At 31.6% G+C, this 121,896-nt stretch overlaps 5 protein-coding genes across 18 annotated transcripts; 4 read left to right on the top strand and 1 right to left on the bottom strand.

Annotated features, from left to right (window-relative positions):
• Positions 1 to 16,355: 16,355 nt before the first annotated feature.
• Positions 16,356 to 57,454, top strand: ovo (transcriptional regulator ovo). 13 transcript variants are annotated; one of them, XM_076396283.1, is made up of 14 exons: positions 16,356 to 16,904; positions 37,192 to 37,394; positions 41,333 to 41,459; positions 41,522 to 41,743; positions 41,805 to 42,002; positions 42,064 to 42,191; positions 42,245 to 42,448; positions 42,506 to 42,697; positions 46,658 to 46,868; positions 46,938 to 47,137; positions 47,431 to 47,607; positions 47,716 to 47,860; positions 49,471 to 49,595; positions 54,146 to 57,454. In XM_076396283.1, the coding sequence occupies exons 1-14, from the start codon at positions 16,736 to 16,738 to the stop codon at positions 54,314 to 54,316; spliced, it is 2,472 nt and encodes an 823-aa protein (XP_076252398.1). In that variant the 5' UTR covers positions 16,356 to 16,735; the 3' UTR covers positions 54,317 to 57,454. The 13 variants fall into 13 exon arrangements, with proteins under 13 accessions (XP_076252398.1, XP_076252399.1, XP_076252400.1 ...); XM_076396284.1 differs by having other exon boundaries at positions 47,443 to 47,607; XM_076396285.1 differs by having other exon boundaries at positions 46,938 to 47,116.
• Positions 57,455 to 66,362: 8,908 nt separating this feature from the next.
• LOC143191346 (cystathionine beta-synthase) lies at positions 66,363 to 87,036 on the top strand. 2 transcript variants are annotated; one of them, XM_076396294.1, is made up of 12 exons: positions 66,363 to 66,599; positions 73,482 to 73,630; positions 79,951 to 80,063; positions 83,106 to 83,273; positions 83,428 to 83,609; positions 85,517 to 85,603; positions 85,847 to 86,006; positions 86,065 to 86,190; positions 86,249 to 86,426; positions 86,482 to 86,616; positions 86,679 to 86,866; positions 86,919 to 87,036. In XM_076396294.1, the coding sequence occupies exons 1-12, from the start codon at positions 66,378 to 66,380 to the stop codon at positions 86,996 to 86,998; spliced, it is 1,788 nt and encodes a 595-aa protein (XP_076252409.1). In that variant the 5' UTR covers positions 66,363 to 66,377; the 3' UTR covers positions 86,999 to 87,036. The 2 variants fall into 2 exon arrangements, with proteins under 2 accessions (XP_076252409.1, XP_076252410.1); XM_076396295.1 differs by lacking the exon at positions 66,363 to 66,599 and adding an exon at positions 67,026 to 67,237.
• A 79-nt stretch (positions 87,037 to 87,115) lies between these two features.
• Positions 87,116 to 89,495, top strand: Rrp45 (exosome complex component Rrp45). The gene is made up of 8 exons (XM_076396296.1): positions 87,116 to 87,243; positions 87,294 to 87,388; positions 87,446 to 87,668; positions 87,726 to 87,946; positions 88,001 to 88,222; positions 88,287 to 88,438; positions 88,491 to 88,649; positions 89,301 to 89,495. Exons 1-8 carry the CDS (start codon positions 87,169 to 87,171, stop codon positions 89,408 to 89,410), a joined length of 1,257 nt encoding a protein of 418 aa, XP_076252411.1. The 5' UTR covers positions 87,116 to 87,168; the 3' UTR covers positions 89,411 to 89,495.
• Sap30 (SIN3-associated polypeptide 30) lies at positions 89,406 to 91,818 on the bottom strand. Its single transcript, XM_076396297.1, has 3 exons — positions 91,496 to 91,818; positions 90,480 to 90,695; positions 89,406 to 89,798 (listed from the first exon to the last, which is right to left on the bottom strand). The coding sequence occupies exons 1-3, from the start codon at positions 91,664 to 91,666 to the stop codon at positions 89,667 to 89,669; spliced, it is 519 nt and encodes a 172-aa protein (XP_076252412.1). The 5' UTR covers positions 91,667 to 91,818; the 3' UTR covers positions 89,406 to 89,666.
• Positions 91,819 to 92,243: 425 nt separating this feature from the next.
• Positions 92,244 to 104,010, top strand: eIF5B (eukaryotic translation initiation factor 5B). Its single transcript, XM_076396293.1, has 22 exons — positions 92,244 to 92,435; positions 92,521 to 92,592; positions 92,720 to 92,879; positions 93,043 to 93,217; positions 93,272 to 93,540; positions 93,596 to 93,794; positions 93,847 to 93,985; positions 94,038 to 94,176; positions 94,231 to 94,399; positions 94,458 to 94,588; positions 94,646 to 94,789; positions 94,849 to 95,067; positions 95,914 to 96,131; positions 96,186 to 96,310; positions 96,436 to 96,617; positions 96,677 to 96,838; positions 96,969 to 97,091; positions 97,146 to 97,286; positions 97,346 to 97,422; positions 98,327 to 98,630; positions 98,697 to 98,858; positions 103,619 to 104,010. The coding sequence occupies exons 1-22, from the start codon at positions 92,389 to 92,391 to the stop codon at positions 103,724 to 103,726; spliced, it is 3,465 nt and encodes a 1,154-aa protein (XP_076252408.1). The 5' UTR covers positions 92,244 to 92,388; the 3' UTR covers positions 103,727 to 104,010.
• Positions 104,011 to 121,896: the final 17,886 nt, after the last annotated feature.

Here is a 121,896-nt window from a genome sequence, read left to right on the forward strand (position 1 = left end):
AACAAATTTAATTCATTTATCAATACATAAACAGTTCAATAGAAAATTAAAGTGATAGTTCCATAAGAAAAGGCGATAAACTCACTCATAACTGAATAGAATATATATAATACTTTAATAGTACAACATATATTCTCGAATTCAGAAATTAACCTAAAATTCTCTTTCAAAGTCCGAATCAAACTTAAACACACTTCTTGGTACAAGATGAATATCTTCTATAGTGTAATAAATATAATATGAAGAATATCTTATAAATATAAGGAAGGAAGAAAATAAAACGATATATAAGATAACAAATATAATTAATTTATCAATGCATAAACAGTTCAACAGAAAATTAAAGTGATACTTCCATAAGAAAAGGCGATAAACTCACTCATAACTGAATAGAGTATATATAATACTTTAATAGTACAACATATATTCTCGAATTCAGAAATTAACCTAAAATTCTCTTTCAAAGTCCGAATCAAACTTAAACACACTTCTTGGTACAAGATGAATATCTTCTATAGTGTAATAAATATAATATGAAGAATATCTTATAAATATAAGAAAGGAAGAAAATAAAACGATATATAAGATAACAAATTTAATTCATTTATCAATGCATAAACAGTTCAATAGAAAATTAAAGTGATACTTCCATAAAAAAAGGCGATATACTCACTCATAACTTAATAGAATATATATTATACTTTAATAGTATAACATATATTCTCGAATTCAGAAATTAACCTAAAATTCTCTTTCAAAGTCCGAATCAAACTTAAACACATTTCTTGGTACAAGATGAATATCTTCAATAATGTAATAAATATAATATGAAGAATATTTTATAAATATAAGGAAGGAAGAAAATAAAACGATATATAAGATAACAAATTTAATTCATTTATCAATGCATAAATAATATATATATATATATATATATATATATATATATATATATATATATATATATATATATATATATATATATATATACTATCGACAATGCAAGTAGGTTCTGGCCAAATAAGCCGTAATTGTAATTAAAAATAACGTAAATAAACTTTAAAATAACACTGAAATATTTGGGAACATATAGAATATAAAAAAGTAAACATTCGGGTACTCATTTACAACGTATAACATCTATTATGACCAACAAATAATATATAACTTGCGGATGAAAAATTCCGCAAAAATTAATCCAATATTTTTTTATTTCCGACATTCCTTAAATACCTAAATAAACTAATAGAGGTCGCTGATGGTAAAGCGTTAAAATGAAGTAAACAGTTGTAAACCCAATTTTTCAGAAATTGGGAGGGTATAATAGGGTATAATAAATAAAATTTGCGATCATATTAGTTATATTGACTAGTAATGTAATATTTTAAAAAATAAAAGTAAAGTAAGCAAATATATTATACTTTAATAGTATAACATATATTCTCGAATTCAGAAATTAACCTAAAATTCTCTTTCAAAGTCCGAATCAAACTTAAACACATTTCTTGGTACAAGATGAATATCTTCTATAATGTAATAAATATAATATGAAGAATATCTTATAAATATAAGGAAGGAAGAAAATAAAACGATATATAAGATAACAAATTTAATTCATTTATCAATGCATAAACAGTTCAACAGAAAATTAAAGTGATACTTCCATAAGAAAAGGCGATAAACTCACTCATAACTGAATAGAGTATATATAATACTTTAATAGTACAACATATATTCTCGAATTCAGAAATTAACCTAAAATTCTCTTTCAAAGTCCGAATCAAACTTAAACACATTTCTTGGTACAAGATGAATATCTTCTATAGTGTAATAAATATAATATGAAGAATATCTTATAAATATAAGGAAGGAAGAAAATAAAACGATATATAAGATAACAAATATAATTCATTTATCAATGCATAAACAGTTCAATAGAAAATTAAAGTGATACTTCCATAAAAAATAGCGATAAACTCACTCATAACTGAATATAATATATATTATACTTTAATAGTATAACATATATTCTCGAATTCAGAAATTAACCTAAAATTCTCTTTCAAAGTCCGAATCAAACTTAAACACATTTCTTGGTACAAGATGAATATCTTCAATAATGTAATAAATATAATATGAAGAATATCTTATAAATATAAGAAAGGAAGAAAATAAAACGATATATAATATAACAAATTTAATTCATTTATCAATGCATAAATAATATATATATATATATATATATATATATATATATATATATATATATATATATATATATACTATCGACAATGCAAGTAGGTTCTGGCCAAATAAGCCGTAATTGTAATTAAAAATAACGTAAATAAACTTTAAAATAACACTGAAATATTTGGGAACATATAGAATATAAAAAAGTAAACATTCGGGTACTCATTTACAACGTATAACATCTATTATGACCAACAAATAATATATAACTTGCGGATGAAAAATTCCACAAAAATTAATCCAATATTTTTTTATTTCCGACATTCCTTAAATACCTAAATAAACTAATAGAGGTCGCTGATGGTAAAGCGTTAAAATGAAGTAAACAGTTGTAAACCCAATTTTTCAGAAATTGGGAGGGTATAATAGGGTATAATAAATAAAATTTGCGATCATATTAGTTATATTGACTAGTAATGTAATATTTTAAAAAATAAAAGTAAAGTAAGCAAATATATTATACTTTAATAGTACAACATATATTCTCCAATTCAGAAATTAACCTAAAATTCTCTTTCAAAGTCCGAATCAAACTTAAACACATTTCTTGGTACAAGATGAATATCTTCTATAATGTAATAAATATAATATGAAGAATATCTTATAAATATAAGGAAGGAAGAAAATAAAACGATATATAAGATAACAAATTTAATTCATTTATCAATGCATAAACAGTTCAACAGAAAATTAAAGTGATACTTCCATAAGAAAAGGCGATAAACTCACTCATAACTGAATAGAGTATATATAATACTTTAATAGTACAACATATATTCTCCAATTCAGAAATTAACCTAAAATTCTCTTTCAAAGTCCGAATCAAACATAAACACATTTCTTGGTACAAGATGAATATCTTCTATAATGTAATAAATATAATATGAAGAATATCTTATAAATATAAGGAAGGAAGAAAATAAAACGATATATAAGATAACAAATTTAATTCATTTATCAATGCATAAACAGTTCAACAGAAAATTAAAGTGATACTTCCATAAGAAAAGGCGATAAACTCACTCATAACTGAATAGAGTATATATAATACTTTAATAGTACAACATATATTCTCCAATTCAGAAATTAACCAAAAATTCTCTTTCAAAGTCCGAATCAAACTTAAACACATTTCTTGGTACAAGATGAATATCTTCTATAATGTAATAAATATAATATGAAGAATATCTTATAAATATAAGGAAGGAAGAAAATAAAACGACATATAAGATAACAAATTTAATTCATTTATCAATGCATAAACAGTTCAACAGAAAATTAAAGTGATACTTCCCTAAGAAAAGGCGATAAACTCACTCATAACTGAATAGAGTATATATAATACTTTAATAGTACAACATATATTCTCCAATTCAGAAATTAACCTAAAATTCTCTTTCAAAGTCCGAATCAAACATAAACACATTTCTTGGTACAAGATGAATATCTTCTATAATGTAATAAATATAATATGAAGAATATCTTATAAATATAAGGAAGGAAGAAAATAAAACGATATATAAGATAACAAATTTAATTCATTTATCAATGCATAAACAGTTCAACAGAAAATTAAAGTGATACTTCCATAAGAAAAGGCGATAAACTCACTCATAACTGAATAGAGTATATATAATACTTTAATAGTACAACATATATTCTCCAATTCAGAAATTAACCTAAAATTCTCTTTCAAAGTCCGAATCAAACTTAAACACATTTCTTGGTACAAGATGAATATCTTCTATAATGTAATAAATATAATATGAAGAATATCTTATAAATATAAGGAAGGAAGAAAATAAAACGATATATAAGATAACAAATTTAATTCATTTATCAATGCATAAACAGTTCAACAGAAAATTAAAATGATACTTCCATAAGAAAAGGCGATAAACTCACTCATAACTGAATAGAGTATATATAATACTTTAATAGTACAACATATATTCTCCAATTCAGAAATTAAGCTAAAATTCTCTTTCAAAGTCCGAATCAAACTTAAACACATTTCTTGGTACAAGATGAATATCTTCTATAATGTAATAAATATAATATGAAGAATATCTTATAAATATAAGGAAGGAAGAAAATAAAACGATATATAAGATAACAAATTTAATTCATTTATCAATGCATAAACAGTTCAACAGAAAATTAAAGTGATACTTCCATAAGAAAAGGCGATAAACTCACTCATAACTGAATAGAATATATATAATACTTTAATAGTACAACATATATTCTCCAATTCAGAAATTAACCTAAAATTCTCTTTCAAAGTCCGAATCAAACTTAAACACATTTCTTGGTACAAGATGAATATCTTCTATAATATAATAAATATAATATGAAGAATATCTTATAAATATGAGAAATGAAGAAAATAAAACGATATATAAGATAACAAATTTAATTCAATTATCAATGCATAAACAGTTCAACAGAAAATTAAAGTGGTACTTCCATAAAAAAAGGCGATATACTCACTCATAACTGAATAGAATATATATTATACTTTAATAGTATAACATATATTCTCGAATTCAGAAACTAACCTAAAATTCTCTTTCAAAGTCCGAATCAAACTTAAACACATTTCTTGGTACAAGATGAATATCTTCTATAATGTAATAAATATAATATGAAGAATATCTTATAAATATAAGGAAGGAAGAAAATAAAACGATATATAAGATAACAAATTTAATTCATTTATCAATGCATAAACAGTTCAACAGAAAATTAAAGTGATACTTCCATAAGAAAAGGCGATAAACTCACTCATAACTGAATAGAATATATATAATACTTTAATAGTACAACATATATTCTCCAATTCAGAAATTAACCTAAAATTCTCTTTCAAAGTCCGAATCAAACTTAAACACATTTCTTGGTACAAGATGAATATCTTCTATAATATAATAAATATAATATGAAGAATATCTTATAAATATGAGAAATGAAGAAAATAAAACGATATATAAGATAACAAATTTAATTCAATTATCAATGCATAAACAGTTCAACAGAAAATTAAAGTGGTACTTCCATAAAAAAAGGCGATATACTCACTCATAACTGAATAGAATATATATTATTCTTTAATAGTATAACATATATTCTCGAATTCAGAAACTAACCTAAAAGTCCGAATCAAACTTAAACACATTTCTTGGTACAAGATGAATATCTTCTATAATGTAATAAATATAATATGAAGAATATCTTATAAATATAAGGAAGGAAGAAAATAAAACGATATATAAGATAACAAATTTAATTCATTTATCAATGCATAAACAGTTCAACAGAAAATTAAAGTGATACTTCCATAAGAAAAGGCGATAAACTCACTCATAACTGAATAGAGTATATATAATACTTTAATAGTACAACATATATTCTCGAATTCAGAAATTAACCCAAAATTCTCTTTCAGAGTCCGAATCAAACTTAAACACATTTCTTGGTACAAGATGAATATGTTCTATAATGTAATAAATATAATATGAAGAATATCTTATAAATATAAGGAAGGAAGAAAATAAAACGATATATAAGATAACAAATTTAATTCATTTATCAATGCATAAACAGTTCAACAGAAAATTAAAGTGATACTTCCATAAGAAAAGGCGATAAACTCACTCATAACTGAATAGAGTATATATAATACTTTAATAGTACAACATATATTCTCGAATTCAGAAATTAACCTAAAATTCTCTTTCAAAGTCCGAATCAAACTTAAACACACTTCTTGGTACAAGATGAATATCTTCTATAGTGTAATAAATATAATATGAAGAATATCTTATAAATATAAGAAAGGAAGAAAATAAAACGATATATAAGATAACAAATTTAATTCATTTATCAATGCATAAACAGTTCAATAGAAAATTAAAGTGATACTTCCATAAAAAAAGGCGATATACTCACTCATAACTTAATAGAATATATATTATACTTTAATAGTATAACATATATTCTCGAATTCAGAAATTAACCTAAAATTCTCTTTCAAAGTCCGAATCAAACTTAAACACATTTCTTGGTACAAGATGAATATCTTCAATAATGTAATAAATATAATATGAAGAATATTTTATAAATATAAGGAAGGAAGAAAATAAAACGATATATAAGATAACAAATTTAATTCATTTATCAATGCATAAATAATATATATATATATATATATATATATATATATATATATATATATATATATATATATATATACTATCGACAATGCAAGTAGGTTCTGGCCAAATAAGCCGTAATTGTAATTAAAAATAACGTAAATAAACTTTAAAATAACACTGAAATATATGGGAACATATAGAATATAAAAAAGTAAACATTCGGGTACTCATTTACAACGTATAACATCTATTATGACCAACAAATAATATATAACTTGCGGATGAAAAATTCCGCAAAAATTAATCCAATATTTTTTTATTTCCGACATTCCTTAAATACCTAAATAAACTAATAGAGGTCGCTGATGGTAAAGCGTTAAAATGAAGTAAACAGTTGTAAACCCAATTTTTCAGAAATTGGGAGGGTATAATAGGGTATAATAAATAAAATTTGCGATCATATTAGTTATATTGACTAGTAATGTAATATTTTAAAAAATAAAAGTAAAGTAAGCAAATATATTATACTTTAATAGTATAACATATATTCTCGAATTCAGAAATTAACCTAAAATTCTCTTTCAAAGTCCGAATCAAACTTAAACACATTTCTTGGTACAAGATGAATATGTTCTATAATGTAATAAATATAATATGAAGAATATCTTATAAATATAAGGAAGGAAGAAAATAAAACGATATATAAGATAACAAATTTAATTCATTTATCAATGCATAAACAGTTCAACAGAAAATTAAAGTGATACTTCCATAAGAAAAGGCGATAAACTCACTCATAACTGAATAGAGTATATATAATACTTTAATAGTACAACATATATTCTCGAATTCAGAAATTAACCTAAAATTCTCTTTCAAAGTCCGAATCAAACTTAAACACACTTCTTGGTACAAGATGAATATGTTCTATAATGTAATAAATATAATATGAAGAATATCTTATAAATATAAGGAAGGAAGAAAATAAAACGATATATAAGATAACAAATTTAATTCATTTATCAATGCATAAACAGTTCAATAGAAAATTAAAGTGATACTACCATAAGAAAAGGCGATAAACTCACTCATAACTGAATAGAGTATATATAATACTTTAATAGTACAACATATATTCTCGAATTCAGAAATTAACCTAAAATTCTCTTTCAAAGTCCGAATCAAACTTAAACACACTTCTTGGTACAAGATGAATATGTTCTATAATGTAATAAATATAATATGAAGAATATCTTATAAATATAAGGAAGGAAGAAAATAAAACGATATATAAGATAACAAATTTAATTCATTTATCAATGCATAAACAGTTCAACAGAAAATTAAAGTGATACTTCCATAAGAAAAGGCGATAAACTCACTCATAACTGAATAGAGTATATATAATACTTTAATAGTATAACATATATTCTCGAATTCAGAAATTAACCTAAAATTCTCTTTCAAAGTCCGAATCAAACTTAAACACACTTCTTGGTACAAGATGAATATCTTCTATAGTGTAATAAATATAATATGAAGAATATCTTATAAATATAAGAAAGGAAGAAAATAAAACGATATATAAGATAACAAATTTAATTCATTTATCAATGCATAAACAGTTCAATAGAAAATTAAAGTGATACTTCCATAAAAAAAGGCGATATACTCACTCATAACTTAATAGAATATATATTATACTTTAATAGTATAACATATATTCTCGAATTCAGAAATTAACCTAAAATTCTCTTTCAAAGTCCGAATCAAACTTAAACACATTTCTTGGTACAAGATGAATATCTTCAATAATGTAATAAATATAATATGAAGAATATTTTATAAATATAAGGAAGGAAGAAAATAAAACGATATATAAGATAACAAATTTAATTCATTTATCAATGCATAAATAATATATATATATATATATATATATATATATATATATATATATATATATACTATCGACAATGCAAGTAGGTTCTGGCCAAATAAGCCGTAATTGTAATTAAAAATAACGTAAATAAACTTTAAAATAACACTGAAATATTTGGGAACATATAGAATATAAAAAAGTAAACATTCGGGTACTCATTTACAACGTATAACATCTATTATGACCAACAAATAATATATAACTTGCGGATGAAAAATTCCACAAAAATTAATCCAATATTTTTTTATTTCCGACATTCCTTAAATACCTAAATAAACTAATAGAGGTCGCTGATGGTAAAGCGTTAAAATGAAATAAACAGTTGTAAACCCAATTTTTCAGAAATTGGGAGGGTATAATAGGGTATAATAAATAAAATTTGCGATCATATTAGTTATATTGACTAGTAATGTAATATTTTAAAAAATAAAAGTAAAGTAAGCAAATATATTATACTTTAATAGTACAACATATATTCTCCAATTCAGAAATTAACCTAAAATTCTCTTTCAAAGTCCGAATCAAACTTAAACACATTTCTTGGTACAAGATGAATATCTTCTATAATGTAATAAATATAATATGAAGAATATCTTATAAATATAAGGAAGGAAGAAAATAAAACGATATATAAGATAACAAATTTAATTCATTTATCAATGCATAAACAGTTCAACAGAAAATTAAAGTGATACTTCCATAAGAAAAGGCGATAAACTCACTCATAACTGAATAGAGTATATATAATACTTTAATAGTACAACATATATTCTCCAATTCAGAAATTAACCTAAAATTCTCTTTCAAAGTCCGAATCAAACATAAACACATTTCTTGGTACAAGATGAATATCTTCTATAATGTAATAAATATAATATGAAGAATATCTTATAAATATAAGGAAGGAAGAAAATAAAACGATATATAAGATAACAAATTTAATTCATTTATCAATGCATAAACAGTTCAACAGAAAATTAAAGTGATACTTCCATAAGAAAAGGCGATAAACTCACTCATAACTGAATAGAGTATATATAATACTTTAATAGTACAACATATATTCTCCAATCCAGAAATTAACCAAAAATTCTCTTTCAAAGTCCGAATCAAACTTAAACACATTTCTTGGTACAAGATGAATATCTTCTATAATGTAATAAATATAATATGAAGAATATCTTATAAATATAAGGAAGGAAGAAAATAAAACGATATATACGATAACAAATTTAATTCATTTATCAATGCATAAACAGTTCAACAGAAAATTAAAGTGATACTTCCATAAGAAAAGGCGATAAACTCACTCATAACTGAATAGAGTATATATAATACTTTAATAGTACAACATATATTCTCCAATTCAGAAATTAACCAAAAATTCTCTTTCAAAGTCCGAATCAAACTTAAACACATTTCTTGGTACAAGATGAATATCTTCTATAATGTAATAAATATAATATGAAGAATATCTTATAAATATAAGGAAGGAAGAAAATAAAACGATATATAAGATAACAAATTTAATTCATTTATCAATGCATAAACAGTTCAACAAAAATTAAAGTGATACTTCCATAAAAAAAAGGCGATATACTCACTCATAACTGAATAGAATATATATTATACTTTAATAGTACAACATATATTCTCCAATTCAGAAATTAACCTAAAATTCTCTTTCAAAGTCCGAATCAAACTTAAACATATTTCTTGGTACAAGATGAATATCTTCTATAATGTAATAAATATAATATGAAGAATATCTTATAAATATAAGGAAGGAAGAAAATAAAACGATATATAAGATAACAAATTTAATTCATTTATCAATGCATAAACAGTTCAACAGAAAATTAAAGTGATACTTCCATAAAAAAAAGGCGATATACTCACTCATAACTGAATAGAATATATATTATACTTTAATAGTACAACATATATTCTCCAATTCAGAAATTAACCTAAAATTCTCTTTCAAAGTCCGAATCAAACTTAAACACATTTCTTGGTACAAGATGAATATCTTCTATAATGTAATAAATATAATATGAAGAATATCTTATAAATATAAGGAAGGAAGAAAATAAAACGATATATAAGATAACAAATTTAATTCATTTATCAATGCATAAACAGTTCAACAGAAAATTAAAGTGATACTTCCATAAGAAAAGGCGATAAACTCACTCATAACTGAATAGAGTATATATAATACTTTAATAGTACAACATATATTCTCCAATTCAGAAATTAACCAAAAATTCTCTTTCAAAGTCCGAATCAAACTTAAACACATTTCTTGGTACAAGATGAATATCTTCTATAATGTAATAAATATAATATGAAGAATATCTTATAAATATAAGGAAGGAAGAAAATAAAACGATATATAAGATAACAAATTTAATTCATTTATCAATGCATAAACAGTTCAACAAAAATTAAAGTGATACTTCCATAAAAAAAAGGCGATATACTCACTCATAACTGAATAGAATATATATTATACTTTAATAGTACAACATATATTCTCCAATTCAGAAATTAACCTAAAATTCTCTTTCAAAGTCCGAATCAAACTTAAACATATTTCTTGGTACAAGATGAATATCTTCTATAATGTAATAAATATAATATGAAGAATATCTTATAAATATAAGGAAGGAAGAAAATAAAACGATATATAAGATAACAAATTTAATTCATTTATCAATGCATAAACAGTTCAACCGAAAATTAAAGTGATACTTCCATAAAAAAAGGCGATATACTCACTCATAACTGAATAGAATATATATTATACTTTAATAGTACAACATATATTCTCCAATTCAGAAATTAACCTAAAATTCTCTTTCAAAGTCCGAATCAAACTTAAACACATTTCTTGGTACAAGATGAATATCTTCTATAATGTAATAAATATAATATGAAGAATATCTTATAAATATAAGGAAGGAAGAAAATAAAACGATATATAAGATAACAAATTTAATTCATTTATCAATGCATAAACAGTTCAACAGAAAATTAAAGTGATACTTCCATAAGAAAAGGCGATAAACTCACTCATAACTGAATAGATTATATATAATACTTTAATAGTACAACATATATTCTCCAATTCAGAAATTAACCTAAAATTCTCTTTCAAAGTCCGAATCAAACTTAAACACATTTCTTGGTACAAGATGAATATCTTCTATAATGTAATAAATATAATATGAAGAATATCTTATAAATATAAGGAAGGAAGAAAATAAAACGATATATAAGATAACAAATTTAATTCATTTATCAATGCATAAACAGTTCAACAGAAAATTAAAGTGATACTTCCATAAGAAAAGGCGATAAACTCACTCATAACTGAATAGAGTATATATAATACTTTAATAGTACAACATATATTCTCCAATTCAGAAATTAACCTAAAATTCTCTTTCAAAGTCCGAATCAAACTTAAACACATTTCTTGGTACAAGATGAATAGCTTCTATAATGTAATAAATATAATATGAAGAATATCTTATAAATATAAGGAAGGAAGAAAATAAAACGATATATAAGATAACAAATTTAATTCATTTATCAATGCATAAACAGTTCAACAGAAAATTAAAGTGATACTTCCATAAGAAAAGGCGATAAACTCACTCATAACTGAATAGAGTATATATAATACTTTAATAGTATAACATATATTCTCCAATTCAGAAATTAACCTAAAATTCTCTTTCAAAGTCCGAATCAAACTTAAACACATTTTTTGGTACAAGATGAATATCTTCTATAATGTAATAAATATAATATGAAGAATATCTTATAAATATAAGGAAGGAATAAAATAAAACGATATATAAGATAACAAATTTAATTCATTTATCAATGCATAAACAGTTCAACAGAAAATTAAAGTGATACTTCCATAAGAAAAGGCGATAAATTCACTCATAACTGAATAGAATATATATTATACTTTAACAGTATAACATATATTCTCCAATTCAGAAATTAACCTAAAATTCTCTTTCAAAGTCCGAATCAAACTTAAACACATTTCTTGGTACAAGATGAATATCTTCTATAATGTAATAAATATAATATGAAGAATATCTTATAAATATAAGGAAGGAAGAAAATAAAACGATATATAAGATAACAAATTTAATTCATTTATCAATGCATAAACAGTTCAACAGAAAATTAAAGTGATACTTCCATAAGAAAAGGCGATAAACTCACTCATAACTGAATAGAGTATATATTATACTTTAACAGTATAACATATATTCTCCAATTCAGAAATTAACCTAAAATTCTCTTTCAAAGTCCGAATCAAACTTAAACACATTTCTTGGTACAAGATGAATATCTTCTATAATGTAATAAATATAATATGAAGAATATCTTATAAATATAATTAAGGAAGAAAATAAAACGATATATAAGATAACAAATTTAATTCATTTATTAATGCATAAACAGTTCAACAGAAAATTAAAGTGATACTTCCATAAGAAAAGGCGATAAACTAACTCATAACTGAATAGAGTATATATAATACTTTAATAGTACAACATATATTCTCGAATTCAGAAATTAACCTAAAATTCTATTTCAAAGTCCGAATCAAACTTAAACACATTTCTTGGTACAAGATGAATATCTTCTATAGTGTAATAAATATAATATGAAGAATACCTTATAAATATAAGGAAGGAAGAAAATAAAAAGATATATAAGATAACAAATTTAATTCATTTATCAATGCATAAACTGTTCAATAGAAAATTAAAGTGATACTTCCATAAAAAAAGGCGATAAACTCACCCATTACTGAATAGAATATATATTTCACTTTAATAGTATAACATATATTCTCGAATTCAGAAATTAACCTAAAATTCTCTTTCAAAGTCCGAATCAAACTTAAACACATTTCTTGGTACAAGATGAATATCTTCTATAGTGTAATAAATATAATATGAAGAATATCTTATAAATATAAGGAAGGAAGAAAATAAAACGATATATAATATAACAAATTTAATTCATTTATCAATGCATAAACAGTTCAATAGAAAATTAAAGTGATACTTCCATAAAAAAACGCGATAAACTCACTCATTACTGAATATAATATATATTATACTTTAATAGTATAACATATATTCTCGAATTCAGAAATCTGAATCAAACTTAAACACATTTCTTGGTACAAGATGAATATCTTCTATAATGTAATAAATATAATATGAAGAATATCTTATAAATATAAGAAAGGAAGAAAATAAAACTACATATAAATTAACACATTTAATTCATTTATCAATGCATAAACAGTTCAATAGAAAATTAAAGTGATACTTCCATAAAAAAAAAGGCGATAAACTCACTCATAACTGAATAGAAAATATATTATACTTTAATAGTATAACATATATTCTCGAATTCAGAAATTAACCTAAAATTCTCTTTCAAAGTCCGAATCAAACTTAAACACATTTCTTGGTACAAGATGAATATCTTCAATAATGTAATAAATATAATATGAAGAATATTTTATAAATATAAGAAAGGAAGATAATAAAACGATATATAAGATAACAAATTTAATTAATTTATCAATATATAAACAGTTCAATGGAAAATTAAAGTGATACCTCCATTAAAAAAAGGCGATAAACTCACTCATAAGATAGATACATCACTCATAAAGTAGACGTAGTCGCACTTTTTTCATCTTAAGTCTACTCCAAAAACATCCAATTGCCTAACACCTGTAGCGTTGCTTTTGTGCAATGTACCTATGGAATTCAAATAATTTGTTTGCTGACTATCACTATGAATTAATAAATCCAATATATCCAAATCGCCAGGATTACATATCTATTTATCTATGATAATATGAGATAAGTGCAATTGGCCTTAGGTTTTTGGCACGCGCACTGGCAATTTTTGTCAACGATCTCTGATTTTATACTGCGCTGTATAATAATCAGTTATTAATAGAATAAAATAAAATATTATAATTTTTATTTTAAACTCATTACTGCCAGGATATTATTATCGTTGTATTTACTAGACCTACTGAATTTCGGGCTGCTATCATCTCATTGGATTATTAATATTACCAGTTCGTAATAGTGAATCGTAAGTAAGTTCGTATGTGTGTGAATCTTATGGCAACCATGCTCCAGTGATTTCAAAGTTTCAGGTGATTTTGACACCGAAGACAAAGAGCGATCTGTATCAGCACCGCAAAAACTGGTGGGATTAGGTTGGTATGGTATATTAAAATCCAATGAAACCATCGATGAGAATTGTTATCGACTACAATTGATTCGTTTGAGTCGATTACTGTGCGAAAACATACGTGCAAAAGTTAAAAAGGGAACTACTGGCCCAGCCGTCGTATTCTCCAGACCTTGATCTATTTAATTACTACTTGTCTCGACATGTGTCATGAAAGATTCGTAGATAACCTCAAATTTATATCGTTCTTTCTAGTTGGCATACACAAATTGACTGAAAGATAAAAAAGTAGCGGTTTTGTATATATTGTATAAAATACAATATCCTTTAAAACTAGTTTATAGCTTCCACTTACCCATTACTATGTACTTTAAACTCGTATACTATCTATTATTACTGAAAAATGTTTTTAAAACACTACCAGAAAAATTTCATAATTCTATGCCTCAATTTTATAAATTCTTCTAAACTAATTATAAATTGATTTACTAAATCTAAAGTTTTATCATTATATTCCCAATTATTCTTAAACTATGATTTATAAAAATTTGACAAAGTCATACAAGTATGTAAATTGAATCAAACAATACAAATAAATAAAAATATAAAAGTAAGTCAATTTTACAAAGAATCTACACATTTTTTAACGTTAAATTATTACTAGAAAGTGTTTCCTTCGATACCATATATGTACTAATCCAATTATTTATTTTATTAAGTTTCTAACTATTTTATTAATATATAATATTTCTAAGTTACCAGCAATAAGAATCTTGTTCTTTTTTAATTAATAAAATGTATTAAAACAATATCGATTTACTAACTATATGTACTGAAAAATATTTTATAACACTCACAGTATAATGAATATTATAAATTCTTCTAAATTAATTATAAATTAATTTATTAAATCAGTCAAACAATACCAATAAATAACAATATACTAGTAAGTCAAGTAAACATGAAATAAATAGCAGCAAACATACAAAAAATTTAAGTAAATCTAAACGTTTATCATTTAATAGTCTCAAATTCTCCTAAATTAATTAAAACTTAATATACTAAATCCATATGCAATCATTTATTAAAATTTGACAAAGTTATATGAAAAAATCAATACAAATAATTATGAATATAGAAGTAAACCAATTTTATATATAATGTAAATAAATATATACATTTTTAAGGTTAAATTTATTTAATAATATAATTAATTAATATTACTATAATATATTTGCAGTTTCTAACTATTTCATTAATATATAGTATTTCTAAATTGCCAGCAATAACGGTATGGTTGTTTTTTAATTATTAAAATGTATTATCATTAGCCGATATCATTATCGAATGTAAACATCGGACTTCACAGTTAGAATAAGCGAAAACTTCGGTACAAAGAATTATATTGGTCGTGGGTCTGACCTAAAGAACTGAACCGTATTCGAACTCATCGTCGAACGCCAGCAAACCTATAAAATGCCCACATAACTCAGACACCCATCCCAACAAAAATAACGCAACAGGTACATAATACTCACACACACACACACATACACAAGCACACGACCGCGGAGAATTATGAAACGACAGGTAGCGTACTGTCCTTCCCCTTCCCCCTCCCGTCTTCACCGACCAACGGAGGATAGCCAGTTGCAATACAGACAAGGGTACTATATAGCGGGGCGTGGAGACGCGAGGGGAACACACACAACGGTTCCATCCAAGTACCCGGTCATCAACTCAGTTAACGCAAGGTCTCGACAGCGATAGGACGTACGACGCAGAATACGCGGCCAGCTCTACCTCCTGCTTATACCAATTATCCCAACACCGACCAGAACCAGTTGGTAGTTCTTTGTCAAGGACTTGTGAACGGTACCATAAAACGCGGTTATTCTACTCGACTTTTGCCGGTAAAAACGAACAGTTCTGTGCGTGTACTTTACCTGTTTGTGTATACGTCCGTTGATTTTTCTTTTTTTTGACTTTTTATCGTATTCGTCAGGCTCGGACCGTGTTTCGTGCATAGACTGGTGACTTTAGTGAGGTTCCTTGGATCGTGATGTGTATCTTAATAGGATTTGGACGGTTTTAAATTGGACGCAGTGGATTTCTGAGAAAAATGCCGAAAATATTCCTAATCAAGAACCGACTGCACCAGCAGCAGTTGCGACTGTTGGAGAACCAGAACGCCCAGGGGAAGAACGACCTTGGCATCGATAAGGGCGACGTCTGTCCCCCATCGCCTGGATCTCTAGAACCTCTATCACTAATCGTTCCAAGAAGAAATGGTAAGCAGCAAGAAATCGGTCAATTGATAAAGTAAATAAAGTGAACGCTCCGCGAATCCTTATAACTGTTAAGTTTAATTGTTTATTTAAAAAATAACGGCCGATAAATGGGAACCTCGTCCGCAAGGTTACTCTCTTGCGCGACCGTTGATATCTGTGATCTTTACGTACAAAAAATCGGTTTTAGGAAGTTCGTCCAGCGTTTTTTTCACTTACATTAATCATTGTTATTAATCATACATTTTAAAAGAACTCAGGAGAAATCCGTTTTTGATCTGACTAACATAAAAATTCCCGGAATATATTTACTACTTTTTTCTGGTACAACGAAACCAATGGTTCATTAAACGATCTGAAATATTTCTAAGGAATTCCGTTATCTTGTATTAAATTTCTTTATTACTATAAGTCTCCGATAGGACAGCGATTTAAATATCAAGATATTTTCCTTTACTTTTTTATTTATTTCTAATATGTTAAATATTTCAACTTTAACAAAAATATACTAAAGAGAAAAATTCCTGAGGAATATAAAAAAGATTCATCGGTTATAAAAAAGGCGTATAACGGCTCCAAAACCAGAAACTGTTATCTACCTCTGTCAGAACAATTTTCATAATAGGTTTTTTATTCATGTCATTTAGAGCTTTCACAGTATTACATCATGGTTTTAAAGTAATATAACAGATGAAAAAAGCAAAACAATTTAGTTATTTCAATAAATATTATCATTTTAAAATGTATTTAATGCAACAATTAAATATTTAAATCAATAATAACTTGATGAATCTAAATAATTTTATCTTTATTAAACATATGACCAATATCAATATTAAAATATAGTTATATACTGGGAAATATTCACAGTCAAAAATATAATAGTAACTGTCATGTAGAATTGCGATTATTTTAGTGATAATTGATAGCAATTCAATTGTTGGTCATAAAATATTTAACGCCACATACGAAGGAAGATGATTTAACATAAAATGCGTTGTTTATTTCGTACTACCTACGCTACTGAAATTTCGCATGCGAATAACAATTAAAGTATCACTTATAACGATGTCAAACCGCAACGATTAAAAATATCTGTAAAGACAAACGCGAAAACTGATACTGATAGACACAGTTTCCTTGAGATTCCGATTTAGCTCAGATGAATCACTATAATTAGTTACTAGACACCGTTTTCTAGATTTCGTCGAATATTTACACCCGATAATAACTCGGTTCGGAAGAACTGACCGTTCTCGGTTAAACCAATGACACACATAAACAACTAAATTTAATCAAATCATTACTTGAAGGTCTTCAAGAACAAATAAAAAAGAATCAATTAACTTTATGCTCTGTTAACTACCTGATCAGTACCGTAATTGGGTTACTGCAAAAACGAATCGCAGTACTGCCATTCTATAAAGGTATAAATTTAAATCAATTAGTATGGTTTTCCTCTCTCGCTCGGTCTCCATTAATCTGCCAACATCTAAATATACGAAATGCGTTCAATGCGAGTTTGCTCGGTTATGTCTAACGACATAATAACGCAAATACCGTTAGAAATACCTTTAAGGTTTTTATCAGTCGTTATTGAGTAAAATCGTACGTATTTGTTACAGTTATAGTTTAATAAGTTAACAAGAATTCCTACACATGTTATTATTATTAATTATTAGAATGTTAATTATAGCGAATGTTACTAAATGCGGCTAAATAAAGATAGTGTATCATTTAATAGACTCATAATTATATACAGGGGGGAATTCAAATATTTCTTGAATAAAACCTTATTTACTATATTTGACTATAAAACTCTCAATCCCTCAAATCCATTATAAATTGTTTCTGTAAGTTTCTTCTCTGTAACTTCACATAACAAAATATAATTCGCCAATGCCATGACGAGCCTTCTTTGTAAACTGTTAGTAATTTTTGAAATAAAAATATGACATTCTAATATTATCTGAGTCTCATATGCCTTCAGAACTAGATCCAGCTCTAAATTACACTATATTATAAATTTTAAGCATTTAGGTACAAAAAAATATTATGATGATATCAGCAACATCAGAAAAATAGCGGTTTTTAAAATCATAATACGCTAGACATTAAGTTTTCGTCTACTAAAAGAACATAGTTTTAACTATATTATTACAAGAAGTAAATAAAAGTTATTAGTATCATTAATAAGAACTTGGATAATTTTAATCTTCATAATATATTTCAATTAACACAATATATTTTTTCATCTATTTAAAAGCTCAATCAATGAACCAATGACTATATTTTTCGATTCCTAGTAGCTATTATCTTTTTACTGTTTTTATTTTCAATTTCGAATATTACTATATTATTGGTAAAATTGTATTTTAAAAGAATCAAAAGCATTTATTTACTTTGCGACAAAGCCATTTTAAATTATTGAAATATAACAAAAGGAAGATGAACTAAAGTGCATATATATATATATATATATATATATATATATATATATATATATATATATATATATATATATATATATATATATATATTACTATAATTATTATTCGATGGGGAAATACTGGGAATTTTAAAAATTATTATCTAAATAAAAATAAATAAACAGCTATCAAATAACTTTTAAAACATATATATAATTCAATATTCACTGATAAATATATCTAAAGCATATTTTATCTCAATATTTCTTATGTTATTTTATACATATACCTTGTTTGAACTTCAAAAATAAATACTGATAAATGTAAGTCAAAAGTAAAAACTATAACGATATATCCTAAAAATTTCAAATATGTTTCCTAACTAGAGCTTAAGTTATTTTTTATCCGAAAGAATTTTCTTTGTGCTACTCTGCATATAGTCTGTAGCGGATGTCAGGAAAGGTAAAAGTAAAAAACAGGTTTTTTTAACAATAAAAGCAACTGTTTATAGAGATATAATATAAAACCAGTTCTGACTTTGAATGCGCTTGAAAAAAATCCTTTCGTCCACACTCACACGTGCACAGTTCAACATCATAAACAATTTGTTTAATAATCATTAATAGTAAACTGTTGAAAAACATTTTTTAAATAATAAACGAAGCGTACGCTTCCCGCAAACTCATTATACAACGAGACATCGAATAGCTAGTAAAGCAAGATAAATAATAATTATAATATTCATGAATCGTCCCAGATTGATTGGAGTCAAGGGAAAAGGAGAATTTAATATTAACGCTTTTTATTGTCCCATTTTGTGAAATTTAAATAAATTTCGGTAAGAAAAATCGACAAAAATCTAAATAAATTTATCAGGGACAGTGTTGAGAAATCTTAGGTCGGATGGGTGAGATGAAAATAGCTTTTTACTAATCAATAGTTCGCATTAGGTAGTAATTGATCTAATATTGAACGAAATTATTTATTAAACCTTTTAATATACCACATTACAGTAAAACATAACTGAATATGCTATTATAACATTTAACATAATTAAGAAGTCATTATTTTAAACCAGATAAGACTTATTCAATCCTTAAACTTTACAATATATCACAAAGGTCATAAATAATAAACCATACAGGCATGATGATTGATCACATTTAAAATCACAGTCATATTACTGCCCAAAATGTGTTTTTATAAACATATGTTTGATTATGTAGGATTCCACATGATGAAATCTTTTTAATGCTAAATATTCAAGCAACATCTTATTTAAGATCATCATATTAATGTCCAAGGATAAACCAATATCATACCAAGCCTCATCTTTCAATATTATTCGTCCCCTACATCAATGCTTTCTGGTACGGATTTTGGACAACCTTCACCAACTTAACTTTCTCACCGAGACAAAATATCCAAGCTAATATAAAACGCACGATGTGCTCCTATGATAAAGCATTCTGAAGAAGGTTACGGTTAAAATTTCCAATAAGAAACGTCAGATATAGTCTAAGAACACTTGTAGTCCCAAAATGTAAATAGCCACTCTAATATATCAGAAAATAAATCTACAATTAGCTTAGAACTACACTATTTACTTCAGCACTAACTTCTTTGTCATGGAACAATATTTCTCTCAATTTTTTTCACTGAAAACACATTTAACACTTCCTTGTAATTTGTAAACTAATAATAGAAATTACATGAAATCTTTACATATACTGTACTGTAACTTAACAGATTATACAAATAGAGCTATATACAATTTGAGCAATATACGCTTTTAACATGTAATTTGTGCCCTTATAGCTATTATCATATATATATATTTGAATATCAAGAAACATAAACAAACACATTTCTTACCAAGCAATAACAATAATATGCCAATGTCGATATAATCATGAGTTTTAGTCGAATAACCACTTCTTGTTTGCTTTAGAAACTGTTGTTCGACAAAAACCACTTGAACTTAACTCCTGATTGACAGGGGTATCGACAAAAACGAAGAAGCAGATTAATATAATTCCTAACCAGAACAAAAGATTATTTTCGGAAAAACCGCAAATAACTCGAAAAAAAATCGGTAAGCTTCATTCAGTCCATTGCTGCTCGTCGTCGTTCCAAACCGAAATCCGAAATGAGAGATGGATTATAATCGGTGTCGGAATTAGTAATCCGTGAATAACGTCGAAAATAGCGATGGAAAAAAAACCGACAAGAAACGACAGGACAATATCGAGTATTGTTCTATTCACAATACGAATTTTAAACCAGCTTAGCCTTGAGGAATTTTACAGTTCAAAGAACGTACGCACTTGATACTTCGTTCTTGGTGGTGTAAAAGTATTCTTCTGTTACCGTTTTAGATCTCTGGGGAGATTTTTCGGTTTAATTTGCGATTGTGTTCAGAGACATCAACAACCTGTTCAGCTAGATTAGAATATTTATGCTAAAATATGTATAGAGCGCAGAATCGTGTATAAGGTTCAGTATTAATGAAGATAAATAAAAAGTTTAAAAAAATATTTCTTTTATATTGCATTAAAACTAAAACATCATTAATTTTACTTACCTAGTACATAAAACCCCAACACATTCGTTATCATAAATTAGTTACTGTCTAGTGATTTCGCTTCGAATAACCAGAGACACAGAAAAGAAACATTGCATATCTTATTAACTTTAAAAACATTATTACTATTAAGATTCTGGCTTTTATTTTTTCAACAAACTAAAACCAAAGAGATTTCAAGTAAGTTCCCACAATAAAGTTTTTATAAAAATCAAATCAATTTGTCTAAAATAGTTTATCAATTATTTATTCATTATTATAAATAATTGATCCTTCAATTGATGAATTACATATATAAAATTTCATAAATTCAACACACATCAACAATAAAAAAATTAAATATGCAACTATAAAAGAAACAATTTTATATAAACTGATACGGGAATAATAATAAATACATAGTGATTATAGCTACAAAACAGATATATGTAAATATTAAAATAAGTTAAACTAATGCAAAACATGACATAATATAAATATAATACATAATATATATAAAACAGAATTTTGTGCAAAATTTAATAACAATCTTAACATAGCAAATGCACTAAAAGATTACCAGATCATTTAATATCTTTTTAAAATATTCATGAAAACACTATCAATCTTGTGAAATGTTGATAAATAGTTCCAAAATAGAAATATATTGATATTCATCGAGAAATGGAAAAGCGTAATAGAGAGCAATGTACTTATACTTTGAATGAAATAAATCTATTTCTTGATTTCATAATAAATAGTAAGAGAAACATCAGAATAATTTATATTTTTCTTATTAACTGGCTTGAGAACCATAGTTTTTATACAGATGTGATTCTACCAAAACGTCGAGCCAAAAACCATTCTCCATACGCAAAAAAAAACAATAAAATATATATTGAATTAAATAAAAACCGAACACAATCAAGAGAAAGCTCCATCATCGATATTGACCCAGAAAAGTCGAGATAACACCCATTCGATTACATCAAGAGAAAGTCAGTTAACAGTAACAGATTGCATCAATTGTTAAATAATCAAATTCTTCGAGAGGCGCTTTGTTTAAGCGAGCGTTAGATGCATTCGAGAGACCTTGATCTTCAACTTGGACAAGGCTTTCTCTTTTGCTGGATCTACTCGGTATTTTTTTTTATTAAAGTAGTTCAAGTTTAAGACTATACTATTTTTTGTTGTGTTGTTTTCTTGTTTCTGATAATACTTCTCGCGTTGGATTTGATGATTGCTTCGTACGTTTCGACTGTTCTGAGAATTATCGGAGGCTCGTCTCGATTGGATAAACCGAAAGGTCATCAAGAACGTTTCATCGGTGTTTTGTTGGATCTGCTGTTAACGGATCATAGGTAAATTAACATTGAGTTAGCTGTTCGTTCGATGATAAACACGCGTAATGGTGTCGTAATAGAACCTTGTCCGAGACGTTACCGGAATGTGTTGAATATAGCCATAGAAAAGACGATAATCGGCTTTTTATCATTGAGACTGACCTTTCGTGATAGTACTTACAAACGACCTGTTTGAATATTATCATTCCTCATATCATAAGTAGGTCGGAACGTTTGGTAATCGTTCATATAAAAGGACGAGGTCTTATGGTCTTATTTTTTATACTTTCTGCATTATACTAGACGAAATATATTGTTATGGCACATTGATATTTCCAATAAATTTCAATAATTACCTGAGTCAGAGAACGTTTGTTTTGTTTGAATTACATTTTCTAAAAATAGAATATTTTAAAATAAAAATAATATATACAGTGCGCTCAATAAATCAACGAACCCGCGTCATCTAAATTTATGACTTCAAAACGTCGCCTCAGAAACTTCAACTTTTAGTTCAGTTTGGTTTAACAAAATCCTAAATAACAAATAAATAAAAATAGCTAAGCCATAGTCATAAATTATCATGTTCTTGTTCAAAGTAATTGACAAAAGACGCAATCTGTTTCTACCTAGTGATACAGACCGTTTGACAACCAGTCGAATTTTGTAGAGATTATGTATTGTAAGGAAAATATTGTCTGATTTTAAAATAAATTTACAAATTGCGATGGACAATATAACAGATCAATTGAAAAGTCCCCGATCTGATACATAAATGGCGCTAATGGAATTAAATCCATATGTTTTTTAGTTAGCCGTAACCCTTAAAAGATGCGTGTTTAAATTTGTCAACTATCGGATCATTAGTTTGTGAATTATAGCCTTTTGAGTGAAACAACTTTTGTTATTGTGAAAAAATGGATAAAAAGGAATTTCGCGTGTTGATAAAATATTGCTTTTTGAAGGGAAAAAATAATACAGTTGAGGCAAAAACTTGGCTTGATGCCGAGTTTCCGAACTCTGTCCCTGGAAAATCAACCATCAAGGATTGGTATGCTAAGTTTAGACGTGGTGAAATGAGCACTGAAGACCGTGAACGCAGTAGACGCCCAAAAGAAGTTGTTACCGACGAAAACATTTAAAAAATCCACAAAATAATTTTGAATGACCGTAAATTGAAATTGAATGAAATAGCAGATCAATTGAACATGTACATCATATAATTCACGGATATTTGCGTATGAGAAAGCTCTGTGCAAATCGGGTGCCGCGCGAGCTCACTTTTCAATAAAAACAACGACGAGTTGATGATTCGGAGCAGGGTTTGAAGATGATCAAGCGTAATAAACGGAGTTTTTGCGTCGATATGTGACAAAGGATGAAGCATGGCTCGATCATTTCACTCCGAGGACCAATCGACAGTCATCCGAACTCGCTCCAAAGCATGGGAAAACGCAACAGTCGACTGGCAAGGTTATGGCGTCTGTATTTTGGGATGAGCATGGAATAATTTTCATTGACTGTCTTGAAAAAAAGGAAGGACCATCAACAGCGACTATTACATAGTTATTAGATAGTTTAAAGGACGAAATCGCTGAAAACGGCCGCATTTGAAGAAAAAGTGCTGCTTCACCAAGACAATGCACCGTGTCACAAGTCAATGAATACGATGGCAAAAATCCATGAATTGGAATTCGAATTGCTTCCTCATCTACCGTATTCTCCAGATCTGGCCCCCAGCTACTACTTCCTATTCTCAGATCTCAAAAGAATGACCGCTGGGAAAAAATGTTCGTCGAATGAAGAGATGATCAACGAAACTGAGGCCTATTTCGAAGCAAAGGAGAAATCGTACTACAAAAATGGTATCGAAAAGTTGGAGGGTCGCTATAATCAATGTATCACCCTTGAAGATGTATGTAATTACTTAAGCGGTGACTTCTTTATTGCCCTTAGGGATTCAACAATCGGTCCAATGCGCTTTTATGATAATTAATATACAAAATTATCTTACAATTACATTATTATTAGGCCTATATATTATTTTTAAGAATGTGCAACACATGGTGTATTACATAGCAAAGGGTATATTTAAAATCAGTCTCACTGACAGGCTTCACTTTTAAGTATCTGCCGTTTCGTCGAAGTAGATTTGTACCAAGCATATCGCATTTGTGGAAAGTTTTACTTTTTTTCTTCAGTTTGAAAAAAAATGCTGCTGAAAGTCATCGAATGCTGTGTGAAGCTTATGGCCCCCATGTTCCATATATATCAACATGTGAATACACATTTCTGCATTTTAAGGATGATGATTTTGATATCAGAAGAACCTTATGGACAGCCAACGAAATTGAAGACGAATATTTGTATCCCTATCGACTGCAATTAATGCGTTGGAGCAATAATGTTATTCTTCAGCATGGCAGCTCTCGATTACATGTTGAAAAATCGGTGAAGATTACTTGGAAATATAAAATATTAGATCATCCCCACCGGCTGCACACTCCAAACCTTGCTTCTTATGAGCCGTGAACTATCTGAGCACCGCTTCACTTCCTATAAATGTACCAAGAAATAGGTGGATTCGTGGATAGTCTCAGAAGTACATCGTTCTTTCGATAGAACCCGTAAATAATCTGAAAGATGGAGGAAAAATAGCCTTTTCCGCTAATCTAAACAGATCTTTTGAAACTGATTTAAAGACCAACACATGACACGTAGAAAATCCCTTCAATAAATTATCTCCTATCTAAAATGCATTATTCTAAGCCTTGTTCTAAAGTTTAAAAATATAGATTGACTCCAGCCCAAGAAAAAATACAAATGATTTAGTTTAAGTCTAAGTTTAAGTTTTGATTAAGTTATTTTTGTTCAGCAAGTATATATATTTACCAGGTTAGACGTCGGTTTTTAGATGCATGCAAAGATATTTAGCATCATTCACCTAATTTAAGCGATAAAAAATCCGCCTTGCTTGGGAATGTAATTTCTCTGAGTTAAATTAATATGAGAAGATTTAGTCTTATTGCCACTGATTGATATTTATTGATATTTGAAATGTCATTGGTGATTCCTCGTATCCTTTACCTGGCAGTATTGTGAAATAATCATTTTTCTTTCAATACTGGGTCTTAACGTATTAGTTGCAATTAATAGATTAATAGCTCTAATGCATTCTACGGTACTTATTATTCTTCGTGCTCTATTTATATATTATTTCTAAATAATTAAGCCTAATAGTAATTCGGTTTTATCATTCCAAGTGTAAGTTCTTCTAAGGCACTTGATGATTTTCACCAGCAAGCTTCGAATGATTGAAATTTTTTTATTATTTTTTTTTGATAACATCTTTATTAGATATGCTTAATACTATCTTAATGATAAATTAATTGATTACTACATTTCATTTGTACTTGAATTAATTATACACAAGCAAGACGAGTGCGAGATAAATACATCAATATGTATACACTTTATATATGTTCGTATGGTTTGGTTCGCTCTGATATCCTGTGCGTTGTCCGGTAGTAGTATTGCTTCCACGTTAGTATGATTTAGTAATCTTCTTTCGTGTTTTAATGCAAAATCTTGGATAACTTCGCAAATCCATTTGATTTCCAGGTCATCGTGCAGTTCTTCGTTGGCTACGTAACGATAGGCATTGGTAATTAATCAAAGAATTTCGTTTTGACAGCGCTGGATGACTAGTTGATTTGAATTTTTAGTGAAACGCCCTATTTGTACCCCATAAGTCCAAATTGGCTTTATGATTGTTTGATAAATCAATCTCTTTGATTTTAGATCACGTTTAGACTATCTTCCGACTAACGAGTATAGTTATTTTCTTTTGGTTCTAATGTGTTCTGTTTTTTGTCTAACATGATGTTATGATTGAAAAATAAAAGTAAAACTTCGCGAAAACAGTGCTTTATTATCTTGTAACATTTAATATAAAATAATATTTCAGCGCCTCCTTTTTATCAACTAAAGCTTATCTGCATCAGAACTACTTCTCATCATGTACTCCATGCCAATGCCTTCGTTAGTAAGTCCATCGACTGGCAAGCGACAAAATTAAAGAAAACATCCTTAGGATGCGGTCTTACCCAGCTCTCTAAATTAGTAGTTTTGATATAGATAACCGCAAACATTAACTTATGAATAATTACTTATAGCAAGCAAAAATAACACATGATACACACTTAAGTAAATCTAATAGGATTAATGATCGCCACAACCATTCAATTTTAAACATGTCTAATCAATATTATTCAACTTTTAATATCGAAACATCCTTTATATCGGCATATGACCGCATCATTCTTCAGGGCGCAGATATTAAGACACGTGAATGACCCCGTTAGTCTCAGGGGTTGTTCAATTCAACATTTAATTTCGATTCTTTCATCCACTATCGAAGAATACCGCGTCACCCTCGGAGGTTATTGGTACACAATATCGTTTATTATCAACATCCCATTCTTCCACTTCCCTTCTTTTTCGTACCCTTTCAATCGACGTATTATATCGGCTGGATTTTTGCTTTTTATTCGCCGTCCTTTTATTAACCATGCAGAAAGAACAACCAGTTTGTATATTGCAGGTGTTACAGTGTTGCCATTCGCACCGTTAGATTTCCTTAACCACGCGTAAGCGGTCGTCGTCACACTCGCGAATGACGCTCGGGTCTTGTACGCTAATAGATATCCAGTTTTCGGAGCGAGGTCGTGTATTTTTATCTAGCTGCATCAGCGGTACTGCCGCACGTTTCAAGAACGTAAATGAGGTTTTACCGAAACGGTATCGGCGTCGATCGATAGGAAATCTCGCACAATCCGGCAACGTGGCCCGTCTTCGTCCGGTGACCTTGAAATACAAGCTTTGAAAAACTACGCAGGAACGTTATGTTCAATGGCCTGCTGCTCTGCGGGCATGCCAACAGTCGTTTTGCGTCAGGATCTCGAACTTCTTTCGTTGGAGAGCTCGAAAAAATATGTTAATACTACAGTATGTTGAAATTCAAATTAAACGAGCGCCAATTTCAGATCGATGCCGATATAAAATAACGTAATATTATTGACGAATAATACACCGCTAATGATTTTCGATGATGGTCATTGAGGAAAATGGTGAATTTATTTTCATGTATATATCGTTAACCCAACTGACGCACAAAATATTTATAAATGACTTATTATGGAATCATTCTCATCAGTCATGAAAAAAGCGCAGACAACATAAGTAACAGTACTTTCGAGTACAACAGACGACAGTTATTCGGAGAACATTATTAAAAATTGCTCAAAATTCACACCAAATTTACTCACTCAGGCCTTAAAATATAAGAGAACAAAATATATCCCGATCTGTTGCTAAGTCTAAAATATGAAATTATGCGTATAAAAGTTATAAAATGGTTTGTAGGAACAGAAAATTTGATTTTAATTAAAACTATATTGTGTGTCCATCTGTGGAATTGAAGATTTTTAGTCTAAATTGGTAATGAGCGATGCAGCCCATTTTCTTCTAAGTGGCCACGTTAAAAAACAGAACAGTCGATTCTGAAACACAAAATCCTCAATTAATTCCTGAAACATCATTGCATCCACTAAAAGTAACTGTATGGTGTTGTATTCATGCTGGAAACATCATTGGTATTGACTGATATTTTAGAAAATGACAAAGGTGTTGCAGTTACTGTTACTGCTGTACGGTACCAGGACATGATTCGAAATTTCCTAGTACCTGAAATGGAAGAGCAAGGACTAGAGGGCATGTGGTATCAGCAGGATGGTCCAAAGCACAGACAGCTCGTGCAATAATTCAATTATTGAATGACGTTTTTCCATGAAGAGTAATTTCATGAAGCACCGATTTAGCATGGCCAGCCAGATCTACGGATATAATAGCAACAGACTTTTTCTTGTTGGTTTTTTAAAATCAAAAATTTGTGTGAATAAGCCTCAAACGGTTCAACATCTTAAAGACAACATTCGTCATGAAATTGAAAAAATTCAGTCTCGGATGCTGCAGGATATCTTGAAAAATGCCTTAAAAAGTACCTATAGTTGCATAGCAAATCGCGGTCACCATTTAGCCGATATAATTTTTCAATCATAAAGAAAAAAAATGTAAAGACCAAAACTTTTTGTGAAAACCAAACTTACTTATATGTTCTTTGGACAAAACTATAAGGCAATCACAATGGTAGCGGGACTTTTACCCCACCTGTTAGATAAGTAATTTGAATCCGATTAATTGAATGAATTCAAAAAATAATGGCCTTATGGTTTAACCTGAATCCCGTTGACTGCACCCATTATGGAATTTGAAAGCTTTAAAACATATAAACCATTAATTTTCTTCAAAACTATCTTATTTTACGGAAATAAGCCGCGACTTATTGAACCAACGCACAAACCATACTGCCGGCTGAGTCTTACTCTATATTCAGATCACCAAGGTTTAGATATGTTACTGATTTCATCTTTAATTTAATTAAACCAGGACCGTATGGGTCGCTTGATACAACCCAAATACATTAAAGGAATATATACTACATTAATTCTCAATGTTCATACTAAAACAACTCAGGAAAAGATATTTCAAACTTCTTTCTTAACATTGAAGATATATCGGAGCTGCTATATATTAAACTTTAAAGACCAATATGAATTATCCATAAATTTTACATAAAATTTAGAACCAATAGTCAAGTAACGTAACATCATTATATCAGTGCTTATGAAATACAACATTAAAGTTATAAATAAGAAAATCCAGCTTGTTTGGCGCTGTGATAAATCCTGGGACACGATCGTAAATTTATGTTTGTGATTGTCCTTAGGCAAGAGTGCAAAATCCGATAAGGATAATGATCCAGTCACGCCAGTAACCAATATAGGTAAGACCGGATATTTTCTGGGATGATTTCTAAGTTGGTCACTCGCCAGTCGGTTAATATCGAGGACCGTGGTTCGGAGTCCACGTTAAACTGTAGGTCCCTAGATACAGCCTCGTTGGTAAAAGGAGACTAATATTTATATCTATATAAGACAATCACAATAATCACATTTCAATCAACATCTCAATAATTCACTTTGAATCAGAAAACATTCACTTTAAAAAAGAAACAACAAAATCGACCATTTATTAATATTAATTCGTTAATATTCATTTTATTGATTGGATGAAACTGTTATATATCGTTCATTATTTTAAGACTTTATTTATAAAATTTGATCGGAATACATAGAATGTAATGTGATATTCGACTAAAACTGAAGAGGTTTCTAGAAAATAAATTCTCGTCAGTCAGTATTTCTCTGTTATCAAAATAATTTTTTAGATTCGCGACAACTTGATAAAGGAAATATTTGTATCGACATCGATGGAACTTATCCAGTAGCAGATAAGAGATACGGGCAATATCACTATCTACGAAGACAAATATCAAAAAATATCGGCGGAAAAATAGTGATAGATCCAAATGTTTTCAGCATCTGCAGTATCAATATTTGTTATGCAACAGGTCAATTGAAAAGTCCCCGGCCTACCATAGTAAAACACATTTTGTTGGCAAAATTAGTTTTTTTATTCAACGTAATTCCCTTCAAGGGTGATACTCTGATTATAGCGACCCTCCAACTTTTCGATACCATTTTTGTAGTACGATTTATCCTTCGCTTCCATATAGGCCTCAGTTTCGATGATCACGTCTTCATTCGACGAAAATTTCTTCTCAGCAAGCATTCTTTTGAGATCTGAGAACAGGAAATAGTCGCTGGTGGGCCAGATCTGGAGAATGCGGTGGATGAGGAAGGAATTCGAAGGCCAATTCATGGATTTTTGCCATCGTTGTCACTGACTGATTTTATAAACGTCGACTCTAAACAGTTTAAAATCTTAAGCCAACCCTCTGACAACCAAACAAAATATATTCGGCATTATCTAGACTGGTTACTGGCCTTGCTGGGACTATTGTGCTTGTTAAAATTAACGCTATTTTCTATAAATGATGATAAAAATAAATTAAGGATTTGTCGCACTACCTTGACCAATGTCCTACCAAAATGGTTGAAAAAGTTATTATAATTACACCATTACAATGTTCTTCTTCGTAAAAAATTATATTAATTACGGCTTCCCATTATTGCAGAAAAAAATGACATTTTACGAGAATCCTTGAGAACATTATCACCTCGTGAAATCGTAAAAACGCCACCGCAAGTCCTACTAGGAAACCATGAAACATTATAAATCCTACAAATATCTAAAATCCAATTGTAATTTCAATGTCGAGTTTTTTCTCTTAAGTTCGATTTCATTTTAACCATCACGCTTCAGGATTTGTCGAGGTTGTCCTCTGGGTAGGCTATGGTTTAATCTGATTTTCTCTCTATCTCTCTCTCTCTCCCTCTCTCTGTTCCACTGGTTCTGTACCTGAAACTGTACAATCCCAGCGTCAAGCGGTCCCTCAGCTGTACAATGCGAAACCATTTTGCCTAATAGTTAGTCAAAAATGTTGGACAAATCTGGGTGTCCCGTTCAATAACTCGATGTTTTGGTAAATTAAACTGTGGATCATGCTCTAAAGTTGATTCATCACGGATCATCGCCACCAATATAGATAACTGTAACTCAAATTTTTCGGTCAAATTACCTACGAACTTCACCAATTTTTTTTTTACAACCAGTCATAAAGAAATGTCAAACAAAGAACAAAAAGGTTCAGGAAGTGACTATTTTTAGTGCTAGAGGTTTATGACTTTATTTTCGAGCCTAGTATTACATCATTTGAGGAAAAAATGCCGACAAATTTTTTAGAAGTCTTTCACAATGCGAGCTGTTTTAAATAGAATGCGTCATAAAAAAAATGTTTACCTTTATCTTCGGATGGGACAATTCCACGTTCATGCAATTCATCTTTAAACTGTTATGTGTTTTGGAAATTGATCAAATAGATAATAAAAGTTTCGCATTTTATAGAGACAATACAAACTGCAAATTTCCAAGGAAAAAAAATAGAAGTAACAACATTTTAAAAAATCGATATTTTTAAAAGTTCGACGCTCTGATTTACAACCTATATTTATTATATTATTTTTGTTACCAAGTGTAAAGCAAGACTACAATAAAACCAGTTTTGATAGAAATTATTAAACCCCTAAACAGCTATTTTTCGAACATCCAATAAATGTCTGACTACTTTAATCCTATAAACATTTTTCAAGTTAAACAATATTCGAAAATACTCTGAACTGTGGTTATACAACTCGTCTAATGAAACAGCCAATGCAAGTCATAAACGACATCGAATAAATTTGCCAATTGCAGTTTGTAGAAAGTAAAATTCATTTTAAACTCGGAGCGAATGTTTGCTTCTCGTTATATCCTAATTAAAAAGAATCTATAAAATTCGATTTGAGTTGGAACTAATAAACTATGTAATAATAATTAGAGGTTATAGTCCGGCAAAAATTGTTCATCAAAATTCTAAGTTGATGCGGCAACATTGATACTTGCTGACGTCATACATTTGGATTGAGTGCATGTTTTATTGGGCAGACTTTATTTTATTTATTCATAGATAAATACTTTTCTTCAAGCCATGTTAAAAATCCAGTGACAAGAAGCATTTACAATTCAGTATGAAACTACACCATAGAAAAAATCTCTATTTTGGAATTCACAATTGTTGAGAAGCTTCCGTGCTAACAATCTCAACTAGGATGATCGTTAATTTTGAGAAATCATCTTATAAACAAATGCATTTAATATTTCTTAAAAATGTATTCTTCCGACAGAAAATGGACGTTTTTTCGACAAATAAAGAAAACCTAATCAGAAAGCTTAAAAAAAGACATCGCTAAAATAAACTAATCATCCGTGCTTGAAGTTGATGCGGCAACATTGATACTTGCTGACGTCATACATTTGGATTGAGTGCATGTTTTATTGGGCAGATAATATTTTACTTATACATAGATAAATACTCTTCTTCAAGCCATGTTAAAAATCCAGTGACAAGAAGCATTTACAATTCAGTTTGAAACTACACCGTAGGAAAAATCTCTATTTTGGAATTCACAATTGTTGAGAAGCTTATACTTAATAAAGAAAACCTGATCAGAAAGCTTAAAAAAGGACATCGCTAAAATAAACTAATCATCCGTGCTTGAATTGTTTCAAAATCCAGTTTATTTACCAGATTCTACACCTTCTGACTTTTAACTTTTCCAACATCAAATATTTTTGATCATCCGGAGCCCTTTGAAAAACCACTGCAATGATGGAAACCACAAATGAAAAATCGTTGGAATAAATGTATTACAGTTAATGGAAATGCAAATTTTGTATCATATGACGTCAATATACAGTTAGTAAACAATTATGTTGAGCAGGAAAGCATATAAATAATATATTTTCCATATTAATTATGAATTATAATGGTATAACTGGTAATCTTGTTCAAAGGCAGTTCTTTCTACCAGAATATCAGACCAAAAACGTTTTTCAATTTCCAGGAAATATTTCATCACATAAATAATCAATCTCGACTTAAATATGAAAATAAACGAATGTTATAAATACATTAATCCAATTTCATCAGATAAATACAATAATTTTGTGATTGTTTATTACAATCATTATCCCATTTATTGAATATGTTTGTCAAACAACTCCTTAAATGTTAGATGTAACATTTTATTTATAACAAAATCTTAGTGATTAAAATCAAAATGGGTATTTAACTACACAATAAGAAATTGTCCCGCTCTAACGAAAAAATAAAGAGTCACGTTAACCATCACCCAGGAACTATTTACAAGGAAGCGCGACGCATGTATATATAACTTCCTGTTCAAGCAGTCCACCGACTCAAAACACCGGTCAGTTCATCGCCAACGAATCAAACGTTTCATTTTTGATCCAATACTGTCGACACAAAACCGAACAATTAAAAATTTAAATTCGAAATTCTAACGGCTTCTGCGCTAGTAATCCGTACGAACCAAACGTAGAATGGATAAGATATAAAGCAACCATTCAGCGTTGCTATTTTTGCTGTCAAGGTCCTCGTTCAAATTAAGCGAGTTGTTTTTTTTTTCATCCTGGGTCAACGGACAATGTGAAGGATATTTTGGCGTGTTTCTGTTCATTTTTTGTATCGTTTATCAGTCGTCAACAATACAGGAAAAGGTGTGACGGTAAATTTCAACGTCTTTTTTTATGCATATCTCTTTCCAAAGATTCCTTCATCTTTCTAAATAAATGACATTTAATAACGAAAGGATTTTAAATAATAAATATTGTCATTACTCAATCACTTCGACGAGTTACTATATGGAAACATATAAGTAATCCATATATTTGGTTTGAGACCAAATAATAATACAATATAAAATATAAAGAAAGTATTTTTATAACTTTTAAGCAGTTATATCCTTAAGTTATACTTTAAAATTATCATAATACTAAATAATTATTCATAAACAATAAAGTAAAGAAAAACTTACTTACAATTTCTTCTTATAGAAAAAAATCATATTAAGACACTGTGCAAGATAAGGTTTAACAACAATTAACCCAATAGCTTGTAAAAATGTATAAATTAGTAGATAAACTACAGTCATTTCTACTGAGTCGTTCTTAGTTCTCAGTTTTAATATAAACCGCACATGAAAAACCAAGAAATATAGAGTATATTTATTACTTATGACGATTAGTAGGTACGTTTGGCGATATTAGTTGGTTTATGTTTATGTTTAATACACATAACTAACCGACAATATTTGTACCGGAGGTGGTAACCAGATCTTATATTATAACAGCATTGATTCATAGATTTGTGGAAACAGCTGAATGAATGAGTAATTATTTATTATCCAGAAGCAAAATAAAAACGTGTCGTCTTCATGTCGAACAGCTGATTCCGTATTTAGATTAAAAGCTATATCATAAATTGAGTTCAGCTCCTGTCCGTTTTCGATTATCTGCGGTTTCGTTGGAATATTCATTATATTATTGACAATTCCCCGAATGACAATCGGACAAAAAGCGACACGAATATAAAAATCAACTAGTTGCACTTAAAAAATGAGAGTTGAAAATATTCAGTTTCGGACACTGATGTGTTGTTATTGTTCAGATACGGATTTTTATTGAATTTCAATAAAAGCTGGTTCATCGCACTGCCGTACTTGAATAGTAAAACAGTCGAGAATCTCTTGGATCGCGTATCTCCTTAAATTTCGTCGCATCGGCAACAGCTGAATAACCATCTTTGATTTTAAATTTTTGGAAATGAATCTCGTTGAATTATTCACGGGGACCGTACGTCCACACTTTTACTTTCGCCGCAATTTTATTCCTTTCACATTTTTAATATAAACCACACATGAAAAGCCAAGAAATGAAAAGGATATTTATTATTTATTACGATTAGTAGGTACGTTTGGCGATATACGTTGGTTTATGTTTATATTTAATATACTTTTAGCAATTAATTTAATATTTGAACCTGAGGTAGTAACCAAATCTTATATTATAGCCTGATTCATTGATTCATAGATTTGTGGAATCAGCCGAATGAATGAGTAATTATTTATAATCCAGAAGCATAACAAAAACGTATCGTCTTCTGGCCAACTGATTCAGTATCATTTTAAATCTTTCATTTCATCTAAATATCGCTTTACTAAAATAGTACGAAAGTAGTAAAATTCGATTTGAGTGGGTATTGGTAGACCATGTAGAAAAATTCTTTAAAGCATTAGTGATAATCATTTGAGGTTATAAATAGGCAAACGCTATAAACCAAAATTCTAAGTTGGTGTGGCAACTTTACGATTCTAGTAACAAAAAGTGTCCACAATAAAGCCCGCAAGTTTACACAGAAAAAAAATACTGGTTAGAATTTGATAGGAATAAGAGAATGTAGTGCGGAAGACTCTTGAAAACAGTTCTATAGTTTTTGAATTTGAGAATACACAAATTTATATACTGTTTCTTCAAAATGATAGAATAAATAATTATTATCCTGAAGGAAAAGAACGTGTCATTTTATGCTGGACAGTTAATTCCTTATTATTTTAACTCTTCTATTTCATTTAAATATCGTTTTACTAATGTAGTAAAAATATCATCTATTATGTATGTGGCATACAATCAAAAATAACTAATCATATTTTCGCATAAAACATACTGTCTAGATATTCAACATATCTTGACTTTTATTGTCATAACTTTTATCTAGTCACTGGAAACCCAGAAATACTTTGTTTCCAAAAATTTTAATTTTGTAACTGTTTTCCGGTGCAATAATAACGATTATTCAGGGTTTGTTTTTAGATATTTTAATATTTTGATGACGTTATGGTAGAATCTCATCAGCCATCTTCAGATCTTGATTCTTTTTGTTTAAGATCAATCAATCAAATCAATTTTGTTTTCAATCTTCAAGATTTGACTGATTAAGAAGCTTTAATGTTATTTTTAGAATTAACATATTTTAATGTAAAAAATAATGGCATGAAATATCGATATCACCAAACAATGCATTATATAATTAAAAATAAAAAACTATTATGAATTGAGTTCAGCTCCTGTCCGTTTCCGGTTATCTGTGATTTCGCTGGAACATAATGAATTGACAATTCTCCAAATGACAATCGGACAAAAAAGCGACACAAATATAAAGATGAACTATTTGCAACTAAAAAAAAGAGTTTAAAATATCTAGTTTCGGACCTTGATCTGTTGTTATTGTTCAGATATGGATTTTTGTTCAAGCTAATTCACCGTACTGCCGTACTCGAACAGTAAAGACAAAAATCTCTTGGATTACGTATATCCTTAAATATCGTTTCGTCGCCAACACCTGAATAACACACTCTTACTTTCGCGTCAGTTTTATTCCTTTCATATTTAGCATGTATTTTTTACGTTTTCAGAGAAAGAGTATAAGAGCGAGGACGCCTCGAAGTCCTCAAAGCTGTCTTCGACAACAGACAAGGTAATAGAAAAATGCGAAAGTATACCCCCTAGGAGGTTCATCTCTTCCATTCTGGGCGGAGATGTTCCTTATGGAAGCAGAGGACACGTCCTCACTCGAGCAGAAAGGAAGGAGTACTCACCAATTATACCTCCAAATAAGGTAAGCTTATCATTGCTTTAACATTAACACATGTATCACTTAACAATTAACATAGAAAATGAGTATATAACCATGTCGCATTGAAAGATCTAAGGTTCAACGAAATAAGTAACAGGTCAACTGAAAGATTCCTGGCCTGACTCATAGATGGCGCTACTAGAATTAAATTCGTATGTTTTTAGTTAGCCCTAACCCTCAAAAGATGCGTGTATAAATTTGACAGCTTCCGGATCATTAGTTTGTGAATTATGGCATTTTGAGAGAAACAACTTTTGTTATTGTGAATAAAACAGATAAAAAGGAATTTCGCCTGTTCATAAAATATTGCTTTTTAAGGGAAAAAATACAGTTGAAACAAAAAATTGAGTTGATGCCGAGTTTCTGGACACCGCCCCATAAAAATCAACCGTCAAGGATTGGTATACAATGTTTAGATGTGGTGAAATGAAGAAGACGGTGAACGCAGTGGACGCCCAAAAGAGTTTGTTACCAACGAAAACATTTAAAAAATCCACAAAATGATTTTGAATGACCGTGAATTGAAATTGAATGAAATAGCAGACACTCTAAAGATATTAACTGAACGTGTACATCATATCATTCACAAATAATTGGTTATGAGAAAGCTCTGTGCAAAGTGAGTGCCGCGCGAGCTCACTTTAGACCAAAAACAACGAGTTGATGATTCGGAGCAGTGTTTGAAGATTATCAAGGGTAATAAACCCGATATGTGACAATGGATGAAACATGGCTCAATCATTTCACTCCGAAATACAATCGACAGTCATCCGAGTGGGCTGCACACGATCAACCCGCTCCAAAGCGTGGGAAAACGCAACAGTCGACTGGCAAGTTTATGGCGTCTGTATTTTGGGACTCGCATGGAATAATTTTCATTGACTACCTTGAAAAAGGAAGGACCATCAACCGCGACTATTACATAGCATTATTGGACCGTTTGAAGGACGAAACCGCCGAAAATTTGAAGAAAAAGAAAGTGCTGTTTCACCAATACAATGCACCGCAAGCAGCAAGATGGCAAAAATCCAAGGATTGGGCTTCAAATTGCTTCCTCATCCACCATATTCTCCAGATCTGGTCCCCAGAGACTATTTTCTGTTCTCAAATTTCAAAAGAATGCTCGCTGGGAAGAAATGTTTCTCGAATAAAAAGGTGATCGCCGAAACTGAGGCATATTTTGAAGCAAAGGACAAATCGTACTACAAAAATGGTATCGAAAAGTTGAAAAATGCCTATGCCTATTATGAGGGATTATGCTGGATTTTTTCAATTGACCTGTTATATCCACAAATATCGTGGTACTAAATAAATAAAATAGTTTACTTTACAAGAAAAAATTTGCACGCCCGCATATTCAGAGCACTATATCGAACAAAACAATTAAATTCTTAATTAATATAATTAATATAATTTATTTTAACATTATAATACATTAAATGCCTAATCATCACGGTAGTTTGTAGGTTAGAGTTGTTTTATTATATTTCCATTAAACTCTTTTCCAAACAACCTGTGGTATCCCCTGGAGGCCTGGAGCCCCTGGATCCACCTAATTAACAATTGTACATCCAAGTAGTGTATTTTACTTTCATTGGAGAGCATATTTACATATTGTTCATCAATATTACATCAATTGTCAAAGGACTGTGTACTACCTAATAGATTTACCATATCTGCAAAACAGTTAGTATTAATTCATTCTTCATTTTAACCGAATGCTCATATATATTCTGAATTATACACATATATATGCATATGTATCTTTCACACTCTACATTTTCTACAGTTATGCTGTCTTAATTACGTACTCATCTTTAATTGTTTCCACTCTCATCATCCTGGTTTGAAGATTGTCAGCATTGAATCATAATCCCACATCCAAAAAAATTATTTAGTCCTGAGTCACTATACAAGTTAATAACTACGCTCTCAATGTGTAATCTAAACCTAGTTCACAACTCCACCATCATTCTCAAGTCAACCGAAGGATGTTATTATAAACAATCCTTCCTTCTATATATCTAAACAATTTTTGCTTGTATATCTTTCTCGACCTGCATGCTTGTTGTAATAATTATTTACCACATCCCATAAAAATTCGATCTGATTGAAAATGCAGTTATAGGGAGGAAGATGTTACACTCTGTAGCCATACTGTTCGGCCATCTAATCTACTGTGTATCTTTTTTCAGGCCTATTTCTAAAACAGTAAATTACAATTTACGCAATTAAACATTTTGCTTATATATACCAAATAACAATTTCAAATACTTCACTCATTTATATTGTTTTTCTTTTTTTGAGAGATTTTAGTATTACTATTCAGGACAGCTGCAATACAATAAAATATTTTCTCTAACTCTCTAATGAATTTTAGTGGTAAGAAGGGGCCCCCATCATATCGTTACTGAGCGAAGTTATTGACTAGAGACGTAATCTGTTTAACTATTTATTGGCATTTTCAATCAGAGTAATAATACGCAGCGATTTTAAATTTATAAAAACAAGGGCCAAAACAACGTTTGCCGATTTATAACCTGTAATTATTATCGCAAATAATTTGAAAAATGTTAAAGACATATGACTACTGGGCGACTTTTATAAGCTAATTTGGTTACATGTTCGGACGCATCAGACTCCATTGTATCTCTTTTTAACTGGAATAAAATGACAAGGTATATATTGTCTGAAACTAAAACGAAATTGTATACATCTAGATGATGTTAGTTCACTGTTATTTTGGATAGACTATATATTTCATCATTATACGCTTTCTCTAGTATTTTTATAACAGAACATATATCCTATCGAATTTTAATAAAAAATGGAATAAAGTGATATTTTTAAGCTGGTTAAGCATTATTTTTTGCGCAAAAAAAATCCAGGAGGTCGTCAAGTGAGAAATCATTGATAAAATCCATTGAATAAATATAAAATCGAAAAATGAAATTAGCCAAGGTTGTAGACATCTCAACAGAACAAGTGCCTCATATTTAATGAATATTTGAATATGAAAAAGATATTTGTAACCGTATAACTACAACCGTATAACCTCTTCAGATGACGAAAAATGAATAGATTGCAAAACACCTGACACCAAGTAACAATCAAAACAGTTCGGTTTCTCTGGGTGAACGTACGCCAAAAAAAGGCTGTTGTGTCTGCAGGTCAACAAAGTCATGACTAGTAGATTTGATAATAATTTCAAGCATTTTGCGGCAAAAGTATTGTACTATCAAGACAATGTCAAACCATAGATAAAAATCCAACTATATCCAACTCCAACTACATTCAGCATATTCTCCAGATTTAACTAGATCGTTGAGAGATTTGAGTTTAATGAAGAAAATAAATGAATAGCACTCAAATATCTACTTTGATGGCCTTGAGGAGCTATTAGTTTTTTAGGAATCAAAAATTTGAGAAACCCTGGACTAAAGCTTTTGAGATAAAACATTTCTTGTCAACAATTTTTTATTAATGTCACTATCTTACCAAACTGCCCTCGTCACAGGTTTGGTTTCGGTTTCGATATTGTCGTCTAACATAGCTTTCATTTTATTTTTGAATAGTTTATGTATCATATAAGCCAAAAAAATAAAAATAAGGGAAATGGTATAGCCCCTAAATATAAATGTTATGCGAAGGACGTTGTGTAAGGTTGCATGTTTTTTATATACACTAAAAATAACTCAATAAAACTAAATGTAAAACTGTTATATTATGTAGATAAATGTCAAAACCATCGAATTTAACAGTTATATTAAATTTAATAATTATTTACATTAATACCTCGATTTTTACCAATAAATATCGATGACCAAAACATATGAAATACATTTTCTTATTCTGTCAGAATCAAATCATACACCAAAAAACATAATATTCCATAAACTAACATCAATGTGTTTGTTCAGACTCCAATTCCTTCTAATCCAAAACCGAAAGAAGATTGTGTGAAACCACAAAATCTCGCTCCCATTAGACAGTTCTCCGTTATTCAGCGAACACCGAAATCAACCAACAAAAGAGAAGAAGACACTGGTAAGTACATCACAACTCTAAATCGCGCACACGACTTGACTCCTCTGGTGCCCTCATTACAGATGTTCGATTGCCCTCTGCTATAGTGCATCCGGAACCCGAACAAGACCAACCCATCGATTATCATATACCAAAACGAAAGGGCGAAGTCGAAAACGAAGAGGAAGAACGAAGACTGAGGGAACAGCGCAGGACACACTGCTCCAAAGTTAGCAAACCAATAATAAATGTCAGAACTATACCGGGGAAATTACCCTTGGTGACTTCGGCCGCCGCAGGACATGGTGAGTACTAATCGGTAGAGTTAGAATCTTGAATGTTTGGACTAAAGACAGGTTCTCGCAGGACGGACGTCGTCAGGTGGTGGTTCGGCAGCTAACGGAAATGCAACCAGTGGTTCTACCGGTGGTGGAACCATAAACTTTAACGGAGGTTCAGGAGGAGGAGGCGCGGGCGGTGGTATCGGCAGCGGTACCGGAGGAGGCGGAATGAATCCCGGACGAGACGGACGACAAAACTACGGGCCTAGCAGCCCGCCCACGGGTAAGTCCTAGCGAACGGAGCGCGACAAGAGATCGACGATATTAAATTGATTCCTCATCAGGTTCTCTGCCACCGTTTTACGAATCCCTCAAAGGAGGTAACAATGGGAGCGGATATAATGCGAACGGAAACTTTTCTTCTTCGTACCTCCTGTCCAACCACCAGAATATGGATTGTGATACTGGTCAAGTAAGTCCAACAAACGAAAAAGATTAACTGAATTACATTACGTTGCATCCCAGGACCTGGCTAATCTTAATGTTAACGGACAGTCTTCCCCCAAACAGTACTCAACATTACAAAACGCCTCCTACGGCATCGTGATGAAGGACGAGGCAGATCTGGATATGTATGAGAACAAGATCGATCCCATTAACCAATTACTACCTAATGGGTATTCAGGTTACGATGAGAGTATGATGGTCGATATGGTAACGGGAGCTGTGGTAAGAACAACGAATAAATATTTTAACAGACTTATACTTATCGTCACTCATTTCCAGGTGGATCCATTACAATTTACAGCTACATTGACATTCTCAAGCAGCGCTGAACATGCCTTATTAGAAAGTCTCTCAGATGCTACAGATCTTTCATCATTTCTCCAACGACTACCCAGCGAAGAAAACACAGATAGCGATGAAGTGGTCAGTAGCAATTTACACAGTCCTGGGACAGACACAAATGAACTGCAAGTGAGTTTCACAAATATTTATAAGCGGTATTTTTAACAGGTCGATTGAAAAGTGTCCGACCTAGTAAAACACATTTTTTTTTTGGCAAAATTAGTTGTTTTTATTCAACATAATTCCCTTCAAGGGTGATACCACTGATTATAGCGATCGTCCAACTCTTAGATACCATTTTTGTAGCACAATTTTAGCTTTGCTTCAAAACAGGCATCAGTATTTACCAGCACTTCTTCATTCGACGAAAATTTCTTTCTTTCTTTTCTGTATTTTTTCCTTTGAAAACGCAATGTTTTAACAACACGCGAAATTCTTTTTTATCCATTTTTTCACAGTAACAAAAGTTGCTTCACTCAAAATGCTATAATTCACAAACGAATGATCCGACAGCTGTCAAATTTATACACGCATCTTTTGAGGGTTGGGGCTAACTAAAAAACATATGGATTTAATTCTAGCGCCATCTATGTGTCAGGCCGGATTCTTTTCAATTGACCTGTTACTGCAATCATCTGGAGTCTTTCTGGAGTTGCTTGTATTGTTATAGTGTATGCTATTATTGGAAATTGAATATGTTCCACTTAATTTAGTGGCTCGACGGTTCTCATTGAAATATTCTTTGCCATACCACCTATGAGTTCTAGGCGCATTTGTAGTTGTATCCCCTAGAGACGTAATCCACCTAATTAACAGTTGTATATCCGAGTAAAATATTTTACTTTTATTAGAGAGCATATTTACCTTCTACGCTTAGTTCTTATATCTTTCGGTACAGTCTTGGTAAAGACATTTTGATATCATTGTATTTGTCCTTAGTCGTTCTGTTAATACCTGTATACCTCTTTCATAAAATTAGATTTAATCACTGCATTCTCCTTCTGCAAAACAATTACTATTCTTTCTCGCCTGACACATTTTACCCAAATACTCATGTATATTCTGAACAATTACACACATATCTGTTCACATCAATCATTTAAGCTCCACAATAAGATTTCCTATGGTTATCATATATTGAATACATACTTACCTTTACGTATTTCCATTCTCATCACCCTGTCGAAGAAATTGGCAGCATTGATTCAAATCATATTCAGAACGTTTCATTCAAGCGAATAAGTAAGCTGTTAATTTCCAATATATCTAACTATCTATCTATCTTGTTCACAATTCCATAATTTGTTAGTTTCTTTTTCAATGTGTCTTATCGAGTGCATCCAAACCGAAAGAAATTTTCCTGTTTTCAACATGAAGTACAATATATCCGTAATGAATGTAATGAATAATCAATTGTTATTACGTTTAACTTCTTCCACTAACTTTTGTTGTCATAACACTATTTTTATTATCATCTTGCCATGAGTGACCGTTGGGTATATTGGTCCCATTCTGATATATCGTCTAAATACATAAATTAAAAGCAATATCCGGAAGCTCCATTTGACCTCTTCCATATTTATCAGACTAACAATTTCCTTTGAAATAATTGTATTAAATTATGTTTGTATTGAAAAACTACTTTGTTTTTATACATTTCATATATTTAATCTTTGATAGAGCTAACATCAAGCTGATCTTGATTTGTCACCCGCTTCGTATGAGGACGGTTTTTTCGGTGAATTCAAGACCATATTTTTTATTTTTTGAAATATTTCAGTGACAGTGTCCATACCAATATTCAGTGCAGCTACAACGCACTAAAAAATATTTTCAATAAAAATCGCAGCAAACTGATATTTAACAGTAAAAATGCTAACATCTAACGAATTTTACTGGCAACAGGGTTCTCGTTCCTATTCAAAGTAACTGACTCGCATCGGAATTTTCAATCAGATTAATAATAAGCAGCGATTTTAAGTTTATCAAAACAAGCAAAGCATTAAAATAACATTTGCCGTTTTATAAACTCTTATCACTATTATTTTGAAGAATGTTTGACAACCAGGCGACCTTGACAGTCTAGTTCGGTTACACGTTCGAACTTGTCAAGCCGTATTGTGTCTCTTTTTAATTGGAATAAAATGAGAAGGAAAATATTGTCTGATTCTAACAATTTTCAAATTGCAGCAGGCAATACATTAAACATCTTGATAACGTATGTCGCAACAAACATTGGATAGACTATAGTTTGTTATTGTCAATTAACTATTGACAAAAATCATAGGAAGCTGTGTGAAAAACATTGTCAGGCCAGAACAGTTGCAATAGATCGCCAACTGCGACTAGCTACTAAAAACATCTCGGCTCTCCCTGAGCGTCTCTGATTGATGATGATTATAATGTACCTGAACTATTTCGTAACATTTTACAAACGATAGCATAGTTAGTACAGTATTCTGTTATTCCCCATAAAATAAATCTACTAGAGCACTCTCGCTGATAAAGTGCGAAGAATGTGTTGCAGAAATTAATAGTATTTTAACGATTCATGTTCTCGCTATGCAAATATGCCAAAAGCATAAACATAAGTCATTGATTTAGTAAGTTCTTGCATCGGAACATGCAAATAATCTCAAGCGTAGAAATTCCTAATAAGCAGTTCCAAATCAAATCTGTATATATAGAGTAATCAGAAGAATGTGATCTAAAACCAAATGAAACTATATGGAACTAACAATGAAATTGCAGTTGTAAAAAACAATATAAATGAATTCAAGCCCTTAATATTAACGCAATTTTTTAAATTGGTCAAAAAATCACTTCTCATTAATTGAATTAATTAGTTATTATACCATCTGCATGCATGAAAATGAAATTCGTCTAACACTTAATGGCCAAAAATGTTCGTAAATTGACCAAAATATTGAATCATTTAATGAACAAATGCTGAACAGAAACCAATACGAAACGAACAGGATTGGATACAATCATTTCCAGTTCTCGAAAATGTATCAAGAACCATTGCCGTATTCTACGTCAATAACAAGTACAAACGAGTCACTGCAGATCCAGATATATCTTTCTTTCCAAAAAAATGTATTTTTGTAACTATTTTCCCTTGCCCTATATGTGATATTATTATTAATACCAATTTAGAAAATGCAAAAAGGCGATTTCTCTTTAAGAGCTACAGCATAGTCATAAAGAACTGAAATTTAAAATTAATATTTACTTATAACAGGCAATTGAGAAAATAACAATATTTAACCACAACTAGTTAACCAATTCAAGCATAGATTAAAGAATAAGCATCAGCCGGAGCTAAACTTCAAGAATAGAGCAACTGTGGCATTATTAATTGATTATTTGAATTATTTCTTGATCACATTATTATGATAAGGTGGATTTGTATATTTGTTTTACATCTCGTTAGATGAGCTATAGGGGGCCGGATTTTCTTTTAGAAATTTTAATATTTTGACGAGGTTTTGGCAGATTATCATGAACCATCTTCAGGTCTTGCTTCCTTTTGTTAAATTGATTCACTGATTCAAGTCGACTGATTAAGGAGCTTATATATTCTTTCCAAACTAACATATTTTAATGAAAAAAATTAGTAGCATGAATTACTGATATCACCAAAAATAAATTATATGATTAAGAATAAAAAAGCTGTCATGAATTGAGTCCATTTTCGGTTATTCTGTATTCTGTATGTATTATTTCGGTTTCGGTGGAATACAAGAAGTTCTCCGAATAACAATCGGACAAAAAAGCGACACGAATATAAAAATGAATGAAATGTAGTTAAACTTAAAAAATGAGAGTTTAAAATATTTAGTTTCGGACACTGATACGTTGTTATTGTACAGATCGTCATCGCGTTCTCGTGCTTGAATAGTAAAACAATCATTCTCTTGGATCCCGTATCTCCTTATATATCGTCTTATCGGCATCCTTAATATGAACGCAATTTCTTAAATAGGTCAAAAAATCACTTCTCATTAATTTAATGAATTAGTTATTTTACCTTCGTTCTTAAATTTCGTTCGAAAAACATTTAATGGCCAAAACCTTCTGCCGTAGATCGACCAAAATATTGAATCATTTAATGAACAAATGCTGAACAGAAACCAGTACGAATCCAACAGGACTGGATACAACCATACCCAGTTTTCGAAAATGTATCAGGACTCATTGCCACCGTATTCTACGTCAATAACAACATCAAACGAGTCGCTGCAAGTACAACAAATGCATCAGCAACAAATGTTATCGCCAAGCCTGAGCTTTAACGGTGAGCATGAAGGGAAAAGCCACCTCACGACGCTCGAAGCTAATCCGCAACCGTATATGCCTGTTCCAGGGAGTGCGCTGGACTTGGACTCGCCCACTCCGATGTCTCTACCTAGCCCCGGCGCCACGTCCTGTTCGCTCGACGGAGATGAAACCAGTCCGCCTGCAGGCAGTGTGAGTGGTGGGGGTAGAAGGGAGAGCGCTTCTTCGGGGGAGGTGCCAAACGTAGCACCGTCCCTGCAAGGCAGGGTAAATGTCTTGCAACAGAGGGTAAGCAATATGATGCAGGCAAGAAGCTTTCGTAAATCTATCCTAGAAATTATTAGACGCGGTCGAGAATATAAAGAAAAAAAACCACTCGTACTTAAGAAGAGCACTGCCCTATTCAGAATTTGCTTATTTTCTAACGCATACATTGACTTATATTTATTTCAAAAATTACTTTAATTACGTTAACTCAATTGTTCTAAAAGTCACTGTCGCCTTCGCCATTAAACCTTCTCCTTCTCTTTCTCATTTTGAAAGAAACCGCAATTCAATCACAGCGTGTTTTTATTTCACAGTTTCTATTACAGCTCGGTCTGCCCAGCGAGGTACAATTGGAGTTTGTCAACGGCGGCCACGGCATTAAAAACCCCCTAGCCAACCAGGAACACGCCAGACAAGGACCCCGTAACGAAGACAAAGCTAAAGTAACATCGGTTACAACGGAAGACGGTCAAACAACCTTCTGTTGTAAGGTAAGTGAATCAGTTTCTGCCCACAGAATCATAAAAAGTCGAAAATTAAACAATTAGCATATATATCTTCTATAACGCATTAAATAACAAAATATCTGTTGATTTCAGGTGTGCAATAAAACATTCGCTCTACAGCGCCTACTAAACCGACATATGAAATGTCATTCTGATGTTAAGCGGTATTTGTGTACATTTTGTGGCAAAGGCTTTAACGACACGTTTGATCTAAAGAGGCACACCAGGACCCACACCGGTAAATATCAATCTTATCAATCAAAAGAGTCGTCTAGAATTCGCTTGACTAAAATACTACTTAATATTTGAATGAAACATTTTCCAAAAACACTTTCTGACCTAACAATTACAATTAAAATAAGACATGAATATATCATATGTAAGTTAAACTCCTTTCAATCAACATTAATTTAAAAACAAGTTCTACATTTAGTACGAAAATCTAGTTTCACCAAAACAATAACAATACGCATTGTCATTATCATAAAATAAAGTCACATAAAAAGCGATATTATATATAATCTCCTAGAACGTCAACAATCTGCCCGGGGGCAATAAGTATTATTATATAATTTCAGTTATATAATATAACTATCCTGACATGTAGTAGATCATTTCAGTAATTGATCCTTCACAGTGATCGTCACTTCAGTGAGTGATCTACTATACAACTTATAAACTAAATGTTATTTTAGATAAAATTATAAATAAGTATATCCTAACTTATTCTAAAAACTATTCTAGCTTATTCTAGGGATTGTTAAATCTCACTCTATGTGGCTATTAATCAGTTCGTATGGCTGTTTGCGTTTGAGCCTACGCACTTCACAGTCATCGCGCATATTTAACTGTTTGACGAGTACACACTCCGAATCACACTCGTTATGGGTTCTATGGGGATATCACGCTGAATCAGTTTGTTGGACACGTAATATGGGGCATCGAGGATGACTCGCGACACTTTATTCTGGAACCTCTGAAAGATCTATGTTAGATTTGCTAGTAGTACCCCACAGCTTAATACCATAGGTCCAAATGGGCCTAAGTATTGACTTATAGAACAAAACCTTGTTATTTAATGACAATTTAGATCGAAAAGCATTTCCAGATATTTAAGGTCGTCTGCTTGTGGAAGTTCATGATTATTCAATTTTACTGAGGGACATGTACTTCTACAAAAAGTGAATGTCACATGGGTAGATTTTGTCTCATTTCAAAAGCGATAATTTAGTAATTAATTTTAATTAAAAAACTACTTAAGTATTAGTATGAAATAGACTATGACATATTTTCAAAGCCCTATCTAACAAATGTTAACAAATGTGAAATTTTTTTCATTAGCCTTTCATTTTACCATAATTTGACCTCCCATAAATGTGTATTCTTTGAGATATTTTATATGTAAATTAATTTAATATTAATTATAAAAAATCAATTTCTACATTTACGATGAAAATTTGTGTAAAATTAGCCTTTAAAATTCTATTGGCTTTTCTCATCCACCAAAACATACAACACTTTATTGCAGTATCCTGCAGAGTATGTTCCAGACAATTAATTGTAGTATAAAATACTTGCATCTGCTAAGCTAAAATATGATTGAGCATTTTAGACATATTAACAATATCGGACTAAAATAATAATAATAATATATTGAAGACACAGATTAGTCTGTTTCAAAAGAATATAATTTTTTATATGTCTAATAAAATAATGTTATAAATGAACATTATCTATTTATAGAGCTTAGTTTTACAAAAACGTCTTTCTGGGTTACACATTCCAACTAAATCATAAATCATAAGAATAGTAAATTAGATATTTTACTAAATGTTAAAGTTATTGTAGGTGTACGACCCTATAAATGTGGACTTTGCGAAAAATCTTTTACGCAAAGATGTTCACTGGAATCACATTGCCTCAAAGTACATGGAGTTCAACACCAATACGCATACAAAGAGCGGAGAACAAAGGTATTCTATTTTACGTATTATCTGTATTTTACCAAAATAATAAATAAAGATTTTAATAAGTTCACTTATTATGTAAGATGTGTTTCCCATCCAATGAGTGCTCAATACACATTATTAACTGGCCAAAATATTGTATAGATTTACTTAATGAAATTATTTTTAATGATTTTTATATATTAAAACGTACAAACGTATCAACCCATATAAACATGTTTTAAATGTTGTAAATAGTCAATAAGTGATAAAAATTGTGATTGTGTGTGAAAAAAATGATCGTCTTACGTAATAAATGAACAGCCACTAAACATAATTTAAGTATAGTGATACTAACAAAAAATTATTGAAATTATAATTTATAATAATACAGTATAAAATCACTCATATTAGTATATTCATAATCAATTTTCATAGCGATTTCAGTAGTAATAAAAATGCAATATATTAGTCCGCCATATTAGTTCAATATCAATCAAAATATTTGCACAAATTATCTAATATTTCGTAGTAATAAAATAATTCGGGTTTACCAAAAATACGAAGAAGAAACGTTAATTACAAAACTTCTTCATCAATAGAGATCGAATTTGCCAAGGGTCAAAAAAAAATTCGAAATGTGAAAACGTGTATGTGAATAACGTAGTAGTATTAATGAAGTATTCGATGTAGAAAACGATCCACAAAACAGGTATTTTATCTTCATCATTCATAAAAAAACGTAACGGTAGAGATATTGTCACAACAATCGATAAATAATTATTAGATTATCAGTCGACGACAAGGCATAACGTTTGTAGTAGATAATAGTAAATATAGTAGTAGATAATAGTAAATATAGTAGTAGATAGTAGTAGTAATGTCATATTGGATAAAGTAAATATATCAAAATGTATTAACGAACAAAATTACCATTGTTTGTTGGGCGTCTTTTTCTTCCCGACTCCCGATCCGACAAGAATAGAAAGATAAGAAAGAAAACGACATATGATTTATGTGAATGTGTGTGAAGTGGTTCTCTGGAAATTACCATGCTTTCTATTTTAGACACACACTGTCGACGCTTTCAGCTACTTTCTTAAAAGCCACTATAATCTGTTTATATCTGTAAAGCTATCACTCTATCTTACGCTAGTGTTTACCTCTATTTCGTCTGTTATCATTGTTCTTTCCCCCACACTTCAGCAATTTGTTGGGGATGTTGTCCGATCCTGGAGCTTTGCCGTTTTGTTTCATTTCAGACATTACATTACATCCATGACATCCACAGTGTCTATAGCTAACTCCCTATAATTACAAGTTGGTGTAAACTCTATTCCTTTTTTATTTCTCTTATTCTGTTATTTACTCTATTTCTAGTTTCTATGTAGTTAATGTAGTTTTGGAGGCTTTGAACGTTAGATGAGCTTTCTTCTTTCCCTGTGCTAAGAATTTTACCTCTGGTTTAAACCAAGAATTTTCATTTCGGTAACGCGCATTGCTACCGATTTTTATTTTTCCCAGTACCTCCTGAGTTGCTTGGTTTATGTTGTCTAGCAGGATTTCCCATGCGGTATTCACCGTACCATCTTCAGAGATTGGATTATTTCCAATTTTTTGAGCGCATCTTCGCCTATATAGCTTTAGTACTTTTTGTTCTTAATGATTCTATATTGAACTTTGTTGAAGACTTCCGGGGTGATTTACAAAACCAGATTATAGACCGATCCAATGTTTGCCGATATCCGGGATCTAACGTCTTCTATTTGTTCTGGTTGGGTAGGTTCATTCGTTATTATGTAATTTATTATAGATGTTTATAGTCCCTCGAAAGGTGATTTTATGTTGGGGTTGTATTTTTAATTCTTAATTTGTTGTGTGTTGTCTCGTTCATTAATACTTCCTTCAAAAAATGTGTTTTTAATCCCTGGCAAAATTCCGCATTTTGGAGGAGGTAGGGGAAGGTTGAAAAAGAGAGAAAGACAGCTGTTACAACTATATACCGACATTGGTAGCCAACGGGCTAATTGAGGCCATAAAGTGAATTGCAGGCGGCCTGAGATGAATATTTCTGACATTTTCTGGTCACAAAGAAAAATGGTTATAATGAAACGGGGCTATTAAAGCATACGTCTACCTGTGGAAAATTCGCAGTAACCTGCTTCATTTTCACCGCCCTCGCAACCTGCCTTTTGGAAATTGTTACATTAGAGGCTCAATTTTGAAAGTCGAGAAATGGATCGTAGATTCTTACCTTTGTTTTGCCCGGGATAAATATTAACTGATAAGGCAGGATATTTTGTTGGAGAGACCAGCTAAATCTCTCCGGATTTATTCGATTACGGCGTCCCCTGTCGCTGCTGGTAGAGCCAGCGGTCTCGCTAGTCTTTTTCCTCCTTGATTGCCCTAGATGATATCTAAAGAGCTCGCGCAGAGATTTATTGAAGTATTGGTCCATGACTTTTTGATGGTAGTCGTTTTTCGCACCCTATAAGTTGACGGGGTGCTTCTCTTCAGGGTTGGAACACTCGGGTCGCGTTTTTCTGTTCACTTTCCATTTCATGCACTTTGGTGAGGCTTAGCATTTCCTGGAGTAGCGTCGGTACAGCTAACAATTCAAGCATTGTGCTATCCGGTGCTCCTTTGGGAGTTCACTGTTATTCTCTGATCCAGTAAGCATTGAAATCCGTAGATGTAGTGCTCACAGTGACCTGGGTGAGTGCGATAGCGACTCCAGCTTTTCTCCGCCATCCCTTTACGAGGGATAACTAAAATTCCTTTTGCTAGAGTTCTTCTTTTACTTTGTCGCCTGGTATCCACTCCAATAGGCCTCTGATGTGGGAATGCAGAGGATTGGAATACTTTTTCTCTCCCAGCATCTTGACTGTCAAATGAAGTATTTGGTTTGGGAATGACCACTCGCTGCGCGGGTTTCATATGTTTGGATTTATCCCGAAGTACTGTCGACGGGATTCTTCCTTCCTTCTTTAAAGGGTTGAGTGGGCTTGGGTCCTCGTTGCCCTGAGTGGAGTTAATCTCCTTTTTCCTTTTATGTGATGTATGGGGGTGAATGTGCTTTTCCTAATTTATGTTTTCTAGAACTTTTATCCTTCCATCCATTTATTTGACATCTTTCTCGAGATTTGCAGCGTTGAGTTCCATTTCAAGGATGATTCGTTTATCTTGTTTGGTTCCTTTGAAGAGATTCTCATTTCAGGTGTCTCGTTTGATTAGCATTTGTTATACAAATATTCGGAGATATTTTGTTATAATGGCAGTCGAAGCTCCAAACACGTATAGCTACTTCGAGTGCTTGATTACGGCTGTTGGTGAGAATATGGATAAAGGATACAGACTATACGAATACATAAATTAAATAATGAAACTATGCAGCCGTCAAAATGAAATTGACTACATAATTTGCATAAATGGAACACATAGGACTCATAGAAGAAATTATGAATTATTGACAATAATTTGTAAACTTTCTAAAGCAATGATAAATATTAAGGTGTTTAACATTTTATGTCATAAGATATGTAACTACATAACATTTCATTGTTCCCGTACCAATTATTTTAATTATTTACTTTATAGATCAAAGTTTTGAAAAATTAATAGTTAAATTAATAATAAATTCCTTTAATATGCATTTTAAATTGTAAAAAATAAATTACCTAATTGTATTTGCTATTGTTTTAATATTGTTTCCAAAATTGTTTTTATGTTATTCATTGTATTAACCAACTTCCAAAAAAGATGAGGTTCTCTGTTCGGCTATATATATATATATATATATATATATATATATATATATTAATGTATGTTCGCCGATTTCTCCGTCTATTATGTACCGATTTTCAAAATTCTCTTTTTTGTTCGAACGCGCACACTTAGGAGGTGGTCCCATTGGAATCAACTTAGGATCTGTTGGGGTGAAGGGGGGAATCGAGAAAAACGCTCAGATTTCAAAGGCACGTCCGCAGTTTTCACATATTTTTTATCTAAAATAATCAAATATTGGTATAAAATATTATTGCTGAACCGATGTGACGAAAAATCGAAAGTAGTTTAGTGTAAAAAGTCAGTCAGTTTGTTTTTTAAGCAATAACCGTATCATATGAGACCACATAGAAACATTGTAGGCAACTGTTTCGATCGTGTAATGGTTAGAACGTTGAGCTCTCACGCGGAAGTCGATGATTCAGTTCCCGATAGGACAGTATCTTTTTTTGTTCTAATTTCATTGGATCATTTGTTAAGTCATCTAGACTAGGTAGCGGACCCCGGAGGCTTGAAGGGCTCCTTATTTTCAATCATTGTTTATTTATTCCTATTTTTCCTCACTCGGGCTGTACTTGGCCTATCCATTGTAATACTTAATAAAATAACTGCGTATTTTATTGAGTAAATATCTAACACTAAAAAGAGAAAAATAAAATTTTTAACAAAAAATTGAACCGACTTCAAAAAATAAATAACGAATTCTCTAAAAAGTAAAAAATTATCTTATTAGTTATTCCCTATATTTAATATTGGAGCTTATTTTCAATACTAACGATTTATTTATCTTTTAGGTCTACGTTTGTGAAGAATGCGGCCATACCACATCAGAACCGGAAGTCCATTATCTTCACCTGAAAGACAAACATCCTTACAGTCCCGCTTTACTCAAATTCTACGACAAGAGGCACTTTAAATTCACAAATTCAAACTTCGCGAATATGTTATTACAAGTCCGAACATAAAACAGACAGTCGGGCTAACACATTGTAAACTTCAGGTGATAGTAGAAGCTGAAAGGTGTGCGAACTGCTCATGGGCATTCATTCGAAACTAGCTTAACGTCTTTCTCCAACGATAATAAATAAGGGTATAGGGTGTAGCACTAATGCTATAATTTGTTATGGAACGATGGGATATTTGAAACCAGGATTTGTTTGAAGATTTTAAGAAAGGTAAGAGTGAAAAATGGTCATAGGTGTATACTTTATACCTATAGCTTTTCGCCAGCCCATTAGCACAACAGCCAGCCCTGAACTCGCGCCCACTCGCTTCCCCCATCCGATTTCAGACCAAAAGTTATTTCTTTCGGTTTATATAACTGTCCGGAATAGAAAAATCTAAATCATATATCGTTATAACAAAATTTAGACTTGAACAAATTTTATGTCAAGTTAAGTTAAACTGTCAAGTCATTTTATGACAGTTAAACACACAATCATTAATATTTATATACATAACACATATTGTATAAAAGGAGAAAACTAAACCCAAATACCGATAGACTACAAATGAGAAAAACCTTGAGGTAATATATTGGGCTTTTGGTATAACATATATTTCTGTGTTTCCCTTTTCTATATTTTCTCTTAAAAATCAAAATCTCAGTGTTCTTAAGAATTCTTAAGTAATTAGTAATTATGTTCCCAATGATGAAACAAACATTCTGAGGGAATGAAATCAATCCGCTCGATTCGTCGGAACATGACCATTATCGATAATCAGCAATTATACTTGGAGAAATCTTCAGCATATGGATCGTTCAACAACGTAACCCCCGTGTTTGCTGTGAGTTGAAGATTTTTTCTTAGAGCGCCACAAATTTGATGATTTGAGCATTTGGCGGAAATCGACACATAGCTCAATCACTGCTCCACCAACAATTGTCGAGTCATTACGCAGATCTTTTAAGGTTCGATCAAGAATTTCCAATGCGTGTTTATGCACTATTTTGCATTCGTCTCAGATGATGATTTTTGAGACTACTAAATTTTTTGCCATTTTACCATGTCCGTTGTGTGATATGTACGAAAACCTCGATATGTTTTCTAGTAGGATGTTATTTGTTTATTTTATTTTTTCATCAATTTCCCAATGTTTTTAAAAGTTATTCTGCTATTCAGGGTGGAAATAAATCCAACAATTAAAAAACGATGAATTATTGCTCTTACTATTATCAAGATCACTGTCCTCATTTGCTTCTTCCGTGAATATTTTTTGTAACATTTTTTAAAATTTATATGATCTTGCAACAAATCGTATTTTCAGATTATTTAACATAAATATTCCTTCGTTCAAGCAATGTGTCACATTAGTGCTACAAAAGTATTAGTATAATTTATTAACAATCCATACCTTATACGCTTATATATTGTCGTCTGTGAAGTTTATCAAGCTAGTTTCGAATGAATTCGCACCAGTAGCCCGCAGACAACCCTTAGGCTTCTACTATCGTCTGCAAACTTCAACGTTAATTTATTAAATTAATTCTTAGGCACTTGGCGTTAACGATTTCGAGATGAAATCGTCGAATTGCTTCCCTTGACGGGCTCTGGTACTTAGAAACGTAAACTTACGCGCCATGTTAATCAACGGCATTTTGTGTATTATTTTTCTACTAGAGTCCCTAGGGAGACGATGTGAACAATCCGTCCAATATAGAAGAAAAACCTTATAGAAAAAGTTAATAGATGTTGCTACATTTTAAATTCTTCTTTTTGTTGGAGGGCCTAATATCTATTTAATCTCTTCTGTGATAATTTATTAAATTTAATCTTTCCAAGGTTTAATTTTTTATAATTTTTTATTATGTTTATATTATTTAAATGTTAATTAATAATATACTGATATATATATATATTTTAATTAACAATGCATTTCTATGCACATTGGTACACGTTTGTCCGTGTTTTCCGATGTGAGATGAAATAGCATTATGTTGAGTAAGATCTAGATTTTGGCGAAGGCGCTGGTGCGTCTAGATTTGGGCCAAAGCCTAACAGTAAATTCGGGTTTTTTGTGCAATCATGGTGTGAGGAACTGGGTAGTAAACTTAAGGCATAGTTTCAATTAAGTCAATCAGATTTCGAGGCTTGCGATATTTATACGTACCCTGGAGCATGATTAGAAGTTAGATATTATCATTGAAATATTAAATACACGATATTCTCGATTGCTATCTAATCTTTAACGTGTTCCAGTCATGGTGCTTCATAGAGATAGTTTAATATTACGTATGGTGCTAAAACATAACTATGAAGCAGACAAGATCATTTATCTGACAGAAGGCCTGGTCCAATTCTTGGGTTGGCCAAGAAGACGATGAGAGAAATATCGATATTTTAAAGGAAATCTTGATATATCGGACCCAAAAAACATCCTAATCTCTAATTAATTTAAAAAGTAACGATCTTTTTAATAAACCTTTAAAATTAAGTAGTAGTGTTAAGTAAAATTAAGTGAATTAAGTACCAATTCTAAAGGTATATTAAAATAATTAACAGGTGTCTGTTGTGATTGTTTAATAGATGTCGCATAAATGATCTTGTCAAAGGCTCTCTGGAGGCCTCATTACAACGAAAATAATGAAAATCTTGCAATATGTTTTGGTTTGTAATATATAATAACAATATTAATAATGTCTCGTGTATGTGTATGATTGAATGAGTAGATGACTTGTACATAGGATTTATTTCTAAATTATGTTACATTTAAGTACCTTCTTGATCAAGTTTTATAAATGTTGTTGAACATTTTTGGCATTAGTTTGTATTACCAAAAAAGATGTAAACGTAACCTGTATAGTGTAAGAAAAAACAGCCCAATCGGTGGGTTAAATGTTGTTCTGTTTAGAGTTGTATGCGATCACAGTATTCTACTAAATAAACCAAAAGAAATTTTACTGGTTATTGATAAATAGGGATAATATACATTCTGAAACTGGATAATCATGGAACTGAAATTATTTTTGTAAACTTTCTTAGTAAGTTTTATTATCAACGTTAACTTATGTGAGCTTATATTTTACTTATCTGTACTTAACATAGATCTAAATATATTGTATTTTCCTAGTGTTGTTAAAGAAATAAAATTTTATATAAAAATAATAGTGTTTCATTTGACACCTTTTATATAACAGATCAATTGAAAAGTCCCCGGCCTACCATAGTAACACATTTTTTTCGCAAAATTACTTACAACATAATTCCCTTCAGGGATGATGCACACTGATTACAGCGACCCTCCAACTTTTCGATACCATTTTTGTAGTACGATATGTCCTTTGCTTCAAAATAGGTTTCAGTTTCGCCAATCACCTCTTCATCCGACGAAAACTTCTTCCCAGCGAGCATCCTTTTGATATCTGAGAACAGAAAATAGTCGCTTGAAGACTAGATCTGGAGAATACGGTGGATGAGGAAGCTATTCGAAGCCCAATTCATGGATTTTTGACACGGTGCATTGTCTTGGTAAAGCAGCATTTTCTTTTTCTTCAAATGTGGCCGTTTTTTCGGCGATTTCGTTCTTCAACTTCCAATAACGCTATGTAATAGTCGCTGTTAATGGTCCTTCCTTTCTCAAGGTAGTCAGAAAACTATTCCATGCGCATCCCAAAATACAGACGCTATAAACTTGCGAGCCGACTGTTGCGTTTTCCCACGCTTTGGAGCGGGTTCATCATGTACAGTCAACTCGGATGACTGTCGATTGTACTTCGGAGTGAAATGATGGAGCCATGTTTCATCTTTGTAACTTAACGACGCAAAAACTCTGGTTTATTACGCTTGATCTGATGATATTACGATTGATTCGTGAATGATATGATGTACACGTTCAATTTATATCTTTAAAGTGTCTGCTAATTCATTCAGTTTTAATTTAAGGTCATTCAAAATCATTTTATGGATTTATTTAATGTTTTCGTCGGTAACAACCTCTTTTGGGCATCCACTGCGTTCACCGTCTTCAGTGCTTATTTCACCACGTCTATTTTATCAACACATGAAATGCCTTTTTATCCATTTTTTTCACAATAACAAAAGTTGCTTCACCCAAAATGTTATAATTCACAAACTAATGATCCGACAGCTGTCAAATTTACACACACGCTTTTTTTGAGGGTTAGGGCTAACTAAAAAACATATGGATTTAATTCGAGTAGCGCCATCTATGTTAAGAGAACGCAACGATGTTAACGAAATACAATAATTGAAAATATCAACAGCAGTTGATATTAGTAAAACAGTCGAACTTAGCCTATAGTAAAAAACCTAGCGGAGAATCGTTACCGTACAAGGGATGCCGATATATATCGATATTTGAAAAATATATTAATATTTGTGGCCAATATATCGATATTTTTTGATATTTCTTCATAAAATCGATATTTTTATGCTAATATACCATTATTTTTATTTTTTCTTAAAAGTATCGATATAGTTCTTTTCAATCGGTGTTACAATCTTCCATATTGAATTCTTCGAGCGCTCGTTGAATTAAGTGTTTTAATGAATTTTTAATCTATCGCATATATTTCCATTCCAAGAAATCGTTTAGCTTAAGTGATCGCCCTAACCTTGAATATTTGTTGCGTCGAATTCACTGTCTACTTTTCAGGTCCTGTTATTAACGCGTCTGTATCAAATATTGCCGAATAATTACTACTTTCTTATGAACAAGAACTAAAATCGTAACTTGTTCATCAGTTTATTGAATCTTATGTGCCAACATTTTGTTCATTTTCTTACATATAGCTTAGTCAAATAATGCTTGATATAATTGTTGGAATCTCTTCAGTAATTAAACCCTCTGATTTACTAATACAAATACCTTTATTTTTTCATCTAAAAACTCAATTTGATTTATCTTCCACTTCATTTGAGATATTGTGTTGTTTTGAATTGGTATTTATATCAAAATTCTAATACTTTGTAACTAAACTGTTCTTCTTTGTTCTCAATTATTACAAATTACTGACGATTCGGGACGGGACGGAATTAATACACCACTTATGGCCTTGGAACAAAAGAGAAACTTTATTTTGATTCCTGGTAATTTATACCCACTCGATACAAGTCACAGCGCTCTCTACTAACTTTTCTTCCTTCTTTCTATACTGGCTCTTGTATCGAGACAAGTCATATATTTAACACTCCCCTTAACACAAACAAAGATTACAAAAGTACATTTAAATTGCCAGAACAAAACTATTACATTCTACATACAAATTTTCGAACTTAGAACTATTCTATTTCTACATTGGGAGAATTTTAACTTTTTATTAATAATTTAATCAGATGAATCTACACAATTATGTAATAAACATACGTAACAGTCAGTTTTCTACTTAAAAACAATTCTCTCTTTGAACAATCATAGAAGTAGTCGCCACAACACAGTCCAATTTAATATCGATTTTATAGTTTGTTCTTGAATTGCCCAACATACGCATGTATTTCCCTTCAAATGAATTTCTTTCATGCCTCCGGGATGCTTTTATCAAATAGTATGAATCCATTAAAACTTCCTAGTTGATTACCATACCAGTCTTCATAACTTGCTCCTTCAAGTCCACTTCCGCCTTACATTAGTCCATGGCCTTCTGGTATCACTGAGGTATCATGACTAAACGGTCACCATTGCAGTTTTCTTAACTTGTTCCTTCAAGTCCACTTCTGCCTTACATAGCCATAGTCTTCTGGTATCACTGAGGTATCATAACTAATTATTCACCACTGCAGTCTGCTTCTAATATTGTACTGAATTTTGTTTTCTCCAGTTTTCTAACTTTATCACCTTCACTTATTACCTTCAACTCAAATCATTCACTAACATTATTCTGCTTTATGAGCTTTCTTCTGTTCTTTATCTCTATATTCCAAATCAATTATTAATGGGTGGTCACTTTTGTTTTTTCTTTTCTTTTAACATTCTTCACAGTTCCCTTTGTTTTATTCTTCTTGTCATCTAGATCAGATTCATCATTATCAAATCCTAATATGTTTGTTATTTCCATTACTATCAAAATCATTATCACTCCATTTCCAACTCGAAATCAGAATCTTTTTAATATAACTCTTGAATGCTTTTTTTTTCATCATCACCCAAACTCTTGACTTCTTTTTCCGGTTGCAAAACTATATGCATCAGTTCACTCACAGATTCTTCTTTGGAATTTTCTATGCTCGCCGTATCTTCTCTATCGTCTTTCTATATATTTTCTAAACGGTATATCTTTAATTATTTCATCACTATTATCCATATTGAAATTTACTTTAACATTAACTTACTAAATTGGTCTGTTTAGATGTGATTTTGTAACTAACGAAACTTATATGCCTTTTTATCTTCTATATAGTACCTTAGAATTCCTCAAGCAGTTATATGTTTTATATGCATTATATGTTTTTGATGAATCTTTAATCTCTACTATCTTCTCTCTTTCCATTCCAATAAACTATTCTTCTTTATAAAGACTTTCCATTAAATCCACTGTTTATTCTTACTGTCCTTTTAATAATCCAATCATGCCGCAATCAATGAGCCATCAATGAATATAACGATATGAACATTATCTCAGTTCGTGTTCCAACCTTTAGGTGAATTTCTCAATCCATACAATGCTCAATTTCATTTATAGTTTCTCGTTTCAAAATTCAATCCTCTGATTTCCTGATATAAATATCTAGATCTATTTTTTCAATTATAAATATCTTCCTCCATCTTTAGATATTGGGTTTATTAGCTTATAAATATCTGAATAAATCTACTCTTCGATTGCACTTGTTCTTGTCTCTAGCTTCTACGCACATAGAACAAGGTTTATCTATCTTCTTCACCAGTAGAATTGATATTTATATCAAAATTCTAATATATTGTAACTAAACTCAAAATAACTTTATTCTCCATCCTTACGAATTAAAAATTCTTCTTCATTGGGTTCGATAGTTTTTCTAGTTTCCAATACTTCTCTGGTCCTTGCAACTTACACATGGTTGACTTTCTAAACTCGTCTACATTACTAATTGCTACATTGATTACGATGTTTCTTTATCCTACCGATAATTAGGTTGGACCCCATGTTCCTAGTTGTCTATACTTCTCTGGTCCTTGCAACTTACACACAGTTGACTTTCTAAACTCGTCTACATTACTAATTGCTACATTGATTACGATGTTTCTTTATCCTACCGATAATTAGGTTGGACCCCATGTTCCTAGTTTTCAATACTTCTCTGGTCCTTGTATATTATACAAGTGGTTGACCTTCCAAACTCTTAACCACTGCACCACTATTTACTACATTGACTACAATGTTTTCCTCTATCCTACTTATAACTCAAGATCACATTTTTCTAGTTTTCTGGTGTTCCTTCTGATGGTCATTGATCTTTGAGTGCTCTAGTGTTCCGAAATTAATTTCCGTCTGTTGCATACAGCCATCTTGTTACTTCGTCTTTCCTTCGTGTATGTATAACTATATATATACTATACCGAACCAAACACTTTTTTCCTAATCACCATTCCCCTGCACTCTCCGTCGTCACCCTACTACTTCTCATTTACACCGAGAATTCTGGGCCCATAACCTTTTACGAATCACTTATGATTCGGGACGGGACGGAATTAATACACCACTTATGGCCTTGGAACAAAAGAGAAACTTTATTTTGATCCCTGGTAATTTATACCCATTCGATACAAGTCACAGCGCCCTCTACTAACTTTTCTTCCTCCTTTCTATACTGGCTCTTGTATCGAGACAAGTTATAAATTTAACATTTGATTGATTCATTTCGATCCAAACTTGTCGAAAAAGCGATATTATACGTTTTAAACAACTTCACAGACGCACACCACATAATCTCGAAGGAACAATTCGGTTTCCGCGCCAAACATTCACACCTTCATTAAGCTGCCCGAGTCGCAGCAGCAACAATCCACCAGGCATTAAGAAAAGGTCGCAAAACTGAACCCATCTTTTTAGATGTCTCCAAAGCTTTCGATCAAGTATGTCAGATGATACCGCTTTTTTCACCGCTTGATTTCCAAGATTTCCAAGATTTCCGCGCTTATCGCCTTCAAATAGATAAAGTCCCTATCCCCTGGCTCCAGAAAGTTTCATACCTCGGTCTCCAGTTCGAGCGCAGATTCCAATGGTCAGTTCAAATAGAGCACGCTATTTGCAAAGATAATGGTGTGTACAGCCCAATATTTCCACTCCTCTGCAGAAAAAGTAAACTCCCAATCCCCCAGAAAGCGACTCTCTACAAAATGCTAGTCCGTCCAGTATGCCTCTACGAAGCACAGGTGTGGAACAGGTATGTCTCTGAGGGACCAGTTGAACTACTCCAAGTGTCCCAATCCAAGTCCGCGCGTTACCCAATGCCCTATGGTTTATGAGCAACGCCAATACTCACCTAGAATCATCAGGCATCCCGTTTGTGAAGAATTTCCCGAATATGCTCGGTGTAAAGTTCTCCGTAAGCGCCTTAGAACACCGCAACATCTTAATCCTTACCCATCCGCAAACCTCGGTAGTAAATCAACTACGACAATCCCAGTCGTAACCCAGGGTCTCTGCGTCCGCAAAACACTCACTATCCCGAACCCGAAGTGACATCAGCAAAATACTATTTGGTTCTAGCTGGTGGTCATGGAATAAGAAAGATAATAATTTCGTTTCTATGGTGCATTTGTTGTTTATTTATTTTGGGTACTATTTTCAGAGCGTTTAATTAGTACAGTAAATAAAGAAATGCAGCATTGTTTTCTTTTGAAGTATTCGCTTGTTTTAAAATGCGTTGGTCATATTGAAAATCCCAAACTGACTAGATTAAGTATGAGAGAAATTTATCGTTACGGAGTGTCTTGTTGTTGTAAATTAGTTTTTCATTCAAATCTACATCGATAGTTGAACCAATCGAAAAGGAAAATATTTGTAACCATATCAAAAAGAAAATTCAAAAAGCTCAAAAAGAATTAGAAGTAAGTACAAATATTTTAATTCTAAAATATCTTATAAATATTTCCACCAATAAAGTAAACAATACGTTTATTCCTATTTTTTAATTTCCAGGTATAATAAATAAACATGCTTTTCGCGCCATCAGGCGGCTTGAATGAACAATACTTGGTCTCTGATAGTAGATAGCAGCAGAAATTGCAGTAAATGATAAAAATTAGACACTTAATTTAATCATGATATATTTTAACAACAATTTAATTTTTTTATAGGTGAAGTATTGCTAGAATTTGTTGAGGAAAGCCGAGGAAATCTATATAAGAATAATAGAAAAAATGATATAGTATTTTGCAGGATGCAATAATAGTTGAGGACGATACTTTGAAAAGATTAAATTTACTAATAAGGGTTGATCTGAATCGAATGAACAAAACATAAGTAAGCAACAAGGTAGCAATTATAGTATAACAACTGTATTGTAGTAATAATTATTTTATGGTTATATTATTTTTGAACGTGTTACTAACAAGATGAGTACAGAATGAAAATATGGACTCGCTGCTTCCTGAAAACGACGGAATCAACACAAATATAGTAACACAATCCTTGAACAATCGTCTCAAGACCAAATACACTAAACAATACTCATTTTCTTAAAGAAAAACGCTGGCGTTACCCAAGCCTCCCCCTTGGCTCCCACATTATTTAACATTTTTATTTCAGATCTACCGAGAATAGAACACGAATTTCTTCACAGCCTCCATGCCCGAAGACACTATTCAATGAAGACTTCAAAAACAGCTCAATCACGTGGTCCCGTGGTTTAAATTTTGGATGTTGCAAATCAACCCTCAGAAAATCCAGTCCATTATTTTCCATTAGAAACGTTTCGCACTGCTCGTTTCGCAATGTGAAACCGACAATGCAACGATCGCATGGCTGGATGAAATCACGTATCTAGGTCTTCTCTTCGACCGATAGTTTGGTTAGCACTCCAGATATCCAGAAAGGTTCAGAATAGCAAACCTACTATCTCCTCTGCTCTGCGTTTCTCACAGACTCCTCATCCCCATCAAAAACCTATCTTACAAGATGTTAATTCGATCCGTGCTCTCCTATGATCTAATGTCTATTTCAAGTTCTCCAATATAAGTTTATTAGGAGAATTACTAACGCCCTATAATAAATAATATATAACAAATAATCAAATTCACATAGAAAACTGACACTCCAATACTAAAACATTTTATGCCAGAAGCTTTCCATAAACACAACTCAGCTCAAGTGCATCTAAAAATGCACTTATTCGCACATCCTATGAGTTTAGCACCGCGTCATCTCCCCCTTTTCCAAGCTGCAATGGCCTAATCTGTCGCTGCAGTTTTAATTTTACCCCCACACCACAGTACTCGGTCATGTGTTAACTCAACTCGCTAACCTACAGTTAACTCACTAACTATTCTTCACATTAGATCCCAATAACGGGTGCTTGATTGGTAGGTGCCATTTCCCCAAATTTAGTGAATTTAGTGTATTGGTAAGCCCAGAGACAGTCCCACATAACCCTATCACTCTTCTATAACCGGGTATGCGTCATGTATCGTACCGTTTTTAGGCCAGAACAAAATAAATTATTATATGAAAAAACGCATAAACAGCAACTACAGAGCCATCTCTTGGTCATATTGATTTGTTGAGATTTACAGTTGTCCCTATCAAACTATAGAATGTTTACAATTATTTGCTAGATGTCGGTGCCAGCTATTGTGATGGTGTACAATAATCGATAAATCGATAACTGGGATATATTTAAATTTTAGCTGATCCAAACGTCAAGTCTTTTGAAGAATAAATTATCTGAAGTAAATTTAGGGTAAACATAAACAGTATTAGAAGCTCAATAGAATATTAGAAATGATTTCTGACTAAAAATGAACTTTTTAAATGAAATTAATGTTACATAGGGATGTAGTCCGCCAAAATACCCTAGGTTTTCGTATCTAGTCCTACTTTACCGAGAAGGCCCAAAACAACAGTTCGATACTCTCTTTCCAAAACCCTAAGTTTTTAATAATGTAAGTAAAAATTCGATAATTTCCTTAACAATTATCGATAGATTTTTGAAAAGTATCGAAAAATAACAATAAATCGATATATTGGTAAAAAATATCGATATTCTTTTCAGCATCCCTAATGTGGCATGTACTAAGTCGCAAACATTGAAAAATGAATTTATAATGACCTTATTTTTCATTATGCTGTAATCAACAATCACAAAAATATTGTGTTGGATTTGTTTAAAAAATGCTTTATCATTATTTTTCCTTAATATATTACAAATGTTCTACCTAACAGCTAAAAAAAGGTTTTTGATCTGGAAAATATATGGTTTTTTAAAGCTTTTCTACATTTGAGAAAAAATTAAATACATTTTTTGTCGAGTTTATAGACATATCGAAAACAAGCCTAAAATAAAAACGTAATTTTGTTCTTTACAAACTTGGGCACTTTTTCTATGCAATCTGCACTGCATTGTATAATTAATATGCAAATTAAATTATTTTAATGATTTCGCGTCCATCTGCACTGTTTACTAACTGTATATTGATGTCCTAATATTACCACTGAATTTTTATGAAATAATAAGTATGTTATGAAATATTAAGTATGTACTTGTTCATATCACTTTATTTGAGGTATAGTACGGAGTCAACAATGGCTACGCAACACTTTATTTTGGAACCGTTGAACCATGGATATATTAGATTTGCTAGAGGTATCCCATAGTTGGACTGCATATGACCCAATAGAGCTGAGTATAGACTCATACAGCAATACCTTGTCAATGATAACATGGATTTGCGCCCGATGAGCGATGAAGTCCAAGTTGTTTTCGTTTAGAGGGTATGTGCTTCTTCCAGGTTAGGCGTAGATCTAAGTGTATACTAAGATATTTAACATGCTCTGCTTAGGAGAGTTGACAATGATTGATATTCACTGGTGGACATGTTCTTCTACGCAGGGTAAACGTTACATGGGTGGATTGTATTTCATTGGCTTTAATGCGCCATGTCTTCAACCATAATTGTATTTACTCCGGGTGGGTTTGTAGGTTTATTGATGCTGTGACTGGATCTTCATGGGATGCTAAGATTGCTGTGTGGTGTGCGCATGTTGCCACAGTAGTTATATTTGTGGTGGGCAGATCGGCCGTATACAGAAGATACAGTACTGGACCCAATACTCTACCTTGCGGAACTCCTGAATATATGGGATGTAATTCGGTATGTACTGAACAACTTAATAAATATAATAATTTTTTACTGTTTTAATTTATTTTATATCAGTTAAAAAAGAGTGGAAATATAATTCATACTGAACATGTTATATAACTGCGTGTTATGAATATAATAATAGATGTGAAAATAATTTTAACAATATTACATATAATATGGTTCAAACTAGCAGGGATAAATTAATTTTGTTTTGATAAGAAATATCGTCATATCGATTAGCATAGAATGAACAGAAAATAAGTGGATATAAAAAATGTTTGACAATTATTTAGGAACATCATATAAATATATATAGATAACCAAACAAAATAATATTGATAGGATTTGATATGTAAACAAAAAACGTATTTTTAAGCAGTTTACTAGCGACCGGTTAAAAATGATTAGAATGTAATCACAATTAAGTATAAATAAATATATTATAAGTTGAAATATGGTGTAATATGTTGACGCCTAAAATAAAATTAAATTTAATTGTTATTCTAAGTTAAGTATCTCTCAAATAAAACCTTAACGTGACCTTTAGACTGTGCTGTTTCGGTGTCTTCTTAAAGAATCGTGCAGGGATAGCCACCAGTCAGTTTTATTCGATTTTTCAAGTGCATCGGTTGTTAAAAGAGCAAAAGGTAAGATTTGCTTTGACTCTCACATTATCTCTATTATTTTATATACGATTTAATGTTATGCATAGTTGAATGGTCTCTAAAATTAAAATTTTCTTTTCGTTATTATTTAATATTCCCATGAGTTTTTTATCCACACAAAAAAATTTCGAAAATTTTTAAAATGAGTTCAATGATCTGATACATTGATATTATTTTTATACCTGGAATTGATTAGGAAAAGTGGAATAAAATCTAATATTAGGACATTCTAAAAATATAGCTTGTATACAAGTTTAGTGTAACAGACGAAATTTATTTCAGGATTCGTTTGAGATCAGAAGGTTTGTATTCGTGAAATAATTTTTAAAGAATTATTGTTTGTCTTTGAAAAATGTCACGTGTTTCCAGAACTCCCAGCAATATAAATCTCCTCAATATAATGTTGTTTGAAAACCTATTTGCTTAATTATCTGTGATATTGAATGAAAGTTCACCTGCAGGATTGTTAATATAATTTCTTAGTTAGGACAAACATGCCCATTAAGGTCAATTATGATTAGTAACGAACGATAATTATATTAAATTTTTTATTTGACTATTGTATAACTTCTTTTTATTATTTTAATCAGTAAATTTAAGATTATTCACTCGCATTCGGAGGTTCACAACTAATATCTGGAATTTGCCTGAAATAAACTCTAATATTAGGATATTCTAAAAATATAATTTGTACTCAAGTTTAGTGTAATTGACGAAATTTATTTCAGGATGTGTTTGAGATCAGAAGGTTTGTATTCGTGAAATAATTTTTAAAGAATTATTGTTTGTCTTTGAAAAATGTCACGTGTTTCCAGAACTCCCAGCAATATAAATCTCCTCAATATAATGTTTTTTTAAAACTTGTCTGCTTAATTATCTGTGATATTGAATGAATATTCACCTGCAGGATTGTTAATATAATTTCTTAGTTAGGACAAACATGCCCATTAAGGTCAATTATGATTAGTAACGAACGACAATTATCTTGAATTTTTTATTTTACTAGTGTATGACTTCTTTTTATTATTTTAATCAGTAAATTTAAGATTATTCACTCGCATTCGGAAGTTCACAACTAATATCTGGAATTTGCCTGAAATAAACTCTAATATTAGGATATTCTAAAAATATAATTTGTACTCAAGTTTAGTGTAATTGACGAAATTTATTTCAGGATGTGTTTGAGATCAGAAGGTTTGTATTCGTGAAATAATTTTTAAAGAATTATTGTTTGTCTTTGAAAAATGTCACGTGTTTCCAGCAATATAAATCTCCCCAATATAATGTTTTTTTAAAACTTGTTTGCTTAATTATCTGTGATATTGAATGAATATTCACCTGCCAAATTGTTAATATAAATTCTTAGTTCGGATAAACATGTCCATTAAGGTCAATTATGATTAGTAATGAACGATAATTATATTAAATTTTTTATTTGACTATTGTATAACTTCTTTTTATTATTTTAATCAGTAAATTTAAGATTATTCACTCGCATTCGGAGGTTCACAACTAATATCTGTATTAGCCTGAAATAAACTCTAATATTAGGATATTCTAAAAATATAACTTGTACTCCAGTTTAGTGTAATTGACGAAATTTATTTCAGGATTTGTTTGAGATCAGATCAGAAGGTTTGTATTCGTGAAATAATTTTTAAAGAATTATTGTTTGTCTTGATCCTAAATTCAATGAAAAATGTCACGTGTTTCCAGCAATATAAATCTCCCCAATATAATGTTGTTTTAAAACCTGTTTGCTTAATTATCTGTGATATTGAATGAATGTTCACCTGCAGGATTGTTAGTATAATTTCTTAGTTAGGACAAACATGTCCATTAAGGTCAATTATGATTAGTAATGAACGATAATTATATTAAATTTTTTATTTGACTATTGTATAACTTCTTTTTATTATTTTAATCAGTAAATTTAAGATTATTCACTCGCATTCGGAGGTTCACAACTAATATCTGTATTAGCCTGAAATAAACTCTAATATTAGGATATTCTAAAAATATAACTTGTACTCCAGTTTAGTGTAATTGACGAAATTTATTTCAGGATTTGTTTGAGATCAGATCAGAAGGTTTGTATTCGTGAAATAATTTTTAAAGAATTATTGTTTGTCTTTGAAAAATGTCACGTGTTTCCAGAACTCCCAGCAATATAAATCTCCTCAATATAATGTTTTTTTAAAACTTGTTTGCTTAATTATCTGTGATATTGAATGAATGTTCACCTGCCAAATTGTTAATATAAATTCTTAGTTCGGATAAACATGTCCATTAAGGTCAATTATGATTAGTAATGAACGATAATTATCTTTGACTTTTTATTTTACTATTGTGTAACTTCTTTCTATTATTATAACTACTAAATTTAAAATTATTCACTCACATTCGGCGATTAAGAAATTATCTGGTATTTGCCTTTGACTGTTACCACATATTCTCGAATTAATTACTCTCTATTAAATAGCATTTAATTATTTCAAGATTTATAAACATTAGATTATTTAAATTACAAAAATAAAAACATAAAACGTCTTATTTGGTGGTTGTTAAAGTGCAGCTATTTAAACATTAAACGGAATATTATTTTATTATTTATATGGTATGGTATTTGTATTTTATTTTATAGACTAGAAATGTATTATTATTTATCGAGAAAACTAATTTTCTTATTTTTCTGGCAATATACGGATAGCACCATAATCGTTAAAACAATGCCATTTCCACACTTTCTCGGCATTTTGGTGATGATCAGAAGATACCAAGACTTGTGGCGAGTTGTAATAGTTTATTTTTAGTTCAGGGCCAATTCGTTTGAAAATTATCAAAGATATTTTTAAGAAAAAAATTGAACCGATTTCAAAAAATTAATAAGGAGCTCACCTAAAATTAAAAAATAATCAAACTTAGATTTTTAACATACAAAGAAAACATTTTAATATGAAATAGGTACATAATAATCGTTACAATAACCATATAAAAATAAACAAAAACCTCTCTACTAGCTTAATAACAACCTAAAGCTAAATCCAAATCCAAACAGTAATATTAATTTAAATTTGTTTTGTTGGTAATTTAATTTTTTGTTTATGTCACAAAATTATATTATTATGTTTGTATTGTTGGAGCTCGGCACCGACTTCAAAGTTATCAGTTCATAGTAGTTAAAATAATATTGTAAATAGATAGATTTAGATTATTAAGCTAAATTGTGTGTATATAGTGGAATATAAAATACGTGTAGTAGATAGGTTAAATACAGTTTTTGTTTATTTTTATTTAGTTATTACAACGATTATAATGTACGTATTTTATTGCAACATGTTTGTTTGTGTTAAAAATCGAAGTTCGATTTATTTTTTCATTTTTCTTTTGATTTTTTGAAGCCGGTTTAATTTTTTTGTTAAATTTTTTTTCTTCTTTTTAGTATTAGATATTTATTCAATAAATTGCGCTGTTACTTTATTTAACATTACAATGGGTAGGGAATAAAGGTGCAACGCGTATAAGGAAAAATAGGAATAAAGAAACAATGATTGAAAATAAGGAGTACTTCAGGCCCCGGGGTTCGCTACCTAACCTAGGTGATTTGACAAATGTTTTAACTAAACAACAACAAAATGTCATTGTCCACGCCGGGAATCAAACCCACAACCTCCGTTTAGGAGACTAAACGCTTGTCCATTACACCATAAAAGCACTTGTCTACAACATTTTTACGAGGTCTTATATGCTATAGTTAGTGATTAAAAAGCAAACTTGACAGCCTTTACACTAAACAATTTCGGACGACGATGACATACACATTTGATTATATTAGATACAAAACATGTAAAAACTTTGTATGTGCCTTTAAAATTTGAACGTTTCTCTCGATCCTTCCCCCCAACAGATCCTGATTTGATTCCAATGGGACCAACTCGGAAGTACACTATTTCGAATAAAGAAAGAATTTTGAAAATCGGTCAACAATTGATAGAGAAATCCATGAACATACATTAAAAAATATATACAGCGAACCTCCTCTTTTTTCGTAATCGGTGAAAAATCCACATTATTAAACAGTTCAAAGCAAACTAGATATGATAAAAAAATAAAAGCGTGTGCATAAAGCTATAAAATGCTGAATATGAGTTGAAAATTTGAATTTGTTTTTTTGAACTTATTTTTGGTTTTTTTTTGTTACCTTTGTAAATGGTAAGATGAACGTTAATGATATTTATTAGCTGTACATTGTATTTTGAAACTGTTCATACCAAAAAATCAGCATTCTTTTTGGAGTACTTTAATCATATATTTCTAATAATATGTATGTTTTGTTTAAAGAATTCTTAATTTAGATTCGTTCAAGTAAAAAAAGTCTCCACATTTTTAAACAATTTGAAGTAAACTATATATGATTAATAAATTAATACAATCAGCAGATACAGAGGATAATTTATTAGAATTGTAAAAATCTAATTCACATTTTATATATGCATTTTATTGAAATTAATTTTTATGGAGATAATTTTATGGTGTATTTTTAGTCCAAAGCATTTTCGTTCAGTTCGTGTGAAATTTATAAATTATATAAAATGATGAAGATGAGAGTTGGAAATGTTATTTTAAGGTCATTTCTATTGGGTGCTATCAATACATAAAATTCAACTGTCGACATTGTAGATTATCATTAAGTATCCTAACATAAAACTTTCGATATCTGATTGTAGTGATGTTAAATTAGTTAATAGCATATTATTTATATCGAGACTATATATATATTATACCATTTACATGCGTTGCCATTATACATACGTTAGGCTCAATGCACAATTCAAAAGATCACAATTGGATTAGAAGCAAGATTTAATAAATTGTTTAATACTCTTGAAATGTAGTTTAAATGAATACATTCAGGAGATATAGAGGATAATTTATTAGGGTTGTAAAAATGTAATTGACGTTTTCTATATTGTATTATAATGAAATTAATATGTGTGACTTTAGTTTTAAAATGGTACTTAATTTAAAAGGTTTAGCTTAATTTTTTTGAGGGATATATTAATATTTTTATTTTTTTCGATATATAGATGTATCAAAATATCGATATTTTAAAAAAACAAACCACAAAAGTTAAATTATCGAAACTTGTGCATAAAATCACTCCGTGACAAACTTTTTTCATTATAATTCTTAATAAAAATAAATTTTTGGATTTAAAATTCTAGGATTAAAGAAGGTTAGAGACAGAATGTAAGACACTAAGCTGAAAAGTTCCGAGCGTAAGAAAGAAAACGTTTTTTTTTTGTTTAAAATTGGCTTTATTCATCAACGTAATCTCCGTCAAGAGCCACACAATCATTCCAGCGCCGCTCTAACATTTCAATACATTCTACGAAAGTGGTAGAAAGATTTATCTTTTGTCTCAAAATAGGCCTCAGTTTCAATGATAACCTCTTCATTCGTTCAAAATTTCAAAAAACAGCCAGTAGTCAGTGCGAGCCAAATGTGGCGAATATGGTGCATTTGGGAGCAATTCGAAGTTCAATGCATATAGTTTTGCGATTGTTTTGATTGAGTTGTGAACCGCTGCGTTGTTTTCATGATACATGTTTTTACAATGTTGGCCTTCAAACGGTCCAATAACGCTATATAATATTCAGTATTGACAGCTTCACAGCTTTCTCATAGTCAAATGCTCATACAATATAAAACCAACACGTCCTTTTGATATCTGCACGATGTTAGCTAACTCACGTAACTTCACTTTACCATCAATTAAAATGATTTTGTGGATTGTTTAAAATGTTTTCTGGTGTTACCACCTTATTTGGACGTCCACTGCGTTTGAAGTCAGCAAACCAACATTTTATTGTTGTTTCTGATGGATTCCTTGTAACGCTTTTCAAGATATTGCTTCGCTTGAACGGTATTTCTCCCCTGACGAAGCAGTTTAAAATTAAAACACGAAATTGTTTTTGATGTATTGTTTTGAAAATAACAAAAGTAGTGTCATTCTTAGCACAGTAACTCACAACCTATGAGTAAAATATCATTACACTTTAACAGCTTGCTTTCGAAGATTGGTATTAACTGAAAAAGCGGTGAATGCAATAAAACTAGAGCCATCTCTGTGTTACGCCCGGGACTTTTCAGCATATGTGTTATATACTATTAACTTGGTTTAATATTTGGTACCTAAGCTAATATTTCCACTTTATATTCCTAGATTGAAATGGCGACGCATGTTCCAGAAAATGAATTGATCTACGTCGCTAAGCTAAATGAAACGTTTGAAGCACCTGGTGCTCCGATAAAATGTAAATGGAGGGAGTCTCTAACGAAGCCTATGCCGTCTCCCCATTGTCGTCATGACTGGTATGTAATATTTTACTTATATGCTTTTTTCAAAAATTATTTTATTTGAGGGGAACCTCATGAACAATACATATTTTCACATTTCATCAGTTCATCTGTCTTGGAGTAGAGTGATTCACATTTCTATATAGTTATATTCTACATATATTCTATTTCTATATCACTAGTACCGAAAAGATCCAAGGACACTACCTTGTGGGAGGTACCACAAGATGGATATGTTTCAAATTCGAATATTCGACACTGTATCTTATTCCGAAATAATGATAAAAATATAGGATTTGAGAATCTGACTCATTTCTTTTTTGGCCTGAAACCGGGATGGGGTATCCTGTTACGGTTACCTGGCCGGGAAGACCCGCAAGAATAAGCGACTTGGACTGGTTATGTGGAGACTGCCTCTGGGCTACCCACTAAAGCCCACCCTATCAGCTGGTCCAATGACCTTAACTGATACTTCTTACATCGTTAAGAGACACAAGGGGCAGGCAGGAACATGGCGTCGTTATCACACCACGCGGTTTGCGGTACATGAGGAGAAGGTCGAGACAATTTGGAGTTAGAGCACGACGGGGTAGTGTCGGCTGTGATAGAATAAGGCCACGAAGAGCCGAATTATTGGCTTAAAATATCCGTTAGCTCGGTAATACGTCTATTGTCCGAGAGACGAAGAGTGGAAAAATATCTCGAGTAGAGCTCAGATATAAAATCGTGAACTTGAGGGACGTCTGTTTCTCTATTCTGGAATTTGATTATTCCTGACGAATCAGGAAGAATTTTGTTTTGAAAGACTTGAAGACGTTCCACGTGGCTAGGCGAGGCGTATTTTAGATAGACACTGGAGCCGTAGAGAACGACTGATCGAACCAGCATCTTGTACAAGAGAGATTTTATTGGCAGAGGAAGCCTGGCAAATTAACAATACCTTTACATTTCTGGAGGGACCTTTGAATCTGGGAGTTCCACCTAAACTTGCGATCAAAGACAAGACCGAGATAAGTGGCTTTTTCTGACCATGGGATTTCGGCGTTCTCGATTTTAAGACGCGAAATGCTCGGTACAAAAAGCTTCTTGTGGAAGATGGCCTGGGTTTTCTGTGGATTGTCCTGCAACCTCCAGAAATATAACCACTGGACCGTCTCATCCTTCTTGTTGGAGTCTACTTGGGATGTGCGGTGCTACTCTTGAAAAAGCAAAGTAATCAGTGTCGTCTACGTAAAAAGCTGCCTCAACTTGTGGTCTCCTAGGAATATCTGAAAGAAAAATATTAAATAAAGCGGGTGCCAGGGGGGGCCTTGTGGAACTTCTGCGTCGATGGTTTTCCGGCTAGAGAGAATATCTTTAATCTTCACCTGCGACGATAATCTTGACAGAAATGATTTGATAAGAGCTGTTAGGTCACCGGGTAGACCTAATCGGATGCATTTAGTCATTAAGTCTTCGTGGCAAACCTTGTTAAAGGCTTTGGTTACGTGCAAGAAGACCGCCCCAAGTCTTTCACGTCGGTTAAAAGCACAGTTGATTTTAGCGGCCAGCCGATGGGCCTGATGAACTGCTGACTGTTCTGAGGCGCGGAACGCGAAATTCTCATCTGGAATGATATTGTTTGTCTTCGTAAAATCATTAAGAGCATAAAGAACTGCTCTTTCAGCAAGCTTGGAAATTGAACTTAGTGGGCTGATAGGTCTATAATCAGAAGGAATCTGGCTCATCAAACATTTGGATTACGTCTAGAAATATAGCTTAATAAAGCTTAAATAGCTTGTTATTTTTCAAAATTTTTCTCAATTTATCCCTTTATATGATGTATCTGATCAATTGTAGAGTGTTTATTTCTAAATCCAAATTTGTGAATCAGAATGTGTTGATAACTAGTTTCTTCAATAACTAGTTTATGGGGTTTGAAGAATAACTTCTGAAATAATTTAGTAATTAATCTTTCGCTTTCACAATTACAGTGTAGCGTTGAATAAATTGTGAAGGTTTTATTACGCCCTTTCTTAACAGTTGTTGGAAGTAGTTTCTTTCTGCACCATGGCAATCAAAACAATAAGCTATTATGTTAACCACCTATACTAGACTGCTATTGTACGAATCTGTTACAGAGAACGGGGATGTCGCATCTCTTGAGCCTCATTATATTTTATATTTTACTCATTTATATTTTGCGCAAGTCTAACTTTAGAGGTTCTTTATATGGAGTTTCAATTGCAACTTTCAGATTGTTAATATACTTTATAATAAATATTTTATTGTTGTGGTTTAGCTCCCATTTTAGTAAACTCATTAGAAGTAGTTGGCCACTTATTAAATAACAGGTCAATTGAAAAGTCATAATGCCATAGTAAAACACATTTTTTTTTTTTGGCAAAATTATTTTTTTTATTCAACATAATTCCATTCAAGGGTGATACATTGGTTATAGCGACCCTACAACTTTTCGATACCATTTTTTAGTACGATTCGTAAATTTGAAAATGTCTGTATCTGGAGAATACGGTGGATGAGGAAGCAATTCGAAGCCCAATTCATGGATTTTATCCATCGTTTTCACTGACTTGTGACACGGTGCATTGTCTTGATCAAGCAGCACTTTCTTTTTCTTCAAATGCGGCCGTTTTTCGGCGATTTCGTCCTTGAAACGGTCCAATAACGCTATGTAATAGACGCTGTTGATGGTCATTCCCTTTTCAAGGTAGTCAGTGAACATTATTTCATGTGCATCCCAAAATACAGACGCCATAACCTTGCCAGCCGATTGTTGCAGTTTGCCACGCTTTGGAGCGGGTTCATCGTATGCGGTCCACTCGAATGACTGTCGATTGGACTTCGAAGTGAAATGATGGAGCTATGTTTGATGAACCAAAAACTCGGGTTTATTATGCTTGATCATCTTCAAACAGTGCTCCGAATCATCAACTCGTCGTTGTTTTTGGTCAAAAGTGAGCTCGCGCGGCACCCACTTTGCACAGAGCTTTCCCAAATATTCGTGAATGGTATAATGTACACGTTCAGTTGATATCTTTAGAGTATTTGCTATTTCATTCAATTTCAATTAAGGTCATTCAAAATCATTTTGTGAATTTTTTTATGTTTTTGTCGGTAACAACCCCTTTTGTGCGTCCACTACGTTCACCGTTTTCGGTGCTCATTTCACCACGTCTAAACTTAAAAATACCAATCCTTGATGGTTAATTTTCCTGAGACAATGTCCGGAAACTCGGCATCAAGCGAAGTTTTTGCTTCAACCGTATATTTTCCCTTTAAAAAGCAATATTTTATCAACATGGGAAATTCGTTTTTATCCATTTATTTCACAATAATAAAAGTTGCATCACTTAAAATGCTATAATTCACAAACTAATGATCCGACAGCTGTCAAATTTATACACGCACCTTTTGAGGGTTAGGGCTAACTAAAAAACACATGGATTTAATTCTAGTAGCGTCATTTATGTGTCAGGCCGGAGACTTTTCAATTGACCTGTTAATATACTGGAGCGTTGTTGCGAATTATTGGGTTTATCTCAATTTCTATTTGAATTACATAAAGAATCGTCTGTTAGGGCCTTCCGGATCTTGTTCCATCAAATTTAGTACAATTTTATTAACCGGTACTCCATGTGATGCTTTTATCTCTTGCTTTACATTTTGTTGCCACGAACTCTTTAATGTCTCTTGTGTAGCTTATCCCTGATGTTTTAATTTTGGTACTGTATTCTAAGCTACTTTTTGTAAATTGACAAAAATAATTCTGCTTCCGTATCCAATTGTTTTCAGAGAAACATGTAGGATAGCAGTTTCTTCCACATCCATCCCGAAACCCTTCCAGTCTGTCTATTTGTCTATTAATGATGGAATTACATTTTCCCTTATTTGTAGAATGGGAGGTATATTATCACTCTCAAATTCTAACAGTGATGTTCACTTAAACATGTATCACCATACCGTTTTCAAACCTCAATTTTTGACTAAATAAAAGAGCGACAGCATCTTTATAACATTTTTTATTGCTCTTAGTAGTTCTACAATCTGCCCAGAGGGCAATCAGTATTTATTATGTTTATATTATATATACATGGCATGTAGAAAATCACTTCATTAAGTGATCTCCTGTTCAAAATACTATTTTAATTAATCAGTCTTATTCTAAACTCCATATATGTCCAATAATCAGATTTGATGCTGTTAAACGTTTTAGTCTACGCACTTCACTGTCACTTCGCATATTTAGCTGATTAGTGAGTACATTGGGATGCATTGACACTATTTCGAAGTACTTCACACAAACGCGTCGAATTACACTAGTTATTGGTTCTGGAATATCGCGTTGTATCACTTCATTTGAAACATAGTACAGAGCATCGACAATGGCACGCAACACTTTATTTTGAAACCATCGTATGATGGATATGTAAGACTTGCTAGCGCTTCCCCATAGTTGGATTCCATATGACCAAATAGGCTTGAGTATAGATTTATACAATCATATCTTGTTATATAATGATAAATTCCAAGTTGTTTCCGTTTGGCGAGTATATACTTCCTCCAGGTTAGGGGTGGATCTAGATGCATACCAAGATATTTAGCATCCTCTGCTTGTGGGAGTTGACAATTATTGATATAGACTAGTGGACAGGTTCTTCTACGGAGCGTAAAATTTATATGACTGCATTTGGTTTCGTTGGCTTTTATACACCGTGATTTAAATCTTTACAACTAGCATGTTCTATGCACTATTACCTTTTCAACGCCCTATAATACCGTTTCATAGTATAAGTACCTACTACTACATATAGGAGACTTTAAATAATTATAAAACACCGAAATTACTTTCTTACCAACCTTATATATAAATTCAGATCGCGTCTATTATATACGCAAAACAGATATTTAAAAAGTTTTGCAATGGTTTAGATAAAAATATTTATAAACAAACTGAACAAGATCATGTGATTTGATTCCCGTTATTTTTGGCGTATTTATTCCACTTGATATATATCAAAAGTAATCGCATAGCACTTAACTCTAATTTTATATAAGATAACAATATACTTGTCAGTAATTCCTCATTTGGTAAACACGATACGTATGAACTTTGCTTCAATCAAGTACATGCTGTATATTACGTAAACACGGAAGGTGCATTATCAGTGTAAATAGCAAGATTAAAGACAGTATTATTACAAGGATTATTAAATTAATTAATTTAAAAATATTTACCTTTTCCCGTTTAGCAACAAATTAGATTTCTTTTGTTCGTAATTTAATTTTGTATATATGTCACAATATTATCTTATTATTTTTGTATTTTTTAGACTTGGCACCGACTTCAAACTGATCAGTTCGTAGTAGATAAAATAATATTGTAAATTGATAAATAGGTTTAGGTAGGTCTTAAGCTAAATTGTGTGTATATAGTAGAATATAAAATACGTGTACTATTTTTATTTAGTTATTACAACGATTATTATGTACATATTTTATTTTAAAACGTTTTTTTTAGTTAAAAATCTAAACTTAATTATCTTTCAGTTTTTAGTGAGTTCCTTATATATTTTTTGAAGTCGGTTCAATTTTTTTGGTAAAAATATTTTATTTTTCTCTTTCTAGTGTTAGATATTTACTCAATAAATTATGCAGTTATTTTATTAAGTATTACAATGGATAGCCCAAGTAAAAGTACAGCAGGTATGAAGAAAAATAGAAATAAAGAAACAATGATTGAAAATAAGGAGTATTTCAGGCCCTGGATAACATGGATAGTGCTTAAAAAGCAAACTGGAGGGCTTTTACATTGAACTACATCCGATTATTCGTCACATCAGTTCAGCGGTAACATTATACCCAAATATTTGATTATTCTAGATGAAAAATATATGAAAACATTGTACGTGCCTTCGAAATTTGAGGTTTTCACTCGATTTTCGCCCCTTCACCCCATCAGATACTCACTTGGCACCAATGGGACCACTTCGGGAGTCCACTCTTTCGAATAAAAAAAGAATTTTGAAAATCGGTCCATAAATGACCGAGAAATCAGCGAACACACATTAAGAAAAATATACAACCGAACATAGTACCTCCTTCTTTTCGAAGTCGGTTAATAATAAGCTATTTACTAACACTATGTCCTACCGTTAAACTATATGATTAATTAAATCTTGTTTTAAAAACAGTCTATAAAAACATTTACTATGAGTCAGTATAAATATGTCGTAAATATCCATGTGAATAAATAAAATATATAGTAAAATATATAAGAAAATTACGCCTGATAATAGTAATCAATTTTTTACCAATTGCCTCTTATTTTACAGGAAGCAGCAATACAAAAATGGCGTATTTCCTGACGTACTTGCTATGATCGGGAATACTCCCATGGTAAAACTGAATAATATCCCCAAGAGCTATGGATTGGAATGCAATATTTGTAAGTAAATAATTTTGATTGGCTTTTATAAAAAACATTTCAATATGAAATGTTTCTTATTATAACCGTAGCTCAATCTCACCAATGGTTTCAAGAATTTTGTACATTAGGTTCTTTAAAAAAGTAATCAAGTAATTGTGCAATTAACATCGTCGTCTTTTGCAATAAGCCGATCACAAATTTTCAGATGATTTTAGTTCCTTTTTCACATGCCATATATGCTTTTAGATCAAAATACATGATAAAATGTGCCATGTGTGTTGAATTATATTAGTATCATGAATATTAATTAAAAATATAGTAAACAACAATTATAGGACGTGTGATATGTGTGGTGTTCGGCATTATTTTCACGTACAATATATGTAGCTTACATCTCACGTGCAGCAATATCTTTTGTTATTGTTGAAGTTTACATGGTAAAAATACCAGCTACTTTGTACTTATTGATCTAATATTAACTTCTACATATTGACGGCACTTTTTAAATTGACCTTTAAGATGACCTGGAAGAACAGTGGCAAGAGGCATATTTGAAGAAGGAACTATTGGGTTTGTGCAACTGCTCCTGAAATTACCACACTAAAAATCTGCCAACAATAGCTGTCAAGCCGAGCTATTGATCAATATCAAATCTATCTATTAGTTCACAGACTAATAGAGGTTCACAAAGCTCATTAGAAGAATAACTAATATTGATTAACGGCAAAGAGATTATTGAGATTTCCAATGTATACACCCCGTAATCATAAAATGCGTAAAATTTCATATTCGGCATTCATTACTTTTGTTGATTGACTCGTAGAAATCTGCTGCCAAAGCCCATCAACCAAATTGATGATGTCGCTAGGCTTTAAGTATGCAGTGTTATGATTTGACACATATGTCATTTTATTCTACCATATATAGAGTGTTAAATTAATAAATTTAATTTCAGAATTGTTTTGCGTTGTCTCAGCAGGAAGGCGCTGAGAACGTCATTTCGCTGGATTTTATTGGTTAGTTTAAATTACCATTACAGGGACCTGTAAAGAAAATATTTTATTAGGAAAACATTTCATTGGTTGTTGGTCAAATGTAATTTTCCAAAACAATTTATTAAAATAGAATTCTATATTCTATAAAAACTAAAATATATATATATATATATATATATATATACATAAATAATTCAATGTGAATATAAAAAGGCTGGAAACTAACTGAAAACATAACATATCTCCTGGCAAATATAATCAAAATTGTCTATAGTGCTTTTTCCCTTGTTCATATTTCTTTAGTGCTATCAATTTAAACAGGATGTGTTAAAGTTTCTATCGCTTTGTTCCCTCATACTGAAAACAGAGCAGCACAGATGAAAGTCTGTGTCTGTCAATATTTTACTTAGTTCTTCAACACAAAAAATGTATTGAGGCAAGTTATAATTATTTTTACAATGTTATTGTGAAAAGTGTGGAACGGATAATTAAAACGGTTAAATTGTATGTCATATATCAGAATGGAGAAAACATACCAAAAAGGAATACTTTAAACAGTAACAAAAAATTAAAATATATGACATATATAATATACATAATATATTATATTGCTAATAACTTAAGGATCTATAAGCAATATAATAAAACAAGCATGATAATCTCTTGTCTATAAAATCATGCTCATCTTGTTAGTCTACAAATTGTATTATTTTATTTTATATTAACATATTTTTAAACATTTTTGATGAAAATGTTATCTCGGATATTAAAAATGTCGAAAATATAAATTATAAGTATCTTAACCCATATGCATTTGTTTCAAGTAAATGAACCCTTTCAAAATAATTAAGTATTTAATTGACGGCACTTTACAAACAACTTTTTAAAGAGTAACAAAAACTTTTTATGTAGTATAATCACATTTACCTTCAATGTAATTTTGCCATCGCTCAATTTGGCCACATTTTAAAAACAATACGACGTCTGATTTTTTTATTTTTGCACATACACTGGAGAGACAACATTCTTGAGAATGAAAATACATTATAATCAAATAATAGTGATTATAAGTCAGACACACAAAAATGGCGTCATAAACAAAAGGCGGCTGAAGGTCATCGAATGCCGTATGAATCTTAGAGCAATCGAATCAAAGACAAAGAATCAAAGACATCGAAGACAAAGAGCGTTCTGAACAAGACGAGGATTTTAAGGCATTATTCGATGGTGATTCGTATAAAATGCAAGAATAACATGCGGAATTATTAGGAGTAACGCCAAAAACAAGTTCCAATCGCCTGAGGACCATGGGAATAATCCAAAAGCTCGGATATTTTGTGCCGTATAAAATGAAGTCAATAGACTGCTTCAACAGAAAAATCTGAAAGATTTTTGCATCGTATTGTTACTGGTGGTGAAAAGTGGATCCACTACTATAATCCAAAGCGAAATAAATCATGAAAATCATCTGGTCATGCATCAAAATCAAGGACAAAGCCGAATATTCATGGCTCCAAGCTAATGCTCTATATTTGGTGACATCGCCTTAGTGTGGTATACTATGGGCACTGTGAAACTTGGAAACATTAAAATAGGAATGGGTTATCCAACCCGCCGTATTATCCAGAACATGGTCCTTCTGATTACTACTTGGTCCAACATATCAGTCGTTACCTGTCTGAGCAGCTTGACTTCTTTCAAAGGTACTAAAAAATTGGTTGATTCGTAGATAGCCGCAAAAGACTGACTCGTTCTTTCGAGATAGCATCTGTAAATTGTCTGAAAGATGGGAAAAAGTAGCCGCTATTGATGGACAATACTTTGAATAAAATACATTCTAACGATTTTTCACAATAAATTTAAATATAAAAAAACCTTTAAAACTAATCTATAGGCCTAGTAACTCTAGTAAAAGAAAGTTTTTCTAGATGATACATATCTATATTAGTCTGATTTCAAAACTAAGTTATAAAGACATTTGTATATCAAATTTTAACCCCATTATGATATAAAAAGTATTTATTCAAATTCCATGAAACTTTCATAATGTTGTTCTGCGTTTTAGATGCCAAATGCGAGTTTTTGAATCCTGGAGGTTCGGTTAAAGACAGGATGGTCAAGAGAATATTTGAGGACATTGAGAGACAGGGTTTAATAAAACCGGGAATGACCATTATAGAATATTCTTCTGGTAATACGGGTATTGCCGTAGCGTTAGTGTGCGCGTTGAAAGGTAAGCAATAAAGAATACCACAACACTTTTACTAACCAATATCACCAATGCGTATTAATAATTTGGAAATTTTGAAATAAGTCAGTCAATATATTTTCTTAGAATTATTATTCCTGTACATCTTTAAACACCGTTCTTACTTCCTTTACTTCAGGCTACAAGTGTATAATAGTGATGTCAGAAAAAATATCGGACGAAAAAGAAGCCGTTATCGTGTCTCTTGGTGCCAAAGTGGTTCGATGTCCAGTAACAGCTGGTTTGGAAGCACCCGATGGGCTGTTCGGTACAGCTTACCGTCTCCATAAAGAAATTCCGGATTCATTCATATTGGATCAGGTAAAACAGCATTGATTCAATTCTTCAGTTTGCCAAATAAAGTCATTAATCGACATAAAACAAAAACACTCTCGCCAAGCTTTCTAGATCTCAATTTGGTAGGCTTGCAGTTTATGTATTGTAGAGCTGGGCAAAATACGTGCTTTAGTTTAATTAAAATTCACATTACAAAATACCATCTCCTATGTATTTAAAATACGAAATACAAAATAATTTTTAGTCGTGCGTTTAAAATTCAAAATACAGTATTTTAACTATTATTATTTAAAATTTAAAACACAAATTACAAAACATAATTAGGTGTTGGATTATAGAAAAGATTTCATCCAGTCAGCCTATTAAACAGTATAAAAGAATTTCCTTTCAGAAACATTAGATTTTAAATGTACTTTCAAACAAACATCCTATTGTTGGGGCATGAAAATGTTACAGAAAACAATCTTTCAACAAAAATTTGTGTTATATTATATGACCACATTTTTTATATTTGGATAGCAATTGAGAATATGCTACTTAACACGGTCCTAATTTCAATAATGTAACAATAGGTAATTCTACACGATGACAATAATATTAATTTCTTTAGAAGCACAAACCAATAAATAGAATGATATATATGCAAATAGAATAGATTTCATCCAGCCAGCATATTAAACAGTAAAATAATAATTTCCTCTCATGAACACTAGACTTTTAAATTTACTATCATATATAACAAAACAATCTTTGGATATAGTTCACTTTATATTTTTATATTTGGATAGCATTCAAGGATGATAAGCTTTTTGCTATTATCATTTAGGAAGCTGATCACTGCCCCAGTTTACAAGAACCAAAAATTATGGCTTCTGGCAATCGACACATTTTGTAACTAGGGTACAACTAACTATAACTGAGAAAGTGTCTTACCCTGGATCTGATGGTCTAGAAGGTTGGATCTATTACCCTTTTCTGTCTCCCGACTAGTTAATATTTCTGGACCTATATGTGACTTTCTCCCTTAGATGGACACGTGGTCAAATGTAAAATTCTCATGACATTGAGATGCCGTTAACATTTTAACTAGTTAAGAGTGTACTATACTCTATGAGAGTGTTATCGATATCAGGTTCGAGCTACGACAACATTCGATCCTTTTAATCTCCTCGTAAATGAACGAGGAGATTGAGTGAATAAACAATTGTTTATGTTCATTCAAGTTAATTTCCTACAAAATTCCTCTATTTTGTCGCCAGATTGGTATATTTAGCTGTCGCTATTTTGTTTACGAAACCTATCGAAAGTTATTTTCTCTAAATGTATTTATGTTCATATGTATTTAGAAAACTATAATACTAAATATATAATAATGTGTATATGAAAATATAGGAGTTATGATTTATTCGAGCGATTAATGATTTACAGTTGACAACTACAGCTACTGGAGGAAAATTGGAAAAAGAAGATCGTCGAGTATCTGTGTCGGTTTTTTATAGGTCGAGCTCCATCCTTGAGTCCTTGATTGAGGGTAGGACTCATGTGTTTTCTCTTTTAGTGTTGGTAATTCCAAAATTCTGTAAAAACCTTTTGTCTCCTGGGGATTGTCATACTATTTGCAAAGACCAGTTCAGATTGTTGTTATCGCTATTTGTTCTGATACAGGGTGGATGCTCACATGTATATATATGTTAATTACTGATTTTAATTACAAGTAATTCAAATACTGCCCAACCCCAATGTACTTAATGTTTAAGTCTTTTGATTTACGCATTACTAACACTTTTAATAAATAATTTTTGGTTTTGAACTAATAAAAGCTATTCATTTAACCGTACTGATTAATTTGTTTATGTAATATTTTGAAACTTTTGAAAACTACCGAGAGTTTCACGTAACTCTGTGTAAATCTTGCTTATTTTTTATTCTAGTTTGGTCATCCTGGCAATCCTCTAACCCATTACGATACTACAGCAAATGAAATATTGGACCAACTGGAAAACAAAGTGGACATGATTGTAAGTAGAACAAAGACATTTATAAGCTTAACATCTTTAAAGATTTTTAAGAACAATTAGGAGTAGATACATATAGAATATTTAATTAGTACTCGAAGCTAATTTAAGATTATGGAATATAACGTAGCACCTACATATTCTATTTTCTTATCCTATAAATCCATTTTATGATCATACTCTCATCTCATCTTACTAATCCATTAATGCTGTTATAACTGTTGTAAGGTTTTATAAAATTTTAAGGTTTTTGGTGGTGGTACCGGAGGCACTGTCACTGGTATTGGCAGAAAATTTCGAGAAGTTTCACCCCATACAAAAATCGTGGGCTTTGATCCTGTTGGGTCCCGATATGCTTATCCACCATCATTAAACAAAACCGACGTTACGTTCTTTGAAGTTGAAGGTATACCTTAAAACATAAATAACTCGTTAAAATGTCCCCATAATGTTTGATTTTATAGGAATTGGATATGAAATAGTACCACCTACCCTTGATCAAAGTGTCTGTGATTATTGGATAAAAACAACAGACTTGGACGCATTACCGATGGCAAAAAGATTGATGAAAGAGGAGGGACTCTTAGTTGGTGACTAGATTAATTATGGGTGGTGTAGAATGGATATTAAAATATAATGCTCTTGAAGGTATGAGCAGTGGAGCTGGCGTTGCAGCAGCGTTAAAGGCAGCGAAAGAACTAAAAAAAGGACAAAACTGTGTTGTTCTCCTACCGGACAGTATTCGCAATTACATGACTAAATTTGTATCAGATCGGTGGATGGAAGCTAAAGGATATCAGCCATGTGAAAATAAAAACAATGTTTGGTAATTTAACACATAAACACATTTTATATATCAGTTTTAACATACTCTCATATAGGTGGTGGGACCAAAAAGTATCAAATCTAAAATACAGACCACCTGTTCTCGTGGATAACGACGATTCACTGGAAAAAGTTATGAGCTTATTACAGAAAGAACAACGGAATGAAGCTATTGTTGTATCTGCCAATGGGTATGTGCTGCTTATTGGAAAAATGTAAATTAAAATCTATTTAAAATTTTATTGTTTCGCAGAAATCTTGTTGGAGCTGTAACAATCTCGACCATTCGGAACAAGATTTTAGCAGGATCGTTACAATCGAATGATGCGATTTCTCGATGTACTTCCCGTATTTTACCAAAGCTGGATGATAATTCGATTATTGGCAGGGCATTTCGTATAATTGAAAATGATCCATTTGCTTTAGTAACAAAAACTACTGGTAATAACAATAATATTTATTTATTTAATAATTTTACATTATTTTCTTTCAGGAGAAGGATCTGGTAAAATAGAGTCTCCAGTTGGAATCATTTACGGCGATGATATTTATAACTATATATCAAATCATTAATTTTAAATATAAATATATAATAAAAAAAGCTTAGAACATTACAATAGTTTTATTTCCACCCTGTACATAAGTTGTCCCCGTTTCTATGCAACCAAAGTTACACATCTAACTCGTGTTCTAAATACGTTTTAAGATGATGCAATCATAAACTAACCTCAGATATTTAAAAAATGGCAGCAATAAGGAAAACAATAATTTCGAATTGCGAAAAAACCTTTTTAATGAAAAATCTATCTGAATGGAATGTAAGTTAATTACATATAGTAAGAAGTCATCTAGGATCATTAATTTTCAGAGATTAGATGGACGATCTTTTACCGAATTTCGTGATATTAACATTGTTTTTGGGAAAGACTGGGGCTGTTGTAAAGTTTCACTAGGGAAAACCGAGTAAGTATAATTCATTATAAATATAAATCCAAGGAATTTGTTTAATTTGATGTTTAGAGTAATAGCTCAAGTATCATGTGAACTACAGCAAACAAAATCTTCACGACCTAATGAGGGTATGTTGAATATCAATTTAGAACTAAATACAATGGCGGATCCAAGCTTTGATGCTAGTAGACAATCAGATTTGTCATCACAACTGAACAGGCTTCTTGAAAAATGTATTAAAGATTCCAAAGCTGTTGATTTAGAAAGTTTATGCATAAAGATGAACGAAAGGGTTAGTGATTGATGCTTTTATTTTGTTCACTAATAGTATACTGTATATAAATTGAAGGCATGGTCACTCAGAGTTGATATAAATGTTCTGAATAATGAAGGAAATATATTGGACTGTGCTTCAGTAGCAGCTATAACAGCATTATCTCACTTCAGAAGGCCTGATGTCACTTGTGATGGAGTAGAATACAAAATCCACAGTATTAAGCAACGTGATCCAATCCCTACAGTTATTCATCATTATCCTGTTTGTATCAGTTATGCAATATTGAATGAAGGGTAAGCTTATATTAGATTTTTCCTTCCATATTTATTTGCAAAACAACCTTTCAGAGAATATATTTTAGCCGACCCCACTTTGTTAGAAGAAGGTGTAGCTGAAGCATTTCTTACCATAGGATTAAATTCATATAAAGAATTGTGCGGTCTTCACTTAGGTGGCAATGCCAGATTAGCAACTAAAGATATTTTGGAAACTTCCTCTAAAGCTGCTAAGAGAGCAACAGAACTTGTTGCTATAATTAAAAACGCAGTTGAAAAAGATACTCAAGATAGGTATAGATAGAAAACTTGTAGGTTTTTATTTTTATTAGACTCCTGTACAATGTTTATTTTGCAGATTAAAATTAAATGATATAGGTTTTCATATTATGCCAATTCAGGAAAAAATAGAAAAATCAACAGCTGAATTAAGTATTTGCCTGGATCAGTGGACATTATCTAAAAAGGGAAAGAAGAAAAAAAGTAAAAATGAACCTATGGATGTGGATCGTAAGTACTTAAATTACTTGTATACTGAAATATCTGATTGGATAATGTTTAGCTATAAACGAAAATAACTCGGATGTACAACAATGCAAAGAAACAATTACCCCACTTGGTAATGGAACAGCAAAATTAAGTGAAGTTAAAGGAGAAAATGAATGGGCTATAGTTGAGAGTGATGAAGAAGCAGAAGTTATTTTTGTAGAACCACCCAAAGGTAAAAAAACTATTTAATTACTCAAATGTATTCTTTGTAATAGACTATTTTATTAGTGATTCAAGGTGTTCTGTTAACTCTTGTACTCGCATTACTCATTTAATCAATACAATTATTTTAAGCGAGAAAAGACGTTTCTGATACTTCAATATCTAGTTGTACTATAATTGCGTCTGTTCTAGCTTATTTACATGTTCATTTAGATGAACCTGAAGATGTATTTAAACCTTGACGAGTTTTTTATTGCCTGATTTACAAAGTCAAGCCTCAGGATGCTGCTATGGTTTTAATTACTACTAATCAATTTTAAGTCATTTTGTGCAAAATACAGTTTATACACCTATAACATATTTGGGCGTTTCTTAATTATTAGGAACAAATTAATTAAGACATGTTTTCTGCCCTTCTTGATGACTCCGCTTGAACCGTCGGTCTGAAGGTATTTTTTCTAGTGTCGTATCGGTGTAATGTAACAATGTTACCACTAATTTTAGAATGGCATCATTTAAGTGCTGAATATCTTGAATATTGCACCATATTTTCTAAAACTGTCCCACGTACAATGCGTGACCCGTTATGTAAAACGTTCTATAATTTACAAATGTCATTGTATCCTTTAATGTCGATTATTAAATATTTGTTTATTTATAGCTGATACTGTAAGCATCTCAGACTCAAACAGTGAAGAAGAACAAGTGGTTGTACTTAACCCACAACGCTTAAAGAAATCCCCCTCGAAGAGAAAGAAGAACAGAATCTGATTTTTAACATTTATTAAGAAAATCCATTTGTAAAGTGTACATTCACAAATTATAAAAATAATCTTAATAAAACACTTAAGCTATATATTAAACGACTTAAAATTAATAAATGGTAGTGATCGAAAGCTGTATGATGGTAGCTTTACATCACTTCCGAAATGTACGTTCCTCCATCGCGGTTTCCTAACAATATAATTTAAACGACGATAACAAAAAGCTTTACATCACCTTGGATCAACTGTGGATAGAGTTGGTTTCACGTCGTGTCCGCGCTGTTGATACCGTTCTTCTGATCCAGTTTGTTGCCGTTGATTTTTACTGTATAAATGAAATATGTCACCACATCTGTCGCTTTAACAGGTATAGTTTTGAAGTGTTTCATCAAATTCTGCAAGTAAAATCTTGTGTTAATATTTAAGTTAGGGATACAATTTTGATATTCAGAAAATTTGAAGATCAATCAGTTGACCCTTACACTACCAATTTTTGTTCCAAGTTATAATATTACATTACAATTAACTTATCTAACTAATTAATTAGTTAAGGTACAAATGAAAAATAAAAAAAATCATTGTCCACGGAAATGTTTGTCTGAGTAACATGCTCGACTTGAACTTAATTTCGTTATCTTTTTCTTCTGTACATTATATGCGATATCGCTGGCCTATGGTTGGCAGCGTCAGGTGATCATGTCAATATTTACTAAAAGTAAATAAAAGCTTAACCGTTTTTGATCCGAGCACAGATGACCCATTCATTTTCATTGTTACTTGTTAGTCGGTAAAAAATATGCGTTCATTGAGATTAACAAAAAATTTTAAAAAATGTTTCCGTATCACTACCAAGTACTGATTGGCTTAATATATGTAATTAAAGCCATTCATTTTTTTTTCTTCCCCTCAATTTTTAAATAACCAAACCCAGTCTCCTTTTTTTGTACAACATATAATAAATTTACAATTTACCCATTTTATAATCAAGAGTTGCTTTCTTAGTCTGTTTATAAGACCTCCCAAATCTGTGTAAGACTTATTAATAGTAATTAGTGATAAAAATACAATAAACTTACATCTGCTAGTTGGGCTTTATTCAGTCCAGGCCTCATAGGTACTTTATAATGTCTCTTATAACGCCGGAGCGTGTTGACTTGCAGATTGAACAGATCAACTTCAGGTATATCAGTATCTGTTTCATTGCTGTCTTCCTCCGAATCCTTTCTTCTACGCTTCGTCCTTACAAATTGAATCATTTTCTTGTGATAGTCACAAATATAGATATGACGGGCCTGTAAGATAATCACCGTTTAACAGGACAACTTTATGTGATTTCTTTTGACTGTTGTTTTACAACTTGATAATAATAATAATAAGTAATATTAAAATAAGATCTATTCATATAAACAAATTAATTTAGAATAAATCAATTCAAATAATTATATACATAATTATATGGAAAAATGTAGTGAGAATTTTAAAATGTAGAAAATAAAAAGAATAAATATCTAATCAGATAAATAATTCTATGACTAAATTTAAATATAATGCTTTACAAATATTTCTGGAACTTGTTATCAATAAAATTATGAATCCAGACACTCGTCATCACATTTCAATAATAAATTAGAAAAACATCTTGTTATATATTATTAAATCATTATTAACAATAAATAACAGCAATTTACATAATTTTGTGAAGCTTCCCTTACATAGTCAATCAATCATACAATCTTATTCTTAAGCTTTATATATGATTCACAAAAATTGGTAATACTAATTGTGTAAGGAAGCTTTAAGTATAACAAATTGTTTGATATTAAATGTTTTTATTGTGGATAAAAACATACATAATAAAAATATTTTTATACATGAAACATCAGTAATTTGAAAAAGTTTAAATAATGCCATCAAAAAGGTAAAATATACTAAAAACTTGAAATGAGGTCATGGGGGAGAAATTATAAAATGAAACAACACTCATTATATAATAAAACGAAATGCTGTAAATTTCTTAGTATCTAAATAAAAGCCGTTTAACGAAAATATTCTAGAATATTTCTAGGTATAAGTTAAAAGATGAGTTACTTACTGTGTTATCTAATGATAAATTAAGTCTTCTTTGAGTTACTGTCTTCTGAATACCTTTACTGTACGATGCGTTTCCTGCTGCCTTTGTACACCGTTCACCGTTATCAATTAAACAACAAATCTGATCGGGTGGACCCCTCGAATCTTCTTCACCGGTACTAAAGCCGTTCATTATTTAAAATCGACGTTACACTGGCAAACAGTAACCCATTCCTACGGAACACTTAAAACACGCCCGAAAATGGTTGGATTTTTTACCGGCTTTTTAGGTTTAGTTTACCTAAAAAATCAATGCGGGTTTCGCGTAATAATTTATTTGTTGACTCTTGATAAAGCTCATACGCTCATGACGTTTCGATGTCAGGATAATGTCAAATAATTACGTCAAATACCAAGGACTTAGCACTTTGACGTTTTGTTGGAGATTTGATTACAGGATTGATAAAATGAAATTAACTAATTAATTGAAAATGTATATATAGTTTATAATTATAAATGCTGTTTATTCAAAATTATTCTATTAAATGGCAGTTATTACGTTTCTCTACCCGAAATATTTTACAACTAATTTATCTACTTAATGTATGACGTCACTTTTTAAACAAATATATTTTGCAAATTAATGTAACTAACTAATAGTTTTTGAAAAAAATGTATTTGTCTTTATTTTGAAACGACTAAATACTGCTTGTAAAATTTAAATACCTGAAATAATTGAATATATATGAGCGATGTTGCCACACTTACCCATAGTGGTAACCGAGGAGTTAATATTCGCATGTCGATTTTTTGGCAAAAGAGAAACAGATTGTCTATAACACTTGAAAATTCTATTTTACTTATGATAGTTTTTGAAAATAAGGATAGTTTAATCGAATCAAATAGTTTTTCAAAATGGGTAAGGCGAAAAAGCAACGTAAAGGGGCGAAGGGCGACGAAAGGTTAGTTTTTCTTTGTATCTTAGTTCAGTATTTTTTGGTAAAATTGTAAATATATATGGATCTATGGATATGTTTATATTTTTAGCGATTCAGAAACTGAAGTAGGTTCCCAAGAACTAATAGAAACTTCTAATAATAAGAAAAGTAAAAATGCCAAGTAAGTCCTACATATGTTTTCTAAAAAATTAGGTTATCTTTCAAATAACTGGATTTTAGCCAACTATTTATTATTTGACAAAAGTTATTTGTTGCCCTTTTTATTGATATTAAATTTTTTACCATAGAATTAAAGAGACTGATCAAGAACCAGCTAAGGGAAAGAAGGTGAAGGGAAAAAAAGATAAAGATAGTGAGTCGGATGGTTCTGATGCTGAAGTCTCAGTAACTAAAGTCCAGAGTGCTTTTGCTCTATTACAAGTAGAAGATAGTGGAGAAGATGAGCCTGTATGTATCTTATAATACATAATTTTAATAACATTTAAAATTCTGTTACACAATATTCTGTTAAAAGTGTGCCATGAATAAATTAGCATTTACAAGTGATTTTAAAAGTAGCTGTATTATGGTATATCTTAAAAAGTAAGTAATGTTTTTGAAATTTTCATAGGTTATTCAACAAGATAGTGACAGTGATGATGAACAAAAACCAGCAAAAGGCAAGAAAAAAAGTGAAAATAAACAAGAGCAAGGTGGCAAAAAAGGCAAGAAGGGTAGGAGGAAAAAGGATGATGATGATGATGATATAGAAAAAGCATTAGCTGAATTAGAAATGGAATATGCAGGTAATTGTAAAGATTCAATTTAATTGAAATGGAACCATACATTTAATGTCTCAGGTATTAAAAAGGAGGAACCACAAGAGGAATTTGAAAACAAAGCATCTATTAAGAAAAACAAAAAAAAGAATAAAGAAGAAATTGCTGTTGAAGAACCTGGAAATGAACCAGATAATGTTGAAGAAATTAGTACCGTAAAAACGGCTGCACAGAAGAAAAAAGAGAAAAAGGAAAGGGAGAAACAAAAAAAACTGGCTAACAAAAATAAAAAACAAGACAGTGTTGAAGAAGTGCCTGCTGTCAGTAATGATAAAGTAGAAAATGCAGAAGTATGTCATAGTGCAATTAATAGATTATCCTCAAACATATGTATTTAATCTTCAGATTAATGAACCAGCAGAACCTGTTGAAGAAAAAGAAACTAATAAAAAAAAGAAAAAGAAGGGTAAGGATAAAGGAGAAGAAGCTGACAAGGACATTATGGATGAAACAAAAGAAGATGCTGGTGATGATGGAGAAAAGCCTGGCAAAAAGAAAAAAGGTGCCAAAGACAAAGAGGAGAAAGATGCCAAAAATAAAAAAGGTTTTTCTATTAATTTTGACCCTAGGAAGTAAATCTGATAATCTATTTATAGGTCCTGCCAAAAAAACTATTGCTGCTATGCAAGAAGCATTGAAGAAACTTAAAGAAGAAGAAGAACGATTAAAGCGGGAAGAACAGGAAAGGATAAAAAGAGAGGAAGAAGCTGAGAAGGCTAGATTGGAAGCCTTAAGGTTAGACTTAATGACACTGGATATTTACAGAGTATATTTGAATCAATTTTAGATTGGAGCAAGAGAGGAAGGAAAAAAAGAAACAAAAGGAGAAGGAAAGGAAAGAAAGACTAAAAGCAGAGGGTAAACTGCTGACTGCTAAACAAAAGGCTGATAGAGCTAGAGCACAAGCGCTAATTAATAGTTTGAAGGTATTTATTTCATTCATGTTCTAAATATCATTCTCTTTGTTCAATTATTCATAGGCCCAAGGTGTGGAACTACCAGATGTAGGCGAGAAAAAACCAAGATTGGGAACAAGAATCAAGCCTAACAAACAAAAAAAGGATGTCATAACTGTACCAGAAACTAAAGTTGAAACTGTAAAGTCTGAAGAACCTCCTAAAGTGGAGATAGTTAAGGAAGAACCTAAAGGTTTGCTATTTGTTTCTATTAATTACTATGTTTGGTAAATTATGAATAAAAACTTTAGTTGAGGAATCCAAGGAAGATGATGTGAAAGATGCTTGGGATGCCTCATCTTCCGACGAAGAATCCGAAGAAACATCTGAAGTAAAAAAAAATGATGAATCAAAGGTGTCACTATCGGAAAAGAAAACTGAAGTAGGAAATAAATCTAATCTCTTTGTTTTTATTGACTATCTATGAATTATTATTTAGGTTAAAGAAAAAGAATCACAAGAGAGTTCCGAGGAAGAATCAGAGTCAGAAAGTGAAAGCGAATCGGATGAAGACGAGGACGAAGAAGAAGATGCAAAATCAATTGCAAAACGAGCTAGAGAGAGAGCCGAAGAACGAATCAGAGTATGTTTAGATATATAAGCAGTATGATGTCGTGTCTGACCATTTTTACTTCAATTTAGAAAAGAAGAGAGGATGCCGAGAAGAATCGTACTCTAGATCATCTTCGAGCTGCCATAGTTTGCGTATTAGGCCATGTAGATACAGGTAAAACGAAAATCTTGGACAAACTTAGAAGGACCAATGTCCAAGATGGTGAAGCTGGTGGCATCACCCAACAGATAGGAGCAACTAACGTCCCAATTGATGCTATTAAGGAACAAATTAAAATAGTTAAAGGAGTAAGTAGTAATATTATAATATTTTTTTGCATAATTTCTTAACATCTTTATCAAAATTTCTGTGAACATAGATGTTCAAGATATAAGATAGTATATAAGAGTATCTCGTAGTATTAGGTAAATGAAACAAAGAAATATTGATTTATTTTCATTTTTATTACAAATCCTTTATCTTAATCAAGTTTTGCAATTATATCAATTGTAATCACTTTGTATTAGGATCGACTTTTTAATTGAAATTATTATTTGTATATTTTGCTTAAACTGGTCAATATATACCTAAAATAATCACTTTATTATACTAGAAATATTAAGAAACAAAAAATTTTCATACAAATCTAATATTTTATTTCATAAAAATATTTTAACAAACGTATGATCAAACATTAGTAGGGAAATGAATTTAAATAATAACTGTACTTTTCCTTGTTAAATTAAATGATCGATATAAATTACCCACCAGGAAATCATCGTTTCTACCATAGATAAATATTTATTGCGTACGTAATCTTCGATTTCATCTAATGTAGCTTTGAATTTAGACATTAAAAACTTGGAGATGCATCTATTTGACTGTCATCGGTATTTTTTTTTAAATTTACTTTACATCTTGAATCAATGACGATCAATAGTTGTCGTGATATGACAATATTCCAATATTATTTCCAATATGACGAATAATGGAATTACTGATTATTCTTTACTATTATGGATTACTTAGATTCTCGCGACAAGTCATAATTTTTTAGAATATCACCTATTACGGTAAAAATGGCAAGAAATAAAGTAATTTGATACCACCATTAAATGATCTGAAATGTCAATAAACCCCACTCTGATACTCAGTCTGCAGATATGGATCTGAAAATCCCTGGATTGTTGATCATCGATACGCCTGGTCACGAGTCTTTCTCGAATCTCAGAAATCGTGGTTCATCGTTGTGCGACATTGCCATATTGGTTGTTGACATTATGCATGGCCTGGAACCCCAAACTATCGAGTCTATCAACTTGCTGAAGCAGAAGAAATGTCCCTTTGTCGTTGCATTAAATAAAATAGACAGGTAAAAAAAACACTGATTATTAATTGAGCATCATATGTGATTGTGAAATTTTAGATTGTACGATTGGCAAACTATGAACCGGAAGGATGTCAGAGATATTCTTAAAGGACAAGCTGCCAATACCCAATTAGAATTTGAGCAAAGGTCGAAAGCTGTGATTTTGCAGTTTTCTGAACAAGGTAAATTAATTTTTGAAAGTTAATTTCTTTAAAGTTTTATACCTTTTATACAATCTGTAATTACCACCATTACTTCAAATTATTGACTAAGAATTATGTGTAAGCCGTACGTTATTAAATTATAGGTTTGAATGCTGCGTTGTTCTACGAAAACCCTGATCCCCGTAGTTACATTTCTTTGGTGCCAACTAGTGCCATTACTGGTGAAGGCATGGGCAATCTATTGGCTTTAATTGTGGATTATTGTCAAAGTAAAATCCCAAAACGCCTTATGTTCTCGGAAGAGCTACAAGCTACTGTCCTTGAGGTAATGCTTTTCCAAATTTGTAATTATGGGTTGTACCATGAGATTGGATATGATTTCAGGTTAAAGCTATACCCGGTTTAGGTACTACCATTGATGTTATTTTAGTCAACGGTACATTAAGGGAAGGCGAGACTATGTTAATCGCTGGTACTGATGGACCTATAGTCACCCAAATAAGATCGTTGTTGATGCCACAGCCAATGAGGGAGCTTCGAGTAAAGGTATGAAGTAATATTGTATTTGTCACAATTATATAATACAGTACATAATGCATTGTTATTATAAACCTATATTAATAAAAGTACATTTCTATTATTAATTGAAATTAAATGTCTTTTCATGTCTTTTCAGAATGCTTATGTTGAATATAAGGAAGTAAAGGCAGCTCAGGGTGTGAAAATTGCTGCAAAAGAGTTAGAGAAAGCAATCGCCGGTTTAAATTTATACATAGCCGTTAAACCCGATGAAACGGAGGTAAGAATTCAATAGTAATATCAAACTAATAGTTAAAATATCAAAACATTGCAGATTTTAAGGGAAGAAGTAGCCAAGGAATTAAGAAGCGCACTTTCCGGCATCAAGCTGCAGGAAAGGGGCGTTTATGTCCAAGCCTCAACTCTGGGATCTCTAGAAGCGTTGTTGGAATTTCTTAAAGTTAGCAAAATTCCCGTAAGTATGGGAAATACCTAAAAAGGTCAGCACCACTAAACAAGTGTTTTTTTTTTCAGTATTCAGGCATCAGAATAGGACCCGTAGTAAAGAAAGATGTAATGAAAGCGTCTATTATGTTAGAACATGAATCACAGTAAGTGTATTTTTTATATTTAACAGGTCAATTGAAAAGTCCCCGGCCTACTGTAGTAAAACACACATTAGTTTTTTTTATTCAACATAATTCCCTTCAAGGGTGATACATTGATTATAGTGACCCTCCAACTTTTCGATGCGATTTTTGTAGTACGATTTGTCCTTTGCTTCAAAATAGGCCTCAATTTCGTCAATCACCTCTTTATTGGACGAAAATGTCTTCCCAGCGAGCATTCTTTTGAGATCTGAGAAGAGCAAATAGTCGCTGGGTCGCATGGATTTTTGCCATCGTTTTCACTGACTTGCGACACGGTGCATTGTCTTGGTAAAGCAAAACTTTCTTTTTCTTCAAATGCGGCCGTTTTTCGGCGATTTCGTCCTTCAAGCGGTCCAATAACGCTATGTAAAATGCTATAATTTACAAACTAATGATCCGACAGCTGTCAAATTTATAGATGTATCTTTTGAGTGTTAGGGGCTAACTGAAAAATATTTGGATTTAATTCTAGTAGCGCCATCTATGTGTCAGGCCGGGGACTTTTCAATTGAGCTGTTAGATGTTAATTACCAATCATATGACTTGGACTGCCCTTTATGTTGAATTTTAAATCGTATTTCTGTTAAAGTTTGACCAATTCATAATAAACCACGCTCCGTTCGTCTCATCAGAAGAAGTGAAGCTTCAAGCAGATTCAATATACATTCATTCATTATACATTAGTACAGGAAATAGTCTTGATAGTTCTTGGCTCTCCAAGTATTTATTTAGTGAGATCAAAAATTAGAAAAATCGAATAATCTCATATAAGCTCCAATTTGTGATTTATGATGATTACTAAATATTTTTATTATTTAGCGTTTAGTATGGCGTTAGGTATTTGCATAATTTTGATTGTTTTCAGGTACGCAACCATTCTTGCCTTTGATGTTAAGATAGAAAAAGATGCTCAAGAATTGGCCGACAGTATGGGTGTGAAGATATTCCAGGCGGACATCATCTACCATTTGTTCGACAAATTCATGGCCTATCGAGAAGAGCTCAAGCAACGGAAACGAGAAGAGTTCAAGAATATCGCGGTTTTCCCTTGTCGTCTGCGTGTACTGCCTCAATTCGTATTCAACTCCAGGGACCCTATAGTATGTGGTGTCATGGTTGAAGGGGGCATAGTGAAAGAAGGAACTCCGATTTGTGTGCCTAGTAAAGAGGTCAGTCTACCAACGATTTTAACCTCGGATGCATTTTGCAATGCTATTTTTTTTCTATATTTTCAGTTTGTGGATATCGGTATAGTGACTGGAATAGAGAATAACCACAAGCCGGTGGAAACGGCCAGGAAAGGTATGGAAGTTTGTATTAAAATCGAACCGATCCCAGGGGAATCTCCGAAAATGTTTGGAAGGCATTTCGATGAAACTGATATGCTTGTTAGTAAGGTAGGCATCAGAAACTCTATTTTTTAATTTAACGATTATTGGAATCTGTTTTTCGCCTGAACTTAAATAATATTGTTTTCTTTTTGTTGCATCATCTTTTAAAGGAACATGTAATATTAATATCATGAAAGAAATCGGCTTTTATATTATCTTTATATTAAAAAAGTAATTAAGAAAAAAGAGTCTTCAATGTCATGATAAATTTTGTCATAAATTTGAATAAAACACTCATTCAAACAATAACATTTTCAAAATATAAATACCATATTGAACTAGGCAATTTATTAATGTTGCATATGTCTTTATGAATTTTTGATTGAGCATTCTGGATGTTTTATATAGCTTGATTGACTCTGTATTTGATAATAAATGTTTTTAACGTTTTAATGGTCGGTTTCTGTTCTAAATGCGAATAGAATTAATGCGGCGACAACTTTTTTGATTTTTGTGGGAATATTTGCTTCTATCCTCCATCTACCTTTTTAGTCCATTTTCACGGATTTGTCATCATCATAACAGGTCAATTGAAAAGTCCCCGGCCGGACACTAGATGGCGCTACTAGAATTAAATCCATTTTGACAGCTGTCGGATCATTAGTTTGTGAATTATAGCATTTTGAGTGAAGCAACTTTTGCTATTGTGAAAAAAATGAAAAAAAAGGAATTTCGCGTGTTGATAAAATATTGATTTTTGAAAGGAAAAAATACAGTTGAACCAAAAACGTGGCTTGATGTCGGCTCTCCGGGCACTATTACAGGAAAATCAGCCATAAAGGATTGGTATGCTAAGTTTAGACGTGGTGAAATGAGCTCCGAAGACGGTGAACGCAGTGGACGCCCAAAAGAGGTTGTTACCGATGAAAACATTAAAAAAGTCCACAAAATGATTTTGAATGGTCGTAAATTAAAATTGAATGAAATAGCAGACACTCTAAAGATATCAACTGAACATGTACATCATTCACGAATATTTGGGTACGAAAAAGTTCTGTGCAAAGTGGGTACCGCGCGAGCTCACTTTTGACAAAAAAACAACGACGAGTTGATGATTCGGAGCAGTGTTTGAAGATGATCAAGCGTAATAAACCCGAATTTTTGCGTCGATATATGACAATGATGAATCCGCTCCAAAGCGTGGGAAAACGCAAAAGTCGGCTGACAAAGTTATGGCGTCTGTAGTTTAGGATGCGCATGGAATAATTTTCATTGACTACCTTGAAAAAGGAAGGACCATCAACAGCGACTATTACATAGCGATAATGTACCGTTTGAAGGACGAAATCGCCCAAAAGCGGCCGCATTTGAAGAAAAAAAAATGCTGCTTCACCAAGACAATGAACCGTATCACAAGTCAGTGAAAACGATGGCAAACATCCATCCATCCACCGTATTCTCCAGATCTGGTCGCCAGCGACTATTTCCTGTTCTCATATCTCAAAAGAATGCCCGCTAGGAAGAAATTTTCGTCGAATGAAGAGGTGATCGCTGAAACTGAAGTCCATTTTGAAGCAAAGGACAAATCGTACTACCAAAATGGTATCGAAAAGTTGGAGGGTCGCTATAATCAGTGTGTAACTCTTGAAGGGAATTATGTTGGGCAAAAAAAAAATTTGCCAAAAAAATGTGAAAATGTGTATGGTAGGCCGAGGACTTTTCACTTGACCTGTTATATTACGTATGTTTAGTACGATCTTAATTTGCAAATTAATTTATTACTACTATTCTGTTGTACTTGCATTAATACACAAGGAAGGCGAGTATGGGATTATTACATCAGTATATATTTCTTAAATTAAAATGAAACTAATCTACTTAAGAGCTGAAGTTAAGGATACACTTATACTCTAAACAAGTGTGTGTGGTTTGGTTCGCTGCAATCTTTTGATTTCCTGCGTGTGGTCCAGTAGCTGTATTGCTTCCACGTTGCCTATGAATTAGCAACCTTATTTCATGTTTTAAGATAAAATCTTGGGTCACTTCGTATATACATTTTATTTCTAAGTCATTGTGCAGTTCTTCATTGGTTACGTAGCGATAAGCATTGGTAATTAATCGTAGAACTTTGTTTTGGATGCGTTCAATTACTATTTGGTTTGATGTTTTAGAGCAATCCCATATTTGCCCCCCATAGGTCCAGATTGGCTTTATGATTAACTAATAAACCAGTCTCTTTGATTTTAGGTCAAGTTGAGAGTATCTTCCGACTAACCAGTTCAGTTGCTTGACTTTGAGTCTAATCTGCTCTGCTTTTTGTCTAACATGATGTTTCCAATTTAACCTACCATCCAAGGTATTTAGCTGACTCTGCTTGAGGAATCGGGCATCCTTCAAGTGATATAATTATGTTTTTGTCTAACATAATTTGATTTGTAGCTATTAAGCTGTATTTTCCAGTCTTTAGTCAATTTGTAGATTTTGTTAACCGCTACTTGTGATTTTCCTACAGCCTTAGACAGAGATGCTTCTTTTACAATGATACTAAATCATGGCAAAATACATTCCACTAAATCTCTCGGTAATCGACGAGCCGATAATCATCTCTTATTGAAGACAAAACTTATTGAACAGTCTATCATATATAATATTAATTTTCTAATGTAAAGCGGGAGCTTGGTAACAACGCATATTTCATTGAGAGGCGGAAACCACGCCCTGTCGGTCTGTTATTTAATGCGATCTAGTGTCTGGCAAGTTTCAATCCATTCAATAATATATTATTTAGAATGAAATTTAATGAATTAATTCCCGACCAGACCGAAATAGACTTTTCAATGTCAGTTTTATATCGATCGGCGGTCAGGCACCAATAAATAATTCCCATGAATTTGTTAAATTTTGTTTGATTTTTAATTTTCTCATAATAAGGGTACCGTGTATTTATAAACTTATTTTAATTATAAGGAAATGTCTATTGATGTTAAGTAAATATCGTTTAACAATTTATTTTTTAATCCGGGGCTTAAGTGTTTCAATTTTTTAGATTCCATAACTTATACCATTTAAATCATCGTCCTAGCCTTTGTATAAATTTTGAACGTTATTTTTAATAATTGTTGTCAATACGTATTAAACGAATGTTTAGACGAACACCACCATAAAAACCATTCGCATTTGGCAGAATATGCTTCCGAAAAAAAACGAGTAAACAAAGTTTCTAATTTAGAAACAGCACCGGCAACGGATGTTTAGCAAACAGTACTTACTGTTTAGACTCTTTAATTTTTTCATTGGATTCCTTCGACTCGATAAAACGTTATTAGTTTATTTGAGAAATATTGCGTAGCATCGAAAAAAGTTGAACATTTTCGTTTAAGATCAAGTTTCGGAGCAATTTTAATGTTTTGTTTTTGTACACTGTGTCGTTTCAGAAAAAGTAATTTTTATTGAGTAAAAAACTGCATATTGTAATATGCAATTGAGATTAGGGCATAATCATCTTACTGGGCTCATGGAAATCCCATGTTAAGAAATGTTTGAATGACGATTGTTGAAATGTTTTACGATTTTATGAACATATTCAATTTAAGGCTCATAACGTGGTGTGGCTTAGTACTTAGTTCATTTCAAGTTCAACTCCAAACCAATGGAATTTTCATTAATTTTAAAATTACAAATAGTTGCTATCTTAATGTTTTATAGTCTGCCTTTATTTTTAACAAGAATACTAATAATTCTGCCCCAAAAACGGTTGATAACAGGTTATTAGAATACCTACCAGGTTATTGGATCTACCAAGAACGAATTGGTAGCTAGATTCCATTACCGGGACCTTGACCTTAGAAGTTTCACCTTCTATGACAAATCAAGATTTACACTCAAACACTCAAATTTGACTCAATCTATCTGGTTTAACATCTTTTTGTTAATTTTCTTTATTTTCTACTTTCAAGTGATATATTTCAGACGGACTAAGATATGATCAACTGAATGTGAGATACGTTGTATATTAGATGGAATTATCTGGTGCTACGTTGTTCTTTTTTTTTTGATCTTCCTTTTATCGGCAGAGTGAAGAAAAAATAGCAATCACTCAATTCTCACCTAGGGATTCCAAAAAAATATCGATATACTTTTTTGATGAAAATATATAATAAATATTTTTTGCCCGATATATCGGTATTTTTTGCACCGATATTTTTCTATATTCTATATTTAAGTATCTATATCTAAGTATCGATAGTTCGATAATCACAGGCACTCCTAAGCTATTTTCATAACATAACTGAATATAAGTTATAACATATATATGGAGTCCCAGGTAGTTAGTGTACACAAGATGCGCCAAATTATGTTTATGTCAGGAAAACGTTATTTTTCACCACAAATGTAACTGTGTGATGTAAAATGTTGACGAAATTTACGCATTTATACATTTTTCTCTTAAAAATATTCGGAAATAAGATATTCTACACTAATTACTATGCTATGAAAATATAATGAATATACTATGCATGCACTAAGAAAACTATGCATTTCAAAGTTGTAGAAATAGTTATCACTGTTTCTAACCTTCAGACAACTAGATGACTTGTATTTTAACAGTTGACATGTGTACCAATGTAGAAAAACGATATTTCCACAAGTTCAAAACGTAGAATATAGAAAATGTAAAAGGTGTGTTCAATCTCTAAAGCTAGAGAGAATTAAGCAAATAAAAAAACATGGGAATACGCAATTTTTGTTTATTAAAAAAATATTATGAAAATGATTCAAAAATCTTATAGCATCTCTATATCAGCTTAATCTTTTTAATCTTTCAGATTTCTCGTCAATCAATCGACGCCTGCAAAGACTACTTCAGAGACGACCTACTGAAATCCGACTGGCAACTAATGGTGGAACTGAAAAAACTCTTCCAGATTTTGTAGACCGTGTTATATCCCCAAATTTTTTAACGGGGCGTTCGTCCTACTTCGTCCTAGCGGAAGTGTGCAGAACGATCGTGCTATTTATCGGACAGTAATATTGATTGTAGGATCCGATAATGGCGCTAGTATGTATTAATTTTAGTGGAGATGGACGATATGCCCAGGATTGCAGAAAACTGTCTTTATTTTATGAAATCTATTTCCGATTTTTATTAGGTACCTATACAATCGGACGATGTTATATGTTATTATATTGGATATATAATAAACGCCATCTAATATTATTTATTTGTTTTATTTTATCAGTAGCCTGATGTATATGAGTTAAGTTTGGTCACATTTATTGATGACTACAGGTTCCAACTGTTGTAAAGCGTCATAATATATGGGAAAATTAATTTTGGTTATACTTAACTTCATGATTAAGAACATTTTATTAATTGCGGATAAAAAAAGCACTAATGCGTTATAGTCTACCTAATATATATGTATGCAGTTAATATGAATATAAACATATTTGTAACCTATACATGTAGCATCTGTGTTAGTAATAAAAATAAATAACAAGTTGTTCTAGATTTTAATTTATTGGTTGTTGAGGAAATTCATTAAATAATAACTTATAATACTAAATATATTGGATAGTTTTATTTTACTTCTAACAATAAAAAATACATAAATTACAATATATAAAAATATTACAGTCAAATAGCAACATTGAGGGGTTATTTAAATACCTACAGCTCATATACTTAGCTGTAACCTAGGAATATAATTCTAGGTAGAATTGAGTTTATATGTGTTTGAGGATATTGTATACTTCAAAAATGGTCCAATCTTCATAGAATGAAGGTGGGTAATGGAGCCAGTGTAAACAATTTGGCTGATGACATAGACTTGATGAGGTCGATACAAAGACTACATACTGAAAGATCGCCATATGCTGTATACAGTATATGTTTGAAAGTTTGCTGAAAGTTTTTTTGTAGAACTGAACTAATGTGGATTTTAGCTTATATAAAATCTATTTGTATACTCATATAAATCATAATAGGTATACAGGTATTAACAGAACAAACGAAGGAGAAATAAAGTGATATTACAATCACAAGAACTAAGGGTAAAAGGTGCCAAATATGTAAAAGGTACAAATATGCTCTCCAATGAAATAAAAATATATTACTCGGATAAACAATTGTTTATTAGGTGGATTTGGCCTCCAGGGGATACAACTACAAAGCGATTAGAACTCTAACTCATAGGTGGTATGGAAAAGAGTTCAATGGAAATATAATAAAATACTACCCTAACCTACAAACAATTATGTAACAAGTCAATTGAGAAGTCCCCGGCTTGATACATAGATGGCGCTACTATAATTAAATCCATATGTTTTTCAGTTTGTCCTAACCCTCAAAAGATGCGTGATAAATTTGACAGCTGTCGGATCATCAGTTTATGAATTATTGTTATTGTGAAAAAAATGAATAAAAAGGAATTTCGCGTGTTGATGAAATATTGCTTTTTGAAAGGAAAAATTACAGTTGAAGCAAAAACTTGGCTTGACGCCAACTTTCCGGGCACTACCACAGGAAAATCAACCATCAAGGATTGGTATGCTAAGTATAGACGTGGTGAAATGAGCACCGAGGACGGTGAACGCAGTGGACGCCCAAACTAGGTTATTACCTACGAAAACATTTTTAAAAAATCCACAAAATGCTTTTGAATTACTGTAAATTGAAACTGAATTAAATAGATACATTCTAAAGATATTAACTGAACGTGTACATCATATAATTCAGGAATATTTGGCTATGAGAAAGCTACGTGCAAAATGGGTGCCGCGCGAACTCACTTTTGACCGAAAATAAGGACGAGTTGATGATTCGGAGCAGTGTTTGAAAATGATTAAGTGTAATAAACCCGAATTTTTGCGTCGATATGTTACAATAGATGAAACATGGCTCCATAATTTCCCTCCGAAGTCTAATCGACAGTTATCCGAGTGGACTACTCACGATGAACCCGCTCCAAAGAGTGGGAAAACACAACAGTCGACTGGCAAGGTTATGGCGTCTGTATTTTGGGATGCGCATGGAATAATTTTTCTATTACATAGCGTTAATAGACCGTTTGAAGGACAAAATCGCCGAAAATGGCCGCATTTGAAGAAAAAGAAAGTGCTGCTTCACCAAGACAATACACCGTGTCACAAGTCAGTGAAAACGGTGGTAAAAATCTATGAATTGGGCTTCGAATTGCTTCTTCATCCACTGTATTCTCCAGATCGTCGCCATCAGAGACTATTTGCTCTTCTCAGATATCAAAAGAATGCTCGTTGGGAAGAAATTTTCGTCCAATGAAGAGATGATCGCCGAAATTGAGGCCTATTTTGAAGCAAAGGACAAATAGTACTACAAAAATGTTATCGAAAAGTTGGATGGTCGCTATAATCAGTGTAACACCCCTGAAGGGAATTATGTTGAATAAAAAAAACTAATTTTGCCAAAAAAATGTGCTTTATTATGGTAGGCGGGAGACTTCGATAATGTATGCATTTAGTTAAAATAAATTATATTTGACAATAGTATTTTTGTTTAATTATTTTATTTATATTAGAATTGTGTTGTATGTCAAAGCCAAACTGAACTAAAATTCAGATTTGATACGGCAACATTGCGATGTTTTGACGTTACAAAGTTAAATGAAGTATGTATAAAACTTTTTTGGATAGACTATAGATGTACCATAATGTAGAAATAAATTGTATTTGATAATAGTTTAATTTATTTATTTAGATTAGAATGTTGTGCCAAAGCCAAAATGAACTAAAACTCAGAGTTGATGCGACAACATTGCGACATTTTGACGTCATCAATTCAAATGACGTGAGTTCACTGTTTTATTGAACGGGCTATATATAAACTTTGGAAATAATTAACCCTTTATAGGAATATATATTTATAGAGATAATTCTAATACATTTTTGATGAGGGTTAACGATACTTGAGAACGTCGATGACATTCTGCCGATGACCCACCCCACTGACGCAAATTGTGACGCGACAAGTCTGCGATGATAACGACGGCGGGGGCGGCTATAACGCCGCCCGTAAAAGTCGCCCGTTCGGCACGTTCATTCAAGTTTACCGACGTCGTTACCCCGGCAACAATTGAACTGTTATGCCACCCCCGTCGGCCGCCCACGACTTTCGCTATTGTGTGGGCGCTGTTTTCGGTTTGTGTATTGCGGTGTTTCGCAGACTGGCGTGGAGGAGGATGGGGGGGAGGGTTGACTGAGGCGCCGGTCTTTCCCTACGGTTTTATTCTTTCCATTGATAATGTCTGAAGAAATCTTTGTTCCTATTTTTGAATCAAGGAATATATTACCGGCGTATAGTAATCCAGAGGTTTATATTTTGGAAAATTTTATATAGAATTTTTTTTTTTAAATTCATCGTTTATTAATAGGTTAATTGAAAAGTCCCCGGCCTACCATAGTAAAACACATTATTTTAGCAATTTTTTTTTATTCAACATAATCCCCTATAAGGGTGATACACTGATTATAGCGACACTTCAACTTTTCGATACCATTTTTGTAGTACGATTTGTCCTTTGCTTCAAAATAGGCCTGAGTTTCGTCGGTCACCTCTTCATTCGACGAACATTTCTTTCCAGCGAGCATACTTTTGAGGTATGAGAACAGGAAATAGTCGCTGGGAGCCAGATCTGGAGAATACGGTGGATGAGGAAGCAATTCAAAGTACAATTCATGGATTTTTGCCATCGGCTTCACTGACTTGTGACAGGGTACATTGTCTTGGTGAAGCAGCACTTTCTTTTTCTTTAAATTCGGCCGTTTTCGGCGATTTCGTTCTTCGAATGGTCCAATAACGCTATGTAATAGTCGCCCTTGATGGTCTTTCCTTTTTCAAGGTAGTCAATGAAAATTATTCCATGCGCATCCTAAAATACAGTCGCCATAACCTCGCCAGCTGACTGTTGCGATTTCCGACACTTTGAAGCGGGTTCATCATGTGCAGTCCACTCGGATGACTGTCGATTGGACTTCGGAGTGAAATGATGGAGCCACATTTTATCCATTGTCACATATCGACGCAAATACTCGGGTCTATTATGCTTGATCATTTTCAAACACCACTCCGAATCATCAACTCGTTGTTATTTTCGGTCAAAAGTGAGCCGCGCGGCACCAACTTTGCACAGAGCTTTCTCATACCCAAATATTCGTAAATAATATGATGTAGACGTTCAGTTGATATCTTTATAGTATCAGCTATTTCATTCAGTTTCAATTTACGAGAGGGGAATGGCGGGGGCGCCGGTCTTACCTTACTTGTTTCTTTTTTTGAATCAAGGAATCAAGAGGAATATAGAGGTTTATATTTTGAGAAATTCTATCAAGTTTGATAAAAATATATTTTTTTAAATTTATCATTCATTACGTATGCTATAACTATTTCTGTAAACAAATAATATAGATATAGCAGTCATATCTGAGACTCATTATGCCAAAAAAATTGCATTGAAATACGTAGTTATGATGCATACTGATATGAGATTACAGCGAACGGGCTTGAGGGGGGACAGCTCTAATTATAAAACAAAATATTCGGAATTTCCAACAAGACCAGATCAAAAAAGAAGATATAGAAGCTACGAATAAAGGGGCTATATACTGTCCATCAAGATACAAAGTAACACAACAACAATACAGAGATTTACTTTTAAAATTAGGCCCAAAATTTATTATTGGAGGGGACTTTAATATCAACCACATAGCCTGGTGTTCATAATTAACAACACCTGGAAAAGGAAACGAATTACTCGCAGCAATTAATATTACTAATTGTAGCTATCATTCAGGGATTCAGGGCGTGAACCCACTTACTGGTCCCCCGACAAGTAATAAAGCGCCAAACCTACTGGACTTTTATATTTCGAAATATATCTCATCAAATCAAACACAAATCAACAGCTTGTGCTAACTATCATTTGATCACACTCCAATATTGTTAACAGTACAATACAGTACAATACAGTAACAAAGAAGCCTAATCTTGCTAACAAATATACTAACTGAGACACGTTTAGACTTATAATGCAGGAACAAATCAGTTTAAATGTAAGACTCAAAAGTATAGACGATCCTGAGCAGCATACCCGCAATATAATTCAATTAAAGAACAAATTCGGTCTGCTGCAAAGGAGATACCCCGACATCAAGAGAGGAATCAGAACATGAGGTAAATTGCCCCTTGAGTTAGGAATTAGGATTAGGACTTGCCTTGAAATTAGAAATTGATAAAAGAAAGACGAAAAGCTAGAAGAATATGGCACATAATCAGAAATGCTGTAGACAAAACAATATTTAATAGAATTAGTATTCAGACAAATCAGAAGATTAAACAATATAAACAGAGTTCTTCTTCGAAAAATATGTAAGTGAATTAACCCCGGAAGCAGACAAAGATTACTCGCTATGGAAAGCAACTCGGAGATTTAAAAAACCAATTATTAGAGTTCCGCCTATTAAATATGATCTAAATGAATGTCTTCGACGCAACGATAAAAAAGCAGAATTATTCGCAGAACATTTAACTAACGTATTCCAACCGAATTATATATAATCTAAAATAGATATAAATCCTATTGATCAGGCCTATGTAGATATAAATCTAAATTCTCCAATGGAAGTTGCCATAAAAATTGACAACAATCTCAATCCTAAAAAAGATCCTGGAATTGATGATATTTCACGTGGGTTATTAAAAAAGCTGCAGCGAAAAGCGATAATCATGTTGACATTCAATGCCTGTTTGAAACTGAAGCATATTGCGGAATGTTTTAAGATTGCTCGAATAATTATGGTTTTATTAGTATTTTAAAATCTCCTTTTTTACCAACTACCGACAGGCTAGAGACCATTCCAAAAGTCTGGCGTGACTGGGATGGTTAATCTTTCTGAAATTTTTCACTGTTGTCTATAAATGTATTTACAGTTACAACAGTAGGATCATCCTTTCGCCTTGACCACTGCGTGAACGAAGCCGGCCGAATAATTATGTTTAAAAAACTGACAAACCGACAGAACAAGTTGGATCTTACAAGTCTCTTTCGCTGCTGCGATATCAAAATTATTTGAGAAACTACTGTTAAAATGTATTAAACCATTTATAGAAATACCAAATTTCCAATTTAGATTTAGAATTACCACACGAAATACTACCCTACAGTATTCCTGGACGCCTCACAAGATTTTGACCATTTGGGATTAATCTACAAAACGAGCAAATTGTTGCAAATTGTAATTGCTACCGTGAAATTGGTTTGGCATGAAGGGTCATTGTCAACAGAGAATGGGACCCATATCTCAACAACAAAAGAAACAGTGCTTGGAATATTTGCCGACGACACAGTTATCATGGAAAAAATGTATTTCTGTCTAAGGCTGTAGAGAAAGTACAAGAAGTGGTCAACAAGATCTGCAAATGAATTAGAGACTGGAAAATACAGCTTAATAGCTTCAAATCTGTCCATGTTAATTTTGCTGCCTATCTATATATAAAACCTATATATCACTTGACGGATATCCGATTCCTCAAGCAGAATCAGTCAATACCTAGGAATATATCTCGATGGTAGGTTAAACTGGAAACATCATGTTAGCCAAAAAAGCAGAGCAGATTAGAGTCAAAGTCGAGCAACTGTACGAATTAGTCGGAAGATAATCTCAACTTGACCTAAAATCAAAGAGATTGGTTTATCAGTCAATCATAAAACCAATGTAGACCTGTGGTGTGCAAATATGGGGTTGCACTAAGATATTAAATTAACTAGTAATCCAACGCACCAAAAACAAAGTTCTACGATTAAGTACCAATACTTATCGCTACATAACCAATGAAGAGCTCCACAATGACCTCGACATCAAATAGCTATAGCAATTGCTAAATCACAGCAATGTGGAAGCAATACAGCTACTGGACAACACGCAGGAAATCAGAAGATTGAACGAAATTGAATCAATTGAAAATTTAAATCAGAAGCGAAATAAACCACACGAACTTGTTTAGTGTATAAGTGTTTTCTTAAATTTATCTAAAGTAGATTCGTTTTTGTTAATTTGGTACATACATACTGACAATATAATACATAATACACACAACAGTAATAAATTAATTTGGAAATTAAGATTGTACTAAGCATATATAATATAAAATGTAATTAAAATGTAATGTAAAAAAAGTTGTCAGGTTAAATATTGTTTTTTTGACGTATTTTGAAAATGCTTTATACTTCGACGAAATAATATATACCGAAAAGTTAAATCTGTCTATCAGTGTCAAATGTACTTGATACACAGTAACACCATGTGCTGTAAATGCTTTAAAATTAATGTATAGGCCTGATTTATACATTACTGCACTACTACACTTTATGATTATTCCATATTTTAAATGATTTTTAAAATATATTGTTAATCAGGTTCATTAACAATCAAATTGTAAATCTGTCTTTATTTTATTAACATTTCAATAGTTCTACACCACTGGAAGAATGTCGGTAAAGTCCGCCCGCCCATTGATTGTTTCCAATCTGTCGGTGTACCGGCCCATCTAAATCAGACCGGTTGTCGTTGAGGCCACTTGTCCATCTGGCTTGTTCCGGTCGTTAAAATATGGAAGCCGGAAATAGACCGGGTAGGAACGGAGGGTCGTAAAATTCATTCTTCGGAAATGCACCCTCCGCGGCCGTCGCCAGCGCGTGAACGGCAGGCAGATGTCGTGATTTTCGGAACAGACGTCCGTCTGACGAACAGGATCCGGATGTGACCAAATTTAATTCCGACAAGCTGCGGTAGATCCACACATTTATACAGGGTTGTATTCAAATGAAAGATACGCCATTCATAGCATCAAATAAATTAAACGCTTGGATTAAATTAAATCGCCCTTACAGTATTATATCCTTACAAAATTAAAGTACAATTAGTTACGAAAAATCTATAAAATTATATCGAAATTTTACATTTTAGGCTTTGTTTTCCATATACGCTGAAATTGTAAAATGGTCTTATGAGTTACGGATTTCGTTCCAATTCACATTGCAAGTAATATTCGGCATGCTAATTACGTAGTTGTTTACCAAATTGAATTATCTCTTATAGTTTCCAAGATATAGGCTATCGAAATTTTAAGTTTTTGACTCTGTTTTTCCATATTAGGCAAAATTGTAAAATGGTCTTATGAATTATGGATTTCATTCCAAATCACATTTCAAGTAATATTCAATATGCTGATTACGTAGTCGTTTGTCAAATTGAATTACTTCTTATAGTTTCCAAGATATAGGCTATTGAAATTTTACAATTTAGGCCCTGTTTTTCCATATAGGCTAAAACTGTAAAATGGTCTTTTGAATTACGGATTTTCCATAAATTAATTTTAAAGGATTTACAAAAGATGTGTTATTGTGTATTAATTGGGTACATTTGTAACCAGCATTCATCGGCATGTGTGCAACATTTCAGATATTTTCAGAGCGTTGAAAATGTCTTAATTTATACTGAGTAAATATTATTTGCGATAAATTTTACTCAATTGGAAGAAAACGGTGGCTGAATGCTCTGTGAAGCTTATAACAACAATGCTAAATAGATCTTAACACGTGAATACTGGTTTCCACGTTTTAACAGTGATGATTTTGCTAGCGTTGGGGACTATCGACTGAAAATCGTAGAAACAGTTGATAGTCGCAAAACAGTCGAACTAGTCGATACTCGAAAATTCAGAGACTGAAAATGGGAATTACACTGTGGGTGATACACTGATTATAGCGACCCTCCAACTTTTCGATACGATTTTTGTAGTACGATTTGTCCTTTGCTTCAAAATAGGCCTCAGTTTCGGCAATCACCTCTTCATTCGACGAAAATTTCTTCCCAGCGAGCATTCTTTTGAGATCTGGGAACCGGAAATAGTCGCTGAGGGCGAGATCTGGAGAATATGGTGGATAAGGAAGCAATTCGAAGCCCAATTCATGGATTTTTACCATCGGTTACACTGACGTCTGACACGGTGCATTGTCTTGGTGAAGCAGCACTTTCTTTTTCTTCAAATGCGGCCGTTTTCGACGATTTCATCCTTCAGACGGTCCAATAACGCTATGTAATAGCCGTTGTCGATGGTCCTTCCTTTTTCAAGGTAGTTAATGAAAATTATTCCATGCGCATCCCAAAATACAAACGCCGTAACTTTGCCAGCTGACTGTTTCGTTTTCCCACGTTTTGGATCGGGTTCATCGTGTGCAGTCCAATCGGATAACTGTCGATTGGACTTCGAAGCGAAATGATGGAGCCATATTTCATCCATTGTCACATATTGACGCAAAAACTCGGGTTTATTACGCTTCATTATTTCATTCAATTTCAATTTACGGTCATTGAAAATCATTTTGTTGTTTTTTAAAATGTTTTCATCGGTAACAACCTCTTTTGGCCGTCGACTGCGTTCACCGTCTTCGGTGCTTATTTCACCTTTCTAAACTTAGCATACCAATCCTTGATGGTTGATTTTTCTGGGGCAGTATCCGGAAACTCGGCATCAAGTCAAGTTTTTGTATCAAGTGTATTTTTTCCCTTCGAAAGGCAATATTTTATCAACACGCGAAATTCCTTTTTATTAATCAAAATGCTATAATTCACAAACTAATGATCCGACAGCTGTCAAATTTATACACGCATCTTTTGAGGGTTAGGACTAACTAAAAAATATATGGATTTAATTCTAGTAGCGCCATCTATGTGTTAGGCCGAGCACTTTTCAATTCACCTGTTACACTAAAAAATATATATATCAGAACATAGAATCTCCTTTTGTGAAGTCGGTTAAAAAGTAATCAATTACTAAACAGTCGATGATCGCTTTCAATCGATAGTTCTCAACGTTAATTTTGACCGAAAACAAAGAGCGTTCTGAGCAGCCAAAAAAAAACGGAAGACGAGGATTTGAAGGCATTACTCGATGAAATTTCCTAGAATTGATGCGTTTAAGCCATGACTGTGCGAGATGCGGTGGGAATACGAGCATGGATACAATTAAGTTATTCTTCAGCAGGATACAGTCAACCACATCTTGCAAAACAGGCCTAAAACCTAGTTGGAAACATGTGTAAAATGGTACTACTCCAATTGCCGTATTCTCTACACTTTGTACCTTCTGATAACTATCATTGTTCATACATATGAGTCCAACCAGTGCTTTACTTCTTACCAAATATCAAAAAATGAATCTCTTCATGGATAGTCTCAAAAGATACATAGTTCTTTCGAGTTCGGCAATTGGATGGACTGATGGCAATCGGATTGGATTGATGGACAATACTTTAAATACAATGTACCAATTCTTCTCAATAGAGCTTTAAATTAAAAAAAAATATATTTAAAACTAATTCATAGTATTAACCGTATTACTTTTGAGAAATGAGTAATTTCGAGGTTTTCCTAATAGGTAGAAAGGTTACCATTTATTAGGTAAGGCGAATTTTGTCACCTTTTGAATTCCTCTTTTCTTATAAAAGAACAAATCAGAATATGGCAATCCCTGTCCCTATTTAATATTTGTTTCCAATTCGCCTTACGTAATAAATGAATGGCCCCTTTTTCTTTGCCCGACACCTTTTGGGTCTTTTTCATGGTATGCAAACATCTTAAAGTAGTTGATTCATCTACTGTTAAGTAGTCTGAAAGTGTTTCGAGAGTTTTAGCTGGGTTTTCGTCTATTAAGTGTTGCAATTGTGTGCATTATGTTGTTTGAACCTCCAAATCATTTTTGACCTCAAAATCGCCATTATTAATTCGTTGAGAGCAAAACCGACAATCAGGATATGAAGGAGCGGCATCACCATAAGTTTTTATGGGCTTCGACAGAAGATTTCTTCAAATTAATCAGTAACGAATGACGAAAATGTCATTTCGAGCTTTCAATCTTTCAATCAACTTTTAATTGATGCACGAAATATCAGAATAAATGCACTAACGCTAGTTTGAACACATTGTTAAATAGACTAATCAAAAGCATTAATAGTCATGGTGGGTTTAGTTTTAGTTTAGTTTAGTTTAGTTTACGCTTTCAATTTTATAACATTTTAAAACATCTGAAAATCAATTTATTTTTCATAGTTTGTATTAATAGTTTTATAAATGCATGTTGTTTTTCCATGAGAGAAAATCAGGATATAATCAAGATACAATCAGGATATGACGGAGCGGCATCGCCATAAGTTTTTATGGGCTTCGACAGAAGATTTCTTCAAATTAATCAGTAGTGAATGAAGAAAATGTCATTTCGAGCGTTCAGTCAAACTTTTATTTGATGCACGAATATCAGAATAAATGCACTAACGCCAGTTTGAACACATTGTTAAATAGACTAATCAAAAATATTAATAGTCATGGTGGGTTTAGTTTTAGTTTACTTTAGTTTAGTCTAGTTTACACTTTCATTTTTATAACATTTTAAAACATCTGAAAAGCAATTTATTTTTCATAGTTTGTATTAATAGTTTTATAAATGCATGTTGTTTTTCCATGAGAGAAAATCAGGATATAATCAAGATACAATCAGGATATGACGGAGCGGCATCGCCATAAGTTTTTATGGGCTTCGACAGAAGATTTCTTCAAATTAATCAGTAGTGAATGAAGAAAATGTCATTTCGAGCGTTCAGTCAAACTTTTATTTGATGCACGAAATATCAGAATAAATGCACTAACGCCAGTTTGAACACATTGTTAAATAGACTAATCAAAAATATTAATAGTCATGGTGGGTTTAGTTTTAGTTTACTTTAGTTTAGTTTACACTTTCATTTTTATAACATTTTAAAACATCTGAAAATCAATTTATTTTTCATAGTTTGTATTAATAGTTTTATAAATGCATGTTGTTTTTCCATGAGAGGAAATCAGGATATAATCAGGATACAATCAGGATGTGACGGAGCGGCATCACCATAAGTTTTTATGGGCTTCGACAGTAGATTTCTTCAAATTAATCAGTAACGAATGGCGAAAATGTCATTTTGAGCTTTCAATCAAACTTTTAATTGATGCACGAAATATCAGAATAAATGCACTAATGCCAGTTTGAACACATTGTTAAATAGACTAATCAAAAACATTAATAGTCATGGTGGGTTTAGTTTTAGTTTAGTTTAGTTTACACTTTCATTTTTATAACATTTTAAAACATCTGAAAATCAATTTATTTTTCATAGTTTGTATTAATAGTTTTATAAATGCATGTTGTTTTTCCATGAGAGGAAATCAGGATATAATCAGGATACAATCAGGATGTGACGGAGCGGCATCACCATAAATTTTTATGGGCTTCGACAGTAGATTTCTTCAAATTAATCAGTAACGAATGACGAAAATGTCATTTTGAGCTTTCAATCAAACTTTTAATTGATGCACGAAATATCAGAATAAATGCACTAATGCCAGTGTGAACACATTGTTAAATAGACTAATCAAAAACATTAATAGTCATGGTGGGTTTAGTTTTAGTTTAGTTTAGTTTAGTTTACACTTTAATTTTTATAACATTTTAAAACATCTGAAATTTTTTTTTATTTCTCCTAGTTTATATTAATAGTTTTATAAATGCATGTTGTTTTTCCATGAGAGGAAATAACTAGTAATGTATACTATTTTAAAACATAATTATGCTCACAGGTCTTTACAGTAAAAGCTTAATTTTTTTCAAAATTAGTTTACAAACCCAAAAAATACTCATTCCAATACACATTAAACAGTTATACATATTAAAATAATAAATCATTATTGTTATTATAACTTAATAAATAATAAGACCATAAAAATGGACAAAAACTATTGTACAATTGAAAACGATAAATGTCTCTGGGTGTACTACTGTTGTATATTAAGTAGGCTGTGTGAATTCGCATTACGAGTAATTTATTTTCTAAAATCCTAATAAGTTTTGCCGTGTTTAAAGAACGCAAGGAAAACATTCGTGTTTTTAGTGGATGGAGTTAAGTAATAATTCGTATATTATACATTTAGTTTAGACCAAAAATTTAACACAGAACTCAATCTATTAGCGTTTTATAATATTCTTATTGTAAACCTGAAATATATCATCTTTTCATTTTTAACCCACTTCGAAAAAGGAAGACGTTCTATGTTTGGTTGTATAGTTTTTTATGTATGTTCGCTGATTCCTTCGTCAATTGTGGACCGATTTCCAAAGTTCTTTTTTTATTCGAAAGAGTGCACTTCCGAGGTGATCCCATTGGAACCAAATCAGGATCTGTTGGTGAAAGGGGGGAAAATCGAGGGAAACGCTTAAAGTTCAAAGGCACGTATAAAGTTTTCAGATATTTTTTATCTAAAATAATCAGATATTAGTGTATAATGTTATTACTGAGCTAATGTGACTGAAAATCGGAAGTCGTTCAGTGTAAAAGGCATTCAGTTTGCTTTTTAAGCACCAACTATAGCATATAAGACCTCGTAGAAATGTTATAGACAACTGCTTCTATGACGTAATGGTTAAATTGTTTAAAAAACGTAAGTTGCGGGTTCGATTCCCGGTAGGGACAATAACTTTTTATTGTTGTTTAGTTAAAATATTTGTCAAATCACCCAGTCTATGTAGCGGACTTCGGGGCCAGAAGCACTACTTATTTTCAATCAGTGTTTTTTTATTCCTATATTTCCTCATACGGGCTGCAACTTTAGTTGGCCTACCCATTGTAATATTAAATAAAATAACTGCGTAATTTATTGAATAAATATCTAACACTAGAAAGAGAAAAATAAAATATTTCTAACAAAAAATTGAACCGACTTCAAAAAATAAATAAGGAGCTGACTAAAAATTAAAAAAATAATCAAAATTAGATTTTTAACACAAAAAAAATTAATATAAAATATGTACATAATAATAGTTGTAATAACTATATAAAAATAAACAAAAATCTTATTTAACCTCCTACTACACATATTTTATATTCTACTATATACACATAATTTAGCTTAATACCTAGCTAAACCTATTTATCTATTTATAATTTTATTTTAACTACTACCAACTGATCATTTTGAAGTCGGTGCCGAGCCCAAACAATACAAAAATTATAATATAATTTTGTGATATATAACAAAGAATTAAATTACCAACAAAAACAAATCTAAATTAATATAACTGTTTGGGTTTTGAAGTCGGTTCAATTCTTTTTCAATTAATCAATCATGTTGGTTCAATCTTTTATCATGTATGTGTTATGAAAGAGAAACTAAAAACGAAGAGACTAACTAACCACAATAAAGATTTACCACACAACACAAGATTTTTTTAACTACATCTTACTTTAGACATGCTTAATATAATACTTAATATAGCCATAAAATCAATTTAATATTACGGATCTATTGTACTTGCATCAATATCCAAGCAATGCGAGTGTGGAATACATATATTAAGATCTTTTTCCCAAATTAAAATTAAATGAGAGTACTTAAGCTTAAGTTGAGATTGAAAACTTATACACTATACAAGTTCATGTAGTTTGGTTCAGTTCAATCTTCTGATTTCCCCCGAGTTGTCCAGTAGCTGTATTGCTTTTAGGTCGCTGTGATTTAGTAGCCTTATTTCATGTTTTAAGGAGAAATCTTGGGTAACTTCGTAAATATATTTGATTTCGTCATTGTGTAACACTAGTAACTAATAGAAGGACTGTATAAATAGCAGAATAAAGAAATTAAAATGATCAAGTAATGGTTTGTTTGGTTGGGCTTTAGCTGTAATTGGAAATGAAAATATACGTGCCTACATAAAATAATAAAGTACAATTGGTCGCAGACAAAAGACCAATAAAACAAATCGGACGTCTTCGCATTCTATTCTGATATTCCCACAAAAGAACCGGTGGATATTTACGGCAGATTCCCCGACCCTAACGCCTAATTTCCTTTGGTTTGTGCGTCTTTACAACCCGCATAACTTAACAATTTCCGGTGTGTAACAAACAAAAAACACGAAATGCTCGAGTAATCTCGCTGCCTTCAACACCATCCACTTTCTAGCCGATTGCTCTTGTTCATGAACGTACTGTTCCATTCTTAAAAGCTCGACACGGAGTACTTGAGTATTATAGTAATACCTTATACAAGAGAAAAGTATAAATGTTGATTATAATTTTTTAAAATTAATTACATTACTGTTACGGGATAAATATATCGTATATATTAAATACATACATCCGTATGTATTTTCCAAATTAAAATAAAATTTAAACTCTTTAAGCTAAAACTAAGAGTAAACTTATACACTATACGATTTCGTATGATTTGGTTCGCTTCTATCTCCTGATTTCCTGCATGTGGTCCAGTAACTGTATTGGTTGCTGTGATTTAGTAACATTATTTCATGCTTTAAGGGGATCTCTTGGATAAGTTTTTAAGTCAATTTGTGATCGTGCAGTTCTTCTTTCGTTACATAGCGATACACATTGGTAATTAAACGAAGAACTTTGTTTTGGCAGCGTTGGATTACTAGTTTTAATGTTTTAGTGCAACTCCATAGGTCCAAATTGGTTTTATGATTGACTGATAAACCAATCTCTTTGATTTTAGGTTAAGGTCATCTTCATCTTCCAACTAACCAGGACAGTTCTTTGATTTTGAGTTTGATCTGCTCTGCTTTTTGTCTAACAAGATGTGCGGAACATAACACGTCATTATAACACAATGCATTTGCAACATAATGCTTCATTATAAAAACTTCAATCTTAATATCTCATAACCCATAATTTTCCATTTTTGAAAACACATAAAAATATTTTTACTCGCCTTTTATTTGTTTAAACTGAAAGAAAATTTGAGCACAGAAAATTCTGATTATCAGTTAATTCAGGATGTATCCGCCAGAAAGACCACTCTTGCATTGACAAGGAAATATTTTCTATATATATATATATATATATATATATATATATATAATATAATGAAGAAAATAATAATGAATAGTAATGAAGTTTAATAAGACAAAAATAACCGGATATAAGACATCACTTTCAACCATCTGTGTACAAATCCTTCCATTATTTATTTGACATACAGCAATAACGAAATTATTTATTTGCATAAATATGTCATAACGACTCATGAACGAAAACGAAATTTACGGTACATATTCGATTATTCCCACGTATTTATTTTATTACCTGATTAATTTAAATAATGTTATGGTGAATACTATCTATTAAGCATAAAACAATGCGAATTTGAAGAAATTGTTATAAAGATGTGAAGGTTAACAGAGATAATATTTAGAATGCTACTTAGGAAATATCAATATATTATTTCTAGGAATAATAGGCAGTAAACCTAGGCACTTTTTGCATTTAAATCAGCTTTACCTTGTATTCATTCGATATATTTTAATCAATCTTCATTATGGTACCATTCTTTGCTTTCGGCCAGTATTCACATATTCGTGTTAATATCAGTAGTAAATCATTCAAATATTATCAAAAATCATTAGAATATAAATTAGAAGTTTTTGCTTAATTTTCAAGAAAGCTTTTAGTTAATTTCAGTTAATTAAGGGATCTATGCTGGTTTATTTTCATGAAAATTCAAGTATTGCCCCCTTAAATAATGGGACATCAATTGAAAACTATAATATCTAGTTTATATTACGTATAAGGAGATATTTTCTTAAATGAAAGCATATTTTACACGGTTGTATAATATTTTCAGTCAGTTTTAGTGTCTTATAGAAAATAATACTTAAGCAATACTACTGGGAGAATGAGGGTTATCAATATGCTTCTATTCAAAGATGGTTAAAAAAGTTCCCATAAGTTAGTTGTAATTGAAGGTACGGTGTAAAATTTTCATCGTCATAAAAATTTCTCAAACATGAAAACATTAATTTAATGAATTTGTTCAAAAAATGAGAAGTTATTGACGCTGTCAAAAACTTATACTTCAATTTTAAACCAAATTTCAATAGTTGAACCTTAATCGATAAATCGATGAATTGATAAAATATATAAGTTGCAAAAATTCATAAGCGCTCCGCAACATCCTTAATTTTTTCGAAAAGTGGCAATGGAAATAACTTCGACGTTAAGATGATGAAACTAGTCACTGGGAAAGGAGAAATTAATATATGATATATAAGGCAACGAGCTATTATTCATAGCGATTCATGATTCCGGAAAATGAAATCATACGATGAGTACAACATATATATTCATCATGTTTGATATTCATCCTCTTGAATCATTGACTGTCTCAGAGTGTTTCTAATGCCAGGTATAGTGCATATAAATATAATTAAAGAATAATACAATAACAAGTTGGAAGACTAACGATTTTACGATTTTCATGTAGAGGTAGTATATGTTATATATATTATTTTATTTTTATTATATATTTAAGATTTATATATATATATATATATATATATATATATATAACATGTATACATACGTCATCAAGATGTATAATGTATTGCCTGCCGTTATTTGTAAATTCATTTCAGAACCAGACAATATTTTCTTTCTCATTTAATTCTAGTTAAAAAGAGACCATTGCTGTGTGATTAGTTTGAACGCGTAAGCGAATGAGCCCGTCAAAGTCCTCCGGATGTCAGACATATGCAAAATTGTTGAAAGTAATAGTGATAAGAGGTTAGAACTCTAACCTATAAACTATGGTGGCTGTATTATTAACTATAGTTTTTAGATGTACTATTTGATAATATTTTTGTTCAATTATTTTATTTATATTAGAATTTTGTTGTTTGTTTTGACGTCACAAATTTAGATGACGTATGTACAAAATAACTTTGACTAGACTGTATATATATATATATATATATATATATATATATATATATATATATATATATATATATATATATATATATATATATTAGACATATATATAGACAATTTTTTTCCCAGATTTCGATGCTTCTTAACACTTAACCTTCCACTGGATCTGCTGTATTTTTGTTTGATTACAATTGTTTTTCGCAAGATTATGTATTTCAATTTATTGGCACTTGACAAGAATGGGAGATCAAAAGAAGATAAATATG

Source organism: Rhynchophorus ferrugineus, unplaced genomic scaffold, assembly GCF_030347505.1.
Source record: "Rhynchophorus ferrugineus isolate W39M unplaced genomic scaffold, kcgeb_rfMv2 rfM2, whole genome shotgun sequence".
Taxonomy (NCBI): Eukaryota; Metazoa; Arthropoda; class Insecta; order Coleoptera; family Curculionidae; genus Rhynchophorus; species Rhynchophorus ferrugineus.

Bases quoted from the DNA above. Each gene is read 5' to 3' on its own strand.
- Sap30 (XM_076396297.1), bottom strand. From the start codon at position 91,666: ATGAACGGCTTTAGTACCGGTGAAGAAGATTCGAGGGGTCCACCCGAT. The intron at 90,696-91,495 runs GTAAGTAACTCA...ATTATCTTACAG, and splicing joins ATTTATCATTAGATAACACA to GCCCGTCATATCTATATTTG. The intron at 89,799-90,479 runs GTAAGTTTATTG...TTTTACTTGCAG, and splicing joins ATAAAGCCCAACTAGCAGAT to AATTTGATGAAACACTTCAA.
- Rrp45 (XM_076396296.1), top strand. From the start codon at position 87,169: ATGGCAGCAATAAGGAAAACAATAATTTCGAATTGCGAAAAAACCTTT. The intron at 87,389-87,445 runs GTAAGTATAATT...TTTGATGTTTAG, and splicing joins GTTTCACTAGGGAAAACCGA to AGTAATAGCTCAAGTATCAT. The intron at 88,439-88,490 runs GTAAGTACTTAA...GATAATGTTTAG, and splicing joins TGAACCTATGGATGTGGATC to CTATAAACGAAAATAACTCG.
- ovo (XM_076396278.1), top strand. From the start codon at position 16,736: ATGCCGAAAATATTCCTAATCAAGAACCGACTGCACCAGCAGCAGTTG. The intron at 42,003-42,063 runs GTAAGTCCTAGC...ATTCCTCATCAG, and splicing joins GCCTAGCAGCCCGCCCACGG to GTTCTCTGCCACCGTTTTAC. The intron at 42,698-46,657 runs GTGAGTTTCACA...CTTCTGCCGTAG, and splicing joins CAGACACAAATGAACTGCAA to ATCGACCAAAATATTGAATC.
- eIF5B (XM_076396293.1), top strand. From the start codon at position 92,389: ATGGGTAAGGCGAAAAAGCAACGTAAAGGGGCGAAGGGCGACGAAAG. The intron at 96,618-96,676 runs GTAATGCTTTTC...ATATGATTTCAG, and splicing joins TACAAGCTACTGTCCTTGAG to GTTAAAGCTATACCCGGTTT. The intron at 96,839-96,968 runs GTATGAAGTAAT...ATGTCTTTTCAG, and splicing joins TGAGGGAGCTTCGAGTAAAG to AATGCTTATGTTGAATATAA.
- LOC143191346 (XM_076396294.1), top strand. From the start codon at position 66,378: ATGCGCCATGTCTTCAACCATAATTGTATTTACTCCGGGTGGGTTTGT. The intron at 86,007-86,064 runs GTATACCTTAAA...TTGATTTTATAG, and splicing joins TACGTTCTTTGAAGTTGAAG to GAATTGGATATGAAATAGTA. The intron at 86,427-86,481 runs GTAATTTAACAC...ACTCTCATATAG, and splicing joins GAAAATAAAAACAATGTTTG to GTGGTGGGACCAAAAAGTAT.